This window comes from Xyrauchen texanus, chromosome 29 (genome assembly GCF_025860055.1).
Source record: "Xyrauchen texanus isolate HMW12.3.18 chromosome 29, RBS_HiC_50CHRs, whole genome shotgun sequence".
Lineage (NCBI taxonomy): Eukaryota > Metazoa > Chordata > Actinopteri > Cypriniformes > Catostomidae > Xyrauchen > Xyrauchen texanus.
In genome coordinates this window covers 34450764-34558153 of record NC_068304.1, presented here as the reverse complement: position 1 = coordinate 34558153, position 107390 = coordinate 34450764, and the positions used below count along the sequence as shown (strand labels likewise).

The following is a 107390-nucleotide window of genomic DNA, read 5'->3' as shown; positions in this document are numbered from 1 at the left end:
TCGATTTTATTCGACCTTGGATTTAACAAAGGGTTATTGGCAGATCCCCTTGACACCAATGTCCCGTGAGAAACAGCCTTCACTACGCCGTTTGGATTACACCAATTTGTGACGCTTCCTTTCGGTTTGTTTGGGGCGCCGGCCACGTTTCAGCGACTCATGGATCGGATCCTCAGACCTCACACCGCGGCACATGCAACATCTGAGGGCCGTCCTGAGATCGCTGCGGCGGGCGGGGCTCACAGCAAACCCTAAGAAGTGCGCGATTGGGCGGGTGGAGGTACGGTATCTGGGGTTCCACTTGGGTCATGGCCAGGTGCGTCCCCAAATTGATAAGACCCCGGCGATTGCGACTTGCCCTAGACCTAAGACCAAAAAGGGGGTGAGGCAGTTCCTGGGGCTGGCTGGCTATTATAGAAGGTTTGTGCCTAATTATTCGGACGTCACCAGCCTGCTGACTGACCTCACTAAAAAGGGGGCTCCAGATCCGGTCCAATGGTCAGAGCAGTGCCAACAGGCGTTTATGCAGATTAAAGCCGCACTTTGTGGGGGGCCGCTTCTTCATGCACCTGATTTCTCTCTCCTTTTATTTTGCAGACGGACACTTCAGACAGAGGGCTGGGGGCCGTACTCTCGCAGGTGGCGGAGGGAGGAGCCCAGTGCTGTACATTAGCCGGAAGCTCTCTTTGAGGGAGACTAAGTACAGCACCGTGGAGAAGGAGTGTTTGGCCATCAAGTGGGCGGTCCTCACCCTCCGGTATTACTTGCTGGGGCGGGCCTTCACCCTCTGCTCGGATCACGCCCTACTCCAGTGGCTCCACCGCATGAAAGATACTAACGCCCGGATCACCCGTTGGTACCTGGCTCTCCAGCCCTTTAAATTCAAGGTGGTCCACAGACCGGGGGTGCAGATGGCTGTCGCCGACTTTCTCTCCAGAAATGGGGAGTGGTAGGCGGGCGGATGATGCCCGGCCTGAGTCGGGCGGTGGGGGTATGTGGCAGCGGGGGCGTGGTCAAGCGCCCGTCCAGGAGAGGAAAGCGGTAAGGGCGCTTACACCTGAGCTAAATTATGCCTAACACCTGTCTCTAATTCCAGTGAGCACGAGGAGAGCGGCATAAAAGCAGAGACAGAGCCTCCAGTCGGGAGGAGACGACAAGCCAACTCAGTGCGCTTGTGTTACATTGTGCGTTGTAAATAAAGAGAATTTAAAGCTTACCTTGTGCTGAACACCTGTTCCCTGTCCTCCTTCCTGTGGGAAGTGTTACAGTAATCCAATTACATGTATTCCGTTACTCCTCAACCCTGGCAATTTGTCAGGGCTACATCTGTACACTTTAAATTCTTTCAGTGTCTCCATAGCAACTAATATTAAGGTGGTGTAGATTCTTTATTATCAAAAGAGTCCTTGAGACTCAATTTTAAAGGCTGCATGGCCCATCTGTGAGCAGCACTGAACCTCTCCCGTATAACTGTGTGTGTTTGTGTGTGTGTGTGTGTGTGTGCGTGTGCGCGTGCGTGTGCGTGTGCGCGTGTGCGCGTGCGTGCGAGAGAAAACCAGTCAAGGATGTTCTACATTTGTCTCTGGTGGTTTCCAGTGTGGAGGCATCTGCTGAGCAACATGTGTTCCAACAACCACAGGATAGAATCATACCGCACTGCAAAGGAACCACTGCAGCAGTGAAATCAAACCACTGGACATCACTCCACTGGACATGATTGTGAATCCACCCTATCCTACATTTACCTGCTCAAATCTCTGCTCTATACTATAGAGGAGTAGAATATGTCCATCTGTATTACACTGAGTCATATGTGCTTGTGTGTTTGTGAATGCAGACTATTTTTATGCATACTCACATCCTCCTCCTCTATACATCTGCATATCATCAGCTAATATCTGATTCTCTCTGATCAGATGGGACTCTGCCAAGAGTAGAGAGAGATAACACCCACATGAAGTTCTGCTTTGTGAAGCGGTGTGCTTTTTATAAAACTTTTTTTTTTATTTAATTTTTTTTTGCCTAGAAATCTCAGAGTTTGTCAGACAGTACATTGGGTGAATTAATTGGTAACCTAGAAAAGATCATTTGTTGAGACAAACTTTAATGTTGGCTTGACAAAGTTTACTTGAAAGTTTCAAAGCCTTGAAGTTTGAAGGTTACATAGGCCTAATGTACTTTGATGTACTTTTGAGAAGTAAAAAAATAGAAAAAAAAATATAGACTGATAAACAGACAGACTGATAGACAGGTATGCATCACTCTTCAAATGTACAAATCTAGCTACTAAAAACCACCTTTAATTGTGTTTTAGTTTAATTGAATTGGGTTGGTGGGCTTAAGTCCCTGATGTATTCTGTCAAGCCCCTTATCTTTCATAGGTACCCCTGGGCCGACAGCGAAAACACAAACCCCCCAACAAAACACCTACAGACCGGACGGATGGCAAACACTATCTTTGGAAATACTGTACATAACATCCTGTTGCCCCCATAAATGAGGCTTCTCTCTATATAGTAGATTATAATTTGCTTTGATTCTGAATCTACTGCATGACAAAAGTCTTTGCCTTATTGCACATTGTGGATGTAGATTTCAATAACATTAAATTTATCAATGAAAATATTGAATATATTTCAAATATACATCTGGCCATCTGAAATAAGCTATAATATGCAACACGAAACCAAACATGATCAAGAAAGACCTAAATAAAAACGCCTCGGGTTATGACTATAACCCTTGTTCCCTGAGAAGGAACGAGACACCGCGCCGCTGAAAACGACTCTTTGGGGAACGCCCTTAGCGCGTGCCTCTGAATTATGAATGAAACTATTCCAATCTTGATTGGTGTTAGCGCCATGACGTAACATGTGACGGCATAACCGATGCATAAAAGTGACGCCGGTACACATACACATTAGCCTAGCGATGAAGCAAGCCGCCTCAGGCCTTGAGGGGCGTGGCAGGACGACGCAGTGTCTCGCTCCTTCTCAGGGAACAAGGGTTATAGTCATAACCCGAGACGCTCCTTCCGAGGGAACTCGCGACTGCGCCGCTGAAAACGACTCTTTGGGGAACGAATGCCCACTAGGCCACGCACCGAAAAAAAGGCCTGCCCTAGGGTGAAACTGAACTCAGGCACTCAGCTAGGACGAGAGCACATGTGCGCCAGGCGCACTCAGGGAGGTGCAGACTGTAAAACCTGATGAAAGTGTGCGGGTAGCCCAACCGGCTGCCTCACAGATCTCCTGGAGGGGTACTCCCGATAAGAGAGCCCTAGAGGACGCCATGCCTCTAGTTGAATGAGCCCTCACGGCCAAAGGTGAAGGCAAATTACGCACCTTGTAGGCCGAGATAATAGCCTGAACAATCCAATTACTAATGGTTTGTTTCGAGGCAGGGAGCCCCTTCTTAGGTGACCCAAAACACACTAACAGTTGGTCCGACCTCCTCCAAGAAGAGGACCTCTCGAGGTAACACTCAAAGATCTGACAGGGCAGATCAAATGGAGCCTCTCTTCTTCTGCCGACACATGAGGTGGAGGATAAAAGCCTGCAGGATCAGAGACCGTGCCGTGTTAGACGGCACCTTAGGCACATAGCCAGGTCTCGGTGTAAAATGGCTTTAACTCCGCCAGGGGCAAACTCCAAGCAAGCTGGCGCCACTGCCAGGGCTTGAAGATCACCCACCCTCTTTAGAGAGGTAATAGCTAAGAGAAAAGCCATCTTGAACGCCAGGTCCTTGGGCTAAGCCGACTGAAGGGGTTCAAGGGGGCCAGGGATAACCCTTCGATAACCACCGCCAGGTCCCAGGCAGGAACCCTGGACCTGGTTGTCGGTCTCATCCTCCATGTACCACGGAGAAAACGAATGACCAGCTGGTGCCTCCCCAGAGGCCCATCACTCAGTGGTGCATGGAACTCGAAATGGCAGCCACGCACACCTTAAGTGTGGAAGGGAGAGACCCGCAGAGAAACGATCTTGAAGAAACTCCAGAACTGAAGCCACCGGGCAGTTAACTGGATCTAATTCATGTTCTCTACACCAAGTGGAGAACACATTCCACTTGAGGCCATATAATCTCCTAGTAGACGGAGCCCTAGAGCCAAGTATGGTTTCAACCACCCCCGCTGATAGACCAGCATTTAGGTACTGAACCCCTCAGGGGCCAGACCCACAGTTTCCACAGCTCTGGACGAGGGTGGAAGACTGTGCCCCCGCCTGAGACAACAGATCCCTCCTCAGAGGAATCTGCCATGGCGGAGCTATCAGGAGTGAAATTATGTCTGAGAACCATACTGGGCCGGCCACATGGGGGCAACCAGAAGTAGACTGATGCCCTCTTGGCGGACCCTTTCCAGGACTCCCGGAGCAGAGCGATCGGGGAAATGCGCACAGGCTGAGCCTCGCCAAGCCTGTACCATGGCATCCAACCCCAGTGGGGCTGGATGTGAGAGGGAGAACCAAAGTGGACAGTGGGACGCCTCGAGACGCCGAATAGATCCACTTCTGATGGTCCAAATTTGTCCCATATCAACTTCACCACCTCTGGATGAAGTCTCCATTCCCCGGCCTCAGCCCCTGCCTCGACAGGATGTCTGCTCCCTGATTCTGAACCCCGGAATATACATGCTCTGATAGACAGTATTTTCCCTTGGGACCAAAGAATTATCTGATGCGCCAGTCTGCACAGAGGGCGCGATCTGAGTCCTCCTTGTCGGTTCAGATAAGCTACCACTGATGTATTGTCCGAACGCATCTAGGACATGGTAACCTTTGATGTCTGGAAGGAAGCTCCTCAGAGCCCTGAACACAGCCAACATCTCTAGACAGTTTATGTGCCAAGAATGATGATGGTCCTGCCACAGACCCCTGGCAAAAGCGGCCGTCCATGATCAGCGCTCCAGCCAGTGAGGGAGGCGCCTGTCGAAACGGTTTTCCGCGACATGACGCTCCCAACACTGGCCCTAGGGACAGGAACCAAGGTTTCTTCCATATTAGCAGAGAACGAAGGCATCTGCGCTGCTACTCTGATTATACTGAAATGGATTCCCCTTGGGGAAAACACCTTGGCTTTCAGCCACCACTGGAGGGGCCTCATGTGTAGAAGGCCCAAAGGTATCAAGTTGGATGCCGCTGCCATGAGGCCCAGCAGTCTTTGAAACTGCTTTACAGTGATGGCCTGGCCTAGTTTTAACCCGACACCATCGCCAGAACGGACTCGACACGTGCAGGAGACATGCGTGCCTGCATCGTAATCGAAGTCCCACACAACACCCAGAAACGTTGTGCACTGGGATGGTTGTAACACACTCTTTTGTGTTGAGTCTCAACGCCAAACTTCGAATATGGCCAAGGATCTACATCTCGATGTCGAATCACCATTTCTCGAGACTGGGCCAGAATGAGCCAGTCATCGATAAAATTCAGTATGCGGATGCCCTGAAGTCTCAGAGGAGCAGGAGCTGCATCCATACATTTGGTGAATGTGCGGGAGAGAGTGCTAGGCCGAACGGAAGAACCCGATATTGGTAAGCTTCTCACCAAAGCTTAACCTCAGGAACCTCCTGTGACATGGAAGGATGGGTACATGAAAATAGGCGTCTTTTAGATCTATCATGACAAACCAGTCCTCGGATCTGATCTGACTCACGATGACAGGAATGGTAAGCATTTTGAACCTGAACCTCCTCAAAGGCCGGTTCAAAACTCTGAGATCTAAAATCGGCCTCAACCCCCATCCTTCTCTACAAAATCTACTACGGAACCAGCCTCTCGAGGCTGGTCTCGGTGTTTTTCGAGCACTGTTCTCGACTTCCTGAAGCGAGATACCGCAGGATTTAGTCGATACAGTCCTTGTGACCACAATTGATGTGTGTTTTTTATTTTTTGACGCTAACAGCACGGTGTGCGCTCACTGGAAATTGATGTGGCCCGAGCGCCAGAGACGGCGGAACCGACACCGATTTCCTGAGAACTCAGGCTACGCAGAGCAACCTCGGTTGCTCTGCAGCGGGAGACAGCCCTCCGAGGTTCTACCACCTCGGTAGGACCTCTTCCCGAAGCTTCCACTAAGGGAACCAGCCTCTCGAGGCTGGTCTCGGTGTTTTTCAAGCACTGTTCTCGACTTCCTGAAGCGAAAGACCGCAGGATTTAGTCGACACGGTTTCTGTGACCACCATTGATGCTTGTTTTTTTTTTTTTTTGACACGAACGGCACGGTGTGCGCTCGCTGGAAATTGATGTGGCCCGAGCGCCAGAGACGGCGGAACCGACACCGATTTCCTGAGGACTCGCGCGCAGAGCAACCTCGGTTGCTCTGCAGTGGGGACAGCCCTCCGAGGTTCTACCACCGGTAGGACCGCCTCGAGCTTCCACTAAGGGAACCAGCCTCTCGAGGCTGGTCTCGGTGTTTTTCAAGCACTGTTCTCGACTTCCTGAAGCGAAAGACCGCAGGATTTAGTCGATACGGTTTCTGTGACCACCATTGATGCTTGTTTTTTTTTTTGACACGTAACGGCACGGTGTGCGCTCGCTGGAAATTGATGTGGCCCGAGCGCCAGAGACGGCGGAACCGACACCGATTTCCTGAGGACTCGCTGCGCAGAGCAACCTCGGTTGCTCTGCAGTGGGGATAGCCCTCCGAGGTTCTACCACCTCGGTAGGACCTCTTTCCTGAAGCTTCAACTAAGGGAACCAGCCTCTCGAGGCTGGTCTCGGTGTTTTTCGAGCAGTGTTCCCGACTTCCTGAAGCGGAAACCGCAGGATTTAGTCGATACGGTTCTTGTGACCACAATTGATGCTTGTTGTTTTTATTTTATTTTTATATTATTTTTTTTTTTTTTTTGACACGTAACGCTCGCTAGCGCTCGCTGGAAATTGATGTGGCCCGAGCGTCAGAGACGGCGGAAACCAACACCGACAGTGTGCGGCCATGTAAGCCCTACTTATTAAAGCAGATGTATCTCTGCAGGGCTTACTAGGCAGCGCCGGGTTTTAGCCCATATACCGTGCCCCCAAAACATCGCCTGTAATCAAACACTGGGGCTGGAGATACGGGATGAATGCGGTTTACCCCACGATCTCGCTTTTAGATATCTTTGTGGAGATCGGGAAAACGGCAAACCCCGGCGCTGAGTTTGTGATCTGTGCCGCAGGAAACGCACGCCTAATTGCTTTCAACTTGCGCTCCCTGCTCATTTTGTGGCCAGCTGATATTCAGTCTGGCCACGCACGCGTCACAACCTCAATCAGCTCCTCATAAGCTTGGCCAAAAACTGGCGTGCTTGGCTCCCGGTCGTCCACATCGATGCTGAGCATATCCACTTCCTCGAAGCAGTGAGCTCAAGCAAGGGGACCTGATCATGGGCAGAAGAAGCCGCGACGCTGGCTTCTGCACCACTCACAGTAGGCTCGGATCCTCAAACGAAGAATGAGAACGTGCCGCAGCAGTCTCATTCTCATCTGCAAAATCCGCTGCGAACCCCGCGATTTCAACCGCCGCGCTGCCTCAACAGACGCTGGGCCAAAACCGTGGGGAACGCGAGCCTGACCGTGCTCATCGAAGCACGCCAACCGGGAGCACAGCACTCTCATGGGTAGTGCTTCACAACTTTCACAGGCAGATCCCTCGAGAGCTGCCTAGTGCGTAGTGCTCCCAAACAGTTCACACATAAAGCGTGCGTGTCCCTACCCGTAATGCAACGAGGGCAGGGGTGCACGCACTTCTTGAACTGTTCGGTGGCCATAATATTTTTAAATCAGACAAACAACACCAAATAAGACAAACAATTTCAACATAGAGCGCTTGCTGAAGAGCGAAAGCTAATGTGTATGTGTACCGGCGTCACTTTTTTTGCATCCGGTTATGCCGTCACATGTTACGTCATGACGCAACACCAATCAAGATTGGAATAGTTTCATTCATAATTCAGAGGCGCACGCTAAGGAGCGTTCCCCAAAGAGTCGTTTTCAACGACGCAGTGCGAGTTCCCTCGGAAGGGAACATATATTTAAGGATATATATTTAAAGATAATTTAATTTTAATATCAGATCTGAAAAATTAAAAACAGCATAAATCGGTATTAATGCATTATAAATAACAATAACAGTACAGTATATGTAGTAACTATATAGAGTTGTCAAAAATGTCTTCAGCATGTTAGGAATACATGAATAAATATTAAGATATTATTTTATATACAGTATCCTCTGTTTGATATAATTTCTATGTCCCATATACCCCATATGGGAAAAAGGGAATCGCTTTTATTTATTTATTTTTTTCTGCTTATTTTTGTTGAGGCAAGTCACTTATTTTTAGCTTCTAAAGTTTCAGACCAGGTCTCTTGTTTTAGTTTTCTGTCTGTCAACACTACAGCTGCAATCCCCTTTAGCACTGTTGTTTAAAAAGAAAGGTACTAACAGCTCTTTTAGTTCATTCTGACCTGTTACCATTTGGAAAGGAGGCGAATGTCGGAACCAGAGCAGAAAATTAAAAAATAAATACTGTTTCTGCTCAGAATGAACCAAAATAAAAATATGATAATGATATTATCTGATAACATCACTGTACCATATTGTCACCACAGTACTTTTTGTAGCATGGTAGAATGCCATCCATCTCTCTCTCTCTCTCTCTCTCTCTCTCTCTCTCTCTCTCTCTTTGTTCTAGCAGTGGTTGCTCTGATTTGCTCCATAGGTGGTGATGACCTTAAGTGATGCAGAGAAAGAGAACTTTATGATGATGAAAGAGCAGCCAGCATCCAGAGCAGACCCATGCAGACACATGATAAAAGCATTATGTTGTGAACTATTGCACTCAGATTCTCTCTCTCTTTCTTCAGAGTTCAGAGTGAAGTTTGCATTTCCTAATGCACTGTATGGTTCGAACCTTAACCTCCTTTGGAGTTGTATAATTCTAGTCAGACTACATACTAGTCAGACTATATACTAGTCAGACTACATACTGCATATGCAGCTGATGCAGATACTGCAAATTTGATGGCCAATGGCCAATATAATGCTGATTCGTGGGCAGATCACGTCAGTCTACATGTATTTTCCTGTCCTTAAAGACAAAGGCCATTAATTATTTATTTTATATATTCTCTTACAATTCATCATTTAGCTGGACAGCAAAGAACACTGATTTTGTACATAAACACACAATTATCTGATGTTTCAAGTAAAATGTGGAAAATGTGCTCTGTTTAGACCATCCTCATCATAAACTGTAAAATGCAGAAATGGATCAAATTGAACAATGATAGAAACTAATTTTAAATATATTAGCATTAATTGGCACTAATTGGGGTCTATTTTCAAAAAATAACTGGCCATAAGTTTACATATCACCCTAAATTACATTTTGAAAGATTAAAGACTAGGTTTGATGCAATGATGAATCACGCACAATAAGAAAGGAATGTGTAAATCAGATCATTTTAAATTCATGTTGACTTTAAAAAAAGAATAAGGCATCACATAGCACAAAAAAACAACACACGTGTGAAGTTGCATGAAAAACAAGACAGCAAGTGAAGGACATTTGTTTAATTATTTATAGACAGACCTTGAGAAAGTCATTCAGGTTTAATGCAATGAATGAAAGGTCTTAATCATCCGGATTGTGAAGATGCAATTACAACATCAAAGCCACAGGGCTCCTTTAAAACCACAAGAAAAAACCCCACCTTTCAAGCATGTTGAGGTAGCTGTATGCAAATTCAGCCCTGAAGGAATTAGGCGGTTTTCTGTTGCATGGAAACATTAGACAAAGGACCGGAAAATACGCTTTTTCATTTAGCTCAAATGCATCTATCCATTTCTCCCAGGCTTTCATTAGACCAGTAATGCAACATTAGGGAATGTGATACAAACCCAATCTCTGTTTCTTTGTACCTGAGCAATGTTATTTTTTAGAGTTCAAGGCTGATGATGAGATCCACAAATCTAGCCCTGCTGAAAAGGGACATATCCTGAATAGATGAAATTATATGAAGATAATAGAGAAATAAATTGTGTGCCATTTTCAGATTGCCTTTCAATTTGGGGCTGGCATGCACACTGCCTGCACCAGCATGTGGCTTGACAGAATTTCCAAAGGAGGCAAGCCTTTCACAGAGCGTCCTGACGTTCATTAAATAGCACTGTGGGCAATCCGAACCTTCCAACGCGGCCTCCGCATGGCGAAACCCCAGACAGGTGACACACATGTTGTGGGAATCTTCACCAACATTGAACCGCGTGCACGGAGGTAAGCACTTCTTAAATTCCAGAATGATAATGAACATCTCTTCGATGTGGGTCATTGGTACAACACGGGCCAGACAAGATCGTGCACTGAAGAACAGAAAAACTTGTTCTTGTTCTAAAACTTGATAGTGCCAAACCGAGCGCTTTTATGGAGCCTGTGACGTAGCTCCCTAGGGGCATTGCTTAAGCGCCACCAGATGATAAATTGGCATGATTGGACAAGGGCTTCAGACCAAGTGACACTCAGGGCGTCTCCCAATGCGATTATGCAGCTCGAGTTTGTACGAAATGGAATCATTCTCTCCGGCTCAAACCGACATAATTTTGTCATGTTCAGAGGAATTATGAAACAATGAAAAATTACATTTTTGTTTAATAGATGTTTTTGCTCTTGTTCCTGTGTGGTGAAATGCCACAGTTTACAGGCAGTTTGGATGTTTTTGACCAAATAAAAGTTTTGAGTGTTTATTTTTAATTAGAAATTAACAACGAGAAAAACTCAAAAAGTCACTTTTTTTTTCTCCCCCTTTCCTCCCAATTTGGAATGCCCAATCCACTACAAGTCCTCAATCCGGGTGCCGGAGGATGAATCTCAGTTGTCAATCCATACATCTTATCACGCGGCTTGTTGAGCACATTACCACAGACAGAGACATAGCGCGTGTGGAGACTTTCTCTGCAGCGCACAACTCACCACGTGCCCCACAGAGAGCGAGAACCACATTATAGTGACCACGAGTAGGTTAACCCAACATGACTCTATCCACCCTAGCAACTGGCCCAATTTGGTTGTTTAGGATACCTGGCTGGAGTCACTCAGCACGCCCTGGATTCAAACTTGTGACTCCAGGGGTGGTAGACAGCATCTTTACTAATTTTAGCAGAAGCAAAACTAAGACTGCTACAAAAGAATTACAAAATTGTGCTTGCAAACTGTTTTTTTTTTTAAATAAGCACTGATCAGGTCTAAACTCTGTGACTGAAATGGTATTAATAATTGACTGCAGCTTCATCTTGTGCTGTAACATGGGTGATTGTGTGTGATCTATACGAGTTATAGATTATTTGTAAGTGGTTGTTTCACATGAAGTCTTGGGTCTCATCGTCAATGGGATGTTTTTGAAAATATACAATTGTAATTCCAATGTTAATGTTAATCTGTTAAGTACCTTGGAGTATATAATGGTACTTACAGGGAATTTAACATGCAACATAATGAGGTCATGTGACAACTATGGTGCATATTACCTTTTATTTTACTTCCTTTATGCACAATCACTTTGTGCAGGCATTACCACATTAATTCCTCCAATTAATTTAATATATAAAAACACTTCTTATATATGCAGTTAAATTATAAATATTTTAATGTTTTAGAGACTTAAAATTATTCCAAAATTGATTCTGAAATACCAATAACAATGTCACTTACTATTATGGATACAATATCCCAAATTTCAGAATCACAAGTAGTGCAATATTGCATGTGGTATTAAACCTATGCTGAGAACATGTTGCATTCTGCTATTTAAATTCTGCTATTTCTCATAATGCGTCCTGCTCAACTGGGCCTTTCTGTGTGGAGCATGTTCTCCCTGTGTTCATGTGGGTTTCAGTTCTCCAGTTTCCCCAACAAGTCCAAAAATTATGCAGGTTTAGTGAATTGGAGACTCTAAAATTGCCGTGTAAGTGAGAGTCCCCCAGCCCCACGTATTGCATCCTGGCACAAACTTTGTATATGTGCATTGTCTTTTTTTGCATCTACTTTATTATCAACAATTCATTGTAAATTGTATAGACTATATGCAGGCGAACATGCACAAATCAGGAAATAAAAAGCTTCCCTACATTGACAAAAAAATAAAAATATTAATAGCCTAATAATAATTAACAAGACACCATTAAAAAAATTAAAAAAGAGAAAGAGAGGGTAGGCCTACATAAATGTCACTAAATATAATTTAGGTAAAAATGTTAAAGGTAGAAAATATATAGAACATGTTTTGTTTGCATGTTGTATTGTTTGTTTGCATATTATTTGTCGTATTTATATAAAATAAAAAATAAAAATAGAATTTATATAAAGTTTCCTAAAAAAAGAAAATGCAGATTATTTACATTTGTGAATGTAAAATGTACAAAGAAATACAATTACATTGATAAAACATGCATCATCACCGACATTATCCTTAATATAGTAACCAAAAACAACATGCCTATAAGACTGTACTGTGCAATACGCGTCAGAGCTGCATCAGACAAGGGTGTCCTTTTTCACCGTTTTTGTTTTTATTAACTACAGAGTTTCTTAATAATTTTATTACTCGCTGTGTAGATGTTCAGGGTATTGTTGTAGCTGAACTAACTTTTCTAATTAGTCAACTGGCGGATGACACCTGTTTGTTTTTAAAAGACGAGAAACAGGTTCCTGTTATTTTGGAAGCTTTAAAAACATTTTCTAATGCTTCTGGTCTCACTGTTAATCGAAATAAAAGTCAGATTATGCCTATTCACAGTCTTGAAAAAGGTAATATAGAAGGTATTGAGATTAAAAGTTCTGTTAGATATTTAGGCATTTTAGGCCCTGCGATGGACTGGCGACCTGTCCAGGGTGTCCCCCGCCTTTCGCCCAATGTTAGCTGGGATAGGCTCCAGCCCCCCGCGACCCTGTACACAGGATAAGCGGTTGACGATGGATGGATGGATGGATTTAGGCATTTTAATAAGTAAATCACCCAAAGATAGAATTCTAGATAATTTTTCACAACGGACAAAAAAATTAAAGAATGTCTTCAATTGCTGGCTACAAAGAAATTTAACTATCTATGGTCCTGTATTGATATAAAGCTGAAGGCATCTCTAGGATTGTTTACCCGGCTTTGTCCTTATATGTCAACCCGAAAACTTGCTCATCTATCGACTCTATACTATTTAAATTCTTGTGGAAAAATAAAACTGAGTATGTTAAAAGGAAGACTCTGATAAGAAATACTTTGGAGGGAGGTGTGAATGCTTTGGACTTCAGTACTCTCAATCAGGTTTTCAAGATCGGCTGGATTAAACGCTGCCTGAATGCTGATTCTAGTTTGTTATGGTTTCACATACCTAAATTTATCTTTGAAAAACGTGGGGGGTTACGTTTTTTATTGTCTTGCGATTTTAAATGCAACAAACTTCCGTTCAAGCTTGCTAATTTTCATAAGCAAGCCTTGGAGGCCTGTAAGCTTGCCTTTTGCCACAATTTTTCCCCTCATAGGAGTATTCTATGGAACAATCAGAATGTGCTGCGTGGAAAAAAATCTATCTTTATTAAGGATTGGGTTGACAAAGGTGTTCTTTTTGTTTTGGATTTGTTGAAGAAGGATGGCAGCTTTTATTCCTACAATGAATTTATCAACCTTTTTGGAGTGGATTCCTCACCTAAAGTTTATAATGGGTTATTAATTCTATTTCACCTAAACTTTTGCATATGGTTAGGTCAGACTGTAGCTACAGAGCATCCGTTTGTGAATTGCCCCGGTTATGTATTGGAGGTTTGGAGCTTTCCAATGTCAAATGTAACAATTTTTGGATTAGAAGATTTCTTATTAGGAAGATCAGCTGTCATCCCAAAGCTTTTTTCAAATGGAAATTAAATTATCCTTCTCTTTCTACCATTAATATATGGGCTGGAATTAATAAGTTTCTGTTACCTAACAAGTGGAAAGAGCTTCATTTTAAAATTCTACATAATTACTATCCCTGTAACTCTCTTCTTTCTAAATTTAAGTTGGACATCTCTTCACAGTGCTCATTCTGTAATTCTAATTTGGAAACAATACCACATTTGTTTTTTGAATGTGATTATGCAAAGGAGTTCTGGAAAAAAGTAGCCTGGCTTATTTTTTCTGCATATTACAAACTCTTTACTTTTGAGGTTGTGAATGTGTTGTTTTTGATTTGGGACACCGGATCAAAGGAGATGGATGACAGATTAAAACTGCTTACTTTATGTGGTGAGTTTCATCTTCATAAATGTAAAGTAACTGATTCTAAGCCCAATTTTAGACTTTTTTGTGATGATTTGAAATTATTTTACGACTCTCTTTGTTTATCAACTAATAAGAAAGCTGCTAAAACTTCTTTGTTGCTCAAAGAAATTATGGTTTCAGTATAAATTCCCTCATGCTTTTTTTTTTTTTTTTTTTATGTATTCCCAATGTTATTTACTTCTAATTACTTGTATTCATTTTGTATATTTGTTGTTTCTATGTATGTCTTGTGAATTGTGTTTATTTTTTTAGTGGACTGTGCCTTATCTAGCCTATTGCCTTGCTTACTTTGAGTGTACTGTCTTATTTTTATTTTATTTTATTTTTCTGTGCTTGTTACATGTATCCCCTGTGCTTTTTGTTCAATAAAAAAAAAAAAACGCGTCAGAGCTGTGAGCGGAAGGCGCGGTCATGTGAACTATGAACGCGCAGTGATCAGCTGGTTTGGTCACATGATTCGATCTATCAGCTGAGCAGCAGCAGCATGGCAGCATCACAGCAGTAAGTTTTACCTCATTATTTACTCTACAGTTTTGTTTTATTCATAATCACGCAACATTTCATGCATTAAAGACAAGCAGACGTCTTTTAGTGTTGCTCTCCTGCTGTTGAGCGCGTGAAGTATTGCGTTTTAAATATAGATGTGTTAGAAGATTTCTTGTCAGATGTTTTGCAGCTTTATGTGGATTCTGTCTTTTAAATTGATATCTCTGTTTTTGCCTTTTCTAGTTTTTTTGTTGTTGCAATATATACTGTTTTTAAGCGATGTAGTCAGTGTAAGCTCTGTTTGAAAAACGTACTGTGCTGTTATCATGGTACAATGATGATGATAACATGTTAACATCAAGATTTGAATGTAGAAGGGAATGTGTAGATACCAGTTACATGTTAGCCATGTAACTGGTATCTGTTTTTTTTTTTTTGGCTCTACTAATATTCCATGAAGCCTCCCAATTAATATCGTCTCTTGAAAACGTTATGTACTGCTTGATTAAACTGATAAACAAGACGTAATAATTGTTTAAAATAGTTAGAGGTAATGGTTAAATGGGGTTAATATTTGCAGTTTTACAGTTGATAAAAAGTATTTTCTCTGTTTGCATTGAACATTTTTATCAGGTCAGATTTGCATTGAACATTTTTATCAGGTCAGATTTACATTGTAAACACTTCAGGACTGAATTTGTGAAGGGTTTTTCAGTGATTTAATGTAAAGTTGAAAGGTCATGTTACAACATGTGACCTTCGATCACACACATAGACACTGTTGATTCATTTATGAGTCTGTATTCACTGTTAATCTTTAGCTCTAAATGCTCTTTAACACATCTATCTGTGATAAAATTAGCATGCATTGTCAGCTTTATTTTGATAGAATACAGTTATGTCTCCGTGTGTAAATGGGGAATCCCACAAAAATCTGAAATTATAAAAAATAAATCATATTTTGAAAGTATAGCCTATTTTTTAGCCCCATTAATAATTTTATTATGACAGATAAGCACTTTCTCATCCCATAATTCTTTTTAATGGAATGTGACCGGACTTGAACTTTTGCCTGTCTTTGTAATTATTCTCAATAACTGTAATAGTAGTTTTTACTGTATTACACAATACACATTTTACTATATTGTGCTTAATTGTAATTCAAATGCCAGACAAACTTATTGTTAAAATAGGCTTAATTTTCTTTAAGCTAAATATTATTTCTTATTATTATTTTGTTTATAATTGGGTTTTTTTGGAGGTGAAAATTGGAGGTCGATGTTACATAAACAATGTATGAGAAATCACAAAACATAATGCTCCAATTTACTTAATAATAATATCTCAAAATATTAAATAACCATAATGTTAATTAAGACTTTATTATTACAACTGTAATACAATAATACATATACAGAACAGCCACTTATTGAATCAATCATATCTCTCACTAAACATTGTGTTAAATGATTATCTTTGCCTTATTATATTCAATTGGCATGTAGGAGTTTATAACTGTTTGCTTAATAATCTCATTCCATATCTGGATAATTGCTGCATTATCATAGAAGGATACATTTCCTCCTCTATGATATTGTATTATTTTAGTTTTTTTACAGTATGTTAACTTAATAGCCAAAATACTTGGACATACACAAATGAGAATAAACCTGAAATAGGAATGTGTTTCAGTCACAATGCACATTATGTATTTTAGAGATGATTTATAGACATTTAAAATGTTACAAATGGTTATTTCTATTTAAATATATGTTATATTCTTAAAATATTATGTTTGTCCAAGAATCCTTTTGCAGCAGTGCAGGTCTTTGGCATTTAGAAGCTGCTAGTTTAGGACCTGTGAGGAGTCTGTTTCTCAAACTAGAGACTGTGATTTACTTGTCTTTTTGTTGTGCATCTGGCTGTCCACTTCCCTTTCCAACCAGGATAGAGATTCTTTTTTCAAAACAGTAATTCATGGAAAAGCCCATCTCTCTAAAACAATAGACTTTAGGAGAAAATAAAATTTCAGGAGAAATGTGTTACTTTTTGCCTATTTTTAAAACCAAAATTTGACTCACAAGTGTAAAGCAACTTGTAAGAACTCAGTACCTCAGCAAATGGGGGAAAAAAACACTGTATTGTGATTTCCATAGTAGCGCAACCATTTTCAATTGTTCTAATAATAAGAAAATTGACTTGAGTACCAAATCAGCACTTTAGTATGCTTTTGTAAGGAATATTTGACACCGTATGTTTACCATCACGGGTAAAGAACAAATTTAATAAATGCCTAAACTACTTAAAAAATGATTTAAAACTAATATTTTTGACAATTAATGATTTTGGCAGTATTTTTGATCAATTTAATGCATCCTTGGTGAAAGAAAGCACAAGTTTCTTTCAAGACCAAAAATGTCAGAGTTCTAAAAATGGAAGCGTATTTACAATTTTTTTTAAATATAATTTTCATAAAGTAACTTGTGTAAGGAATAATTGACGACGGGCCGTTGAATTATTAGAAAAATAATGCACACCCGGGGTGGTAATGCGGTCACGACGCTGAGGCGAGTGGCGTTACACTCTGGTGTGCATTATTTTTCTAATAATTCAACGCCCGAGTCAATTATTCGCTTATACTACAGTTACCACACCTCGAAACATTGTTCAGATGATGTGATTCTAGACGTTTGTCAAGTTTTTGTCATTAAAACGCTCTTGTATGTAGGACTAATTTCTTAAGTATCTAATCCCATGCCTCCGTTGCTAATTCCAAAACGTCATTTTAGAGTTAGTAACGGAGGTTTGAGCCACTGACAGCAGACTAATGCAGTTATTAGTGTAGTTATTAGAGAGACAGAGGTTGCAATAATGAGACAGAAAATCATGATGCGTCATATTATTTAATTTATTTATTAATTCATACGTTATAATTCATTCGTTAATTCGAACGAATTTATTTATTAAAATTAAACTGCACGTTTCCATTGATGGTGAAGTCAGACATCGAAAATGGCAGATCAAGCGCATTGGGCTGACAGAATTCAAATCATCCAACGACATATTGGGCTGCTGTGTCTGGTGACAAATCCTCTTGAAGTTGAAGTGGATTTGTCGCTGTCACTTCTTGTTATGAATTGTATCCTATTTTCCGTTATTACAGTTGACTACGCGAAGTGATATGGAACTGTAACGCGGTCAAGACCTGCCTGGAACTACATTAGCCGTGCGTTTCCCTGAAAATAATTGCACACCTTAGAACGTTCTCAACCAATCAGAATCAAGCATTCAACAGCCCTGTAGTATAAAACGTAATATCTTGTGGCAAACTATTTATATACTCTTTTTTGAGTCATAATATTTCTTAGCAATTCTGCCTGTACTCAAGTGAATTATTTCTTCAATAGCAGTACTTTTACTTAAGTATAAACTATCAGTACTCTTTCCACCACTGGTGAAATATGCCTTAGACATGTTCTTGACAGGTTTCATGAGATTCACCCAGTTGGGATGGGATTTTAAAAAGTGTAAGAATATTCAAAATCTGATTCTGGTTGGATGGATGAATGATTAAATATGTATGAGCTTTATTTTTATTATATTTTATATATATATAAAATATATATATAAAAATATATTTATATTTTTTATCCTTGAGAAGTTGTTCAAAAGTTCTTTAAAATTTGACTTGTTCTGTTTTTTGGCACAGAGCGAGGGCCTTCCCTCTTTATCATGTGGTCTAAATCCAAAATGTTACATAACAGTTATCTCAGAATCACAAACATCTGTGTGGTTTGATATCATAAGGTCTGTCTGAAGAAACTGCTGCTTGCAGCATTTGTGTACTCCTTCATATAGCTAAAATGTTTAGCAACCCACAACATCATCTGTGGCCATTGTGACTCCAAAAGAACATTGTGGTTTAAATAGTTGGCACAATTAGCAAGACTCAACAATTAGGATGGTGCTATAGCCCCGGGCCAGTATGAGAGAAATAATTTATTGTGTATATATATGTACAGTGCATCCGGAAAGTATTCACAGCGCTTCACTTTTTCAACATTTTGTTATGTTACAGCCTTATTCCAAAATGGATTAAATTCATTATTTTCCTCAAAATTTTTCAAATAATACCCCATAATGGCAACATGAAAGAAGTTTGTTTGAAATCTTTGCAAATTTATAAAAATATATATATATATATATATATATATATAAAAAAAAAAATCACATGTACATAAGTATTCACAGCCTTTGCTCAATACTTTGTTGAAGCCCCTTTGGCACCAATTACAGCCTCAAGTCTTTACCTATAAGCTTGGTACACCTTTTTTTGGGCAGTTTCTCCCATTCTTCTTTGCAGGATCTCTCAAGCTCCATCAGGTTGGATGGGGAGCGTCGGTGCACAGCCATTTTCAGATCTCTCTAGAGATGTTCAATCAGGTTCAAGTGACCATCGTGTTTTTGGTCACCTCCCTGACTAAGGCCCTTCTCCCCCCAATCGCTCAGTTTGGCCAGGCGGCCAGCTCTAGGAAGAGTCCTGGTGGTTCCAATCTTCCATTTACGGATGATGGAGGCCACTGCAGAAATGTTTCTGTACCCTTCCCCAGATCTGTGCCTCGATATAATCCTGTCTCGGAGGTCTACAGACAATTCCTTGGACTTCGTGGCTTGGTTTGTGCTCTGACATGCACTGTTAACTGTGGTACCTTATATAGACAGGTGTGTGCCTTTCCAAAGCATGTCCAATCAACTGAATTGAACACAGGTGGACTCCAATCAAGTTCTAGAAATATCTCAAGGATGATCAGTGGAAACAGGATGCACCTGAGCTCAATTTTGAGTGTCATGGCAAAGGCTGTGAATACTTATGTACATGTGATTTTTAAAAAAAAATGTTTTATTTGTAATAAATTTGCAAAGATTTCAAACAAACTTCTTTCACGTTGTCATTATGGGGTATTGTTTGTAGAATTATGAATTTAATCAATTTTGGAATAAGGCTGTAACATAACAAAATGTGGAAAAAGTTTACTTATATGTAACATAAGTAACCCACAGAACAATTGGCCCATACTGGACAGAGAACAGTAATCCTAATTGTTGACCTCTGGTCAGAGTAGTGTAATTTGCAGAGGTGTGTGAGTGTGTGTGCTTAATATTTTTAATGAAATATTTTGTTGTTGTCTGTGGCAGAAAGGCAGTATATTGGCTGGGAAACGACACCCTGAGAGTTTCAGCTGCGCTATTCGCAGAAAACCGAGTGCGTTTGTGTCGTGACCTTAAAGCTCAGAAGGACCTACCAGCCAAATCTGTGGTTGTGCTGCAGGGAGGAGAACAGAAGCAGCGATACTGCACAGACACTGATGTGCTCTTCAGACAGGTAATAAACACACACACACCTGTTATCTAAAAAAGGGCATGCCATTGACTTGGTTATGACAGTTCATACGGTGACAGTAGAAATACGTCAACTAGTCAACAAAGGTTTTGATATAATGTCATACAGAGGTATATATATGGTCATGGCTATCAGTGGATGGGACTGCTATACGTTACTTACATGTAAGAGAAATGAAGGAATGTAAAAAATGCAGAGCTGGATGATTCAGAAATAAGTCAAGATGAGGAAGAACTTGTTATTAAGGGTTGTAACTTGAAGCACTTTTTTTTTTAGCAAACAACGTGGCATATTGGCACATTAACTGATTTGCAGTCAGAGTTGTTAATATATCAGCTATTATATAAGAAATAATAATAAAAAAAAACATATCAAATTTGCAATATACAAGATAAAGCATATGTTTAGGGCTATTTTGTGACTATTAGCTAAATCCTCATTAATGCAATCTCAGTTTCCATTACTGTAATGCAAAAAATAAAGATATATTATTTAAATGATAAAGTATGGATTCATCACAGCAGAATTTGTTTTAGTGCTTTTTATCCATGCTTGGTTAAACCAAATAAATAAATAATTGAATTGCAATACTTGTATGTTTTACTGAATCTAATGAGATTCACTGTTGAGATCAGTGAGAATTACAATCAAAAAACAAATCTAAAATAAATCACCCAGATGTTACATGGTAATTTGCAATGAGAATGAGCTTAATTGTCATGGAAAAAATGTCACAATGCAAAAATATAGGCTGCTACTTCTTTCTGCTAAATATTATTATTATTATTATTATTATTATTTATTTTGGGGTAAAATGTGAGGTGGACATGTTTTCACGAGATTCACCCACATTTACACTCAAACGACTCCACAGTGATATCTACAGAGCAGTATGATTGCTTTACTTTCTGTACATGATCTGATAATGACAGTATCTAATCCAAAGAGGATGATTACCAATGGAATAAAGGGGAGTTTTCTGAAATCATTTATACTTGCAATTTATTTTGGTGATGCTAATGGTGCAGATAGTACACACTTCAGCTTTAATGGTTGTGAATTATAACCAGTTAATAACATGAAACATAAGGTCCCAACTAAACATAACAACACAGAATAGTCTGCTGCTCGCTTTGTCAGAGCCTTCATCCAAAGACTCACTCCGTACATAATATACCAGAGAATTTCTGCTAAACAGTGCAGAATATGCACGCTTTTGTAACTAATGAATGAGAAACAAGCTCCTCATTATGTTCAATCAACTTATGTAAATGGTCGAGAAATAAATTACTGGGCTTTGACACATGCAACTGTGTGCTGAAATGAAAGGTCTGAACTAACACCTCTTGCCAACACAAATTACCATTTAGCATAGCAAAAGCAATGAGCAACCATAATAAGATGAACTCTCAAAATTCCCTCCATAACAAAATATGCATGTTTTTGAGATGTTACTCGTCACTGCTAGCATACTGCGTATTTCTGCTGTAGACACTTGGGATTAGCCACAATGGTCAATTAGTCAGATTGACCCGATTATATAATTAGTTTTTTCTTATTTTTAATATCTAAATTGTTTAGCAGCAGTGCTTTAATTAGCGTGATAACAGTGAGCTATGATTTAGACATTTTGTGCAGTGAAACCCCTGTCTGAAAGGTTGCATTTTTAAATTCATCCCCCTTTTCTTCGCCGCTACAGTCAAAAACATTCAGATGTATGGATATATTCAGTATGTTAGCCCTATAATACTAGAACTGGTAAAAACTTTAACTTTCAGATGTGCAAGTGAAAATAAACAGGCACCACACGTGACTTTCAGATGTAAAAGTGACTGGGGAGATTTAGAGTAAAAACAAAAAGCACTTTAAAAGCTCATTAAGCGTTTAATATATGTATATAGTATATATATATATATATATATATATATATATATATATATATATTTATACTGTATAGTTGAGTGCACAAATGTGCGTTCCCCTTTTGTTTTCACACCCATTTCCGAATTTATACAAGTATAAGAGATAAAAGATCTTTTTATTGTATTTAGTACTGCCCTTTTGAATCTGCATAACAGGTAATTACATAAATCAAAACATGCATATAGTAGTATGTTGCCTTCTTGAGCATCATTGAATGTTTGCACCTTGCGTAATAGTTGTGTATGAGTCCCTCAATGGTCCTAAATATCAAAAGTTGAATCTCACATCATAAATAAATAAATAATAAATATGTATATGGGAGTGCATGTATTAAATTGATTTTAAATATTATTTATATATATATATATATAATAAAAAATATTTTACTTCCTGTAACAGTGTAGTACTCCCTCCTCAGCTTCCCTCCCCTTGTCCCCTCCCTCGTCCAGGTAGATGGGGATGACCTGCCGGCAGATGGGGCTTAGGGCACGCCCTCCCCCAGGGAAATAGGGGGGTGTATGTCAGGCCGGGGGCTCCCCAGCCTGAGAGAACGAGGGAGGAATGTGGCAGTGCGGAGGGCAGGGCCGGGTTGTGATTATACACACCCGGTCCCTTATCAGGCTAATTAAGCCTTACGAGAGGGATAAAGGTCGATGGCATACTGTGGTGCGACGAGAGAGAGATAGATTACATGTCCGTAATGTGTGTATTTGTCTTTTGGTTTAAGTTATTCATTAAAATATTATTTATATTGCCAAGCTGGTTCTCGCCTCCTCCTTCCCATGAACTCCTTTACAATCGTGTTATATCGTTATCGTGATATAAAATCAATCATATCGTGGATAAGATTTTGGCCATATCGTCCACCACTAATCTACAGCTGTATAGAAGGTATATTCACATTTCTTCCTTTGCACCGCATACTTACTATCATATCGGCCCGACCTGTTGTGACTGTATGTAAATTAGCCACTTGATGCTTTATGATTTAGGTGGGTGCAAAAAAAATTATGCGCTGTAGTACATACTAAAGAGTAAAGGGCTCTTGACCTTCTCACTAAACGGTAGCATCAGTTTCAGGCAAAGTACAGCGCAAAACTGGGGTTATAGTGAAGAGCTGTCACTAAAAATGGTTACTTATGTGTGAAATGTGTATCATTTCTGTGCCATCCCGTCCCCAAATGGGATTGAAAAAATTGTTTCAGAAGAAACAGGTTTCCCCAAACACTCCCCCTGGCTGCCATTGATCGCCTTATCTGATTGTCAAACCCCAATATGTCATTGGTTGAACCAGAAGTTCACATGCCAGACCACTCAAATAGACAGCAATGTTTTGAAAGCTCCACAAAGTCACAGTGTTTACACTTTTTGGGGAATTCAATTATATATAGTTGACATAATGTTTTCATATTACGTGAAAGTAGCCGTTGTTTTGCAGGAGTCATTTTTCCACTGGACGTTTGGCGTGACGGAGGCAGACTGCTATGGCGCCATCGATGTGAACTCCAAGAAATCCATCCTATTTGTTCCCAAGCTGCCAGAGAGTTACGCCACATGGATGGGCGAGTGAGTGACACATAGAGACGGCGTCTCGCTCTATCAGAAGAGTGCATTCTGATGTGGTTGTATATTTAGACTGTTGTTTTTATGTGCAATCTTCTGATACGATTCCTGAGTCGTCAAATGTTTCATCTTTGCTGGAATGTATTTCTCTGTTATGCATGTTTTCAGAGAAAATGAGTTTCAAAATGTTTTGCAATAGACTAAATTGTAAATACGCCCTGTTTCGAAAGTATAGCAAAAAGATCAAGACATACAAAGTCATAAAAGTTATGATCAACGTTAATTTGCATTGTGCGGGCCTACATTTACATTTATGCATTTGGCAGATGCTTTATCCAAAGCGACTTACGGTGCACTTATTAAAGGGACAATCCCCCCGGAGCAACCTGGAGTTAAGTGCCTTGCTCAAAGACACAATGGTGGTGGCTGTGGGGTTCGAACCAGCAACCTTCTGATTACCAGTTCAGTGCCTTAGCCCACTACACCAACACCACTCCTACATATTCTTCTAAAAATCTTAATTTGTGTTCAGCAGAAGAAAGTCATATACTCATAAACGATGAGAGAATTTTCCTTTAACCTTGTCTTTTGGTATGTTAACATGTTGTTATTAGCCAATATTATTAACTTCTTTCATGACAACATTTGCACAATATGTGGAAGGATACCAGAAAGGGACATGCCATAGCTATCCATATACAAACTCCACCCATGAACAGGAATTACATTGGTAGCACATAACCACAAGTTCATTTGCATGGAAAAGCAGTCCCACCTCAAAAGGATTTAGAAAAATTTAGAAAACTTTACAGCTCATGTAATGAAAGTTTTTCCATGAAAAATCATGCAAATGCCTTTATACAAATTCAAGCTTAATATTTCTGTTTTTTAAACCCTCCAGAATGCATTGTACCACAGACTTCCATTCCAAGTGCATTACTGTAAACATATATATATATATTACTGTAGTGCATTAATGTAAATATATATATATATATATATATATTGTTTATTATTTTCTATTGTAATTGACAGCATGCTGTATATTAATTTATCTCTCTATATTGCATTGTAACTGTACAATGTCAGAACAGGTAGGCATAAAATTGTGCTCAAAAGGATTTTACTGGCAATAGTAAAATCCTTACTATTATGAGACCATTGAAACAGTTTGAACTGTAAAGAGTATCCGCTTTGAGACAAACTGTGCAGACAGAGTTTACTGTCAAGCTTTGAAAATCAGTCGGCTATTTAAATCTTCTTTTCAAAGCTGTGCAATAAATTATTTTCCTGTTCATGCTGGTGTGGTTGTGTATAAGCTGTTCTAATCTAATACATACAGCCTTGGCTCTGATGAGATTTGAGTCCTCTAGGGTCAGCAACTCTTCTGATGTGTTTGATTTGATTGGGCTCTGTGATCTGTGACCCATTACTCCGTTCTCACTGTTTGTCTGACATATGACTGTTTCTGTAATTCTTTGTAAAAGCTAGGGTTGCCACATAAACTATGGGCTTGATTTAATAGAGTTAACTTTAACACATTTAAAGGAATAGTCTACCCAAAAATGTAATCATTGTTAAATGCATTTATTATATTCATACAGATCATCAGATTAATGCAATGAATTATTTTACTCTGTTGATAGCCTATTTAGTCAGCTAAAACGCTCATATGCAATCTCAGCAAAGGGCGAAATTAAGTGTGTTTGCAAACTTCAGGCCATTTTTCTATAATGGTAAAGCTCCCAAAGTTATTGATGTGCAATTTAAAAATGAGCTTTAGCTGAAGTGTGCTCCCTTGAAAATACGTCCGTTCCATTCCACGAACCAGTCACTTCACTTCAAGAGTCCATTAGCTTGATTATTATTTGACTGCACAGGCTGTTTGCAGGAATCAAGAAGGAAGCCCGTCTTTGTCCAAAGTCCAATCTCAAATGCAGAGCAACAATTTTCAAAACAAAAATGTAGGATTTGTGATGGTAGTTTGATCAGTTGCTGGATTATAATAGTACACATAGCATGTAAGGTCTTAACAAATTATATCCACTGAACTGTATGTTTTTGTTAATTTTATCTCTGTCTGTCTCGGCAGGATCTACCCCCCTGAACACTTCAAGGTGAAGTATGCTGTGGATGAGGTGCATTTCACCACTGACGTGAGTAGTGTTTCTTGGTCATTACTTGCATATTAGTATAGATCTAATTAGGCCTTGTGCCTGTTAAAGTACCCTCATTAGTTTTGACTTATATAATGACGATTCACATCAGCATAATGAAAGATCCCTTGGTGGCCTTGAGCTGATTTTTAACTGAGCTGTTTTTTATTTATTTATATTTTTTTCTAGATTTCTTTCTTTTAAGCTATCTCCCAAATTAACACATAAAGTGAATCTGATCAAAGAAGATTATTTTATTTTCAATATTCATTTTGGTATATACTGTATAATACAGTTTTTTGGTGTATACTCTATAATATAGTTTTGGTGTTGGTGGCATCCAGAAGGCACTTTCAACAAGTGAACAGGGACAATGCAATAAGCAATGAAATGTGCAATGTTTCAACAGTAAATAAATTATGCTCGATAGTAAATGACAGTATGTTACAAATGCTTTTGGTAGCGCTTAACTTGTGTTGAACCCGGAATGTTCCTTTAATAAGGATTGATAAGGGAAATTCTTATTTTAAAATCCTACAGGCAACTAAGACCATCCTCAGAATAATTTAAATAAGAGCACATAGCAATTCATATCCCTGCAGACTCAGGGAAGCTAATTATATTCCTTCAGCAGTATCAGGCACATGCGTACAAACTCTCTCTCACACACAGCATGTTTAAATGGTTGAAATGCAATTTTAAGTTGTTAGCTGGGATATCAGCACCTCTAGCCATGTGTTCAGTTTTCTAGATGAGGAAGATAGTCCTGCTTGCAGAACATTTTGAATAATCGGCCATATTCATATAAGTGTCCTCCTTTTTCTTTTTTTGTTTGTAAAGAGCTGTCGAAACCAAGTGAGCTGCCTAAATAGGCAGCATTTTTAGCATCATAGGGGCACTACTAACGCAAAGGCTGTTTTAAAAAGTTGCAAACATCTTCCGTTTTTTACAAATATAAGTAAACCTAAGAGTTTTCCTCTTGTAACAAATGTAGAGAAAAGCCAGGAAACACAGAGAAATATAATAAACTATAACCCTGAAACAAATAAAAAGTTTCTCCTTCCTCTGTCTCTGAAGTAATTTCTCTCAGTTAAAGCGGTTTTTTCAGGTAAAGGTTAAAAGAGGCCAGTGCTGTTCCTGTGACGCCCATCTTGTCGGAGTTGATGGGTTGTCATAGTTACATCTACAGTAATAATTGAAGGTCACCAATGTGACTTTTGCATAATGAGGCACATGACAGGGACTGGGCACTCTGTTCTTGGGTTTTAAAAGGAGTTGTTAATATATATTCTTATTTCTTTGAAAATCCCAGGAGATCAGCAGTTACAGAAATACTCAAACGAGCCCATCTGGCACCAACAATCATGCCACGGTCCAAATCACTGAGATCACATTTTTTCCCCATTCTGATGGTTGATGTGAACATTAACTGAAGCTCCTGACACATGTCTGCATGATTTTATTCACTGCAATGCTGCCACACAATTGGCTGATTAGATGGAATATTGTTGATGCCAGGCGGGCAGGTTTGAGTTAACTGCTGATCTCCTTGGATTTTCACACAGAGCCGTCTCTAGAATTTACTCCAAATGGTGCCAAAAACAAAAAACAAATCAGCTAAAATGACACAGGCAGTGTGTTGACGGGCAAGGAGGAGGTGGGAACCGGCTGACCAGTAAACGTAAGTTTAATGTCAAAACTCAAACTTAAACGCCCTGTGGCGGATGCCAGCTCGCTCCTCCAAAGTTGATGGCAGTGAATCCTCCGACCCCTGTTGAACGGAAGCGACACCTCCTTCCCCAGGCAGACAGCCGTGCTACCCCCTAGCGGATGGCAGTGGCAAGACTCTGCGAGAGCGCATCCCTCCACCCTCCCGGGCTTCGTCACCACTGTAACTATATAAGGACGGGGCAAGGATGAGGCTGGAACTGGCTGAACAGTAAACGTTTAATGTGAAAATCTCAAACTTAAAACAACAGAAAACAAACATAGACATAAATGCAATGTGGCCATGTGCGTCTTTCTCTCTCTCTCTCGCAAACCAGCGTCTCTGGCTCAAATCAGCGCCAGCCGTGCTCCATCATGGCCTGGCCATACACTCCTCCTCATCACAAACGCTGTCAGCGCAATTCATGTTTGGTGAATCCCCAACTGTGTTTTCAATTTCATTTGATGATTTTAGCAACTCAAGTACTTCTTGCTACCTCTGAGACAGAAATAATATTTTTGTTTTGTGACCTCTATATTTTTCATATTTCTGTACAAATACGTCATCCCTCTTCAACTCTTTTCTTCTCTTTGTCTTTGTGTGTGTGTTCATGTTAATGACCTTCTCCTGAGGTTCCTCTGAGCGCCGCTTAAACAGATCATTTGAGAAGGCAAACAGTGCTGCTGTGAGCAGAAAACATAGCGAGATATCTAATCTTACAAAACAAATGAAATCTTGAAGGCAAATACACACAGAAAGCCCCCTGTGTTTAATCCAGAGTGCTAACAGACCTTGAGAAAGGCAGCATCAGAATAGACGACACGATGGAACTTTGACATTCAAGAGCGTTCGCATAATTTGCTGTTTACTTGTCCGCTGCTAGATAATATATGCAATCCTGAACTGAAGTCCTCCGAATGTTTAAAGAAATACTTCAACCAAAAATGAAACTTGTATAATTTTAAACCTAATTGGTTTTCATCTATGGAACTCAAAAGGGTGACTTTTTGAAAAATATTCTGGCCACTCTTTTCTAGACTTGGCCTGTGAAGCTTCAGAAAATTTGACAGAAAATGTAAGTTGTTATTCACTGAAAACTGTATGCTTTCATTGTATGGAAAAGAACAACCAGTATAATCTTCCAAATTTCTAATTTTGTGTTTCAAATCAAATCATTTTATTGTGACACTACTATGTACACAAGTGCAACAGTAGGTGAAAGTCGTGTGTGCAGTTCCGAGCAACATAGCAGTCAAGACATATACCAATTTACAATAAACAACATATTTACATATCAAATGTACACATAATTACACAACACAATACTGATATATACAGTCACAGAGGAAATAAAGCCATATGAGTTCAGAACAATATAAGGGGGAGAAAATTATGACATTTTGGGTGAATTATTCCTATTAAGATAAATATGAAGTGCTCCCTAAATAAAATAAAAAAAAATTGGTGAGTTATAAATAGTATACTTTTAATATCAATTTAACACCAAAGCCTCTGTCTTAAATAGCAAATCAATATTGTTTTAATGTACTTACTCAAACAAAGAATATTGAACAGGTGGCAACACAGTAAAATATTACATTGATCAGAGTTAAGCAAAACTGAGAATTATCTAAAAAAAAATTCACTCAGAGCTATTATTAAGCATGCAAGACTACAAAGAAATTACAATGGGGAAAAAGACAAATTGCTTACTCTTAAAACATTTTCAACAAAATTCCAAGCTTAATTGAGGTTGGCAGCCATGTCATATATCCTTAATTATTCCAATTTTATGAGTGCAGAAATCACTTATCAAGATTAATGGGCTCAAAATGTTCAATGAGGAGAAAAAAAATCAATGAAAACAGGGAAGATGAGAATATTGCAAACAAAATCAATAGTGTTTTCATTTGAGATTCTAGCCTACTGTGCTGAATAGCAACACATTTGAGTGTAAGTGGAAAATTACTGTCATTAAATGCAATCAGCCTGATTGAATATTACTTTTGAAGTCAAGAAGCCATGATTGTGAGAGCCACTCCAAACGAGATCAGATTGGCACAAAGCCAACATAACTGAATATGAGGCCAAACTCTTAACTGCAGTGTCCCTTTAAGGAAAGCAACACTATTACTAGAATAATTAAGGTTAGAAATTTGAACTAACCCCTATTCATGCAGATAGGTGTGCAGTTGCTGTTCTAAGCAATCAGAATTATGAATCCGAATTATAATAATTTTAATCATCCATTTCGCCATTTGACTTGAATTAAAGGAGGAACCCAAGCCATATCTAGGGTTCCGAATACACTGTTGAGCCAAAACATTATGACCATCTGCCTAATGTGCTGTTGGTCCTCTGCATGTCACCAAAACAGCTCCGACCTGCCGAGTCATGGACTCTACAAGACCCCTGAAGGTGTCCTGTGGTATCTGGCACCAAGACATGACAGCAGATCCCCTTTAGGTCATGTAAGTTGCGAGGGGGAGCTGCCATGGATCGCCGTGGTTGGTCCAGCACATTCCACAGATGCTCAATCGGATTGAGATCTGGGGAATTTGGAGGCCAGAGCAACACCTTGAACTCTTCATTATGTTCCTTAAACCATTCCTGAACAATGTGTGCAGTGTGGCATCGTGCTAAAAGAGACCACTATCAACAGGACATATCACGTGTCAAATTGACGGCCTTATTAATGGCTGGACCCAGGGTGTGATGATCTGGGCAGAACATTGCCCAGAGCATCACACTCCCTCCACCGGCTAGTCATCTTTCCACAGTGCATCCTGGTGCCATCACTTCCCCAGGTAAACGCCACACACGTACACGTCTGTGCATGTGATGTAAAAGAAAACAGGACACATCAGTGCAGGCGACCTTACTGCTCCAAGGTCCAGTTCCAATGCTTAGAATTGTAGGCACTTTCAATGGTGGACAGGGGTCATCATGGGTAATCTGAGCGGCCTGCGGCTACGCAGCCCCATACACAGCAGGGTGAAATGCACTGTGTGTTGTGATGCATTCCTCCCATAACCATCATTGCATTTTCTGTGACTTGTGCCACAGTAGACCTTCTGTTGGTTCGGAACAGATGGGATAGCCTTCGTTGTCCTCTTGCTTTGATGAGCCTTGGGCTCCCAACACCCTATGGCTGGTTTGTGGTTTGTCCCTCCTCTGACCACTGTTGTTAGGTACTCACCATTGCTGACCGGGAGCTGGGTACAAGTCTTGCCGTTTAAGAGATGCTCTGACGCAGTCATCTGGCCATAACAAGTCGCTCAGGTCTTTATTCTTGCTCATTTCCCCTGCATCCAACTTGTTGACTATGAGAACTGATTGTTCGCTTACAATCTAATGTACCCAGACCTTGACATGTGGCCTTGTTAAGAGATGTTCAATGTTTTTCACTTCACCTGTCAGTGGTCACAGTGTTTTGGCTCATCAGTGCATCATAGAGATATTTTGACTTGGTCCAGTAAGCAACCACCCAAAACACCCTAGCAATCTGCTGTTATGCATTTTGCCCTAACACTTTTAAGAACCCAACAACGCATGAAATCGAGCTTGCATGGCTAGAAGTTACACCCGCACAATTGCATCCGTCTTACTGGAATCACATCTCTGGACTACATTTTCCATTGCTACCCTGTGGTGTGATTGGTATTATTGTTAACGCAGGACTACACAAGGGAACCGGCATCCCTAATTTTCTTCTAAATGCCAAGACCCTTGAGAAATTATATGTGTAATGTTTTTTTCTCTAGTTTTCCTTACAGAAATTCCATTAAATGAAAATGTGCTTAAGAAAAATTTATGTAGAGCAGAATAAGCTGATCATTTGTTTTTTGTGATTTATTTTATTTGGTAAAACATATACATGTGCAGGCAGTACTCTCATAAACACTCTTTAATATGTGATCCGTTGAACACAGCTTTACAGCGATGATATTTTAAATGGCTTTTTGACTGAGTAAATATCTCATGATCTGTGGCTCAGTTCATCTCTCTCTAAATGCGGTCAGGGACTCGGTGCTCTCGTATGGCTCCCAGCATGTTTGTAATTTGTTGAATAAGGAACATTAAGCATGCATGCCCCCTGCATGGCATTAATCTGATGTTCTCGCTTTGTCATGCATTCAGGATGTAGGGAGACGCTTAAAGCTTCATTTACTCCACAGACGATTGTCGCAGGTCAATCTGTCTCTATAATGACTGTATCAGAATACTTTAATTGGCCTTTGTTAACTAATCTCTTTGGTATTAACCTTTACAGGGGTCAACAAAAACTATTTTTTCTTCTTCTGGCCTATTTGGGCTATTAGTCGTTAATTTGTTACTGGTATTAATCTTTGATAACAAAAAATATTATTTGCAGAAATTAATGCATTTATTTTCCTAGCCCTAAAAAAATATTTTTTTTTTGGCTGGAAAACTATGCAAAACATTACTGATTTGTATTTTCATCCCTACCCATTGGAAGGGAAAAAATTTGCAATGAAAGTAATGGTTGGGTATCGATACAGATTTCCCAAAACTCTCAATCTATTTTATTCCATTTTCAATAAGTTTTGATAAGATTCTTATTCATTTGGGTGTATTTCAGTTATTATTTGCTCACACAAGAAAAAAGACATTTTCTCTCGGCTAATGCTGTAAACTATACATGGAACTTTCTTGCAACATTATGAAAATATGATTTTAATTAAAATATTACAGCAGAGCTCAAACTATGCAGTTCAGTTGCTATTTATTTGACATATATAATAATCAACACAACTAAAATTAAAAGGGATTTTAAGAATCAATATCGAGATCACTCAAATGAAGATACCAATCAATTGGAAAATCTCCTTTTGCATTCCACCGAAGAAAGAAAGCATACAGAATGGGTTTAAAACGACATGCTCGTGAAAGTAAATTATGGCCAAATTTTCCTTTTTGGGTGAACTATTCCTTTGATATTCAGCTCTGGTGTCATCTTTATTGTATGGATTTCTGTAGAGCTCTCGAATGTTCAGATTCAAATTCAGATTCTACAAAAAAATGTGGCCTGTGGTAAAATAGTCTGCTTTTAATTCATCCTGTGGGTTTAAAAACACTTTTATTATCCTCTTCTGTGAGCACATAAGACAGCTCAGGTGTTCTTACCCACAATCCTTAGCTTATTCCACTCAGTTCAGCCGGTAAAGATTATTGATGATTCCTTTTCTCATTGGCTGACATTTAAGGTGCCTGCTGTTGGATTTTCTTTTCATAAGATAATCTCACCTCAAAGGCAATTGGACTTTTGTTCATTAGTGAGTGTGCCAGCGGCCTCCAGGGGATTTTTACTGATATTACTCAAAGATGAATGATATTCTACTCGTATTATGCGGTCTAATGAAAGCTTTTCTTCACAGATTTCTGACGTGCTGACAAAAATGAAGCCAAAGGTCCTCCTCACTCTGGTAAAAAATTATTTTGTTTATTCAATGTGAAGACTTTCATTAAAATACTTTTGATGCCAAATTGTAGAATGGCAACTTGTTCTTACCAGATGTAACAAGAAAAAACTTCCGTGTTGCATAATAAATCTATCTATGTCATTATTTTATCCTAACCAAGACAACCGACGAGCGACAGCATATTTGGTCGGTCTCTTAGTTTGTATTTCTGCTGTGTCGCACTGGGTAGCCCCGTCCACAGGGGAAATCTCATTGCACTCAAAACATTTTTTTTCTTGTTGTTCAATTAACTTGATTAAAATAGACTAAAACAACACAATTCTAGATTTTTTTTTCTTCACATCTTGATTTCATTGTGTTTTATCCATTTAAATTTGTAAAATGGAAGTTTACTTAATCCATTTGAGTTGGGACTACATGAATACTTCATGTGAAGTAATTTAGCATTGATGAAACTGGGCAGGTGATTTCCTTTTCCCAGCATGCTTTGCATGGGACTGGATGGGAGAACAATTGTTGAAATGAAGTGTTATTTTAGTTATGTTATTTTTTGCAAGATGAGAATAGATTTCTTAATGTTCTGTTATACTGGTATTTAGAAAGCTTGTGCTTGAGGATTGATTTTCACATTCAAGTGATGATTGATTTGAGTGCTACTTGGCTCTATAAGCAGTTGCTTTTAAATTCATAGTGCAACAGTTTCACTGTCCTTACGCTTGCTCACCTGGCGTGCACAAATGATTAATACATTAAATTAGGACCAACATAGGAACATTTATTAAATAAACCTTAGTAAATTGAGTTTGGCAAACCTAATGAACTTGAGTTAAATCTACTATAGTACATTAATTTGACCTAATCCAACTAAATTATGTGTGCTCGCTAAAACTGAATAATTCATCTGAATAGAAGACATTAAATTACTTATAAAAACTTTCTACAATTCAATTAGGTAAGGGTAATGACTTATCTGTTTATTAAATATGTTCTGCCATACTCTTGTAAATAAATATTTAGGAATTTGAAAAAGGAATATTGCTAATGAAATTGCTAATGAAATTTGCAATTATGCGACATTGACCATGTTAACTCCTTTGTACAAAAAGCAAGATTTCCTTGTTTTCATTGAAGCACACAAGATACTCTTTGGAACATTTTTGGAACAGAGTGTAAAAATGATATATATATATATATATATATATACACACACTCACCTAAAGGATTATTAGGAACACCTGTTCAATTTCTCATTAATGCAATTATCTAATCAACCAATCACATGGCAGTTGCTTCAATGCATTTAGGGGTGTGGTCCTGGTCAAGACAATCTCCTGAACTCCAAACTGAATGTCAGAATGGGAAAGAAAGGTGATTTAAGCAATTTTGACCGTGGCATGGTTGTTGGTGCCAGACAGGCCGGTCTGAGTATTTCACAATCTGCTCAGTTACTGGTATTTTCACGCACAACCATTTCTAGGGTTTACAAAGAATGGTGTGAAAAGGGAAAAACATCCAGTATGCGGCAGTCCTGTGGGCGAAAATGCCTTGTTGATGCACTCGTTACAACCGAGGTATGCAGCAAAGCATTTGTGAAGCCACAACACGCACAACCTTGAGGCGGATGGGCTACAACAGCAGAAGACCCCACCGGGTACTACTCATCTCCACTACAAATAGGAAAAAGAGGCTACAATTTGCAAGAGCTCACCAAAATTGGACAGTTGAAGACTGGAAAAATGTTGCCTGGATTTCTGTTGAGACATTCAGATGGTAGAGTCAGAATTTGGCGTAAACAGAATGAGAACATGGATCCGTCATGCCTTGTTACCACTGTGCAGGCTGCTGGTGGTGGTGTAATGGTGTGGGGGATGTTTTCTTGGCACACTTTAGGCCCCTTAGTGCCAATTGGGCATCGTTTAAATGCCACAGCCTACCTGAGCATTGTTTCTGACCATGTCCATCCCTTTATGGCCACCATGTACCCATCCTCTGATGGCTACTTCCAGCAGGATAATGCACCATGTCACAAAGCTCGAATCATTTCAAATTAGTTTCTTGAACATGACAATGAGTTCACTGTACTAAAATGGCCCCCAAAGTCACCAGATCTCAACCCAATAGAGCATCTTTGGGATGTGGTGGAACTGGAGCTTTGTGCCCTGGATGTGCATCCCACAAATCTCCATCAACTGCAAGATGCTATCCTATCAATATGGGCCAACATTTCTAAAGAATGCTTTCAGCACCTTGTTGAATCAATGCCACGTAGAATTAAGGCAGTTCTGAAGGCGAAAGGGGGTCAAACACAGTATTAGTATGGTGTTCCTAATAATCCTTTAGGTGAGTGTGTGTGTGTGTGTGTATGTATATATATATATATATATTACACACACACACAGTATATTTAATTAAAAAATGTATTAGACTTTTTCAATTAAACGTTTTACTAAAATTGTTATGCTGATAAAATTTTTATATGGAAGCATTTTGGACCTCACTGAATATTAGACGCAGTTAGATGTCCTGCAGTTAAAGTCATATTATCGATTTGGTTTATTAATATAATTGTCATGGACAAATTGTAACAATTTGCTGTGAAATGGTTTTAAATATGGCCCATGGGCCAACTCAAACCTTCAGTTTATAGCATTGATCAAGAACGCTTTCGTCCTCTCCGTTGCAAGTTAATAGCCATTAACTTCATTTTGATATTCAGACGAACAGACTGCAAGTGACAGTGTGACTTGAGTGCTGTTATAGATTTGGATAATGAGAAGATTTAAAGTGGGTTTAGTATCTCTTTCTCTCTGTCTTTCTAGCGGGGAGTGAACACAGATAGTGGCAGCACCTGTCGTGAGGCGTCCTTTGAAGGAATCAGCCAGTGAGTATCATCCATTATTCAGTGTTCCTTTCTAAAACTCATTCCTGAGAATGTAGCAGACCAATCCTCCATGTGCATGGCTTAAATGATAGAGTCTTTAGGACTGCAGCCTAAAAAAATAATTCTGATATTCTTGGTGAGAAATTATTCCCCAGAAATTGGTTATTTGAATTTCATTGTATTAATCTGTTAATGAGATGTTTATGGGACGATAAACAATAAAGATGTCTGCAATGATACAAAGGAGAAATGTTGTAAATATATACACTATATTACTAAAAGTATGTGGACACCTTCTAATTAATGCATTTGGATATTCCAGTAGTTTCTTTGTGAACCAAGCTTAATGCTACTTCATACAATCACATTTTTGCAAATTGTGTGATTCAAACATTGTGGCAACCGTTGGAGGGCGGTTCCTCTTCTGTTCTAGCATAATTTCTGTGCACATAGTGAGATCCAGTTAGATATAGTCCAGTGTGGGGGGGCCTGGGTAGCTCAGCGAGTAAAGATGCTGACTACCACCCCTGGAGTTTGTGAGTTTGAATCCCAAGGCGTGCTAAGTGACTCCAGCCAGGTCTCCTAAGCAACCAAATTGTCCTGGTTGCTAGGGAGGGTAGAGACACTTGGGGTAACCTCCTCGTGGTAGCTATAATGTGGTTCGCTCTCAGTGGGGTGCGTGGTGAGTGCTTGAATGCCGCAGTGGATGGCGTGAAGCCTCAACACATGCTATGTCTCCGTGGTAATGCGCTTAACAAGCCACGTGACATCAGGCAACTGAGATTCGTCTTCCGCCTCCTGGATTGAGGCGAGTCACTACTTCACCATGAGGACTTAGACTGCATTGGTAATTGGGCATTCAAAAAAACAAAAAAACAAACAGTGTGGTCCAGTGTGGAAGATCTTGTCAGGCCTGCTCAGAGCCCAGACCTGAACCCCACTGAACACCTTTGGGATGAATGGAACGCTGACTGTGAGCCTGGCCCCATCGGCCAACATCCATGCCTGACCTCACTGATGCTTGTGTCTAATTGAGAGCAAATCCATGCAGCTGTATTCCAACATTAAGTGGAACATTTTTCCAGAAGTGTTGCAGCTGTTATAGCTGCAAACTGAATTATTGATGCTATTGATTTTGAAATTAAATGTTCAACAAGCACATAGGGGTGTGGTGTCCAGGTGTCCACATACTTTGGACCATAAAGTGTTGTTTAAAACACGTGCAAAGTTGTGCAATGTAATCTTTCTATTACTGTTGGTTTCATACATTTTTGAAAAATGTTCATACCATTTTCTACAAAACATTTTCAGATTTCAGGTGAATAACTCCCTGCTGCACCCTGTGATCGTGGATTGGTAAGTTTCTTTTATATATCTTTAGTAAAAACAGCTGCAGATCTGTCATTAATAACAGATCAATGCTTCAGAAGCATTGCATTGAAACCTTTTAACGAATTGTGTTTCACAAATTTTAGATATTCCTTTGTACTGCCAAGACATGATAGAAGTCCTAATGGGGCTAAAGCATAATATACAGCTCATTGTCTTGTTATTGAAGTCCAATTAAACATTCAAAACAAGTTAGCAGTTATTCCAATTAGCAAACATTTGATATTTCGATCAAAGGTCAAATCGGCAGCAAATACTGCCATTTCATGTAGTTCTTCAGAAGTTTGATTTGTTTCATCTTTTTGTTTTGTTTATCATTACATCTTTTTATATTTCTTAATGTGTTTTAGAAGATGAGTTTCTTTAATCACAAAAGTGTTTGCAAGTCAGCAATGTCTTGATATTTCTCAAACATTCTGGTTGGGGTTTGTTCTAATTATTAAAAATAAAAAAAATGGCATTTTTTAATTCCAATGGTCTTCCTTGCGATTATCTGCATACTGAACTGTGATTGGTCATTACTTTCTTGAATTTTTTCTAACCATGAAGCTCCCTTGGCAGTGCAAGATGTTGTCGCGTTGTATTGATTTTCATACACTGGCATAAGGAAAGTGTCATGACAACAGCAAAGTGGCTATAATGACCTTAACTTAAACTTTAAGGTACTGTTCACAAAATGTACTGTGTTCTTGCATTAAAAAATAATAGAGGGAACGAAATGGATCAAAATGCATATCTACGAAAAAAATTACTTTTTAACCATTGTCTTAAAAATGTGGCGCTTATGCGCAAGATGCTGAAAGAACAATGAGATGCATAAAAACGGTCAAAGATTCCCGTCTATTGCATGTGTACATAGATTAAAAAAAACATCAACAGACTGACACAAGACTGCTGTGTGAATGGCCCCTTACACATTCTTTTGCTGCGTTGCAAGCAATGCTATTTCTATCAGGAAGTGTAAATCTTTTTTTTTTTGTTCTCATATTTGCAAATAATTAATGAAGTGTCATCAAGCATTTCAATGCTGAAACGGAGTCATTTTTTCATGTAATTTGAATCAATGAGAGTGGAAAAAAAGAATTGGCCAATAAATGATATTCAACAAAACACTCTTTACCACAAGAGTCATTTTCGGCAGAATTTAAATTGAAAGCGGAATTGGCTCAGAGCTCCTTTCTCTCATGACTACAGATCGACAGCATCCACCAAAAACAAACCACCATCTATCTTTCTCTGTCTGTCTCTCGCAGGCCTCCTGGGCAGCTCTATAAGGCCGAGCGTTCGCTGTAATGGTCTGCGTGCCTCTCTTGCTGTTGTGTGCATTAGGTTTCCTCCTCTATTACTCCCTGGAAAGAGGCTTCATTATGGTTTCACTTCACTCGCCTATAACTTATTAGCTCAAGATTTTCAGAGAGACTATGTCGATTGCTCCACCATGATGAAGCATTTTCAAGGCCTGCACACAAAACCGACACATTTCAATGTTGGAAAAAACCTATCAAACCCAGTCTTAAGTGTTTTGCTGGTTTAAACCTGTCTAGCTGGTATCCCAGCCTGGTGTTCATCTAGTTTAACTGGTCATCCATCTGGTCTCTCAGCCTGACTAGCTGACAAGTTCTCAAAACCCATCTATATCCAGAAAACCTGACTAGCCTGGCCAGTGGAAACCAGCTTGGTGGCCAGATAAGTCCAACAAACCATCTTAGGCTGGTTTAAGCTGTTTTTCAGCAGGGTTCCTGTATGGCAGACAGGTGCGTCATGCACCTATTTTTTTTTTTTAAGGTGCACCAAGGTCAGCCACCGAATCTCCGCTCCACCCTTCGTATAATTCACAGGAAACAATATCACTTTTTTAACTACTACATTTGCACACAATTTCAGGTGGTTTTACATGACATCTTTTGTGATCTTGCCACATCTTTTTTGCAAGCAGTTTCCATAGATGGCTAGAAAGGTGGTGCAAAAGGTGCCAGCACAAACTTAGTGATACCCACAACTGCTTCAGCTCAATAGAGAGTGAAAACATGTAGGCTATCCTATCCCTTAATAAGGGAATCATGTAAATATAGTATACATAATTTTTTTGTCAACAAAAGTTGGGTCATCCCAAGGCTTTTTAATAAATTAAATAATTTACTCAACTCACTTTTATATAGCAGCATTATTTAAAACAACAGAGTTGACCAAAGTGCTTCACAATTTAAAAAGAATATATTAAGAGCAAATTGACAGAAAGTACCAAGACACACAACAAGTTTATACGCTCTGATAAAAGGCTGGATATACTGAGTGCAATCAATAGCAGAGCAAATATCCACAAAAACTCAAGACACCTCCGACTCAAAAGAAGTGTAAAAAGTTATGTTTTCAGCTGAGACTTGAAAGACTCCACTGTCGGAGACAAACAAATTTATAGGGGAAGATTATCCCATAGCTTCGGCGCAATAACAGAGAATGCCCGATCACCCTTTGACTTTTACTTGGACCGAGGGATAACCAAGAGCATTTGATTTGCAGCTCTCAGTCGCCTAGAAGAAGTATAAAGGCTTAGGAGGTCTGCAGTGTAATGGATAGATTGTGTAGTGCTTTAAAAACAAGTAATACAATTTTTAATTCAATCCTGTACTATACAGGAAGCCAATGAAGAGACTATAACACACGAGTAATGTGCTCTTTTTTTGTATTTTTTTTTTAGTACCAGTCAATAACCTCGCTGCAACATTTTGCACTGTAGGCGGAATGAGTGCCACTGACAAATTCCTGCATACAGTGAGTTACAATAGTCTAATCTAGATGTTATAAAAGCATGAAGGACTATCTCTAAATTTCTAAAATTGAATAAAAGTTTTAGTTTATAAGTCATTCTCAACTGGTATAATTTGCCTTTTTTACAACAGAATTTGTCGATTCAATTATAAAGCCAAGATTTCTCACACTGTCTTTCACAGTTATTGCTAAGGGAACACGAGTACTAGCTATCTTTTCTGTATGTTTAGATGGATCAAATATAGCGATCTCTTTTAGCTGAAGAAAATTGTTGGATAGCCAACATTTAACATCTTCCAAACAGTCCATAAGGGACTTCATAGACTGATTGTTCGCAATTTTCAAAGAAAGATTTAACTGTGTGTCATCAACATACATGTGGTAAGAGACGGTATGATGGTGGTACATAGACCCCAAAGGACACATGCATAATGAAAACAGAATCGGCCCCAAGATTGAACCTAGTGGAAGACCATATTTTAGGGTAACTGAGGAAGATGAGTATTTACCAATATTCATAGTAAATGTCTTGTAGATAAGAACCAAACCATTGTAATGCTGTTCGTCAAATGCCAACATCACACTCTAGAGGGTTTAGGAGAATTAAGTGATCAACGGTGTCAAATGCGGCTTACATAATTAAAATTACAGACAGCCCAGTCAACAGCAACCAATAAATCATTTATAACTTTTAACAGAGTGAACTTTGTGTTGTAGCCAGCTCTAAATCCTGGTTGAAATGTATCTAGGATATTGTTTTCTAATACAAAAAGGTGAAATATGAGAAGACAACTTTCTGTAAAACTTTTGATAAAAATGGCAATTTAGAGATTTTGTTCAACACTGTAGGGTCAAGACCTGTTTTTTATTTATTTATGGATGTACCACTGCTTGCTTAATACAGGGTGGAACAATACCATTAATTAAGGAGCTGTTTACAATGGACTGAATATTGGGTCAGTGTTTCCCAACCTTTTTTCTGCCACGGCACACTCTTTACAACTAAAAACAATTCTACAGCACACCACCATCCCACATAGGCTAACCATCATCAATATTTTTCCTTTTAAAGAACTTGTCCATATTTTCTGTCCATCTTAGTAGCATGTTTACTTATAACGTTTGAAATTCGGCTATGCAAAAGCACAAAAAAAAAGTTACATACAGTGCTTGCGTTAGTCTGATTAAGCACCTTGTTTGTGGTACTGAACAAAACTTTGGGGCAGTGCGCATTTCTATTAATTAAATCTGAAAAATATTTTGATCTTATAGCCTTGACCTCATGCTGGTACTTACTGAGAGAGTCTCTTATCATTTCACAAGAAATCTGAAGTTTGTCTCTCTTCCACTTGTGCTCAGCCTGCACAAGGGCATGTGTCTCATTATTATACCATGGCTGAGGTTCAGAATTAGGACGCTTAAGTCTGAGTGGAGCAACATCATTCACAATGTCCAGGCATACAGAATTAAACAGGGCAGTGAGCTCCTCTGTGCCAAGAGAGGTCTTAGAGGCCTCAATAATAGTTGAAAGTGGGGATACTACATAAGACTCAGCAAAAAGATTGGCTTTATACTCATTTACAGGACAAAAATTATAATCAGCCAGTCGAATATTAGATGTAAGAGAAGAACATTTCACATAAAATAGACAATTGTCTTCTGTAAAAACATTATTAATTGATAAATCCATGGATAAAACCAGGTCAAGAGTGCATCCATGCTTATTTGTAGCATCACAAACTGACTGTATTAAATTAAAAGAATCAACAAGTTCAGAAAACTGCCTCACCAGTGGTTTAGAAGGACATCATACATGGATATTAAAGTCCCCAATAATCAGAAGATTATCAATGGTGGAAAAGATGGACGAGAGAAAATCTGAGAAGTCCTATATAAAGTCCTTGTCATATTTAGGTGGGCGGTAGATGAGAGCACATTATACAGTGTGTCAGCTCCAGCGTAACCAGCTGTAACTCAAAACTTGAATATTTCTCCACCGGGAGTAGGCTACATACTGTCTTTAAAAAGTGTAGCTACACCCCCACCCCATCCAATGGTTATATGGGTTGAAGACATTAACAGTTCAGAGAGAAGGCAAGTATCTGCAGGGTTGACCCATTTCTCAGTTAAAAACATTAAGTCCAGTTCATGTGATGCAATAAAATCATGGAGTATAAAAGTTTTGTTTCCTATTGATCTCACGTTTAGTAGTCTAGCCTTAACTGTGATCGAGTACAGGGACTGTGTTGGTGTTAATACTGAGAACTCCAGCTCCCTAAGATAGCACCAATCTGTCCGTCTGCTCCGACAGTGCGTTCTTTTTGGGAAACACCAAAATACTGTCATAGGCTGATCAGGGAGCATGGATAAAAGCCACATTTGCTGAAAGGAAGGGTAGTTTTGCCAGTCAGAATTTGCATTCCTCGCTTTCCTTGCCAAGCAGCCTCCACACTTGCCTTGTCTTTTATGGTGCTTCTTTTTATAATGGGAGCAACAATGCAAGCGACATAAATCTATCAGTATAGACGAGAGCAGCTTGGAATAGTTGGGCGTTGGCCACCAGCGTTTTGGCAACACACAGAGTTTATGGAGGCTTGAATGTCTATAAGAGTTTGGTGATCATACACCAACACAAACAATACAGTACGAGTCAACATGCACATTATTAACATAAAAACACAGACAACAGTCAGAACACATGGAGCGTGACGGCTTGCCATGTAACATAGTGGCATTGTTCTTCTGAATACATCTCAATGAACTAAAAAACAAATGTACTTCATTCAAAAAAAAACATTTAGCTTTGTGCATAAAGAATTTAGCCAGAATAATTATGCAATTTATAAAATTCTCCTTGTGTTTTTTCCCCCATGATAATCCCATACAGTAGCCTATACACTAAATGGGGAATAGGGAGCAATCGATCAGGCTGTTTTTATGGGAACTGTCAAAATAAAAGCTAAATGCTTTTCAAAGTGTGTCTTTTGTTTATTTCTTAAAGTGCAGTTTTCACCCTCCACGCCCATAGCAACAACACTTTAAAAGGCACACATAATCATGCAAGGCTAGGAGTTGCCAGTTGTGGCAGGGCGGAGGGCGGGGCCAGGTCATGATTCTACACACCCGGTCCCTTATCAGGCTGATCAAGCCTCTGAGAGGGATAAAGGCCGACTGCGGAGGATGGTGCAGGAGAGAGAGATCGTTTACGGACATGTCCGTCATGTGTATTTTGTCTTTTGTTTAAGTTTAGCATTATAATATTATTTACATTGCCAAGCCGGTTCTCGCCTCCTCCTTTCCATTGAACTGCGTTACACCAATATTGTACCATAAAGCTTTTAAGTGTATGTACACAGAAGAACGAAATTTGCATGCATATTAAAGATACTTTTTCCCAGCCGGAGAGGTTTACTTGTAATAAACAGACACAGCTGACCACAATAAAACAAACCAGCATCTCGGAAAATGCTTTTTGAAAAGTCTCTGGAATACTTTGGAATACTTTGGAAGACAAAATTTGTGCCACGCATACTGTGCGCAGAGCAATCAGCAACACGGTCAACCGAAGTGTACTTTGTTCTTAAGGCTAATGAGCTACATGTATGTACATTACTTTATTACTTAATGCTTTTTGAAGTTGTGCCTAGCAGCAACTGTGGTAAAGCCACTGCAACAGCCTCTTTGGCATATTGCTTTAATATAATATATCTTTATTACTTATTGCATTACCTCAAGGTGTTTGCCCTTGCCTTTGCTGTGTATCTTTGTGCACATTCTTGTGGTGATGTTTAACTGTTAATCATCTCTCTCTCTCTCTCTCTCTCTCTCTAGTCGTCTTCTAAAGACCGATATGGAGCTGGAAGTTCTGCGTTATACCAACCGTATTTCCAGCGATGCTCACAAAGAGGTAAAACGAAGAGGACACCTCCAAGTTCATTTCTGTCTGTTCATAGGTCACACATTTAATTTAGGAATAAGATATGCTGGGTGTAGCTGCTTAGCTCTGACATGAACTAACAGGAACCCGTGAGGTACAGGCTGCTCAGTGTGGGTTACATACTGTACGTTTGGCTCAGTGTTTTTGGGGAATGAGGGGGAAATTTAAAGGTGGTTCCAGAGGGAAAAAGCTCCTATAAGCTCTTCCAACAAAAAAGCACAGAACACACAGTCCTAATGTTAAGTTCACTGTCAGTAAACAACAGAACTGCTATAAACAGTGCAAGTAAGGCATATTAACTGCATTTAATTTTGAACTGCCTGCTTACTTTTTTTAACTATTTTATTCATTACCTAAAAATTAATGAAGGTACTTCCTTGTGTTTTGCAGTTTTGAGATAATTGTGTTGTTAGCTTAGCAACACACTAACTTCAATTTTGTATCAATCTGTAGATGCTGTTTGACCCTGCTTATGATGTTCCATCTCGATTAGGAACTGGCTAGGATAGAAGGTAGCTGGCTATGTAGACAGTGGACAGCTAACAATGTTTTGAAACAAAGTGTTCATGATCTAAGTGAAGAATTAAGTTTTCAACTCACTGTTCATAATGCCTAGCTTTTCTTAGACTGCTCCAGTAAAGGATGAAAAGTGATTCTTGAAATATGCTCTTTTAGGCAGAATTTAAACTCTGAAACTTTGGGAGACTCCAGATTGATAGTTCAGGTTTGTGGTGAAATAACTCCCTGATATGTGTTAATAAATGAAAATACTTTTGAAGGGTGTGTAAGCTCTGATAATACTATATTTAACATGGAAATTGCTGGCTTTAAAATTGATTATTAAATCAAAAATGATGTTGGGACATCATTTTCACATTTTCAAACCCCACACCTAAGAAACAGCTTAGCCTTAAAGGTATAGTTCACACAAATATGAAAATTCTCTTATTTTCTGTTCTAAAGCTGCTGTAATGTTTTCCGTAGTTCACAGATTTCAAAGCTTCGGTGGAAGGGAATATTTTCAGTGAATATTAACTTTCTGAAAATATTTGTCTGTTCCTCACAAAAAGCTATTTAGTTAGTTAGAACACTGTGCTTTTATGCAAAAATAAAATTACTTTTAGAATCTTTGATTATTTACTTATTTTTGGTAACTTTACAATAAGGTTGTATTTGTTTACTTTAGTAGGTACATTAGTTAACGTTAACTAACAGCAAACTACTTTTACAACACTTAATAATCTAGGTTAATTTCATTTTTTTTTAAAAAATGTTATTACAAGATAACATGTTAACATTAGTTAATGCATTATGAACTTACATGATCCAAGTTTGAACAATCATATTTTCATAAGTCAATATTAACTAAGATTAACAAATGCTGTAACAGTGTTTATTATTAGTTTATTATACCTGCATTAACTAATGTTAACAAATACAACTTTATTGTAAAGTTTTACCTTATTTTTTGTCCTTTTTGGAGTTTGGTAGACATGGGAAATTTGATATATGGGAAAAGGCCTGCTTGAACATTCTTCACTCTCATGTTGTGCTCCACAGAAAAAGAGAACAGCATTTTCAAGTTTGGTCATTTAGTTAATGATAGAATTTTAATTATTGGGAAACTATTCATTTAAAACTGTAAAAAAAAAAAAAAGACATTCTATTTCTATTCATTCTGCTCTGGTTAGGATCCAACCATGTGTAAGAAGGATATTATAAAAGCGCAATGAAATGGTTATTCTTGCGTTATGGAAAGGAAATGGCCCCAGAACCTCATCAGATAGAGAAATGACCCTGGCCAGCTTGGTCAATCTTCAGTTGAAGGTCTGGATGCATTTTGAGGCCTCGCCTTCTTTGAATTCTCTGGTTCCCAGCAGTAAAGGCTCCTGCACATATTACGTGATATAGGTCTTCATAAGTGCCAGTCCAAGCATGCATTGATAAAGACAAACATCTGATGGCTGTAATCTTGTGTCTTCCGTTATTACTGGATATTCCATTGAAAAGGGACATGAGTCACAGCCACAATGGAAACAAATTGATTTCTGAATGCCGAAATGAGGGACGGAGATATAGAAGAGTTCACAGCAGGGGCAGGAAACCATTGAGGGAAAATGCATAATTTTGCACCAGACTTCTGAGAGAAGGGAATGCAATTTCAAAATGACTAAAATAATCAATAGAGGAACCATTAAATGTGACGATTAAAGTGACAATTTCTGTGTCTCTGCTATTTCCAAAAAGAATAAAAAATAAATAAATAAATAACAATTTCCCTCATTTGCATTTTGTTAGACAAACAAAAAGTCCCACTCTAAACTATTGTGAGACAGTGTTGCTTTGTCGGTTTTTTGTTAACTTTTACTTTGCTCATCGAAAAAATTGCACACTTCACCTTTACGGAAGCAAATATATATATATATATATATATATATATATATATATATATGAATAAAGAAATGGAAGGCTGTTTTAGGACCAGTAAGGTTTTATTCCATGGTGACAGTATTTTCACGACAATTAAGGACGTTATCCTATAAATTCTTATTACTGTAAAATGTCCGGACGTTTAACTTTTTTAGTTATTCACAGTAGCTATATTTCCTTCCAGGTTGCGATTTATTTATTTTTTAATTTATGCAAAAAAAACTGAATATTGCTCAAACAGTATGCAAGTAAAACCGCATTTCCATCCCATGTCTTCAAAAGAACAAAATCGCCACCTCTGGAGAACTTGTAGCCACTGTGAGTTAATTAATAAAATACTCGTGATTTAGAACACGCAGACAAAACATTGTAAAGAACTGTTCCTAGAGCTGTGTGACGTGTTATCGCTCCCGAACATGAAACAATATGCTTTCATCAATCCTTATGACTTTGCCGTGTGAATCTATAATATAATTTTCAAGTGACAGTAAACCTGCTCTTTGGCACAGTTTAAGTTTGCATTCAACTTATTTGCTCTAAAAACTCTATGCAGGCTTTGATATTCTTGACATATTTTTTCAGGATGACCAGAGCAACGTTTCAGATGCAATGATTGGTCCGCTGGTTTGTCCAGTTATAAACAAGTTATTCAATCAGCATAAATTAAAGGCAATGCACCAAATACTACCATGATGCATAAATACTTCACAATGTAAATAATATATACTTTTTTTTTCTCGTATTGTGGTCATATAATTTAATGGTCCAAAAATAGGCTTCATTTTCCTTATTCAAAATATACATTTTAATTTATTTTGCTTTTGGAGTGAAACATGAATTGGACATGTTCTTGACCAGTTTTGTAAGATTCTCACCCTGTTGTATCTTGGCATGTTAGTGGTGCTTACAGCAGCAGATTTGCTGGTTTGAAATAAATGCTGATTTTGTCTTTGTGGTGAGGCGAAGGTCAGATTCACCCAAGTCAGAGATTAAGAGTTAAGCTTCAGTCAAGGACTTTTAGCGTTTAATTGAGTCTGACAGCAGCGGATGACAGTTACTTGCCCTTTAAACCTGCCTGATATGAATAATGGACTATGTTTAGATGTAGATGTGTTTTTCCGAGTGTTTATGGTGGTGTGAGGAGAAGCTAAAGTCTTCATATTGTACTTAAGTTTTCTAAGGCAAGCATAACTATTACTAATGCTTATACTGTGATTTGATAAAGCCCTAACTGTAAATATTAAAACTTCAGTGTGTAATTCATCCCACACCAAGTTTTTTGCAGTGTCATTTACAGAATTAATTTCATTGTACTTCCATTTGTAGCTCCAATTTAGTTTTTTTGTTCTGCTGAAAACAATTTATGCAGTTAATTACAGAGTGAGAGAGTGTTGAAAAGTTATTATGTCTGAGTTTATTCTGTGCATTCCTCATCCACGTCCTCTCACGGGACGTCATTAAAATCGAGTGTTCGACACCTGAACTACCCAGCACTGCGATACTGCACCACAAGTGGTCAGCAGGTCTCGATTTCTATCTCCTCTATTCTGTCTCTTTGTTTCTCTCTCTCTCTCAGTACTATAGGAGCAGTTCACCCCAAAATGAAAATTCTTTAAATTCTCTCACCATCATGTCGCTCCAAACCCCTATGACATTTTTTCTTCCATAGAACACAAAAGGAGATTTGACAGAATGAAAGGAGGTTTGGCAGAATGTCCATACTGCTCTTTTCAATACAATGAAAGGAGACTGATTGAGTGCCGTCAACCTCCAAGGACAAGTAGTCCATATGACTTGTGTGCTATATTCCAAGTGTTCTGAAGCCCTTTGATCACTTGAGACTGAGAGTGAGGGTGCTTTCACACTAGCACATTTGGTGTGCCCCCAGATTCGAATGACATCTTGAAACGGTGGTCTGGGGTACGGTTAATGGGAACTTGGTACAGTTCGTTGCTGATATGAATGCAATTGTTCCAAATCGCAGAAGTGAACCACTTGTGATGATGCACTGTGTAATTTGCGTATTTGCAGGCTTCTGATCGCAATTATTATGGTATAATGCATTCCTCATACATGCTTGTCTCCAAATAAATCCCCTTCAGAGAGCAGCTAACATTCTTCACATCTCTTGCAACGTGGGCTCGTGGCAGACAAATGCTAACATTCATCACATCATTGTGCATTCAGCGCATCTGTGGCAGACAAACACATGTGTCGTTCTATGCATGTTAAGTTTTGTTGGTAAATTCAAAGAGATAAATACTTCAATAACACAGTGAAGCTGATGTCTTCTTGAGTTGTTACCTAGTTACAGTTTTAAACATCTACCGCTTGTACTCGCATTGATGACACAATCGGACGCGGCTTAGACTCAAATAATATGACGTGAACGGAGACCAGTGGGGGCAGCAGAGGGGGGAGGAAACAAACTTGTGTTATGTCCAGGCATTCGAACCAAGTGTGAAAGCACCCTGAGAAACAGACCCAAATTTGAGTCATTCAAAGAAAATCTTTGAATCCGAAGCTCTCATGTCTCATTTGCACGTCTCTGTATTCAGACTTTGAATATTGTGCACAAGTCATTTGGACTACTTTTATGGTGCTTTGTCTTTTTAGGAGCTTGACAGCATTCGTCACTTATACTTTCATTCCATGGAAAAGTGTAGCTTGAACATTCTGTTAAACATCTCCTTTTGTATTCCACTGAAGAAAAAAGTTGTTTGTGTTTGGAACCATATGAGGGTGAACGAATATGAAAATTTTTATTACATAATCTCATAATCCCAAATGAGACTTTATATGGACTTTATTTGGACAACATTGTATTCTTAAAAGTATATCATTACCCATGTCACCTCAAATACTAACATTATCTGAAACGACATGATCTCTGCAATCTCCCGGAGATCTTTCAATGATGCTGTGCTGTGTAGCTCTCACACAGACACTCTCTCTCGATTAAAATAAAAGCCTCGTAACCTACAATCATCAAACAGCCCCTTTAATCTGCCCTCAGCACTCACTCATCCACATTTCTCTTTGCCGAACATGAAATTACTCTTATCAAATAGATGGAACAGACTGTAATTTGAAGGCAATTGCTGGTCAATTTCAGAGCCATTCCGCGACTCTGCGGTGTCTTTTCACTATGAATCCGACCATCAGTGAGAGTTCACTGAGATGTGGAAACATCTCGATAAACAAAGGAAACGGGGAAGCCCTTGGAATGGCGTCAGGAGCACTAGAGAGATTAAATGAATCTCTAATTGAATATTTTGAAAAGTGCTCTTATCTGATTTGACTGTTTGTGTATGTTTGTGTCCTTACAGGTGATGAAACGTGTGAAACCTGGATTGAAAGAGTATGAAATGGAGAGGTGAGTATCGATAGCTTTATTGATCGATTCTTTTTTTTTTTTTTTAGCCATCAGGGTTTTACATGCCCTGATTAAAACCTAGAGCAGAGCCCAACAAAATAATTCATACCCCCGGTCCATAAAAATGGTGCTGGTTCTTGTTGGGGGATCTGTGAACCTTGCTCAGTATCGATCTGTGTTTCCACTGACTTGAATCCCGCACAATGATGTAGCTGACTACATTACTACATAACCTGTCCACAAACAAGCATGACATCTTTGAGTATGAGCCTTTCTTCTTGTTCTGAGAACATGCACTGAAAAAATTAACTTTCACTGTTGTTAGGTTTACAGAATCCTTCGTTGTACAGTGAACATAATTTATGGAGTTGTTTAATGAAATAAAAAATGTTTACTTTAAAACATTTGAATATTTTAGTTTGGTTAACTGAAATTGGGCAAGGGATTTATGGTTTTCAGCATGCTTTGCTTGGGAATCGATAGGGAGATTAATTGTTAAAATTAAGTGTTATTTTGTTTGTTTTTGTTTACCATTATATTGAAGATGGGAGCTTGATCTTAGGAGATACATGAGATACATTACATTTATTGTAGGGCTGTCAATCGATAAAATTTATCAAATGAATTACATGTCCCGATTTAATTAATCCTGATTAATAGCATATACAAATAATTGCTGAGAAAGCCCCTCATATAACAATAATTAATGATGAAAGCAAATTAATTGCAAATGAAAGCAAATTAAAAAATGTCATGGGGGTTTGGAGCGACATGATGGTGAGAGAATTTAAAGAATTTTCATCAATATATAATGATGATATAATTATACATAGTTATCTTTTAAATATTAAAATTATATATATATATATATATATATATATATATATATATATATATATATATAATTCAGATAAAGTGCATTACATTCTTGTGGCAGAAGAGTTAATCATTGATAAGACAATACAAAAAGTGGCTTTAGAATACAATGTATTGTTTACTACCATATTATTGATCATAAGTCAATCATTGGCATACAGTTCATAGCAATCCATTTCACAAGTGAATTTGTAAATCAGTTGGAGATTTATTGTGAGGGCTTGTTTAAGGACCCGTCAATTTCAACAAGCATCAGACATGCTTGTGTAGTGTCTCGGATGCGTCGCATCATAAACAACATTTTTTGGTCACAGTGTCAAGTTAAATATAGTTTAATTCTTAGAACACATCTTGTGATACCTTAGATCGGATTTGCTCTTCATCAAGTGTTTTGAACGTAACGCATGTTTGTGTTCTTCTGTCTGCTGAAGTGTTATTTTGTTCACTGTATAAACTGCGCGTTGCCACACAGCTGAAATTTCAATAACTGCCCTCTGGTGTAAACCGGTAGTACTACAATCTTGCATTTCTCAGGAATCTTTCTTATTACAATCTGGTGGCATTGCGATTAATTGCGTAAATTTGTTTTACGCGTTATTTTTAATACAATTAATCACACTGAATTAATGCGTTAAATCGCTAGCCCTAATTTATTGCTCTCTCCATTGAGAGGTTGCTGTACTAACCATAGCATAGTCACCACTGCACTCTGTTTTGCCTCACACCAGCATGTATTTAGCATGCTAACATTCGCTGTCATTAGCTAGTTCCTAAAGAAATAAAAGCAATTCATTTGCGTTACTTTTACATGTCTGATTTTCTTGGGTTTGCCCAATTCAATTAGGTTCCCTATACACAGAGTATTTGAGTTAAGGTTGCTTAGGAATTATAAATTATAAAAACTAATTTCGAACATGTGGAACCACTGTCCATGACTGAACCAAGTTCAGCGTAAGAGTTATCTTTTTTGAGTATATTTGTACATATTTTCTTTGTACGTGTGATTGAATAAATTCATTTGTAAATGACAGGAGGTCATGAAACATTGTATAAATGATGCGCTCTAGCAATTTATGTCTGAACAAATTCACAAAAATGATAAAATGTTATTCTTAGTGAAGTCATCATATGGCCTTTTGATGTGCCACTTATGTTACTATGGTGGTTAACAGTACATTAAAGTGAAAGCAGCTATTTTTAGTTCCAGTAGGATAATATATTAACATTATATCATTAAATGATACTGTATATATGGCAGTCAACTATAAAATATATAGACACCAATATGGCATTCATAAATCCTGAAACATTGTATTTTTTACAGTGAATTTCTGGCAACCACAGCTGTCAGTTTTTACTGTAATTTTAACAGGATTTTTTTTCTATTCAGTATTTCTTTTTTTTTCTTTTTTACTTGGGAAAGACAATTTTTTTTGTCCAACCCTGAGCCACTTTTCTTCTGTGGAAAGGCACAAAACTGGGACAATTTAAAATGAAATATCAAAAGTTACAGTAGTTCCCTCTCGAGAGGTCTCTCCTATTGCGTAAGTAGCTTACGCTATGGGAAAACTCCGTTTCTCGAGAAATATTGAAGTCTTTATGTAAAACGCATTGCAGCTGCACAGCAGACAGCAATGAGCGTGGCAGCTCGGTCATTGGCTGTGCTGCGGCAACTTGCTCGAACCAATGACGGGGCGACTCTGAATTGGACTCTGACCAATGAGCGCGTTTCACGCCCGCGCGCTCAGAGCCCGCCAGGATTGGCGTGGCTAAGGCTATATATTAGGCGCCCCGTCATGAGAGTTCTTTAGATTTAATCTCCTTCAGCAAAGACCTTCTCTTCGCTGGATCCTCCGGATTATTGGAGTCTTTTCAGCCGCCGTCGACAAGCCTACAGCAGGACTGCTACGAGGACGCCGGCGCCTTCAGCCGCCTTCAAAGCCTTCTGCTACGCCATCCGGCGCGCATCACCTTGATATCCTTTTACTAAGCTACTTTGCAAGTGTTCGCCTCTGCGACGCTTTTTTGTCATTTAGTAAAAGAGCAAATTCGAGGCGTTGTTTCAAATGCCTTCGACCTGCGCCTCGTGCAGAGGCCCTCTTCCTGACGGGGACCGTCACATTTTCTGCGCTCACTGCCTGGGACCTGACCACGCAGAAGCTGCTCTCACTCGAGGCGGATGCCCCGAATGTGACTTCCTGGGCCTCACCGAGCTGCACGCTCGCTTTTCCGCCTTCGCCGCGAACGAGCCTGCTACCACCGTGCTGCCATCCCCTCTGTTCGAGCCGCTCAAGAAAAAGCGGCGCTCACAGAGGCCGCCAGAGCACGCGGACTTCAGTGACGTCACTCCGGGCCAGTCCCCGCATGCTTCACCACCACCCGAGGAATCCCTGCCGCCAGTTAAATTCATGCAGGCAGACCAGCACCCCTCCGGAGCGGTGGGTCTCGTCTCGTTCGGCGCTTCAGGGGACGACGGTGAAAAGGATGACAGCCTTTCCATTGACGCTGCATCCGACGACTGGCCGGGCTCGGCCTTCGACCCCGCGCCGTCGACATTAGCGGACACGAGCACGGGCACCAGCATGGACTCAGAGATCGTCCACATCCTGTCCAAAGCCGTGGAAGACCTCGGGCTCGACTGGTCTTCTCCGGAAGAACCCGCCCGCAGACGGCTGGACAAGTGGTTCCTGAAGGCATTACCCAGTCCCCTTACAGGCGGCTGGAAATGTCTGTACAGCAGTCAATGGGCCAGTCACAGAACTCGCTCACCTGCAATCAAACAACGTTTTAACGGCAACGCACAGAAATCACAAAAAGAGTCATTTTCTGCCTATGTCACTAAGGGGTCACGTGTCCACACTAAAGTGCGCATTCCCACATATCAATACTGTCCAAACAGTGCCAAATACTTCCCCAGCTCAAGCTGGACTCCCCATAAATGTGGATTGTGTGCCTATTGTCATTTATGCACCACTACACACAAGCACTGTTCCCACAGATATAAACACTTTCCCAGTAAAAGCGGGAAATACTATAAAGGTAGCACGCGTGCCTGCTGTCATGCATGCACCCCTACACACAAACACTGTATGCATGCCCAAAAACCCCCCGCCGCGAGCGGGAGGCTTTATGAAAATGGCGCGTGTGCCTACTACGGTATATGCACCCCCACCCATAAGCGCTGCCCATACAGTTTCAAACAGTTCTCTGGCTCATGCCGCGAGCATCACAGATGCGACGCGCGAGCCAAGAAACTCCCCGCTAAGAACGGGAAGCTTTATGAAAGTGGTGCGCGTGCTTATTACTATGTATGCACCCCGACCCGTAAACACTATCTATAAAGTTTCAAACATTTCTCCAGCTCATGCTGCGAGCATTACGGAGATAGCGCGCCTGTAATCTCACACGCACCCCTGCACTCGGCACTCAACAAAGCTGCTCAGTGCACTCCCGCGCCTCTGAGAGCTGTAAGCTCAGTGTTAGCACAAGGCAATTTGCCGGCAGGGCCCATACGTCACTGCGACACGCCCCCAGCCAGCATTCAGCCCATATCTGTGCGAGCAAAAGCCTGGGAAAAAATCCCCGACATGCCAAAATGGGTTTTGAACATAATAAAACATGGTTACTCGCTTCAATTCGCTCGCAGACCACCCCGCTTTTCAGCGGTGGTCGAGACGAAAGTGAGGAAAGATGTTTCACATGTTCTACGCACCGAGGTGCTCAAACTGATAGAGAAGGGCTTATAGAAACTGTTCCTCCCTCTATGAGCGAGGCGGTTTTTACAGGCGCTACTTTCTCGTCCCGAAAAGGACGGTGGTCTCCGCCCCATCCTAGATCTCAGACATCTGAACAAAGCTTTAATGATTCGCTCGTTCAGAATGTTAACAACCAAACATATCCTCGCGCAAGTTCGCCCGGGATTGGTTTCTATCAGTGGATTTGAAAGACGCTTACTTTCACATTCGATAGCGCCTCATCACAGGCCATTTCTGAGATTCGCTCGAGGGACAGTCATACCAGTACACAGTACTACCATTCGCCTATCATTGCCCCCCCCCCGTACATTCACGAAATGTATGGACGCAGCACTTTCCCCCCTGAGACAGCGGGGTGTGCGAATACTGAATTACCTCGACGATTGGCTAATCCTAGCACAATCAGAGAGTCAGTTAACGACGCACAGATCTTGGATTATCAGCCATCTAGAATGCCTGGGTATGAGAATCAATTTTGCAAAGAGCGTGCTATCCCCCAGCCAGAATATCTATTTTCTGGGAATAGTGCTAGACTCAGTGCAGATGACGGCACGCCTCTCATCAGAGCGCGCGCTCGCTATTCGGCGCCTTGCAACATCATTCAGAGCAGGCGCGCGCGCGCCCCCGTCAAACGATTTCAAAGGATGCTTGGTCTCATGGCCTCGGCATCAGCTGTACTCCAGCTAGTATTGTTGCACATGCGTCCTCTCCAACGCTGGCTCAAGAGCCGTGTCCCCACTCACGCGTGGCGCTCGGGCCACTTTTTAATCAGAGCGAATCACGGCTGTATAAAAGCCCTGACGCCCTGGAAGGCCGTCGACTGGTATCAAACCGGCGTGAGTCTGGGCGTGAACACACGGAGAAAAATGATCACGACAGATGCCTCCAAAATAGGATGGGGGCCCTTTACGAGGACAGGCCTGTCTCCGGTTTTTGGTCAAACCCGAAAAGCTCTACATATAAACTGTCTGGAAATGAAAGCGGTCGCCTTGGCTCTCAGAGCCCTGCTTCCGTACCTGAAAACGAACACGTCCTGGTCCGAACGGACAACATGACGGTAGTATCGTATATAAATCGCCAGGGTGGACTCAGGTCGAGCTCCCTGCACTCTATGGCCAGGGAGCTCATCTTATGGTCACAGCACAACCTGCGCTCACTGAGAGCAGTGCATGTGCCAGGCGTCCTGAACCAGGGAGCGGACATGCTGTCCAGAGACAAAGTTCTCCCAGGAGAATGGTCTTTCCACCCCCTGACGGTTCAGTGGTTATGGCAAGCCTTTGGCGAGGCAGAGGTCGACCTCTTCGCCTCCAGGGAAAATGCGCACTGCCCTCTTTTCTTCTCAAAGAGCACGGACGCGCTCGCCCAAGTCTGGCCGAGCCGCCCTTGTATGCTTTTCCCCGATCGCGATGCTACCTCAGGTCATCAGTCGGATCAGGGAGGTGAAATGTGCAGTGCTCCTGGTAGCCCCACTCTGGAAGAACCAGACGTGGTTTCCAGAACTTATGCAGATGATGCAATCTGCCCCATGGCCGATTCCGTTGAGGCTGGACCTCCTCAGGCAGGCCAACGGGATGATTCTTCATCCCCGCCCCGATCTGTGGGCCCTTCATGCATGGCCCCTCAACGGGTTCCAGAGAACCTCCCCAGCGGAGTGTTGAGAACCATCACTGAGGCACGAGCGCCCTCTACGAGGCGCTTATATGCCCAAAAGTGGAAAGTGTTCAGTGACTGGTGTGATACCAAGAGCTTGAACCCCAAATCGTGCGAGATACCAAGTGTACTCGCCTTTTGCAAGAGCTGCTGGAGGCGGGCCGCACACCCTCCACGCTCAAAGTCTATGTGGCTGCCATAGCAGCGTCACACAATCCTGATAAAGAACGCTCATTAGGGAAAAACGACCTAATCATTCGTTTCCTAAGAGGCGCTAGGAGGATGAACCCTCCGTACCGTTCTGGGACCAGGCCACGGTCCTGGACGCACTCAAGAGTGCCCCGTTCGAACCTCTCCAAACCGAATTTGGACCTAACGACTGCAGAGTTGTCCTTAGGCCAAAGCACGGGTATATTCCTAAAGTGCTCTCCACACCCTTCAGAGTACAGGTGATATCTCTGGCAGCGCTATCGTCTCCAGCAGACGAAAGCGACGCTAATTTACTCTGCCCGGTCAGGGCGCTCAGAGTATACTTGGAACTTTCTGCCTCATTCAGACAGACGGAACAATTATTCGTATGCTTTGGCGGCCGCACTAAAGGTCTCGCAGTTTCAAAGCAAAGAATATCGCGCTGGATAGTAGATGCTATAGCGCTGGCTTATGAAGCCAAGGGCCTTCAATGCTCCTTAGGCGTCAGAGCTCACTCTAAGAGGAGCATGGCCTCCTCGTGGGCGTGGTCGAGTGGGATACCCATTGAGGATATTTGTGCGGCGGCAGGCTGGGCCTCGCCTTCGACATTTATCAGGTTTTATAACCTACAAGTCCCCTCATTGCATTCCAACATTCTATCAGCCGGACTGTAGTATGGACTGGAGTACGTGTATGCTGAGCATTATATCCTCCCTTATAAGGTCCGTCTCTGACTGACTTAGAGTTTTTTATGCATATCAGTAAATAGAAAAATCAGTACATAAGATATTTGTGTTTTTACAATGAGCGTCCCACCATGGGCCACCTTGGGGCAAAGGCGCTCTGTATTATCCCATTATATAGCTCGCCGTTGGCCGGCTCGTTGAATAATCACTTTGCTTTAAGGCTCAGGCATCTGCCTCTGGCTTTATAGAGCGAAGTCAGCACGCACGGCGTTTTGCATGGTGTTCCCATAGCATAAGCTACTTACACAATAGGAGAGACCTCTCAAGAGGGAACGACTCGGTTACTAACGTAACCTCGGTTCCCTGAGAGGAGGGAACGAGTATTGCGTAAGCTGCCGTGCTTGTGCTTGGTCAGTCGCTTCAGTCGATTGAACGTAAAGAACTCTCATGACGGGGCACCTAATATATAGCCTTAGCCACGCCAATCTTGGCGGGCTCTGAGCTGTGGCGTGAAGCGCTCATTGGTCAGCTGCTCAGAGTCGCCCGTCATTGGTTCGAGCAAGTTGCCGCAGCACAGCCAATGACCGAGCTGCCTCGCTCATTGCTGTCTGCTGTGCAGCTGCAATGCGTTTTACATAAAGACTTCAATGTTTCTCGAGAAACGGAGTTTTCCCATAGCGTAAGCTTCTTATGCAATACTCGTTCCCTCTTCTCAGGGAACCGAGGTTACGTTAGTAACTGAGTCGTTTATTCGCTCTCTCTGTGGTTCTCCTATATTCTCTGTTCTTTTCTGTATAAGGTGTGATCAAGCTGTGTTACTGTGTTTTTGTCTCTGATAAGAACACCCAGCCCATGTCAAGATCCTTTCTTGCGTGTTCTCTCTTCCCCAAACAAAAGCTCTGATAAGCTGAAGCTTTTCAAGGGATTTCCCCTCTGTATCTCTTGGTCAACGAGTCTAAGATAAGACTGACTTCCTTGATTCGTTTTGTCCTCTAAGGAAACACTACAGTGGCATTCTAGAAGAAAGGTCTCGAAGCTGTACACGGAACAGCAGCTTTGCCCAGACCTTCAAATATTTTTTAGGATCTACTTCCTCTAATGATATGCACTCTGTTCTGAAAACTTTTGAGCTGCCTACATAGGCAGCATTTTAAGAGATCCAAAAGACTTTTCCTAAAGGTAGTCAACCTAATTATGTTGCCTCCAAGATGGCTTGTTTCAAGAAAAAAAAAGAAATCCAAGTTAGTAAACAAAGTGAGAGAAATGTTGATTACTAAATAGAATTAGTTCAATACTGAAAAGTATTAATGAAAAGTTAAAAATAATCACTGTTACCACAAATTTGTCTGCTTTTGATGTGTGTTTGTTTGTTAGACTAACACGCCGAAACACTCGCATCACCAAGTTTAATTTCATTTTTGCATTTTTACAAAATGGTAACAGAATTAACCAGTTACCAGCATTTAAAAATTATGTTTTCACACTTGAACCAACACACTGAATGGTATATGTATACATGCTGCAATAAATGGGTTCAATTTACAGCTTCAATTTTGAGACTTCTTTGCACTTCGTGTGAGGAGTGCTATTTGTACAGTAAGCTGGATGGAGTTCCTTTCTATATAGAACATTTTGAATCAGACACATTCTACTTGGGATGCAGCTATTGGGCAGCAAGGCAGCAAATTAGGGTTTGGACCAGAGCTATTGTCTCTTTCCGGCCCACTGCATGCTGGGCTGTGACCTTCTCTTGTGACATCACTCGGCACCTCTACATTCATCTATCTCGCTCTGTGCCTTGAGAAGCCAATTTCCATCCAATTTCCTTCAAACTATCTCTTTTTCCCCGAATGTCAGATGCCTGCGGGGATCATTGAGGGTTTTTAATGTGACATAATTCTTTGAGCACAGTTATATTTCTGCTGCAGTCGAAGAGTCGTAAAAGGCCATTAGGGGCCAGTGACTCATTGTTGACTGGACGTAATGAGAGAGATTGTGGCAAACAGGTGTGTGTGTCTGTGTGTTCGGTGTCAGAAGGCGCCATAATATCAGGACAGACCAGCAGGCAAGGTCAAGGCAAGCGGTGATTCACTGGACACACAGGAGTACAGCAGTTATCTGATTTAATCGACCACACGCACTAGAGATCGGTGCAAGTACCCAAGGATGAGTAAGGGGTGTGACTACCTATTTGAGAGGGATATGCAATATGTCATAAAATTTCCCAGAAACATCCACAAGAACAACTAATTAAGATTGAGAAGGAAGTTCATTGACACTGATGCATGATTTAACAAAGCGGAAACTTGATTTAAACTCACCACTACGATTTAAGGGTGTTGTGGGTGGTTGCCAGGACATTGCTATGCAGTTGCTGCGGTGCTTGGAGTGATTAGCATGTTGCTAGGCAGTTGCTATGTTGTTCTAAGTGGGTGATGGTGTGTTGTTAGGCAATAGCTCAGGTTTTGTTAGTGGTTGCTATGGCATTGTTTGGCAGTAGTTTTGTTGGCAGTTGGTAGGGCATTGATAAGTGGTTTTTAAGGTGTTCTGGGAGGTTGCTTGTAGGCACTGTTCCCTATAAGCTGCTTGTTCGGTATAAAGGACAAATCAGGTATGTGTCAAAATATTGGATCTCTGCAAAAGACTGTGCAGAGTAAACTCACAAATGCTGCCTATTAGATCTGCTGCTGTCAATTATGTTGTTAATATTAATGAAACAACAATATTGAAAAAAAAGCCACTCGCTGCTCTTTATTTATTTGTTAAAACATATAATATTCTGCTCAGGTGGCTGAAGGGTCTGCCCAATAGAAATAAGATTTGCTCAGCAAGGAAAAAAGTTAGAGGGAACATTGCTTGTATAGCTGGGTATTGAGACAGATTTCCTGTTTTGATTCAGATCTTGATTTAATTACAATGAATTTAGGTATAAATCAGTTATAATGTCAATTTTGATACCTCAACAAAATACTAACTAGAGTAAACGGTTTAATCAATTTAATATGTTATTAATTATTCAAGACAACTAAACAATGTTTAATGAAGAACAAAGAAACAAATTATAAGCAACAGAGCAAAATATTTAATCACAATGAATCACATGTTTTTTCTTAGTTAATTGTGATCAATCACAGGTTTCAAATGTGATTTAATTTGACTATATAATTTTGGACAATGGGCATTAAAACTCATCATTCAACTATATTAGTTTTGAACTCCAAATGAAAAGCTATTGCAGAGAATGTTTTGTTTTGCTTTTAGCGCTGGCACTGAAAACATAAAGGATCATTTATCCAAACTGTCGGTAAGAAAGAAGGACAAAACAGCACCGGGGCGACGCTGATGCTTCAGTATAATGAGTCATGTGAATGCAGCTTTTCACAGGTCCCATCTGTGTTTGTTTTGTAAAAAGAAATACGGTTAAGTGGTATTTTCTCCATTACTTGATCTCGCTAAGGTTCTGCCCTATTTCAACCGTTTCAGATCTTGGTAAACACATTAATCTCATTTAAGAACAATTAACACGTTCAACATTTACATTAACCGCATGTGTTAGCAAGTTTTACAGCTTTTCAGCTGAAGTTAACATTCAGATTAGGGATGTAACAGTATTTCGTGGCAAATGTGACTATGCATCGTGGTGATTGGATGTTTTTTATTTGTTAATTTTTAAATTATTTTACAAGCATTTGAATCAAATAGGCACAAAGTCCTAAGCCTACGTAATGCGGGCATACACATAGAAATTGTTTCAATGCACACGATGAGCTCTAAAATGTGATAATCTGCGTAAACTGTAATTGAAACCATGGAAGCAAATGTAATACAGTGAGCGGGAGAGAAGCACCTTTTTAGCTGGGAGGGATCTGGGAGGGTATATTACAGAAAACTTCCTATCTAAGTTATCTGATGAGTTAAGTTAGGATTTTTCACAAATTCCTATTACAGAAGCAAATCTTAACCAAACTTAGGACACTTATTTTAGATGATTCTCCAGGTGATCTGCTCTGACTGCACTAGAGAAAATTGAAGTTTACAGAGGTTTAATGATAGTGCCATATTAATCTACAATATACTGTATTTAATGCTGCATATGTGTAATAATGCTATGCTATTTCAAATGTCATGTCTGATTTGATTTGTTCAGTACATTTCTGTAGGAATAAGCATGCTCTTCCATTAAATATTTGGTGTCACCATTGCTCTGCCGTAGGTTGATTTTTAAATCCAGTACATCTCTGATGGATCATATAGCACTTTTAATAATAGTGCTAAATTTTAAATGCTTTGCATATCTCTTTAAAGTGATAATAATAATAAAACTTTCAATCTAAACTTTACTTGATTCAGGCTTAGTTCAATGAATCGTAAACCGAACCAAACCGTGAGCCCAGTATCATGAAACTAACCAAATCGTGAGGTGAGTGAACCGTTCCACCCCTAAATCAGATATTAAAAAAGTATTTAAATGTAACATAAATCAACTTAAATTAGTCTTCACTGTATGATTATAATGCATTAATAATTTTTAAAGCAGTTTAAGTTATCCAGCCAAGAGCAGTGACTGGTTTACTTGTTATTGTTGTTTGATTAAAACTGAAGTATTATTCCGGGTTCAATCGACAGCATTTGTGGCAAAATTCATTACTGGTACCTTTTATTTAAAAAAAAAAAAAAAAAAAGAGGAAAAATCGAGGTTACAGTGAGGCACTTACAATGGGGCAATTTTTTCGAGGTTTTAAAAGCAGAAATGTAAAGCTAATAGTTTTATAAAAGCACTTACATTAATTCTTCTGTCAAAAACGAATGTATTATTTGAGCTGTAAATTGGTTTAAATTAAAATGTGTACATTTGTTTTAGGGTTTGACAACGAAGTTGTACAATCGGCTATAACTTTACACAGAATAGACAATGGAAGTGATTTTATCACACTAAGATCATGTTTACATGCATATTGTTTATGTCCTGTGGCTATACTTTTGAAACAGTGAGTATTTTAACATTTACATATGGGCCCCATTCACTTCCATTGTAAGTGCATCACTGGAACCCAGATGTTTTCAAGTAAAAAACTAAATTTCTTTGGTAATCAATATTATGCCACAAATGCTGTCAATTGAGCTCAACTTGTATTGAGCCCAGAATATTCCTTTAATTACATACTAGACAGCGGCAGGTCTATTTGACTTAAAATCTGATATTTTCATACATATTTGTCTCACTGTTTACTTTCACTCTAGACATGAATGCCTCGCCAAGACAGGCATTTTCACAAATATTTTGAAGTATATTTTATTAATCAATCAAATTATTTATAGAGCACAATATAAACAACAGTATTTGACCACTGTGCTGCACACCCATAATAATCAATTATCGTATACGCATTACTGCAAATATTTAAACGCTCTCAGAGAATGCACAATAAGCTGCCTGACAGTCAGTCAAACCGTGAGTGGGTACCAAATTGATAGAGTAAAAAGTGATCTTTAAGATTGATTTTAGTAGTGTAGTTTATATTTCTTATTTTTTATCTTTTAACAAATCAATCAGTGGTTGTCTTATGATCGACCCATCCATTGCAATCAACGTAATGCAGACCGTGATTAATAGGGAAAACCATTTTTTTTTACCCAGTCCTAGTTTCTAGGGCATTGCTAAGTATTTGGTAGAGTTTTCTGGGTTCTGGCTGCTCACTTATTAAATAGCACACCTCTTCAACAAGCCGCATGATTTGAGGTATCATTCATGTCTGTTGCACAAACGATGCGGAAAGAGTTGTGTGCCAAAGTTTAATTCTGGGGTTTGGGGTTTTATAAATCCCAAATCTCAAGCATGAGCAATGGTAGTAGTGATGCTTGCCTCAGCAAACACCTCAAATGAAATGTGAAATTTCATGAAAATCATATTACCAGCACTGTGTGGGGGAAAACTGAAACCTAATCCAATTACTTTTGACTTAATGTTCTGATCATACACAACAGCATTCCTAATGTTGTTTTAGTTGTTTAACAGCTGAATGGAGGTACTGCGGAAGTTGCATTTTTATTCTGTCACGTACTGCTAAAGTAGGACAAGCGTGTGCACAGACAGAGCTTTAGGAACTGAAACTAGAAGACTTGAATTCTCAGATTTATGATGCCTGCTTTCCCTCACGTCCGCAGGCTGACGAATGTCTCCAAACACTTCATGTGTTGTTATGAAGTTTGGTGTAGTTCCTGGAGGACTTTTCTTTCTTTCATCTATCCTGCACACATTTTTAAGAGCAAATAATGAACATGGTAAAATGAAACTTGAGCTGGGCTTTGTCTCCAGGCAATAAATGACGCAGCTATTCAAAGGTAAAAGAAATGAAGTGGACGGGTTGTGCAGCATCCATCTTCCCGTCGAGACATCAATGTGTTTGCTCTTTTGCTGTGTCATTCGGTTTGAGACCATGAATCGCCAAATAAAGAAGTGAAATTTAGCTGAAGTATCGTACGTGATAGAAGCAGGTTAGAAAAGTTGATTTTCCCAAAGTTCACACAGAATTTATTGTCAGTGCAGCTAAACACATGTCTGCATGACAAGCGTTTTTGTGCTTGTTAAGGCAAAAATCATAGACCTTAGGCTAGACGGCATTTTAAATTTTTCCTGATTAAAAATGAGGCTGTGTGTGATCTGTCTGAAGGTCTAAAGGTTTTTTTTGTCTACTGAAATCTGTTTTAGCCTGATGTATTTTTGAATGTTTGTCAGCTGAACTATCAACATTTGAACTATTGTGTGGCTTGAGATGAGGTTATTTACTTTTAAATAACCTTAAAGGGATAGTTAACCAAGAAATTAAAATTCTCTCGTCGTTCACTTACATCCATGCCATCCCAGATGTGTATGACTTTCTTTCATATGCAGAAAACAAATCAGCTTTGTAGGTCTATACAATGCAAGTGAATGGATGCAACAGATCAATATTTAAATCCGTTTTTGCTAGAAATTATTCTCCCTGCCCAGTAGGGGGTGATATGCATAAAGGATGTGAATCACCAAAAACACAAGAACAAGAATGTTTAATTTATTGTAAAAAAAAAAAAAAGTGACTTGAATATAGATCTGTTTCTCACCCATCTAAAGACGTGGATTTAATCACTGGAGTCTTATTGATTACTTTTATGCTGATTTATGTGATTTTTAGAGTTTCAAAATGTTGGCACACATTCACTTGCATTGTATGGACTAAAAGAGCTAGATATTCTTCAAAAAAATCTTCATTTGAGTTCAGCAGATGAAAGAAAGTTATTAACATCTGAGATGTCATAAGGGTGAGTAAATGATGAGAGAATTTTCATTTTTTGTGTGATCTATTCCTTTAAGAGGCTATTACTTTTCTAAGAGATCAGGTGTATACATTTTGTGTGCCAGATGGAAAATTCCATAGACTTTCAATGAAAGAGGTACCCAAGCAATATCTAGAGACCAGAATATCATAGATACTTGTGTGTTGACTTGGACCTGTAAGCAACCATCCTGTCAACCATCTAGTAACATCCTAACAACCACTCACAACACCATAGCATCATGGCTGTGAGTTTTGCACAGGCAAGCATCATTCTTATTATTTTAAGAAAATAAAACAATTCAGTTGAGTTTTCTTGTATAATAACTGTGATTTTTATCTTTGTAGTTCATCTTCTCCCTTTAATCCCAGATTGTTTTAGAATTTTTGGGATTATGAGATTGAATTTGTGTCATGACACTTGCAGACATCTTTTTTTTCTTTCTAAAAAATAACAGGATTAACAGAAATATTATTTGCTCTAATCTCAGAAAGATGGTGTCATTAAGTCCAAAGCATTGCATATTGTTCGAACGGATCAATGTTTTAGAAAGAAAGCACTTGGCCATGTTTAGGAGGGTCTGACCACAGGATTGGTCCCTCAGGGAGCAATTAGGTCCAACTAAAGTATCCATGAGCTGAGAAAATTGGGAGAAGTCAAACATTTGGCTTTAACCCATTGTCAGCTAAATGCTTGTTAGCTGTGGAAGGCTGAGGGGGCAGAGGCGCCGTTCTGCCTCGCTGCCCCTGTGACAGCGGCCCACTTTCACGCTCTCTCTGTTCATTATCTGCCACTGCACAACCAAAGTAGACTCTTCTTCTCTCCATTTCTTCCTCTCGCCCTTCATTTACTTTTACCTCGCCATGTTTATACCTCTCTGTTAAGGTAGAACAGTTCAGTCTGCTGTTACTCGCACAATTGACATTTTAAGTTATAGTTCACCCCAAAATAAATTAAATTCTCTCATCATTTACTCACCTCATGCCATCCCAGATGTGTATGACTTTCTTTCTTCAGCAGAACAAAAACAATGATTTTTAGAATAATATCTCAGCTCTGTAGGTCCATACAATGGAAGTGAATGGTGATCAGACATTTGTAGCTCCAAAAAGCACATATAGGAAACACAGAAGTAATCCACAAGACTCCAATGGTTAAAGCCATGTCTTCAGAAGTGATCAGATCAAAATGTACATCCTTTTTTTCTTCTCTAAATCTCCACTTTCACATCTGTAAGGCACATGTTTGGTGCCTGTTTAGTTTCACTTTCAAATTTAAAAGTGAGATTTTGAGTAAAAATTACTTATATATTGTTCTGTTTCTCACCCACACCTATTATATTGCTTAAGATATTAATTAATACACTGGATTACTTTTATGTTTCCTTTATGTGATTTTTGGAGCTACAATGGTCTGGTCACTATTCACTTGCATTGTTTGGACAAACGAAGCTGAGATATTTTTCTGAAAATCTTCTTTTGTGTTCTGCTGAAGAAAGAAAGTCATACACAGCTGGCCTGACATGAGGGTTAGCAAATTGTAAGAGAATTTTCATATTTGGATGAACTATCCATTTAAAACAAAAGAGTTTTGAAACTTTTGTCACACCTGTAAAATACAGTTTACAGTTGCTCAGCTGGAGCTGGTAGATGCCATAAATCCTGCACCATTATGCTGGCATAAGATCTGTTTCTCCCTTGACTTACATTCAAAAGATTTATTTCTTACAATTTAAATAATACTATGTAATACTGCAGGTCCTAATAAAGTTACCAGACATTTGGTATAATTTAATCATCAAAAACAATTTTTCCTCAGGTTTTGCTCTTGGTGAATGTTAAGTTTGGGTGCTGCCTCTCAGTCCTAGTTTGTTGAAGTTTGACAATATTTCATGGTCTCTATTTATGCGGCAAGGAGATCTAACGCTTCTTGGATCCTGTCAGTTATTTCATCCGCCAACGTGTTAAACTCATAGGAGCTTTTCAAACCAAGTCAAAATGTCACATGAACTCCTGATTTGTTTAGTTCCTCTTCTAATGTTTTCTGCCTTGAAGATCATTGTAAACACATTCCGAGGCATAAAGCATCCTGCTCTCTGTCAGGGATTCTCTATATTTGTAAAGCAATGTAGCTGTTGTTATGGTTACAAGTTATAAATAGGCAGCACAGGTGACAAGGGAACCGAGGAAAGGCGCCGTTGAAATCTATCCCACAATTCACTGCTCCCCTGCTTCTCGCAGAATGAATTCTAGTTTGCTTTTATTAAATGTGAAGGCATGACCTTATTGTCTGAATAAATAACACACATGAGTCAAGTCCAACCATCTCTTATGTATTTGTAGCTAGGTTTTGTGATCGTAACTCTTAATTTATTTAATTAATTCTGTAAAATGATAATCACACAAAGATGTGTTCTCTCTCTCTCTCTCTCAACGGTCATAAATATCTTCGAAATGAAGTTTGGCTTAATTTATACTCATATTTTCTTGCCGCAGTGGCGTTTGTCCCTGATCTCCCCTTGGTGCTTGGCATTTATGTCATGCACATTGTTCTCTGTCTGTCGGCTCTCTCCCTCGCTCCCTGCCCTTCATATTCAATCTCTCTCTCTCTCTCTCTCTCTCTTGCTATCTATTGGAAAGACTGCAGATACAACTGCAATTAGAAGCAGCTTAAATAATTCTTGACAACTGTCTTGCGATGGCCACTGGCTGCTACTTCAAAGCGTCTGATATGCTCTGCATCATGTTAAGGCAGAGGAGCGCATAGAGGAGATAACATGCCGCTCTTTTGATTTGAAGAGGCGCAGCCAGGGTTGTGATATGAAGAGTTTGATGGGGAAATGGAGCAAGCGCGACTCTGAGGACATGCAAACGACCTCTCTGACTTCTCACAAAACGATGGCACCAGTTTTGGGGCGGCAGTTGTCTTTTTTATTTTTTGCCCTGTGAAGTTGGCGGGTGGTGTGATAAAACGATTCCAAATGAGAAATGCTCCCTCCGCAAAACTTTTCCCAGTGGATGAGACAAACGGCAAACCACAAATGACTCATTTGCCACAGAACTTGCAGCCAGAAAGAAGCAATAGCTGACGAAATGGCAGAGATTCAGCCTCTCTGCACAAGATCTGAGAAAACAGTTGTGTTTTAGTATCAACATGAGCCTTAGTGTCTTGAATCTCACGAAACCTGTCAAGAACATGTCCTGGTAATATTTCATCCCAAAATCAAAATGTAGAGAAATAAGACTAGTTTTTGCATAAAGAATATGAAGCCTATTTTTAGGACCATTAAAGGGATAGTTCACCCAAAAATGAAAATTCTCATTTATTCACCCTCATACCTTTCTAGATGTGTATGAATTTTTCTTCCGCAGAACATAAATATTTTTAGAAGAATATCTCAGCTCTGTAGGTCCATGCAATGCAAGTCAACAGGGTCCAAAATGTTGGAGCTCAAAAAAGCACATAAAGGCAGCATGAAAGTAATCCATACGACCAAGCACAGTAGGTTGCCATATGTATGAAGAATACAAATAGATAAAAACAAAAGAATAACTTGATCCTCTCGTGAATGCGCATAGGATGGTTTGGTCGAAAAAGGAGCTTTAGAGGAAAACAAGGACTAAAATGATCTGATTCTCACCGACACTTATCATATTGCTTCTGATGACAGGGATTTAACTTTTATAGCCTTCATATACTTTTTGAGCTTCAAGGTTTTGAACCCAGTTGATTTGCAGTCTATAGACCTACAGAGCTGAGATATTCTTCACTTCAAAAATCTTCTTTTGTGTTTGCAGAAGAAGAAAGTCATAATGATGAGAGATTTCAATTTTTTGGGTGAACTATTCCTTTAAATATGTTTTATTTATATACATTGTCATGTATTTATATGTTAAAGTGGTTATTTGTTGTACTAAATTGATTTTAAAGTTAAAAAAATTTTATAAAATGTGTCTGGACAGAACGATTATCATTACTTCATTAAAGAAATATGAAAGGGATTTCTTGCATTGTTGTCAGGAGAATTTGGGGGAAATGTGTTTAACTGACTTGAAAATAATGTCACAGTGCAAAAAGTCTTACTGGTGCAAAAATTGGCTTTTTTTTTTATAGAATGTTTATTTTAATGATTTGTTTTATTGTTTTTTGAATAACGGCCAAGACATGTTCTTGAATTTAACTCATTAATTCATGTTGCTTCAACAGCTTAAGTATTCTTGTATCTGTGTCCCTGAAGAAATGACACGCATAATAAGCAGAATTCTTTACCTCAAAGTGCTCTTGAAGTTTCAGGCTCAGTGTAATGCATAAAATCCATGACTTTTATTCACATAACATGTCGCTGTATAAACATCAAAAATACTTTGATTGTGCGGTGTTGGCTAGATGAAACCGTGTGGAATAACAAAATAAAAAAATATATTTATTTTCCAGTATCTTCTCTTTATCTTGTATATGATTGATCATTTGTTGTGGAGGCAACAGACAGTTCAAAATGTTTAGATCTGACCTTACTGTAGCTTATAGATCACCTCCTTAATTACAAATCAAAAGTCAACTTTAAACAGCATTTTGCAATCGCTACCCATTTTACTTCTATAAAGTGACGTATTTCTGAATACAATGGAATACTGGCAAGAAATAAATGTAAGGCAGCACTTCATTTTATCCATCAAGATTTGAATAGAGTGCCAGGTCAATCCCAGAGGATTATGGAGGAATACTCCCCTCCTGAAAAACTTGTAAGACCGTTACTGTAACCTTCACATTTACTCTATCACTCTAACCTCAACAATAAAAGGCTATATTATCTCAAAAGTTGCCTAAAACAGTGCCTTTAGCTGTTTTTCTGTTGGTCAATTTAACCAATAGCCAGTGTAGCCTAGAAACATCTGATGCAAAGGAAAGTCACATCAGAGAAATTTTATTTAAATAATACTAATACAAATAATTTTTATTTTTTTCCTTTGGAATCACATGCACTGATTGTATAGAGCACAATAATATCAGGAATATGTGTTCATTTTGATTCCACTTTTACTTCAGTCCATGACTCCATTGCATGGTTTCAGGGAAGAAAAAATTGATTTTAATTTTAACAAATTCATTCTCACCTCACACTCTTCTAAAAATACCATCTCTCATCTGAGACATCCCAGTCTCAAATCTACAGTATTCCTCTCTGAAACTGAGCGTTTGAGCATGTTCATCCTGGATTCATTTGCCACTCTTTTTTTTCTGATGAAAGCAGTTCTGGGAGAGTACGAACGAAAGATCGGTCCCCTCATGATTTCCCCTCCCACTTAATTTCTGTCCCTCATGCATTCTGCTGCAGATAAAACTCTGCTTGCTGCGAGATGCCCTCCAATTGCATTTAGCTGTTTTATAATTAGATTTATTATATAAGTTTCATAATAGGATTGCTTATGCATGAGTTTCACTTTTATGTAACAGAATAAGGATGAAAAGTGCTTCAAAATTTCGGCTGTCAGGAAATATCGTCCAGGACATGATCTGAGCCGACATCTCGCCGTCTGATTAGTGCTAACAAGAAAGTACGATTATTCCTGAAAGTGATTACAAAGTGGAGGTTCTTTTTTTCTAAAAGCAGCAAGTTGGTAGTCTAATATCTGCATGGTGCCTTGCCGAGATGCTTTTCTTATTTTATTTTTGTATTTTTTATTTATATGACAAGGACAGCGCTCATTAAACAACAGAAAAAGGACTCTTAATGAGCCGGAGTTAGCCGTATAGGCTAATTTTTATCTGTCGTCCTTGGCCAGTTCTTAAAAAGGTAACCTAAAATTTAAATAAAATAACTTATCACAATATCACATACAGATAATACATACAAACTAATGTGCAAACCAGTACAATGCACACTCACCAAACAAACATTGCAACACAGCCATGAATAAGGAGCAACATTACATACATAAAAAAGAAAAATCAAAGATCAACGACGAGCAGACTGAACAAACAACAGGAAGGTAGCAGAAAAGGTCAGGAAACAGCCAGCATTCTAATGTTCACATATTTGATTGTTAAAAAGCCACAGCTTCAGCTGTTGAAAGAGTGGTACGTTTCCTTTCTCAAGGAAAAGTGAGGCTTTTTCAGGAGCCTTTAATCAGTTCAGGCCGCAGGAGCCGTTATGCACCAGAGGGGCCTTTAAACCTCAGATATCTTGAAACTGAGAGGACATGTCAACAGAAGTATCTCAAATCTTGTCATTTTTTTCCCATTGAAAATTCTTAAATTAATTGGTGACTATAGAGGACTAGAGGTCTCCTGGCCATAAGAACACCACCATGGTTTGCCTCTTAAAGTGTTTGTCTTTGTAATCATCCATCAAAATGTAATCGATGTCATACTATTGGGAAATGTGAACTTGACTCACGCCCCATGTCACAGTCAAAAACCCTCAAAAGTGGTCATCCACAATCTACTGTAAACTCACATTCAGGTCTAACTCCGTTCTGGTTTAGAACACCCACTTTTTTTGTTCCTGATTAATTTTTTTATAGCCTGTTTTAATTTGTGTATTCGCCGCAGTAAGGATATAAAATGGCTTACGAACGCCCTTTCATATTGACTTTAAAGTAGAAGTACACAGAGGCGAGTACTGGCTTTTAATCAAACCTGATTCAAGTATCCTAGCAACCTCAAACATTCTCTGATAGCCTATATGATCAGTATCAGAGGTGACCTTCCTCCTGTGATCATATTTACATTTATTTACCTTTACATTTATGCATTTGGCAGACGCTTTTATCCAAAGCGACTTACAGTGCACTTATTATAGGGACAATTCCCCCGGAGCAACTTGGATTAAATGACTTGCTCAAGGACACAATGGTGGTGGCTGTGGAGATCGAACCAGCAACCTTCTGATTACCAGTGATGTGCTTTAGTCCACTACGCCACCACCACTCCATATTCACAGCAGCTCCCGGTGAATGCAACATCTGATTTGCTAATTTTGGTGATCTACAGTAACCCTTCTCTGCTCTCCTCGACATTCACTGTGACCAATTCACTGTGAGGAAATCAACATTTATATTCATTTTTAGCTATTATTTTAAGTAGTATTAAAGGAAATATTAAGAGTGGAAACAGCAACTCTTATTCTGACTCCATCAGCTCCAGTAGTGTTGGGGCATCCATGGTTGGTAAAGCACAACTCGCACATCAATTGGCCAACCAACACTGTTCTTGCTTGGAGTCCTTTTTGTCTTAACTCTGCTGTTTCCCTTGCCCAGTCTTGTGTTTCATTGCATGATGAACCAGCAGACTTATACGGAGTGCTGTCGACATACCTTGATCTGAGGGCAATGTTCAGCAAGTCACATGCTGCGACCCTTCCTCCCTGGCAATCGAGGACAGCTGAATTCGCTCTCGGCTCCTGAGAGGGAGTTCACGAACAGTGATTATTTGTGCTGCGATCTGTCCAGTCACATGTCCTACAGTGGGGTCACATCCTGGGTGACTTGTCATTCTTGTCCTGTTGATTTTCCAACGTTGTTCGGGTTGTGGTTTGCCTACCAGTCTTCACTGAGTTCAGCCTGGTTGATTTGTTTCAGGAATTCCTATCTATGCCCACATGCCGGGGATCTACAGATCAGCTGTTGCTCGCATTGTCCACTGGACACCCTACTCCTCGCCAAGCTTTAATGGAGGATTCTGCCAAGCTCCTCCTGACTTCATCACAAGCATAACATATAAAATGAAAGATGGATTTTGTCAAATAGGCCTAATTATAAGACATCCTAATCACAAATACAGAACATTATAGATGTTGAGAATGAAAGTGAGTAGGGAGGTAGCGTACAGTAATAATTAGCTACCACAAGCAAAGATACTTTGTGGAAATAAAAAGACCACAAAGTTCTGCATTCACGTAGAGAAAACAAAAAGGTGGGTTCTAGTCAGTGTTGGGTGTACTGCATTACTAAGTAATTAATTACTGTAATTAAATTACTTTTTCATTGAAAAAAGTTACATTTGAACTGTAAAATGTAATTACAGGTAATTACTGAAGTAATTGTGTTAAATACTGTATAGACTATAGAACAATTCTATATAAACCAATATTGATATTTATATTAATATATATGAATATATTAGTGGATTTTCTCCCCAATTTGGAATTCCCAATGTGCTCTAAGATCTTGTGGTGGCATAGTGACTCGCCTCAATCCGGGTAGAGGACGGATCTCAGTTGCCTCCTCGTCTGAGACGTCAATCCATGCATCTTATCATGTGGCTTGTAGAGCGCATTACTGCAGAGACCTAGCGTGTGTGGAGGCTTCAGGCTATTCTCCATGGCATCCACGCACAACTCGCCACGCGCCTCACTGAGAGCGAGAACCGCATTATAGTGACCACAAGGAGGTTAACCCATCGTGACTCTACCCACCCTAGCAACCGGGCCAATTGGTTGCTTAGGAAGCCTGACTGGAGTCACTCAGCACGCCCTGGATTCGAAAATATATGTTTTTAATTGAATGCTGCCCCTTATATTCTTTGGCCAGTTCATTAATAATTTATTTGTTTTTATATGATTTATTTGAAAGAATTAAAAGAACAGTTTCATGTCTATCCTTGTATTTTTCATCTGGTCGAGGTTGATCAGGGTTTTAGAAAGTAATTAGTAATAAGTAATGCAATTACATTTCAAACAGAGTAATTAGTACAGTAATCTAACTACATGGTAGAAGATGTAATTAGTATAACACTGGTTCTTGTAGACTACGTATTTCTCTTTTAGTAACCTAGGCCATGCAAAATTGAAAAACATTGCGTTGGCTAATGTACAGATTGTCTGTTTGCACCCCGGTATAAATAGTATCTGCCACACAGTGCAGCTATTTTCACCCAAATAGTCTCATGGAATCACAGAAATATATGATAAATGAAACAGTTATTCCAAAAATAAAAATAATTTATCATTCTCATGTTGTTCAAAATCCACATAAGAATGAAATGTTAGGCAGTATGTTAGTTGTCGATGTGTCTGGCCTGACAACTTGTGATCGGATCACTTGTGACCGAGATGGATCTTAATACCAGGTGTAAACCGTGCTTTCGGTTTCATGTTGACTTTATGATTTAGAAAAGGCCAAAAACAATCTAAGATATGAAAGGCTGCATGAAGAACACTTTAAAAATCTTGTTGACCACTTGAATGATTTTCAGTCTCTCTTGTTTCTCTCCACATCTCTCTTGTTTCGGTGTCTGCTGCTCTTTAGCCCCAATATTCTTTAATGTCAGGCACCATCTCTGCATTTATCCGAGAATCCCGTAAGTACGGTCCTTAGTGCATCATAAGGTTATTCTTAGACGGTCACCCGGACTCCAGTTTCAATCATTATTCTAATTTACTCTTCCGCTGTGTTCAGTGTAATCTTATGCTCAACTGTCTGGTCTTTCCATCAGTAACCTCGTATTAAAACTGCATGAATCATTTACTTTTATTGCAGTTTGTCTGAACAAAAAGACACTGTGTTAAAGCACATAGTTAAGGGTGATGTTAGCGTGCCGAAGTTGCTGTGAAATGCAGAAGGAAGGGCCCCAGAGTCACTAATTTCCACATTATCCCACTGTATTTACTCTTGTGATCCTCCAAGGAAATGAGAGAGATTGAGGTGGACAGAAATGTAAAGAAAGAAGTGATAATGATTTTAAAGAAGTGAAAAAGGAAAAGAGCACCCAGAGAATATAGAGAGAGAGAGAGAGAGAGAGAGAGAGAAAGTATTGACCCTGTTTACACCTGGTAATAACAACCGTCTTGAGTGATCAAGGCTGGTTCTGAAACCTAAAGCAGCTGTCTTGCTGCCTCACTGCCCAGTCCGTCAATGACTTAACAGCCAGCGTTCTGTATGAATGTACCACCTACGGGAATTCACTCAAAAAAAAATATTTAAAAATGTCTTCAAATTGAATTAATAATTAATTAAAAAGCTAATTTTATGTTTTATTCAGTCAAAAATTACACAATTCAGTTCAGATTCAAATGGATTTTTAGTTTTTTGCTCTCTATATCTTGCACAGAAAATACAGATTTTGTATTTCTTAAATTGCATCAGAATGCAAGAAAAATGTAATGCAGATATGCAATTATTACTCATGCAATAATTTCATGACTTCTTTGATGATAATTAATTATGCCAATCAAACAGTACACTGCTAATGACTTTTAGAAATCACACAGAACAGAATTAAATGGTTAAACTGACAAACTAAATTAATGTGCTAACTGCTTTTTTAAAACTTAACTGCATTAAACATATTTAAGTAATCGCATTTGTTTATGTGTTCACTTTGAACATTCCCATTCTAAAGTGTCATTAGAATTGAATGCGTGCTTGACATGGAAACGCTGTTTCGCTGTAATTATCCTGTTGAGATTTCCTTGCATAATAAGTGGAATAATTTTATCCTGCTAAAATGTTTGGGTTTAGCACAGAATCCCTTCAGATGAAAATAAGTCTGACCGCGGGTAATTCCAGTTGAAATTTGAGTGGAGTATGGCACGGCTTGTCCTAAAAATGCTAATCCATGTGATGACAAACAGCTGTCCTGGGTTACCGGTGGGAAATGTCACTCTAACCGGCCACAAACATGGCATTTGATTTGGATTTACTTGACTGAGATAGGATTATCCAACCTGATCCCTCTATGCCATCTGTTGCTTTTTCCTTTATTGAGTTTTATTTTTAAATATAGAAATCTGTATGAACACGAACAAGTTTGACCTTTTTGATATACAAAATTAATTTTATTTCTGCTCATGGATGATTAAAGGAAAAGTTCACCTAAAAATGAAATCTGTCACAAGTTATATGATCTTTTTTATTTCATGAAACAAAATAAATTTTGCAGATTGTTCATGATGCTTTTTCCCAGCCTGATCTCATGAAATTTACTTGAGCATTGCAATTCTTTTGCAAAACTGAAATTACGTTTGGCTGCAGTTTCCAAGTTAAATATCCAGCAGGGGGTGCCAGAGCCTAGCAAAATGAGGTTGTAATCAGACAAGGTTTTTAAGGGGAATTTTAAATGGAGGTTTTAATAAGTAAAACATACCTCCCTAACATAAAACTTCACCCTAAACCTAACCACAAGTGTCCGAAAAGACAAATGAGAGTTTAACAAAACCGATATCCTTACCCTTAACCAACACCTAACCCTAACCGATAGTGTTTTAAAATGCAAATTAGAAATTAAGAAAACCCACATTCACGGAGGCAAACATAACATTTTGTGTCGCTTCTATTGACTTTCGTGCATCTTTGGCTGGACTTGAACCGAGGTTGTTGATTCAAAGTCCAATGCTCTATCAGGTGCCCATACAATATAATGGTATAGGAATAAGTGTGTATATGTAGGTGGGTCTGTAATACAAGTGTTAAAATGTATCATTTTTCAAATCATGTATTTAAGTAAGTGTTTTTATATCATATCACAGCAGGGGGTGAGTAATAGAGTGAAAAATACATTTTTATAAAGTCATAATCAGTAATTGTACTTGTGGTTTGTGTGGCAATGTATAACATGCACAGTTGTTGTAGCGCCCCTAGTGTTCATTTCACCAGGAAACTGCAGCAAACTGTAGAGTAGAAAAGGGCATGCAATAGGCAGTTTGCAAAAGGGTATATAGAGAAACTATAGGTTGCTTTTTTCATAGCAGCGAGCACCATAGAACTGTCAAACTACAGCTGAAGTATCAGTGTTTATCGTAAAATAAAACTAGAGGGGAAGATTTTCCGTGAATAACAACTGAAGAGTCGTTGCAAAGCTATTTAAAATATATTAGACGGTTTGATAGTGTCGTTACCATTCAGATTCATTGTATTGAAAAGAGCACACAAATATTCCTCCTTTTGAAAATAAAGTCATACAGGATTTGGAACAACACGAGGGTGAGTAAATAATGACGGAATTGTCATTATTGTGTGAACTATTCCTTTAAGACGTGATCAAACGGAATCATTACACATTCACAGGCGAATTCATTATGGAGCGTCACACCTGTGAATGAGTTCTACTTTGATTCCATGTGTTTAGAACAGCATTCATGGAACAGATGAACTGGGTGGAACTGAACAACCTGACACGGTTTAAAACAAGAATCTGGCCCAATGTTCAAGTGCCGTATCTGCCGCATACGAAGGCAGCTGCATGATTGTTCATTTAAGAGGGAGTGCAGATGGAGAGACTGTGTAATGTCGCTCCTTCTCCTTGCAGACACATGTTTGATAGATCCACCAGTGATGTTCTTTCCAGGTGTGACATAGCTCCAAAACCAGAGCTCTATGGGACTTCCGGCACCATGTTTCTTGTTATCATGGTACATTGTCATTCCTTTAGAACCATAGCTAGCTGCCTACATAAACAACATTTTAAAGAAATCACAATTCTGTCAATATTTACTCATCCATATGTTGTTCCAAATCCATATGTCTGTCTTTCTTGAAGGACTGCCTGGCCACTCTTTCCATATCATGAATGTGAATGAAGTGTAGGGCTTCAAAAAGTGGTCACACAAACAAATCATGAAAATGCCCCAATTTATAAATGTATTTCTCTCTTTTTGTAAACGTGATACATTGTATTTCTTAATATTCTATTCCAGTCTTATAGATACACTATTATTGCATAAATTATGAGATGTTGGGTGAGAGGTAATTCATTCAGACTGAGAATTTATTTTAATGAATTGATTAAATTGGAAATATTGGACTGGTCTTGTTTCAAGTGTTCTGTGGCAGGTTTCGACTGTTTCTCATAAGACTTTTATTGCATGAAAGCGGAAAGTCTCCCTCAGCCATGCGGCAAGGCAACGTGTTGGCATGAGATCATTGCCGAGTTTGGCATGTTGCACTGATGCCACCCCTTAATGCCAGTGCTGCAGGATATCCCTTTACAGAGGAATAGTCTGGAATGTCAAATAAAAAACCTTCTCCCTTAACTAGGCTCAGTCCTCTGAGTGTGCTATTCTGGGCCAGCATTTTATATGAAGTGCTGTGCAAGATATTGCTGCTGTTGGTAAATGCAGCCTTATGATTATATTATGTGCTGCTTATTTGGAGTTATTGTGTAGTGGTTTTCAAATGTTGGCTGAATTTGTAGACACTATTGTTTTCTATGTATTTATTTTTTACCTATGGTATTCTGATCTCTAGATATGGCTCGGGTCCCATCTTCAATGTAAATCTATGGGATTTTTTTTGTTCGTTTTATCATCCACCAAGTGAAAAACATAGAAGATTGTTTGATTGCTTGGAAAAGTAAAAGCACACCTCTTCTCAACGTGATTTGGGGTATTATTCATGTCTGTTGCACAAACAATTCAGGGTGAGTTGCATTACAAAATGTAATCATAGGGTAAGGGGTTTGTTTAAATCACTGTATGAGCAATAGAAATAGTGATGCTTGCCTTAACTTTACTAATTAAAGATTATCTATTTCAAAGTGAAATAATTAGATGTATAGAAACAAAAGCAGTCTCCCAATTGTGAGTATGTTGAAGAGTACAGCATGGCCATAGCCATATATGTAATAATATAGTATCTCATATAGTATCTCATTCTGATAAACAGGGAATCTTTAAAACTCTGAAGGGTAAATTCCCCTTATCATTAACTATATTTACTCCTAACAGGAAACAAACCCATCAGAATTTCCATGGCCATCAGAAAAAATCTGCTGAAATCAGCCAATTAAAGGCATGTGATGTGACCTTTACACATGCTCTGACACGCGCTGTGAACTTTTAATTCTGCATTTGAATGATTTCAGTTGGCAGGGGCTAAAATTAATTGCAGCTCGATCAGTTGCTGTTTGCTCCTTTCTTACGGTCTACTTGTGAAATGTTCCTTTTTTTGTCATTTGTTTTCATTACAAATTACATCGTCAGCCTAACAATTTAAAATGACATTTGAATTGAAAATGAACATTAGTATTTGGTACTTTATGTCCCCCTTTTGCTTTAATACCACCATTCATTCGAGCTGGCATGAACAAAACCTGATGATCCATGTTATCCCATCATGATTTGACAATGTTTCAAAGATCATCTTATATGCTTGAATAGAAGCAAGGAAATCTAAAAGTCTGTACCAAGGTGTTGTGTTGACATGGTCACAAATTTACTTACTTGAAAATTAAAATCTCTACCCCAATGGCCGATGCTGGAAGTATTGTTGAACACGTGGACAGGTGTGAGCTCCAGTTTCTGGGTGAAACATCAACAGAGTGGTGCCAAAAGCAAGTTGTGTTTTTAGTTGTAAATGATGTAATACAGTCAACAGGAATGCATGTTATCTTAACCCAAACCTAACCGTCAGTAGAGTAAAAATGTAATTTTTGGGCTAAGATGCAACCACCGAATCGCATTAACCGTTGTTTGTGAATGCAAGTTATTACATTTTGATGAATGGTGCGCTGAAAGAAAGAAATGTGTATTAAAGGTGCTTAAAGCAATTTTAGGATTCTGAAGCTTTCATGTGACTGAGTCGTTGTATTAGCCACACCCCCTCATTCTAAATCCCTCCCCTCCAAAGATCATTTTGAGACCAAAACCGAGCAAAAGACCAGCATTGTTTGTTCCTGTGGCTGTCAAATTCAGAAGTGGCACATTAGCACCCTCAACTGAAAAACAGCCTCAATGATAGGCTTCAAATACAACGCTATGAGAACGAGCAAAATGATTGACAGGTGAAGAGCATCAATGTCTGCAATCCTCAGACACATTTTGTGTCTACAGCTGTCACAGAAACCGATGAGATATATCAGGATACTTAATTCATTTATATCTTTGAATATCCATGATACAATTGCTTACAGCACCTTTAGAAAGCGAAAATGGTTCACTTTTTCACCCGAGCAGATGTGAAATGATCATAAGTGAATACACACACAGGCCTCAGAACAGTCAGATGTGACTTTATTCCAGCCTGGGCGTTGTTTACTCCATTAGAAGAGGAGAGTGTCTCGCTGTTATACAGACCACTTCCTTGAATAGTTTGATGTGTCGTGATGGTTTGTGTCATGTGGTGGCTGCATCAATCCCTCACTCACTTACTAACATCCTGATGGCAGCTTGTTATGCATTAATTAAAGCTCAGACTCTGTGCGGCTGCAAAATAAATAATTTGGGAGCAAACCCACACACAGTGCTGACAGAGCTTTATGAATTTATGGAGAAAATTTGCTTAATTGTAATGTTAACATGCAACATTTGATTTCTTTATGCAAAATATAATTTGTTGTTTATTTCTTATGAATTAGGGGTGAAATATGACTTGGACATGTTCTTAACAAGTTCTCTTGATAAGTCTTGATGCACATGTGAAGTCAATGTGAATTCACTTAACAATGTGTGTGTTTCAGTCTCTTCCAGCACTACTGTTACTCTCGTGGAGGGATGCGTCACACTTCATACACCTGCATCTGTGGAAGGTAACCCAAACACAAACAAAATAATTCAAAACTTTCTTAGCTCACAAATTAGCCACGTATGGAATATAAAAATGCTCACTCAGCACTCAGAGCTTGTTGCGGTAATTACTGATGTTCTTAGCGAGCGTTACACAAAGTAGCACAACACCTTACAGTGCAATAACACAGATGGAGAAAAAATCATTACGTTTGTTCCACTGAGGTAGTGAGTTTGTCCTCCAGGAGCTCCTCCAAGCTTCTGATAATGATACATACAATAGAAGCTCCAAGCTCCAAAAAAAGAGCAATAAAGTATAATAAAACTAGTTTATATGATTTGTATACTATATTCCAAATCTTCTGCAGCCTTATGATGCTTTTCATATTCAGCCTAGATGTTCTGATCGATGGGCTTACTGTGTGTTAGATGATATTAAGATCTACAATGAGATTTGTTTGGAATTCAGTGATATTCTGTTGATTATTCCGGTCAAATATTTTCATTTTAAAGGGATGGTTCACACAAAAAATAATATTCTCTCAACATTACCTCACTCTTATTCCATCCCTGATATGTATGACTTTCTTTCATCTGCTGAAGAGAAATGAAGATTTTTATGAATTAATTTTCTGACATTACACTGAAAGCGCACAGTGAACAGGGAATCTCCTCAACCACCACCAGTCTGCAGCATCCTTCAGGATGATCTGACAGCAGCCATAGTGCACCAGTACCCTTACCACACACCAGCTGTTGGTGAAGAGGAGAGAATAAAGTAATAGAGCCAATTAATGAATGGGGATTATTAGGACGCCATGTTTGATCAGGGCCAATGGGATTTTTAATGACCACAGGGAGTCAGGACTTCAGTTAAAGGTTTTATCTGAAGGACGGTGCCTTTTTACAGTATAGTGTCACCATCACTATACTGGGGCATTAGGACTCAAACAGATCGCAGTGTAAGCACCCCCTGCTGACCTCCCTGATACCTCTTCCAGCAGCAACCTTAGTTTCCCCCAGGAGGTCTCCCATCCAGGTGCAAACCAGGCTCAATCCTGCTTGGCTTTAGTGGGCAATTGGTCTTGTGCTACAGGGTGATTCTTCTTTTAGAAGAATATCTCAGCTCTGTGGGTCCATACAATGCAAGTGAATGGGTGCCAACATTGTTAAGCTTCAAAATTCACCATAGAGCCACATAAAAGTACTCCAGACGACTCTGATGGGTAAATCCATAGCTTTTGAAGCAATATGATCGGTGTGGGTGAAAGACAGATCAATATTTAAGTCCTTTTTCCTTTACTTTCTCCTTCTGTTTTTGGTGATTCACATTCTTCATGCATATCATCCCCTAATGGGCAGGGAGGAGAATTTATGATAAAAAGAAATATTGATCTGTTTCTCACCCACACCTATCATATTGCTTTAGAAGTTATGGATTTTTACTACTGGAGTCATGTGGATTACTTTAATGCTCCCTTTATGTGGATTTTGGAGCTTCAAAATGTTGGCACCCATTCACTTGCATTGTGAGGACTAAATAAGCTGAGAGATTCTTCAAAAAATCTTAATTTGTGTTCTGCTGAAGAAAGAAAGTCATACACATATGGGATGCCAGGAGGATGAGTAAATTATGTGAGAATTGTCATTTTTATGTGAACTATCCTTTTAAGATGGTTTTTACACATTTTCATAGTATGCAAATTAAATAAAAACACACAAAAAATGCTGACATTTCAACAGTGGGAATAATTCTTCAGTCCTGCATTACGGACATGCTGGAGCACCAAATGACAAAACCATTCAGGATGGAGACATGTGGTGAGTGAGAGTTCATCCTTCTTTTGAACTTCATTGAAACAATTCATTTGATCTATGCCATATTTTTTAAATGACTATTTTAGTCAATATATTTCTCTTGATTGATATATGTTTTGAATAACCCACTTACAGTGTACAGAGGGATATATTCTTGACAGAGCACCTCAATTTTCACACAGTATTACTGATGAACACTTTACATACTGTATGTGTGCACATACAAACACTTTTACAGGAAGCACAAGTGTAATGACGATTATTTACAGTGCCACACCACCCCCTGGTGGCCGTGAAATAGAAACATTTTTTATTTTTTTCAGAATTTGGATACATTTTTAACAAATTTAATATATGATGTGAAAATCTGACTACATCAGTCATGTACTTTTATTTGTTAACGTTTGATCTACTGTTTTACATTCAATCAGAAAGCTACTAATGCTATATTTAAATCTTCTGATCAAACGTCCAAGTCCAAAAGCACAGTGAATCAGTTAATATTGCCCTTATTGATTGTGAACACTTAACATTTCAATACTTGGCATGATTACTAAAGCAATAATTAACATTTATTACAGTCGGTTTATTCGCTAATACATTTCTATACAAAACTGATCCCAGGCCTGTGTTAACGGGAATAATCTTTAGAAACTCTTATTTTGCTACCTTGTTTTTCTGACAGTCTGTTTGACATGGGTGGAGAATATTACTGCTACTCCTCTGACATCACCTGCTCCTTCCCGGCCAATGGCAAGTTCACTCCAGACCAGAAAGCTATTTATGAAGCCGTGCTCAAGTCCTCCAGAGCTGTGATGGCTGCAATCAAACCAGGTATGAAGACCAAGACTGTCTTGTCCAAAAAAGAAACTTACAGATGTTGTTTGGAGGGAACTGCATTCATATTTATTTATTGATCATTGGCGACTTTAGTTACAATGCTATTGCTATCGCTTTCATTAAAAGATAAGCCACTCATGTTTGTGCATTTCAGAGTAAAAGCATTGATTTTCTGATGCATCATGATCTTCATTTGAATCTCAATATTGATTCTTTAATACAAAGATCTTTTACTCTATGCACAAACCTCTACGACAATGAGAGGAAATAATTCACATATGCAGCCAAATTTTGCATTATGTGACTAAAAATCAGCAAAAAAACAAACATTTCATTTTAATCACAGCAAAGCCATTCAAGTCCTCTCTTGTTAAAATGCAGTTAGTTACAGCTCTTTACAGACCTGCTGGATTTCTTAAAGAGACAGTACCGATGTTTAGCACATGTTCTTCAAATCTGTAAATAGCACAAATTAGTCATGTAAGCAATAAACGTCACGAAATATGATATTTAGTGATGAAATAAAATGTGGCAAAAATTATGAACACTACTGAGGCTCAGGTTGTAGAGCGGGTCGACCGCTTATCGCAAGTTTGGCGGTTTGATTCCCGGCCCACAAGACTCCACATGCCGAAGTGTCCTTGGGCAAGACACTGAACCTCAAGTTGCTCCCAATGACAGGCTAGCACCTTGCATGGCAGCTTTGCCGCCGTTGGTGTGTGAATGTGTGTGTTATTGATTGAATGGGACACAGTCTAAAGTGTTTTGGTAACCTTTAAGGTTAAAAACGGTGCTATATAAGTGCAGACCGTTTACCATTTACCATGAAAACATAATTAGTAAAAATAATATTTTATCAATGTACCTAGTTAGAAGGTCCTCTGTATCATAAATAGAATTCGCTGGGGGAGAATTGATTTAATATGTAAGCAAATGGACATTATAACTGAAAATGCGAAATTGAATCAGAATCAAACCAAATCGAGAGCTTGGGAAACTGGAATCAAATCAGGAAATCTGTATAAATACACAGTCTTACTTATTGCTTTATAAGTATTTAAGAAATGTACTTAAAAAATGAAGAAATAGAATCTGAATTGGGTTGACAGGCAAAAATGACCTCATCTAATGACAGTCTGAGGTCAGAGCTGTCCTTGATTCTTCACTGATGTCTCTTGTTGCTGATCAGGTGTGAAGTGGACCGATATGCACCGTCTGGCAGACCGGGTTCACCTGGAAGAGCTGGTTAAGATCGGACTCCTGCATGGGAATGTGGAGGACATGCTGAAGGTTCACATGGGTGCTGTGTTCATGCCTCATGGACTGGGTCACCTGCTGGGCATTGATGTCCATGATGTAGGAGGTTATCCAGAGGTCAGTTCATGTCCCTTAAAACAGAACAACACAACAACATATTCGGCGAGATTTCAAAAGCTTCAAATCTGTCTCAGTAATTTCAAAAGTAATTTCAGTTCTACTCGGGGGCTTCTACCACTTTGTGGGACTAACGTGGGACTTTTAACTATAAAAAAAAAAAAAAAAAAGCCTGAAACACAATGGGGACTCTTATTTACATTAACATTTACATTTATTTAAATTTTTGCATTTGGCAGAAGCTTTTATCCAAAGTGACTTACAGTGCACTTATTACAGGGACAATCCCCCCGGAGCAACCTGGAGTTAAGTGTCTTGCTCAAGGACACAATGCTGTTGGCTGTGGGGATTTAACCAGTGACCTTTTGATTACCAGTTATGTGCTTTAGTCCACTACGCCACCACCACTCCATTTTTTGAAATGTCTGTGCTTCCAGCTCACATAAAGGAAATAAAACATGTACTTTTCAATCATCTACAATATAATATAGTAGAATCACTATATAGCAAATATTGTCATATGGGCTAATAAATACTGAATGAGCCGTAATTCATTAACATTAGATTATCATTCATTAATAGTAGATCAAGTGTGATTGCTTGTCAATTGATGTCTTTTTTTTTTTTTTTTATAACATTTCACATTAATAAGTATTGTGTTGCAGTCCATAAACGGTGATCGTGACAGAGTCTTGGTTTTGTTACAATGCTTTATATCCTAATATTTACCAAATTAAGCTTTTTGTAGCCTATATATTCACCAGATGAAGGGTTGTAGCCACAGAGGAATAAAACATGGAGGAATAAAAACATTTTAAAAAAACCTCTGCAACTAGCAGCATCGTTTTCTTGCTGAAAACTGATTACAAAAACAACTAGTGTCACCGATTTATTAGTAAAACTGAAATATCGGTCAGCCTCTATTTTCTACATTCTCTCTGACCTTTAGTATTAAACAGTTTTGTACTGCTTCACGTTTAGGACTTCTGTGTGAACTCTCTTTACATGAGAAAAGAGTAAAAGTGCTTTGCTGCATTCACACACGAGCTGCGGGTTTGCTGTTGTGTCAAAATTTGTTTTTAACCGCCTCATCCTTCTATAACAGCCTCTTTGCAAAGCTGAATTACAATGTGAATAATTCAATATATCAATCGGCTTGGTTGTTGAACTACTTGTCGCCCATTGTAATTCAAATTAAATCTGTATGTATTTAAGACTGATTGTTTGTTTACTCATCCTCAGGGCACTGAGCGTGTTGACGAACCGGGACTGAAGAGTCTGCGTATGGGTCGTGAGGTGAAGGAGCGGATGGTCCTCACAGTGGAGCCTGGAATCTATTTCATCGACCACCTGCTGGAGAAAGCGTTAAACTCTTCCACACAGCGCGGCTTCATCAACAACGACGTTCTGGCTCGTTTCCGCAGCTTTGGCGGGGTCTGAACATTTTAATATTATTACAAACAATTGTGTTTTCCAAGTCCCCTAATACAAACAGTAGAATCCCTTTGTGTTCAGATATTATTATACATTGTACATTATTGATTTATTATTCATTATATACTGTAATATACATTTCTGAATGTTCTGACTTTCTGTCCAGGTGCGTATTGAAGATGATATTGCCGTAACAGCTGATGGTGTGGAATTGCTGACTTGTGTTCCTCGAACCGTTGAAGAGATCGAAGCGTTCATGGCGGGGGAAACATCCAAACCTTTCAGTCCAATCACCAGCGAGAAATTCTGAAATGATGATGATGATGATGATGATGATGATGAACAACACTCCTTTTCTGCAACATATCTGACTTAAGTCTACTGTAAATCTCAGCAAATCAATACGTTTTATATTTCACTCTATAAAGGGAAAGCAATCATATATAGAGGAAAATATGTAATAGCAGCTGTTTTACAGAAAATATAATCCTTCAGTTTATATTCAGTATCAGCTGCCTGAGCCAAAATATTTCTCATAAGTGTTATACTAATACAGTAAATTACAGGATAATTTATGCACAAATGTAGCAGCCATTTTAACATTTATTCTTGCATGCTCAAAGTTTGATATTCTTAATCAGACCAGTTCTTAAACTTTGTTTAGCTGACAAAAGAGAACTTTGTTCAAATTACAGTACATTTAGCATTTTGTAAGACAATGCAATACTTATTTTGAAATAAACATCTGATTTTTCTAGCATCTTAGAATTATGTTCAAGATGTTGTTTACTTATGTAAATGTTATTTAATGTGCAGTTACATTTTAATATAATTATGAAGAAAATGTGCCTTGTATGACAACATACTAGTAAATAATTGGTTTGGTCGTAGATAATCAGGGGGAAATGAGTAGTGATTAGCATGTATTTTAATGTAATATTATTGATCCAGTGTCCAAGTCATTCATTATGCTGGTATCCAAAAGTTATTTTGGACTTTTATGTCTTTTGAAAGGAACTGATCATTTTAATCATCAAGGTTATATTAGCTTCATTAAACATTAAAGTAAAACATGTGTGATGTTACAAATGTCAAATTTTAGCTCAAAGATTCATCTATTATTAATAATCTTTTCTAATAATTCATCCAACTTTTAATTTACCTATTATAACTTAATAGGTAATAATATAACTTAAGGTAATTTGGCTGGTTGCCTTGGCAATATTGAATGCATCTATCAGCAAGCTGCAATTGTCATACTTGGAGACACAAATAGGTATAAGTCAGAAACCATCTGTAGCAGACACGGACTGAAGCAAGTAGTGTCTGGAGCAACAAGAATGACCAGTGAACTTGATTCAATTTTTACCAACATTTCTTCCATGTATGAGTCTCCTGAGCATTTGCCCCCTGTTGGCTCCTCTGATCATCAGACTATCATGTTGTAAGCTGGTAAATGGCCCTCCAAGCTCATTCAGCACACCTTCTGCAGAAAACGAACCTTAAACAAATTGGCAATTGGGCCTTATTATGAATACTACTAATGTTTCTAACATTCATGAGGTTACTGACCCTGATGCTAAGGTTAGTGCCTTTACTTCCACTGTCAGGTCTATCCCGGACAAAACTGTTCCCTTAAAGAAAGTTTCTATTACTAATAATGACAAACCTTGGATGACCATACAAATTAAAGATCTGATAAAAGAGAGACGGTATGCATTTATCATACTGTGCTGTATCAAATACACAGAATGTATAATGGTCCTAACTGAGAGAACTTCAATGGGATGAAAAAGCCAAATCCTAGACAGTTTTAGCCAATTTTCTCATTCTCTGTGATGGGCTTTTTTCAGGTCTGAAAAAGAGGGCATGTGGTCACCCTATGTAACCATTTATCAGTATTCAGTACTGAAAGGATGTTACTGGCACGTTTCATTTTTACTACAGTAACCGTGGTTTCACAATGGTATTTTGTTGTAAATGTATAGTAACCACAAAATTAACCATGGTTAATATATTACCACCATATTACTGTACAATCATCACAGGGGTGTAAAGTAATTGAGTAAAAATACTCAAGTATTTTGGGGGGATTTGTACATGACTCAAGTGCAATTTAAACCAAATACTTGTACTTTTAATTAATTACATTTCCATACAAAAAAAAAAATAGTACTTTTTACTCCTTTTAAACTTGAAAAGTACGCTACATTTTTTAAGATAATTTTCTTTCCCTGTGTGAAGTTCCGACCATCTCCAAAGGTGAAATTTCCGATCTGATGTGAGCTTCGGATATGTTTAAGTATTTATGCGACTATAGCGGATGTAACTGCCCGACTGAATGTGATGTATTCATTCAAAACACGAAATTAGAAACACTGAATGTTTTTGTCCTAAAATTTATTCTAAACGTCTGCTACTTCTAGATTGGACATTTATGAAGTCAGAAATGATCATTCTCATTGCAAATATATATTAATATCATAACAAAGTATTTTGTAATTAAATGTGTAGCCTACATGCCATTCATATCTATGAATTTCTACTCCCTATTTGCTAAATTCATTTTATTGTAGGGCAACTATTAATCATAATAACTATAAAATCAGCAATGATAATTATGCTAATAAAAATAATGAAATCTGAGTAAATATTATGATTGAATTTTTCTGATTTAAAATCTGCTTCATTTGAATTTGGTTATCTTTCTCTATGTCTCAAGGTGCTGGATGCTCTGACATCACAATTCGTGAGTGCATCTCCCATGCAATAAACATTGCGTGACTGTGGCAATGTTTTTGCAAAATAAAATGATGTGGTTCATTACACGTCTCAGGGCAGTTCTGGAGTGAAATGTCCATTGTGTGGCACTAATAGTGAGTGAAATGTTCTCCTAAACAGAAGAAGTTTTTATGGTTAATGTTCTATCGAGATTTAAACCAACAACAGCTACCTCCCTGTCATAGAAAGCAGATGTGAGATGGAAAAGCACAATTTCTGAAGCAGCCACGTCAATTTGTGATGCTCCAATGACACTTTCAGCTCACGACTCACATGCTCTTCAGGACTCGTACCCCGGTCCTTCGTATCGCATAAGCAACACTATCAGTTGAGCTACTGCGCAATTTGATCACAGTTAAACAAGCTTTTAAATGTAGTTGGTTATGTAATGTGAAAGTTAAAATGAGTCATGCACTATAGTAAAAGTGTTTATATGTCATAATATTGCATTGTGTGAGGAACAGAGCGAAAAGTAAGAGTTTATAAACTGATAATCTGCTTGATATGAGTGAAAGAGGATAAAAGTGTTGTTTTATTGCCTCTATTGTTCATTCCACCTGGACTTTCCACAAAACCTGGAGAACGTTCGTGCAAATGCAGAGGCTCGTGCAAATGCAATGGCAGAGGAAGTTGAAGATTTGACCACAAGAATAAATGATCTCACACTGGAAAACAGAAACATTCAAGCACAATTAAAAGGTAAAAGGGGCCGTCAAAGACATTAAGTAAGCAAATTATAATAAAAGTGAAAGACTTGCGACTCAGTGGACATACATTGGAACCTGATAAATGTTAAATAGACAACACAACACAGATTTCTGATTTTATTCTCTGCAATGTCATCCTATTAAGTTAAACATTGAGGATACTAAAATAGCCTAACATGAACACATTTATATTTTACAGTAAATTGTTGGGATCAGGACACACCTTGTGAAAGCAGAAATTCTGCTTCCCTAATAAATTACAGTAACATTCATTCCAAAGCAACATAGAATAGTATGGGAGATCAAGTTATCTTTTAATGTTCCCAATGTTGCTTGTCATGATTGCATGTTTACTTGTAAGATTTCCAATTTTAGATCTCTATAATGGAATTTGTTCTAGTATTCCAATTAGAAAGCTCTATAATTAAATTCATATTTGCAAGAATTTCAATTACAGAGCTAGCACACTATATGCATTTTTACTAGTAAAAAATCTAATTAGAGAGCTCTACAATTGAATATTTACTTGTCATATGTTTCCATTGACTCCCATTCATGTTTAATTACAGAGCTCTACGACTTTAATTAGAGAGCTCTGTAATTACATTTTACCAATAAGAACTCCAATAAGAGAGCTCCATGGTTATTTTTTTTTTTTACTGTAAATCACATTAATTATATGCTTAAATTAATAGTTCACCCAAAAATGAAAATGATCCCAGGATTTATTTACTTTTAAGCCATCCCAGATATGACTTTCCTTCTTCAGCAGAATCAAACTGAAGATTTTTAAAAGCAGATATCAACTCAGTTTGTCCAGCGACTGCTTGCAGGAAAGCTTCAATTATCCATTAATTTTTTTACACAAACCTAGCAATTTTCTTCAGAATACATTAATTGATCGACTGGAGTAGTGTGGATTATTTTTTGCTGCCTAAATATGCCTGTTGGACCATCAAACAGCCAGCAGCCTATGACACCCATTTACATGTATTGTATGGACAAACTGAGCTGAAATCTGCTTATAAAAATCTTCACTTTGGTTCTGCTGAAGAAAGAAAATGCATACACATCCAAGATGGCTTAAATGTAAGTAAATAGTGAATTTTCATTTGGGGGTGAAATAACCCTTTAATTGCAGTTACATTCTTACAAGTAAAATGTCATTTTTGTTTGAGTTCATATATTTAGCCATGAATTCAAAAGTATATAAATCATCACGGAGTGGAGGAGGTGTAGTGGTCTAAAGCGCATAACTGGTCATCAGAAGGTTGCTGGTTCGATCCCTACAGCCACCACCATTGTGTCCTTGAGCAAGGCACTTAACTCCAGGTTGCTCCGGGGGATTGTCCCTGTAATAAGTGCACTGTAAGTCACTTTGGATAAAAGCGTCTGCCAAATGCATGTAAATGTAAATGTAAATAGCACCTGTTCCATAAGCACACAGTCATGTTTCTTCTATTTTTTCCACACAGACCATCTCTACAAACTTTGATGTGAGACCTTGAAGACTGGCCATCTAGAAGCTTTAAGCCCTGCACCATTTGGCCGATAAAATGTTATTGTCTTTATTTCTCTTCTGTGTCACATTCATACCAGAATGTGTTAACTCAAAACCTTACACTGTAATATAGCACCTAGTTACAACTTCCAAAGTGACATCGGGTCCAGGTCTCCCCTACATAGTAATGCTCTTATGTTTATGTCATAAGCTTCTTTTGTAATGCACTTTGAGAGAGTGAAACAATCTATGTCAACAAAAACATCAGGTTTCAAAAACTGCATTTGTAACTATGTAATAGCTGCAAATACTATTAAAGATTCTTACTTTTTAACAACTCTTTATTCACTACAATACAACACTAATAACATGCATGATTGTTAAATAAGACTTCAGAAACTCTCGTGAAAAGACATACATAATCTACGAGTTGGCTATTTCATATGGCCTCGCACAATGTTGTTCGATTAAACTCAAAAACTCGGAAACGATGTCGAGCGATGTCATTGGCTGTTGTGAATGTTGTAGGAATTCAAACGAGTGCATTCGCACAATATCATAAGAATTAGCCATATTTAGAATAGTTGTACGAATCCTGACGATTTCACCGTGAGAGTGTGTTGTTTCTGTGTCACAAAAGATAATTTTGTCTTTCTTGAGCTATCAAGGATTACCACAAAATGACAAATTTAAAAAGTGAAGCAATATGTGGGTAAATATCAGTAGATCTATGGAGAAAGAAATGTGTAGCTGTATTTAGAGTGAGTTTTGATTATAGAGGGGGAAAAATAAATCCACTTAAACACAAATACTCTTAAGAAAGGTGTCAAAAGTTCATGCCGTTCTTTCAAGCTAAACCCCTGGGTTCTCTCACTTCAAAAGCATTTTACAGGCAGAATTTACCTATTTGAGAACGCAGTTGAAAATTTACCTGTTTCTAACAATTCCAGTCAGGCAATTGCATATTTTAAAAGAAAAACATAATTTCAGCATTGCAAAAGCTCAGAGAAATTATATCATTGTGCTATCCAGACTCAAGTGTTCCAGACGGCAGACAACGGTAAGTTACACATTGACTGCTAATTTATTTAATGACTGCTAAATAATTATTATTAGAATTTATTAGTGATAATTGAAATGGATAGTTCACCCAAAAATAATTTACTCACACTCATGTTTTTCTAAATCCTTTATGACTGCTTCCCTTCCATAGAACACAAAAGGAGATGAAAGGTAGAATGTTTGCCTCAGTCACCATATACTTTTATTTAATCTTCTTTTCCATATAATTAAAGTGAATGGCGACTGAGACTTAACATGCTTAAAAAAATCTCCTTTTGAGTTCCGCAAAAGAAAGAAAGTCATACAGGCTTGGAACAACATGAGGGTGAGTACATGATGTTTAGCAGAACAATCCATTTTATTCATGGGAACTAAGGATACAATTGTTTTCTTTCCTGTAGCTTATAATTGCACACAGGATGTGGATTTTGTGTCTTTCTTTGGCACTGTTGAGCAGCTTTGTGCCTGTCCGCCACTGTGGAAACATTCTGGTAGTTCCCTTGGAAGGAAGCCATTGGGTGAACATGGACATCCTAATCAAGGCACTGTACAATCACGGCCACAACATCACTGTGTTACGTACAACCAGAAGCTGGTACACAAAGGAAAACGCAACCCATTACAGTTCTGTTACAGTGCCTGTCAGTGAAAGCCTTGATGAGGAATTCGTTAAGCCCATTCTAAAGCGATTATTTGCTGTTGAGCGGAGTGCAACCTCAGTGTTTAATTTTGTTAGTCTCCAGTTTGAAATGTTTGCTGCAATGACTAAAGTCCATGAGATGGTTTGCAGAATGGTTAGGACCATGTTTGAGGATGATGACTTGATGCAGTCGCTACGAGAACAGCAGTATGATGTCATGCTCACAGACCCAGCGTGGGGTGCTGGTCTCATGTTGGCTCACTACTTTAACATCCCACTAGTCTACAATGTGAGATGGATTACTAGTGGAGAGGGACACCATGCCATTGCACCTTCTCCAACATCATACATCCCAATGACCGGATCAGGGTTAACTGATAAAATGACGTTCAATCAGAGAATGAAAAACTTGTTGTTTTATGTACTCATGGATATTCAGCATAGATTCCTAATAAAACCTCAGTATCAGGCTGTCTGTAATAAATACTTTCATCCACATGTTGATTTTTATGAGCTTCTACAGGGTGCTGATATTTGGCTTATGAGGGTGGATTTTGTCTTTGAATTTCCTCGTCCAATAATGCCAAATTTTATTTACATTGGTGGCTTTCAGTGCATGCCAGCCAATCCCCTACCACAACATCTGGAGGACTTTGTGCAAGGTTCTGGAGAACATGGAGTCATTGTCATGTCTTTGGGGACGTTTGTTAGTGAACTTCCACGAGACATAACTGAAGATATTGCTGCCGCTTTTGCAAGAATGCCACAGAAGATTGTTTGGAGACATCTTGGAGAGAAACCAACTACTCTAGGCAACAACACATTACTGGTTGATTGGATGCCACAGAATGATCTTCTTGGACATCCAAAGACCAGAGTGTTTGTAGCTCATGGGGGAACCAATGGAGTTCAGGAAGCCATTTACCATGGTATTCCAGTGGTTGGAATGCCACTTTTCTTTGACCAATATGACAATCTCCTTCGGCTGAAAGAGAGAGGAGCTGCAAAGATGCTGTCCTTGAGCACTGTCAATGAGAATATCTTCTATCAAGCGGTGCAGGAAGTGTTTACAGAACCTTCCTACAGGAAAAACATGCAGCGACTGTCCGATCTCCATAGAGACACTCCATTAAAACCACTCGACAGCGCCCTCTTTTGGATTGAGTTTGTCATGAGACACAAAGGTGCAGCTCATCTGAGCAACGAGGCCTATAAAATGCCCTGGTACTCATACTACAGTGTAGATGTTGTACTGTTTGTTTTAGCAATGGTTTTAGTACCTGTGTTTCTAACAGTGGCATTGGTCAGATGGGTGTGCATTAGATTACATGGCAGAAGTAAAATAAAAAATGAGTAGAAAATACATCTGTATTTAATTAGCCTATATTCTACAAGTAATGCTTTAAAACAGAAATTTGTTAAAAATGGTTGAAAATGGATTCCCACATTTCTGTAAACAAACAAAATTGAATTGAATTGTTTTAGTTTATTAACTGTACATGTTAACTAGTTATGTTAGGCCTCCTGTCTACATCATAAAACAGGAAGAATAGTATTTTTTTTTAATTATTTGGCAATTTTTACAAATGTGACTAAAAACACTGGAAACTGGAAAACAAAAACAGACTTCAAAGTTATGAATTGTCGAACAGTTCAGGAAAAAAGGTGGATAATGGTGGGGATTTGGAGCCGGGGGAGTTCTAAGTCTTAGAACACTTTACATTTTACTGAAGTGAATAGATTTGTGCTCAAAAATGCTTAATAATGTGCTTCATAATGCTTAAAACCCCCACTAAAGTCTCATTGTAAGTCTGTAGACATACACATTTTACAGGATTCAAAGTTTTCTTTTGATCATTGATTCAGTGACTAACTAATTTCACACAAGGCACTCATATGTCACCAAATTCTGGCATCACCAGAAATGGTCACTGAATCATTAAACGGATCTGAATGAATTTTGGTTAACGTAGTCAAAACACTCGAGCCACTTGGATACATTTAAATCCCACAATGCACAAGCACAGAGTAAAAAATAAAACTGTGAACATGCACAATTGTCATTATTTTAATTGATTAAATCATTTATTCAGGACCAGCTTGTGCTCAGTCTTTTATTGTCATGTGTGGAAAAAGAAGCATGTGCTCCACAAGATAACCTTTCTTTTTGCAGCTAATTTTGCAAAATTTTGAATCTTTAAAATACTACAAATATTAAAAGTAAATAATATCTTTATATTAATATGTATATAATACCTGTATATTAATATGTACTATATATATATATATATATATATATATATATATATATATATACACACACTACCAGTCAAAACTTTTGAAACACGACTGAAATGTTTCTCATGATCTTAAAATTAATTCGATCTAAAGGCATTTGCTTAAATGTTTGAAATTTGTTTTGTAGACAAAAATATAATTGTGCCACCATACTAATTTAAATATAAAACTAAAATATTATAAATAAAAAAAAATAAAAAAACGTTTTTGGAACGTATGACTTGGACCAAATAATAAAGAAAAGCAGCCAATAAGTGCCCAACATAGATGGGAACTCCTTCAAAACTGTTTAAATCAAGAAGTTGGTTGAGAAAATGTCAAGAGTACATGTCTGCAAATTCTAGGCAAAGGGTGACTACTTTCAAGATGCTAAAATATAACACAGTTTTTATTTATTTTGGATTTTGTTTAGTCACAACATAATTCCCATAGTTCATTTATGTTATTCCATAGTTTTGATGACTTTACTATTATTCTAAAATGTGAAGAAAAAAAATATAATAAAGAATAATTGTTTCAAAAGTTTTGACCGGTAGTGTTTATTTTAAGTTATTAAAATAAACAAATTAATTAAATTACAAGTTATTTTAAGTGTTAGGACTGTACAAGCCACCTACTGACAACTGTGTCCTAAACAAACACACACACACACATGTTGTGTTTCCATGTTTTATGGGGACTTTCCATAGACATAATGGTTTTTATACTGTACAAACTTTATATTCTATCCCCTAAACATAACCCTACCCCTAAACCTAACCCTCACAGAAAACTTTCTGCATTTTTACATTTTCAAAAAACATAATTTAGTATGATTTATAAGCTGTTTTCCTCATGGGGACCGACAAAATGTCCCCACAAGGTCAAAAATTTCGGGTTTTACTATCCTTATGGGGACATTTGGTCCCCACAAAGTGATAAATACATGCTCACACACACACACACGCACACACACACACACACACACACACACACACACACACACACTCTTATAAAATTACTGCAATGCCCCTGGGTTTAATGTTGACACAGAGACGTTGCAACGGGCTAGGCAAACCAGGCAATTGCCTGGAGCCCCGAGCTGGAAGGGGGCCCCCTGAAGGACGGCTGATTACATTGGACCACAGCAACGACAACATGGAACCCCTTACATTCTTTGATGGTACAAGACACTGCAATAACACGTCCGGAACCTACAGGGGCCCCCATACTACGAGCTTGTTGAAGTTTCGTAGTTTCAGAGCAGCAGTTAAATGACGGACCATGAAGCGTATTTACCCGTCTGAGCATATTAAAAGGAAACGAAAGCAAGAGGAAGATGAAAAAAAAAACGACACACTGGTAAGTGAGAATCTGTTATACCGAATGAAGGAGTAATGCCAAGGGGTATAATTTGTCCCACCACTCATCAGAAAATGTGGTTGTCATTTGTCAGTTCAATTGTAACAACAGTTAGTTTACTCAGTAGACTAGCTTACTCTGTCTAGAAACGTGTGATGCATAAACCATAGCTAATATATCTCTGTACATTTGTTTTTACTAGTGTATAAAATGTTAAGCAATGTTCTTTTTTTTTTTTTTTTTTGCCAATGGCTGTGCTGTGTATACACAATTTTGCATAGAATAAGTTAGTTATGCCAAGCGTGTAATTTCTCCAATTAGTAGCATAACGATTTGGTTGTCAGTTGCTAACAACAACGATGCTATCAACAGTTACTTTGTCAGTAGACTTTGTTAGCTTGTTCTGTCGAAACTGTCACAGTAACGGGTATAATATCTTCCAAATATGTTACTAATGCATATTGGTGTCTCCAAAAATTGCCCTAGGTGTGGATGTGAGTGTGAGTGTATGTCTGTCTATGTGTGGCCCTGCGATGGACTGGCGACCTGTCCAGGGTGTCCCCCGCCTTTCGCCCAATGTTAGCTGGGATAGGCTCCAGCCCCCCGCGACCCTGTACACAGGATAAGCGGTTGACGATGGATGGATGGATGCATATTTGGAAGATATTATATCTGTTACTGTGACCGTTTCGACAGAACAAGCTAACCAAGTTATTTTATATATCTCATTGAATTTACTTGTAAAAATGTTACAATAAACAAAATGTTAACATAAGCTAAAGTGTTGTTGTTGCTGCCATTAAGTGTTTGTGAATTATTTCATACAGATCTTAACCATTGGGTGTTTGTGGACTGTGCTTGCATGACCAAATACAAGTGCTCTTTTCTTTTTTTCTCAAGGTGCTTTGCTTAAATTTCTTTGTCCGTCTCAACAAGATGCCTCAACAGATAAAGATAAAATGAAGTTATTCTAAGTTGACAGTGACTTGCTCTCCACTATACATATATTATTAGATTATTTGATTAAATATGGCCACACAGATATTTGTCTATAAACAATGACTTTTTATTTGTATACTCATTTATACATTATGAGTATTTTTTTTTCTCTCCAGCAATATCAACTTCAGGTCATGAGGAGGACCTTGAGGAAGACATGACCAGTACCACCACCTCCAGACTTAACTACAGCAACTCCAAGCTCTGATAAAAAAATGTGCACTATGGTTTTGTATGCAAATATTTTTGTATTATTTGTGTATTTGGATTTATTTATATTATGTATGCAAAGTTTGCCTTTATTTCTATTTTCTATTATTTCCATTGAAAAGAAAGCATACGGAAAATAAAAGATTTGTTTGTATAATAATCTATGTGCATGAATTAATGATTAATGTGCCTGATCTCACACATGCCGTTACATTCAAAAACACTTCCTGCTTCAGACACTGGTGGCAGTGGTTACACTTTTGGTAAGCACAGACCAATTTTAGCTAAAGAGCTTTCAACCTAGAGTTGACGAATTCACAGTGACCGAGTTTAGAATGACATACTTCCATACTATTACTATTTCTTCCATAGTTAGCCTAGATATAGCAGACGTAGTATGGGTAGTATACATTCCGAACTCCGAAAGTGAGATTAATCTGTTCCAAATGGTTACATTTTTAAGGGAGCATTGCCTACAATAGGATCCAACTCTACATGTGTTTAATTATTACTGATTTTCAGAGCACTAAATTTAGAGGCAGCCATCCAAAAACACCCTGCAGATTTCTCTTACCTGACCTTCATTGCTAGGGTCCCCCAACTAATCTCGGCCACTCCCTCTGACATTTATTGCAAGTGAAAGGTGATTTACAACTTGCCTGTGTCAGATAACCACAGATTAGCATGACATGCTATCAGAATGAGCCTCAACTGTCACATTGAATGTGGTAAGATGACATTTTTACTTATTTAAATATGTCAAGTAGTATGACACGGGTGTTGTTAGCAGACCTTTCTTTCTCAATAGATTTTGTGTTAAGGTGGGGGCATGTACTACTGAAAGGTTGAAAACGTCTTGGTTACTGATGTAACCTCTGTTCCCTGATGGAGGGAATGAGACGTGTCGATGTAGTGACACTAAGGGTCACTCCTGGGAGCCCCAGACATCTCTGTTTATATATAGACATCTATGTAAGGAGCTGGAATGCACACACTCATTCAGGTTTTGCACTGAGGAGCCGAGACAAGGTCCCGGCCATTTCAGCGGGTTGTTCGGTGTTGTGGCAGGAGGGACAATCACGCAAAATACATCACACGCGGTTATCAACGGGATAACCAATGCATGTGGAGCACCAACCCCAGTACAGTGCCTAATTGACACATGTACTAGGCCAGCGGCGAGTTTCTCCGAAAACTCACCAGCTACAGAGCTAAGTAGGAAGGTCATCCAGGGTCCACACTTTTGTGAATGCGACTCAAGGGAGGGGAAAGGCACTATACTCAAGAGGTACACCTGGCCAGTTGTCCAGAGACTTACCTGTTTGAACCTGACAACACACAGGATGAAACCGGATCAACCCAGAGGTTATAGAACCTTGCAAAGGTGTTAGGTGTTGCCAGCCCACTGCTCTACATTGTTTAGATCCCAGGAGACTGCTACACCCCAGGTAGAATGGGCGTGATATGCCATAGCGATGCCATCAGTGACCCAGTGGGCAATCCTCTGTTTGGAGACATCGTTTCTTTTCATCACTTGATTCCTGAACAGAGTCGTGGGAACCTTGGGCACATAGCCCGGTCGGGATCTCAGGATGACGTGAGAGTAACCCGGACAAAACTCCAGGCACGGTTCACTGACAGAGAACACCTGCAGGTCCCCAACCCTCTTGATGGATGTGAGTGCCGTCAGGAGGGCAGTCTTCAAGGAGAGCACCTTTAACTTCGCTGACTCTAGGGGCTCAAATTGAGCTCCCCATAGGCCTCTCAGGAACCTGATAATCAAGTTTTGCTTCCCTAAATATTTACCGTCTACTGCATCGTGATGTGCCGATATAGCAGCAACATACACTTTCAAGGAGGAGGGGGACAGCTGACCCTCCAGCCTCTCCTGCAGAAAGGAAAGCTCTATAGCACTGACTGCCCATCTCTGGGGTCTTCACGTCGGGAAGAACACCACTTAGCGAACAGATGCATCAGGTCATACAGGCGCCTCATTGAGGGAGCACTGGCCTGAGTGATTGTGTCTACCACTGCCGTTGGTAGGCCACTTAAGTCTCCCACGACCCATCCAAGGCCTAGACTTGAAGATTCCAGAGGTCTGGTCGCGGGTGCCAGATGGTACCCCGTCCATGAGAAAGAATGTCCTTCCTCAAGGGAATTTGCCAGAGGGGGCTGCCGCGATGAGTGTGAGGTCTGGGTGAGTCAATAGTGCCATTAGGATGACCTGCTCCTGGTCTTCCCTGACCTTGCACAATGTCTGTGCAAGTAGGCTCAATGGGAGAAATGCATTCTTGCGGAGCCCCAGGGGCCAGCTGCGTGCCAGCATGTCTGTGCCGAGGGGAGGCACAGTCAGAGAATACCAGAGCAGGCAGTGGGAGGATTCCTTGGAAGCAAACAGGTCCACCTGCGCTTAACCGAATCGACTCCAAATCAGCTGGACCACCTGAGGGTGGAGACTTCACTCTCCCCTGAGCGTGATGCACTGCGACAGCGCGCCCGCTGTGTTGTTGAGGTTGCCCAGGATATGAGTGGCTTGCAACGACTTGAATCACTACTGACTCCAGAGGAGGAGACAGTGAGTGAGTTGTGTCTTTTTATGAGAGTATAGGCTGCCTTGGCATTTTATGTATGCAACCGTCGCTGTGGTCCATCACGTGCTTGCCCAGATTAACGGCAAAAGCCTCTGCAGGGCAAGGAATACTGCCAGCAACAAAAGACAGTTGATGTGCCAACGCAGTCACGGACCTATCCAGTGGGACTGACAGAAGACAGCAGAGCAATAGCTGCTGACACAGAAAGACAAAGTCAAGGCGAAGGGAGAGATCTTCAGATGGCGACTGCAGTCTAATGTCAGCACATCGAAACCACAGCAGAAGTGGGCCGACAGAAAGAAGAAAGTCTACAGAAACCAGCGGAAGTTGAATTGTGACTTGTGTGAGACTGTCAGGAGACTTGTCATGTGTCCCAAAATTGACAGGTTCAGTGCATAAAGAGCACTTTGGCCTAGGGCCATTTGATTTCTGAAAAATTCACAGTGCCCTTAGAGTATGAGTCAAAGGAGAAGGGGAGAACATTTAAACATGTGTATTTGTGTTCACCAGCTTGTCCAGTACCTCTAATGGCCAGAGATTTAATGTGTGAATTAAATTTGACCCTTACTTCCTTTGGAATTAGCATTGAAGAAGAACCACAAATATGTTGTTCTAAATTTGAACCGCAGTGGGCATATGAATGGCGTGTGAAAAATTATGATTGTGCAAAAATGATCTTGAAATTGGCAAAAGATCGAACAATGTCATTTAACATAGAAAATATGACGCCTGACCAATTGCATTGCACGTCACATGTTGTAATTGAACGTGAACTATAATCTGAGGAGGGGTGGTTTAACGGTGCAGAAAATGAGAGTGTGACATTTTATAAGATTTTCTGGGCAGAAAATGTATGTGTGTGCACTCAGCTTGCCTGACAGAAAAAAAAACAAATGCAGTTCTATTTTGATAGCAGGGAACACTGAGGCACCCTAATCAGTGATCAAGGCCAAAGAGCAGCTGTGAGCAGATTTGGGCCCCTTTGTGAGAGAATGCATAAAAGCAACAGATTTGTATAGGAGTGAAACACAGCAAAAGTGTAAAAGCATTTATATCAAAATGTGATTTTGAGATCGAGGTACAGAGAACTGTAACTGCTATTGTGGAGAGTGCGGTGGAGAAACATGGAAGGGGGCTCTGACAGAAGTACCTCCTAGGTTATGGGTTAAACACAAATATGATGTGGGTTTAATCAAAGGATGTGAACCAGTTATAGTCAAACCAAAACCTGATTACAGACCGTGTCAAGCGCAATGCCCCCTAAAAGAGGAGGCATTGCAGGGTATTATGCCAGTTTTTGACTCCTTGTTGAAGGAGAGCATAATTATACCATGTCATGATTCTCCAGTTCGCACTCCAATCTTCCCTGTGAAGAAAATAAGAGATAAGAATTCACCAACTGAGTGGCGATTCGTGCAAGATCTTCAGGCCGTAAATTCAGCTGTCATTGCTAGGGCGGCACGTGTATCAAAACCCTTACACAATTTTGTCACAAATTCTGCAAAATGCAATGTATTTTACTGTGGTGGATTTGGCTAATGCTTTCTATAGCGTCCCAGTGGACCAGAAGAGTCAGTTTTGGTTTGCGTTTGATTTTGACAATAAGGGTTATCCGTTCACACGGTTGTGCCAGGGGTACACTGAATCCCCAACGATCTATAATGATGATTTGCAATATGTGGATGATTTGTTGATCTGTGCATGTGATGAAGCTACGTGTGTGACGGACTCTGTCTCTCTCTTGAAGCACTTAGAACAGGAGGGACACAAAGTCAGTCTTTCGAAATTGCAGTTTGTGATACAGGAAATAAAGTTTATGGGACATGTCATCAGACCAAACAGTAAATCCATCTGTGACAAACGGGTACAGGCCATAAAAGATGTGCCAAATCCAATTACGAAAAAACAGTTATTGTCATTTTTAGGCATGTGTGCTTACTGTCGTACATTTATTCCTAATTATGCCATTCTTGAACAGCCTTTGCGAGCCCTGATGACAAGGAAAGGGCTGAGGTCATGTGACAAGCATTTGCAAACATGAAAGTGCAAATGGCTCTGGCTCCCACTTTGGGCCTGCCAGATGTAAACAAACCATTTTTTCAGATGACTGATGAGAAAATGGGTTTATGACTTCTGTTCTTTTGCAGACTCATGGAGACAGACTGCGACCTGTGGCATATATTACAACCAAACTTTATGCAGTAGCAGCAGGGCTACCACACTATTTGAGGGATGTGGCGGCTGCTGGACTGGCATCCAGGGAATTTGTGGGGTATTCTGATTTAACTTTGAGGGTTCCACACGCAGTTTCCATGATTTTGCAAGAGCAGAGAACGTCACATTTATCTACAGCCCGATGGCTGAGGTACCACACAATTTTAGTGGACATGCCAAACATAACTGTTAAAAGATGCACAACTTTGAATCCTGCCACACTCCTCCCAACAGAGGAGGATGGCGAGAAACATCATTGTTGTCTGTCAGCGCTTGAACAAGTGTGAACACCACGCCCAGATCTATTAGACACGCCATTAGACAATTGTGACAATATCCTCTTTGTGGATGGGTCGGCTTCCAAAGATCCACAAACAGGAAAGAATAAGGTTGGTTACGCGATAACCACTGAATTTGAGGTCGTGACATCTGGCAAACTGCCATCAAATTATTCAGCTCAGGCAGCTGAACTGGTTGCTTTAACAGAAGCATGTAAACATATGGCAGACAAATGTGTGACAAAATACACAGATTAGCGTTATGCCTTTGGGGTAACACAAGATTTTGGTGCTTTATGGAAGCACAGAAAATTTTTGAAGTCAGATGGTCATCCAATATTAAATGTATCTCTTGTGTCTGAGTTTTTGGAGGCCATTCTTTTACCAGACAAGGTCGCGATTTGCAAATGCGCAGCGCATACTAACGATAACAGTTCAGTCTCAACAGGATAATAACGCACGAGCAGACGCGGCAGCGAAGGCCGCGGCAGCGATGGAGACAAAAGAGACTATGTGTGCTTTGATATCTGACAATAACCTCAACATTTGTTCTTGTTTACAGAGCATGCAGACTTTTTCCAAAGGCAAGGAGAAAACCCGATGGAAGGCAGCTGGCTGTAGCTCTAAGGAGAATGTGTGGATGAGCTGTGATGGCATGCTTTGTTTACCCAAACACTTCTTTCCTCATTATGGAAAGTTGATACATGTGTTAGACCATGTATCAAAAGAGGGGATGGTTGCGCAAATGAAAGAATTGTGGTTTGCTGAAATTTTTTGCAAAAGATGTGTTATTTGTAACACACATAATGTGGCAAGAGGGATAAAAACACCTATAGTATCTCAACCACCATCAGGGGGGCCTTTTGAGTATCTGATGATGGATTTCATCGAGTTAACCCCTTGTGGGAAACAGAAATACTGCCTGGTGATGGTTGACATGTGGTCCAAATGGGTTGAGGCCTTCCCAACCTCGAAACAAGACTCGGCAGCAGTAGCGAAGGCTCTTTTAACCGAGATTGTTCAGAGATGGGGAATTCCAAGGAAAATCAGCTCGGACAAAGGGACACACTTTGTCAATGAAGCAATAAAGAAGGTGGGTCAGTTTTTGGGAATTGACATGAGAACACACTGCAGTTATTGAGAGGGAGAATCAAACAATCAAGAAAAATTAGCTAAGTGCTGTGAGGAAACTGGGCTCACATGGGTTAAAGCACTCCAAATTGTGTTGATGTACACCAGAATGAGAAAAAGAGTCAAAACAAATTTAAGTCCATTTGAAATACTCTTTGGTAGACCACCATTCATGAGAATAGAAAGGGGTAGACAAGGGCTGCTATCAACAGATCTGTGTGAGAATGACATGTTGAATTATTGCAAAGAAATGTCTTCTCTGTTGTCCAATGTTTGTGTTCAGGTGAAAAGCTGCATAAGATCAGGCCTGACGATTTTGTTGTGATTCGTGACCTGAGGAGAAAGAGCTGGAAGGCCAAAAGTTGGCTGGCGCCATTCCAAGTGCTACTAACGACTCACACGCCAGTGAAGGTCGCAGAGAGAGCTACGTGGGGGTTCATGCCAACCATTGCAGGAGAATCAGCAAAAGGAAGAGATTGTACTGAGTGAATGTCAATAAACACTGAGATCAAGTCTGAACACCAAGTATCACTATCAGTGGAAGAGCAAGGCCAACCACAGAGAATAACACGGCCTGTGTGCAGAGTGGACCCCATCGTGTGGTCACAAACAGTAATCCTTGTGAAAAGGTACGAACTGAAAATAATTCAAGAATATTAACAACAGACCCCTGCATTCTAGCTGTGTGTTTTTAAGAGGAGCCAGATACAAGAAGAAGAGGCAGGCAGCCCTAGTTGTGGAAACAGCATCCGGCTGGGCACCGTTAATCAGCAAAACATATAAGACTCTGAGTGCTTCAAAGACTGAACTCCTTCACACATTCTGGCCACACAGTTGCAGTACTGATCTAGCAAATGGAAGAAATGGAGGCCGTGGCACCCATTCAGAGTGCAGGTAATGTGTGGTCTGGGTAAGAGTATGGGCATAATGACTTTGCCGGCAGTGACAATTTGTATGATGATGATACTGCACCTTACCGAGGGCTTGAGAGTGTTATCAACAGGAAACCACACCAACTGGACTGAGACAACTGCGCCAAACGATACCATCCAGCGGTTCAAGAGAAGCGCATTTATGTTCGTGGAGCCAACGCATGGCCTGGAAGGAGAAATCATCACGATTCAGGAAGGAAGGAATGTGACTTTCAACTGCAACCCGTTCCAAAAGAACTGTCCGAACTGTGAGGGACGCAGCGAAGAGTATGCACCTTTCTATGTCTGCAGAGATCCATGCAAGTGGGGCGACGTGAAAGCGTACTACTATGACTACAGGAAGGGGAACGACGAAAGATTCAGAGTGCAAACGAACCACAGACTCAGCAGCAACAGGGATGGAATGCGAGTAGAGCTGAGACAAGTAAGAAATTCTGATCAAGGCAGGTACTACTGCGGACTGGATAAAGAAGGAACCGACTGGTATGAGACGATTGACATAATTACAGTTGAAGCAGCTCCAACAACGACGACAAGACCTTTTGAGGCACCTGAGATTGAACGAGTGACAGAGGTTGAGATGGCTTGGATGTTAAATGGAGACATAAGAAAAGGTCAAGCGAATCCTGAAGTGCAGAAGGCCATGATGAGTTGTCAAGGGAACAAGGCCTGTGCTCCAGCGATGTTGCAAAAGGAAGAACTGGAGATATCGACGAGCTGCTGGCTTTGTCTGCAAATGTCTCATGCTTGGAAAGCGGTCCCACTGACTATAGCGACCGCAAAAGAAACAAAGTGTCTGATTCCACAGCAAATGACTGATGTGCTCAAAGCTGTGATTGATCTGGAGAAAGGAAAGACACCAACAAAGTGACCTACGGACGACTGCCACCATGTACAGCAGTATAACCACACTGATATGGCGATTCCACATCTGAGAGTGACGGCGGAACAGGGGGATGAATGCATTTGTCTGGACAATGCGAGACGGGTTAAAACAGGTTGGTCTGACTGCAGGGTCAGAATCAACGTGAAGGACAGAACAGCTTACAACTGTACAGCCATCATCAACGACAAAGAAGTCAACTTCACATGCCCATTCAGCAAGCCACATGAAACTTCACCTGCAGCAGTGGGGGTGTGTGGCAACAGGGCATTTCATCGGATGCCAAAGAAATAGTCAGGGTGTTGTTATCAAGCTTTGATGAATGTAGGGTACATCTGTGTATTTGCCAAACAGGGCACCTGGGGTGGGAAGGGAAAAATAAATGTTGAAATTTTACCTGGGGTTTTACCAAAGCACTATGCAGCAATGTGGGGTGGTCATTGTTCTTAGGGGTGGGTACAACGGTAACAATTAATAAGATAAATGGGCTAGCATGGACAGTATTAGCAATAGCTAATAGCACAGAAAATGCTTTGACAATGATAAATGATGAAATGAAACAGTTAAGAGATGCAGTCATTCAAAACAGGTTGGTTCTTAATATGTTAACAGCAGAGAAAGTGGGAGTTTGCAAAATGTTGGGAATGTCTTGTTGTTTCAATATTCCAGATTACAGTGACAACATCACGAATGTAATTGAACACATGAGAAAAGCCATACAGGAGCCAAAACATATTGAGAGTACATGGGTTACTTGGTTTATGAATCTCTGGGGAGGATGGGGGTATTGGCTGATTCAAACTGTGTTACCAATTGCGGTGGTAAGACTGTCGATATTGTTACGTTTACCATGCATCATAATGTGTGTTTCCAGCTCAGTACAGAGACTGGTTAAAGCAGGGATGTCTGTTCAATTGATAAAAATGACAAATATGATGACAGCAAATGACAAATATGAAAAACAAATATGATGACAGCAGTAGCGAGAGCTACTGTGAAATGTGTTAAAATGAGGTATGTCTTTTCTTTCTGAGAATGTCTTGATATGTAAAGAGGGTTATAAGCAGCTGTCATCCGTGTTACGAGATGACGTACAAGAAGAGGGTTTAAAATGAGGGATTTTATTGTACTTTATTCTTTGTATTTTTTTTATAGCCTGCTGACATAACCAAAAATGTTAAATTGATGTGTTTTTCCTACTTAATCTGTACACTATTCCTTGTTTATTCTGAGGTGACTGAGGGTCTGATTTTATGTCAGACGTGCAGTAACGGTGTTTACTCATCTAGCCCGGCTTCAGATAAAGTCTTTACTTGCTTGCTAATACTTAAGGGGACTATCCCCACAAAAAAAGCCTAAGTTGTTTATTTTTTTTTTTCCTTTCCAAATGTTATTTCACAAATGTTTAAGAGAGTGATCATTTATGCGGAAATCAGAGATGAAGAGTGTAAGTGTGATGATATGACTTAAAATTTGTCTTATTGTTTATTATTGTGATTGAGTAATCTGAATGATAAAAAGCAGGGAATTGTTGTAGAAATTTTGATACTCATTGATCAGTGATAATCATTGCAGGGGAATGCCTCTGTGTCTGAGGGATGCAGAGGGGGAGGATCTGCTTTTGTTGAGAAACCTTGGGATAAAAGAGTATAAAATACAAGTCAGCCCTCCCCTCTGGGTCCCACTCACGGCACAGATTAACTCCTGTGTAATGACCGGGTCCTTCTTGCAAGAATAAATAATTTTAAAAGACTGTTTGAGTCAGAGTGTCTCTTACACAGTGATGATGGTTGGTTGATAATTTTTTGCCACAACAGCTCGTTCATTAGGCGTGCCCTCATTGAGACCGAGTCTAACTCCACACCAACAAAAGAGATGCTCTGGACTGGGGAGATCTTGCTCTTTTCCCAGTTGACCTGAAGCCCCAGCCGGCTGAGGTTCCTGAGCACCAGGTCCCTCTGTCCACACAAGAAATCCTGCGAGTGAGCTAGGATCAGCCAGTTATCGAAACTTAATGGGGCAAGGGCTGCCTCTGCGACCTTCGTGAAGGTGCGAGGTGACAGGGACAGAGCGAAGGGGAGGACCTTGTACTGGTATGCCCGGCCCTCTAAAGCAAACCGAAGGAAGGGTCTGTGTCGAGGAAGGCCTGAGACATGGAAGTACATGTCCTTCAGGTCCACCTCCACGAACCAATCTTGATGCTGTACGCTTGCTAAAATGCATTTTTTGTGTCAGCATCTTAAATGGGAGTCTGTGCAAAGCCCGGTTCAGAACTTGCAGGTCCAAGATTGGCCGCAATGCGGCGCCTTTTTTTTTGGGTACGATGAAGTAGGGGCTGTAAAAACCCCTTCTTCATCTCGGCTGGAGGAACAGGCTCTATCATATCCTTTCGTAGGGGGGAGGCGATCTCTGCGCGCAAGGCAGCTGCATTCTAGCCTTTCACCACAGTGATGCGAATGCTGTTAAACCTGGGCGGGCACCTGGCGAACTGAATCACATAGCAGAGTCGGACAGTCCTGATCAGCCACCGCGAAGGGTTGGGGATTGTGAGCCATGCCCCCAAGCACTGCATGAGAGGGACCAAGGGAACAATCATGTCGGACGTACCGGCGTGACAGGGCGGAGCCTGAGGTACCATTTGTGGCCATGCCTATTCCAGGGACATCAAAGCACTTACCTGGCTCCTTGTGACC

General features: G+C 39.3%; 2 protein-coding genes across 2 annotated transcripts; both read left to right on the top strand.

The window, feature by feature from the left end:
• The first annotated feature begins 14736 nt into the window (after nt 1–14736).
• On the top strand, nt 14737–85915 carry pepd (peptidase D). Its single transcript, XM_052097881.1, has 15 exons — nt 14737–14792; nt 19974–20160; nt 23540–23667; nt 25757–25820; nt 32928–32975; nt 35792–35853; nt 37165–37209; nt 43843–43918; nt 49708–49754; nt 79618–79686; nt 81407–81484; nt 82167–82315; nt 83511–83695; nt 84938–85129; nt 85296–85915. Exons 1-15 carry the CDS (start codon nt 14776–14778, stop codon nt 85437–85439), a joined length of 1491 nt encoding a protein of 496 aa, XP_051953841.1. The 5' UTR covers nt 14737–14775; the 3' UTR covers nt 85440–85915.
• Nucleotides 85916–91599: 5684 nt separating this feature from the next.
• Nucleotides 91600–93177, top strand: LOC127623178 (UDP-glucuronosyltransferase 2C1-like). Its single transcript, XM_052097492.1, has one exon. It carries the CDS (start codon nt 91600–91602, stop codon nt 93175–93177), a length of 1578 nt encoding a protein of 525 aa, XP_051953452.1.
• The last annotated feature ends 14213 nt before the right edge of the window (nt 93178–107390 follow it).

Excerpts from the sequence above, each read along its gene's own strand:
- pepd (XM_052097881.1), top strand. Across the intron at positions 20,161-23,539 it reads CTGATGTGCTCTTCAGACAG|GAGTCATTTTTCCACTGGAC; the intron begins GTAATAAACACA and ends GTTGTTTTGCAG. Across the intron at positions 25,821-32,927 it reads AGGTGCATTTCACCACTGAC|ATTTCTGACGTGCTGACAAA; the intron begins GTGAGTAGTGTT and ends TTTTCTTCACAG.
- LOC127623178 (XM_052097492.1), top strand. The coding sequence starts at position 91,600 with ATGTGGATTTTGTGTCTTTCTTTGGCACTGTTGAGCAGCTTTGTGCCT.